Source organism: Ascaphus truei, chromosome 6, assembly GCF_040206685.1.
Source record: "Ascaphus truei isolate aAscTru1 chromosome 6, aAscTru1.hap1, whole genome shotgun sequence".
In the NCBI taxonomy this organism is placed as follows: Eukaryota; Metazoa; Chordata; class Amphibia; order Anura; family Ascaphidae; genus Ascaphus; species Ascaphus truei.
Genome location: NC_134488.1, coordinates 99,592,943 through 99,737,121, shown reverse-complemented (window position 1 = coordinate 99,737,121; position 144,179 = coordinate 99,592,943). Strand labels below are relative to the sequence as shown.

Genomic DNA, 144,179 nt, shown 5'->3' with positions numbered 1-144,179 from the left:
AGTTGGTGCATCGCTTTGTGCTTCTGTGTTTCAGTGGATAAGACAATAAATGATGTCATATATACCACAGGAAACCCTGGCTAGAGCCAAGTGTGTCTTCCATCTTGATGACTCCATACATCTGTGGGGGAAGCCTGCAGGCTGATCAGCTGCTAGGTTGTCATGAGCAGGTGTTGCCCTGGCAATGGTGAAGAAACTGTGTGGGTTTAATGGAATTTCAAAGGCTTTGAAATAAGAAAAAAGGAAACAATTTAGCACTGAAAAAACATACTGTAGAATGAAACTATATCACCCCCTGGTGACAGAAAAAGGTAACTCTCCACATTTTTATCTCAAGCAGTCCACTGGGTGATGAGACGTGTGAATAATTTGCTGGCTGATGCTTGTCACATTTATTTTTTGTTTCAATTGCTGAGAAATGTACAAATTCAGAAGACCTGATTTATCAAAAGGAATTTATATGTCCAATTTTGCTGCCATAGGCTCTGAAATGTATTAGCGTGCACACAAGATTATGATTTCAGGTGTGCCTGTAGAAATTAAGCATTTCGTTACAAATTGAGCAATATTCGGTGCTAAAAGGTACTTCGATTTTGGGAGAAAATGAGCCATCCACCCACCCCCCATTAAGATTATTTACCTTAATAGGTGTTTATGTAATCACCCACTTTGTACTAAAATCTCTGGATTTGGGGAGACAAATAGTCGATAGATCTATGTGACAAAATATGGGGAAATGCTCCTAAATAAATGAAGTCAGACAGGCAATAACTGTCTGTATAGAACAAGTATAGGATAACTACAACATAAACAAATTATTCAAAAGAAGAAATAGGACAAATCTACAAAGTTAATTTGTGTATTGCCCACTGTATGGTGTTGAGGGCTTATCCCTTTTTTAGTCACTCACTATCAATGGTTTTCCACCTGCAGTTGGCCCTGTTTGCTCGTTGCTAAGCAATGGAGTTTAAGCGGTTACATTTATAATAGGGCTTCAGGCATAACATATTTGTAAAATGTGGAATAATTATGATTGCCAAGTGAGACTATGGCATCTTTGAGTGCACAAAAGTCTCAAGTTAATTACTTTAAAAATGATCCATGAATGTTTGTAAAATTGTAGCATGCATGAAGTTTAAGTGGGTTACCCTAAACTTTATGGCCCATATTTACTAAATAGGGCTCTCCCATAAGACATCTTCTATCTAGTGTGTCCATTTACTATTATGGGCCATAAGGAGTCTTACACGGCTGAAATAGCACAACTTAGTAATTATAGGACTTTATACCTTATCTCTTTTCTTATCAAATCATATCTTCCCTAACTGGAGCTCAGACAGGGTGTAGTCTGAACACGTGATTACATTATCACTGGCACACCAGTTTTACATCCACAACCCCCATGCAGAGTAGTAATTGCTTTGGGAAAGAAAGGGAGAATTTTAAACCTAAGAAATCCTTTAAAGATACTGATATTGTTAACATATCACTTCCAAAAATGTTGTTTGGTTCTACCTGTGCTTGCATCTTTCAAACTACTAGCATGATGCATTGAGGGCTGTATTAGCAGGTGCAACACATACAAGCAAAGCATATTTACTGTACACATCAAGTACACATGTTGTCAAAATGTCCTCAAGGGGGATTAAACTAGTTAGACCTCCTCACATATTACCATTGTGTTTAATTAAGTTAACTGCATGCAAAGAATTATATCATCTAACTGTGAGGACTGGACCCTTAAAGCTGCAGTTCAAGCAATATCCTACATGTGTTTTTTTTTTTTATATATATATTTAATAAATCAGTTCTGTAGTATGAGAAAATACTTGTAGCATTTAAAAAAAAAAAAAAAAACAATTTAAAGACATTTTAATGTATTCTAATGTAACAAGCATTTTTGTTCCTATAGCAACCATTTACAAAGTCACATCCCCTTCCCCTTCTGAAACAGCATCACATTTTTGAGCCCTGCAGTGGACCAATTGAATCTAGTGCCTGCCTGGTCACATGATCTTCCTCACAGAACTTTACCAGTCAGTGCAGCAGAAGAGGACCCAAGATGCATTTAGTGAACCCTGATCCGAATCGTCAGCGATCGATTACAGCAACTTAGCTAATCACTTGTCAGTGTGTAGATTGTATTGATGCAGATATTGAATGAAAAAAATATATTATTTTTTTTTTAACGACAGCTTGAACTGCAGCCTTAATATAACAGAGAATCAGATAACAAGCCCTCCAGTGGTCTTTTCAAAAGTGTTTAGTGATTTATTCCTGGATCAACATTTAAGTCCTAGTTAGGTCATCTTGACCGAAATGTCGATCCCGGAATAAAACACTACACACTTTTGAAAAGACCACTGGAGAGCCTGCTTGTTATCTGATTCTCAATTGATCCTCATTGATTGTGGAGCCTTGTGCACCCGTGGCAAATACCTCAATGTTACTGGGAGTACTCTGTTTCCCTTATCCCTTAGAATAACAGCTATAAAAGAAAACACAAGTGGACAATAGGGGATCGGGATCATTAAAATGATACTTCCCTTACCACTGTGCTAAGTGCCCAAAAATGCCAGTTGCAAATATTAGTCTGTTTTTTGGTGAGCAAAGGATAAGGAACGTTGAACTGGTTTTTCCCCCTGTGGAGTTGGCTTTAACGCAGCAATAATACCTTCCAACTTTTTATTTTATTTTTTAATTATTTTAATATATAAAGCATGTGACAATGTGTAATTCTACACTCTTTCCTAAATTGGCAATTGTTTGGTGCTCCTGTTGTAAGTCTGTCAAATCCTGATTATATGCCTAACATAATGGCTTCGTCATTCAGTGTAACGCAGCAGCTACAATGTATACTTATATTACTAAGGTGATATTATCTATTGGTACCGTTTACAGCTCAAACTGCTGGGAACATTTGAAACAAATAATCACAAACAGGAAAGTGTTAAAAAGATCTTGCATTGCTTGGGAGGTGGGCTAAAATCTACTATAGAAGTTAAAGGATGCTTTTAAAATAGCATTAAGAGTTGAATAAAAAAAACAGTCACTATTATCTAATACTTCAAACCTGATTTTTTTTTTAAACATAAGATTTCACATCTTTTGCTGCTTTAAGGAATAATACTGTAGAGATAATCCTTATAAATATTCTAAGTGGAGCAGACAAGCCGTAAGGTGAACTGAGGCAGGTAATGTCAAAGGGTTTTTCATTGAAGCCCCTTGCTAAATCCTAACCTAAATTGTATTGTATTGCATTGTATGTCTTTATTTATATAGCGCCAAAAGTGTACTCAGCGCTTCACAAAGAATACAGTACAGGGAATTATAATTATACAATAAGTGCAGCAAAATCAGACAATAGGAAAGGAAATCCCTGCCCCGAAGAGTTTACAATCTAAGTTGTTTAATGGGAAACTTACAGAGACAGCAGGTGAGGGAGTAAGTGCTGTAGATGGCAGTGCTTGGTGACAATGGGCGGTAGGAGTGACTGAGTATGGGACATTAGCCATGAGGGCAGGCTATTGGGATGCTTTATTTGTGGGGTGAAATTTAAGGAAGGTCAGTGTTAAATGAAAAGGTTAACACCATTTACCCAGGACATACGTGAAAACGAGAGGTAACTCTCAATCTATTACTTCCTGGTAAAATATTTTATAAATAAATACATTTACAGGGGAAGACGTGGCAGGGAGGCATAAGTGAGATCAGGTGTGTATGTTTGGCTTCAGGCTTAGGGAAGATCCCCAGCAGCAGGAAGGAGTAGATAAAGGGTGTGAATAGAGGATTTGTGTGGGTGTTTTTTATTGAGGGGTAAAGAAGTTGTTGGGAGAGAGGTGTATAAATAATGGTGCAGTGGAGAGTGGAGATGTTGTAGAGAACAGAAATGCTCACAAAGGAGTGAGGAAACAGTAAACAGAAAAAGAAATAGGGAGGGCATAGTGAGATGCAGGAGGAGAGAGTTCCAAGGTACTGGAGGATAAAAGTGTACAAATAAATCACAGATGTTAAAAGTTAATGTCTCACAGTGGCAATGTTGTAATGCAGAGTCCAGATCTTCCTCCAATCTCAACTCCAAAATTAACTCTTGTAGACACTTATGATATGACGCTTTTGATGTTACACAGCCTTATGGCTAAACAGCCATGCTACAGTGACTTAAGTACCCTATTCACATGCATTTGACTAACACTTAAGGGAGGGGTTTGTGTAATCAACTCAGATTTACAAAATAGTTAATTAGATTATCATTTCTCTCTCAATTGATAGGAATCAGCTCACAAACATACCCCAAAAGCCAATTAAATCTTAATTTCTCTGGTTGGTGGAATGCAGCTCAATGACACATACCCCAAAAGCCAATTAAATCTTAATTTCTCTGGTTGGTAGAATGCAGCTCAATGACACATACCTCAAAAGCCAATTAAATCTTCATTTCTCTGGTTGGTAGAATGCAGCTCAATGACACATACCTGTTAGAAGAGATAAATCAGAATGTTAATCCAGATATTCAGAATGCATCCATGATTAAAGTTAGAAAGATAGAAATAAAACATCCAGAGATATGAACTCCAAAATTAACCCTTGTAGACACTTTTGATGTACACTTATGATGTGACGCTTTTGATGTTACACAGCCTTAAATGAACGAACAAGTTCCACATAGCAGCAAAGTAAACTAATAACAGTGATATGTTTAATGAGTTACATTTTAATGCCTACAGCTTTTTTTAATCAGACAATTCTAAGCATTTTAACATTTTTGTTTAGTGTTATTCTGGAATTATATTATTGCCATAGAAACTTCACAGGCACTTCACTTCCTGTTGCTATTCACTGTTATGTTTTGTCACTACATACAGAGTATTCCATTCTCCCCCCTGCCACATGCATTTCAACCTGCCTGGTCCTCCTCTGTCCTGGCAAGGACCATGCAATTACATCATCAAGAAGAAAGTGCCTGATGAGCCAAGAGCAGCAGTGCTATTGATATTGTGCTTCATTATGCATGTTATTCTAGACCTGTTTTTTTAAAATTATTATTATTCAAATTCTGCAGTACTTGAGATATCTTATCATAAAAGTGGTTATGGAAACACCTGGGGCCATATTTATTAAACAATGCTATTTCCTAAGACAAATGCTGGTGCCTGTAAAGCTCATTCAAGTAAACGAAAGGCTGCCAGGTATTTTCCAGGGCCAAAGGGATTTTATAGGATAGCACAGCTTAGTAAATATAGGCCTTAATGTGTTCATAAAATGTCTATTCAAAAACAGCTAAAGTACTATTACTGAATATGGTACCGCAGTGTCATACATTGGTCAAAGGTGCAAACTTTATTAACTTAGAGATATGTTCTTCCTCCATTTGAATGTCTTCATCACTAATCTACAGACAGTGCCTCTCGTTCATTTCCCGGGTGCAGGCTTTCTTTGATTCCGTGTGCTTTGGAAGTTGACATGTTAAACGTGTGGAAGCATATACATGTTGTGATGTCTCCGTCACAGCGTAGGATCTTATGCCCCAGATCAAAGGCAGGAAACGTAGAGTTTGGTGCACAGGGGGTTTATTTACAGGGTACAAATCAGGAACAACACAAATAAAGAACGTAACTCCACTTTGGGGAGTGCTGATTAATACATCTTAGTCGCTGACTAAATGTGGGAGAGCTAAGCTTTTTCCCCACCTTGCACTCTGTACCCGTGGACAGGCAGCAGCTCCCCTTGCAGTCTCTCACAGGGCTCTGTGTATGTGTGCCTTCAGATCAGAACAGCAGCAGCACAGGAATGGTCTGTGCTGCCTTTTACATGGTACTTGATTAATTAGTGCTCAGATGAGAGGGAAGGGAACACACCCTGGAAGATGCTGGGTCCTATGTACCTCCCTCAAACACCTTCTGCTTGAACACATCACATATCCCCCACACCCTTTGATTAATCGTTATTGGGTGAGCACTTGTAAATAGTAAGGTGTATACATGGGACAAGGCGTCAGGATTTCCATGCTTGGAGCCTGGCCTGTGTTCAACTGTGAACTGGAACCCCTGGAGACTCAAGATCCAGCGAGTTACACAAGCATTTTTTCCCTTATTTTGTTGCATGTACTTTAAAGGTGCATGGTCCATTATTAGGGTAAATTGTCACCCTAATAAATAATATTTTAGAGTCTCCAACGCCTATTTGATGGCCAAGCCCTCTTTCTCAACTACGGCATACCTCTTCTCATGGAGAGTTAGCTTTCGGCTAATATACATGATGGGGTGTTCCTCCGTTCCGACTCTTTGTGACAGGACCACTCCTATCCTACATCGGAAACGTCACACTGAACATGAAATTCCCTGGTAAATCAAGGGTGATCAGGACCGGATGGGCACATAAGGCATCCTTTAAGCTTTGGGAAGCCTTCTCCACCTGGTCAGACCACATCACCATGACCAAACTCTTCCCTTTCGTTAGGTCGGACAGAGGGGCTGAGAGGGTGGCAAAGTCTGGTATAAAGCGACGGTAGTAACCGGCCAGGCCGAGGAAGGCTTTAACCTGTTTCTTAGTTAGTGGTCTTGGCCACTCCCTAATCGTCTTCAGCTTTGCAACCTGCGGTTTCACAAGCCCTCTACCAACCATATACCCCAAGTTCTTGTCTTTTCTAAACCTATGGCACACTTGGTACGGTTTGCCGTCAGACTGGCTTCCTCCAGAGAATCTAGAACTACATGTACCTTTTTCAGGTGAGTCCCAGTCCTTACTGTGAATGATCACATCATCCAGGTAGATCACAGCATAGTCCGTATGGGGTTTTAACACCCGGTCCATCAACCTCTGAAAGGTTGCCGGAGCCCCATGTAGACTAAAGGGTAGGACCTTATATTGGTACAGCCCGCCAGGTGTGGAAAATTCAATTTTTTCTTTAGCGGCCTGTGTTAGTGGTACCTGCCAATACCCCTTACTCAGGTCGAGGGTGGTTAAGTATCGGGCATCACCTACCCTGTCTATCAGTTCCTCCACCCAGGGCATTGGGTACGTATCAAATTTGGAGACTGCATTTAGTTTCCTAAAATCAACCAGTACTATAGGACTTGACAAGTTACTGAACGATTCCTCGATTATGCCGAGGTCCAACATTTTCTGTACCTCCTCTTTAACCTTTCCCAGGCTCTGTATGGATGTGGAAACAAAAAAAACACCGCAAAACGCAAATGGTGAAGTAAGTAAATACAAATGTGTATTAAATAAGGGATAAATAATCTGCGTACATCAAGTATAAAAAATTGAGCATTGAGTGTGTAAAACACACAGGTTACCACTCGGTGACTGCTGGTGTGGAAGTCAGATGCTTGCTTCCCTCAGTAGGCGTTTTAAACAGCAGCTGTAATGCAGGACCCTCTTGGGAACTCCTCTTCAAACTGTCAGCGTCTCCATAGGGAATTTCCCTTCAGATCAGCTGGGCTCCGCACTCGATATTGGCACTCAGAGGGTCCCCAGAAAGTTCAACAGGGACTGGAGCAGTTTATGAAGCTCCTCGATCCAAAACCGTCACACACGGAGGTGAGTCTGATGGCTGCAAGCGTACCCCCAGCGTGCCACGCTGCCGCTTCGTTGCGGGACGCTGCGTGATGACGTCACCGTGTCAGCGACTACGGATCGATCGGCAAGAGTGTTTCTCAGTCTCTCAAATGCCCGAAATTACACACAGAGATGTAGATAGCCAAAACAATACCAATATGGTATTACTGTATGGATGTGATGCTCAATAACAGAGGTTCTTCCGGTACATGGGAGAAAACTCGGGCATTGCGCACAAGGAACTCCTTTACCTCCTGTCTCTGAGGGCCAGACAAGGTGTCAGCAATTCTTACTTCAGGAATAGAAGGTTCCCTAGACGGAACAGTCTGAACTACAGCAACCAATGCTTCCCTCTCTTTCCAGGGCTTTAAGAGATTCACATGATATAACTGTTCTGGCTTCCTCCTCCCGGTCTGGCTAACTCTATAATTGACCTCTTCTACTCTTTCAAGGACTTCGTAGGGTCCCCGCCAGGTGGCCAAAAACTTACATTCTACTGTAGGTACCAGCTCTAACACCTTATCTCCCGGCCTAAACACCCTAAGTCTGCCATTCCAATTATAAGAGTTCTTCTGTGAACTCTGGGCTTGCTGCATGTGTTGTTGCACAATTGGCAGCACTGCTGAAATGCGATCCTGCATCTGTGAAATATTTTCTATTATGCTACGGGGGGGGGCTTGACTCTGTTTCCCATGTCTCTTTGAGCATAACGAGTATACCCCGTGGGTGTCTCCCATACAACAACTCAAAAGTGTAGTAACCTGTAGAGGCCTGACGAACTTCTCATACGGCAAACACTAAATAGGGTAAGAGGAAATACCAGTTTTTACCATATCGGTCTACGGCCTTCCGCAACATATGTTTAAGAGTCTTGTTAAATCGCTCCACTAGGTCGTCGGTTTGAGGGTGATAGACCGAGGTGCGTAAATGTTTGATATTCAACAATCTACATAGCTCTTTTATAACCCGGGACATAAAAGGAGTTCCTTGGCCCGTTAATATATCCTTGGGGATCCCAACCCGACTAAACAATAACATTCATTCTTTTGCTATGCCTTTAGTGGATGTATTCCGGAGGGGAACCGCTTCCGGATATTTTGTAGCATAGTCTACAATGACCAGAATGTGTTTATGGAACCGTGCTGAATTAGGTAATGGGCCTACCAGATCCATACCAATACGTTCAAAAGGAACTTCAATAACGGACTACGGAACGATTTTACTGGTGAGGTCATTTGACACTCTGGACATGTCTCACAATAACGTTCTACCTCTTTGTGTAGACCGGCCAGTAAAATTGTCTTTAGTCTATCAGTGGTTTTCTTTACCCCTAGGTGTCCCCCCCAAGATATGGCTATGTGCCAGGTCTAACACCTGACTTCTAAAAAGATTTTGGCACCAGAAGTTGCTCTAACCTATCAGGGTCTTCTCTTTCTACCCTATACAATAAGTCATTATTGTAGACTAAGTAGGGTAGTGATGGCGTAACGTCAGGGTTAACTGGTACCCCATTTATACTCACTACTGTGGCCTTGGCGTTTACTAGCGTCAAATTGTCTAGTTGAGCAGAGGCACATTTTATGGGAGCAACCTGTAAGTCCTGAAAACCTAGTTCTAGTTCAGGAGGGTCCTCAACTGCAGGTTCTTCACCTGCCATACCCTCTAATGGAGAACCGGGATCTACAGGAGCAGGACCTCAGACACTAAAGGTACATCCTTGACACAATCAGATTTTCTTTCCCACAGTTCCCAAAACCATAGGAAATCCTGACCCAATAATACCTTATAAAACAGATTAGGCACTACTCCGACCTGAAGATGTACTGGTGCAAAGGTGTTTTCTATGTACACTCGTGCGGCCGGGTAAGTGCGATTATCCCCATGGATACAGGTTACCTGTAATGAGATTCCTGGCACAAACTCGGACTTAACAAGATCTGCACAGACCAACGTAACTGTACTGCCAGTATCAAGCATTGCTCTTACAGGTACCCATCTACTATGACTTCACACATCCTATTTTTCTCTAAATGTCCCTTCTCTATAACAGTCTGCTTAACAGCAGGAACCCCCGCCCGAAAAATACCCCACAGAAATGTCACATTGCATTCGGTCAGAGTTCATAGGGCAAACTGCCGCCACATGTCCAAGTTCACAGCATTTGTAGCATTCAATGTACTTCCCAAAACTGGGTCAGGGGGTTTTCTCCAGTCTAGCGGAAAGAATGAGACTAGAGTCCCTTCTATGGGCCGTGGGACTTCCAACTCCTTTATGTGAGTCTATGAGTCCTTGTGGCCAGTTAGGCTGAGGAACATTCTTACCAGACCTCCTGACGTGCGGGGATCGGCGACCGGAAAACTTGGGATCACTCTGGCTGACCCACTTCTGGACGGTGCAAGGAAGACCCCGCAGGAACCGGTCTATGACGACCCTTTTGACAACGGCGGCTGTACATTAGTCAGGCTAGAGCTATTTCCACACAGAGTGGATGAGGTCATTGAGTTGAGAGCATGGAGCCTTTTCTGCATCGTAACGCCAGGAGTGGAACCGCTGGGCCCGAACTGTGATGGTGACACCTAGCCGTGCCATAATCTCAGCCTAGAAGGTATCATAGTTTTTCGCGTGCTCTGGCTCCAAGTCATAATAGGCTTTTTGTGAGTCACCCACCAGGAAGGGAGCAATTATTCCAGCCCACTGCTCGGCTGGCCATACTTCGCGGACTGCTGTACGCTCAAAAATCGATATGTATGCCTCAACATCATTGTCCATCGTCATTTTCTGGATGAGATTTTATCTGGTGAGCGATCTGTGGGGCCCCGGCAGTCTGGGTGGTAATTCTCTATCCCAACACTAGGAGCTCCTGGAGTAGGCGATGGTGCGCCTCGTTTTGTTCTTCTTTTAGCATCTGATGTAGGGACAGTGCCCTCTGCTGTACTAAACGCAGTACTTTCAGTTTGTGACTGTCATCTGCTGCAAATTCTCATTATGGGATTTTGACATCTGCTGTACCGACGATGCAGTATCCTCTTGGGTCTTTGCCAATTGCTGCAAACCATGCATTAGGATACCAGCATTTTCTATTTGTCTGTGCTGAAGGGTGGTCAGAAATGCCTCAATTTTTCACTTTCACTGCCTTGTGGACTGCCCGCATTAAACTCCACCAATTGTAATGTCTCCGTCACAGCGTAGGATCTTATGTCCCAGATCAAAGGCAGGAAACTTAGAGTTTGGTGCACAGGGGGTTTATTTACAGGGTACAAATCAGGAACAAAACATAAACAAAGAAACTAACTCCCCTTTGGGGAGTGCTGACAAATACTGTACATCTTAGTCGCTGACTAAATGTGGGAGAGCTAAGCTCTTTCCCCACCTTGCACCCTGTACCTGTGGCCAGGCAGCAGCTCCCCTTGCAGTCTCTCACAGGGCTGTCTATGTATGTGTACCTTCAGATCAGCACAGCAGCAGCACAAGAAACTGTCTGTGCTGCCTTTTACATGGTACTTGATTAATTAGTGCTCAGGTGAGAGGGAAGGGAACACACCCTGGAAGGTGCTGGGTCCTATGTACCTCCCCTCAAACACCTTCTGCTTGAGCACATCACAATGTATAGACCAAAATCTGTTGTCTATTTCGTTTTAGAGTAACATGCTGTAAATAGCTTTCATATTGATGTAAAGCAGTTCCCTTGCACAATTGAGGACACTGATATAGTAGTATTTTGGAGCACATACAGTAGCAAAATGTCCCTCACTGGAAAAAATGTTCTCTAAAAAAAAACCAAAGGACCATTACAGTATGTTGTTTTTGGATTAAAACTAACAAAATGAACAACTTAATGGGCACATTAAAGGGCCAGCCCTATGTAGCATGTACATACAATTGTCTATTTCTATCAATTTATCAGTGTAATCTACTTCCTTAGAAAAATGCAATCACCATTAAAGTAATAGATTTACTTGGCTGCATCCTGATAAAAATAAATGTTTCCCTTTTCTCCATGTCTGCTCAAGTTGGGGCTAATAACACCTATTTGTATTTCTCTCTTTGACGAATGATGGCTCCACAATTATTATACAAACAGACAAAACAAAAACAATAATTCACCTCGAGTTGAAGACAGTTTTATCACCAAAAGAGATTAAGTAAAGATCGTAAACAAACACCCTTCTGAATGTTTGTTTACCATGGAAAAGGTCAAAGTACATTTTTTTTTTAAACTTATACTTTTCAAATTTAAAATAAAAATAGTCAATCAACTCCATATAACCTATACAAGTCACTATCCTTATTCCCTTTCATCCTAGGAGGGACAGCGCCTTTAGGACCAGATTTACTAAACACTAAGCTCCGTTTTTTTTGTTTAGTTCTAGAATTGAAGCAGGGGTCTCCTTGGCTGAACCGCGATGATTTCAGCTCCAGAGACCCGCTCCTTCCAGAGATACTCACCTTTGTAAGGGGTTTCAGTATCTCTGTGGAGTTTAAATGTCCAGGTCACTCGGGCCAATAGGAAGCAGCAAGGGATAACGTCACAGCTTCCATTTAAGCCGCTCTTTTGTGAGGCACACAAGTTCTCTGGCTGCAGAGATACCGGCAACTCCTTTGGAGGTAAGTATCTCGGGAAGCATGTGGGCTCTGGAGCTGAACCGGAGCCCCCCTAAGTCAATTCTAGAACTAAATAAAAAGATGTTGGGCAAGGTGTTTTGCTGCTTCTCCAGTTGGGAGTATGTGTTGTTTATCTGTGTACAGTTGTGGATACCTTTTTTCCAATCAATTCAATTTGATCAACTCTGTTGTTCTGTCTGGCGAATTGGTCCCTGGTGTGACAGTCTTGGTCTCCCGTGACACTCGCGTTAACCTGAATGAACTTTAACGGATTGGCGATCATATGATAATGCATCGTTTGCATATTGTTTTCATCTCTTTATCACTAACATCTGTTATAGTTAACGATATGCTTGTAATGTAATGTTCACATCAGTTGACATTACTGACTAGTAAATATCCCTTACCACTAGCATTAACTCAGGTTAACATCATGTTAATGCTCTAACGAAGCTTAGTCAATGTGAGCCTTAGGAAGTGCCACACTGTTTTATATTTATACTAGCTGAAAGCACCCTGCATTGCTCGGGAATTCTAAGAAATCAACCTCATCCCTCCCCACCTCCTCTCACCCCCCTTCTATCTCCCAGCCCATCACTTTCCTTTAAAACCTTATGATGTCCCCAATTCCTCTTTCTTTCTTCATCTGGTTTGTGAGTAACAGAGAAAAGAAATATATAAATATAGGCTAGAGAAACAGAGAAAAGACAAGGCACACAACGCACATAGTGAAATACAGTTTATAAAGTTAATTAAACTAGAAGATAATAAGTTCTGCGTACATCAATATGTATAAAATCAAGCATTTGATAAGTGGGGTTACCACACAGGGGAACAGCTGGACTCGTCAGACTTCATCCACTTTCAGAAGAGGAGCCGGAGACCCCTGAGGAAGAAAGCTGACGCTTTCGAAACGCGTAGGGTGGCCACTGTGACTGAACTGTAGCATCTGGCTTTATTTTACCCCTCCCCACGGATCCGATGGTGAATCAGCGTTCTCCAGCTGACGTACATCGCCGAACATCTAGCGAATCTGCTGTAGCTGAACCAAGAATACCTGCATGTCCTTCACAGCGTGTTGAGAGAGGCTATCCGCACACATGCCGGCGGGCGTGTGCAACTCTCCACCTACGGAGACGACCTGGTGCAGTGGCAGCTACAGCTGCAGAGAGGGGATACTGTCTAAATTATCCACCGCTTGCCTACATCATCAATCTGGTGAGTGGGCATTCCACCCGTTGCTGCAGTGTGTCGATCTGACCTATTCTATTGTCCTATAATACCTTTTTATTATTTTTCATATGTTCCATGTTTTATGCAATGTTTTATTAAATGTTTTTTAATATTCATTTCACCTGTTGATCTCTCAGCGGATTGATATTTGTCATATATGTTGTCTGTATTATATGTTGTTTGTCCATTTAATATACAGTATTACGCTATGTATTGTGTTTTTCTCTCCTTTTAAGCACATCTCTACCACCTAGAGCCATTTCCTGGTCTTCCAACTGGTTTGGTTTATATACATATATATTTCTTTTCTCTGTAAACTGTTCTGACCAGGGGGTCAGTTGTTGTATCTTAGGCAGCCCCTTGTGTGTAGATAACATCCACACCAAAGGTTTATATTGTTGTTTTTCTTTATTTAGTTAGAACTACCTGTTCTGTTTTTTTCTTGGTTTGTGCGTAAACTTTATAACTTTCTGACTCTCCTTATCTGCCACCAGGCTGTGTGCATTATGATATCACCAGTATGATGTCATGTGCCAGATACATAGCCTACCTGGTACAGCACTCAGTGGCTAACTTGCTTGAGAAATTGTAATAACTCATATAAATAAAAATAGAATGTATCCAATTGTATTCAAGTAGACAAAAACCTGCTGCTTGATCTCAGGAACCATCATGGAAAATTTGGTTACGATCTCTTAAGAGGTGTCCAAATGCATAGCGAACAAGCAAACAGCTTTTCAAAATATATACTAGATGTGGTCCCACTTGGAACCTAACCATCCTAGCAGCACCCTCTTTGGAGTGTTTGAGAGGATCCAAACCATGACAGTTCACCTTATTTCGATAGATAACGTCATCCTTCCAAGTTTGGTTGTTCTAGATCTTATAATGAGATACACAGACAAATATTCTGAAATATATACACGAGTAGATTGCTATCCAGGGCCACCGACAGGGGGGACAGCTGTACTACTGTCCCAGGAACAGCCCCCTGCAGGAAGAATACAGAGGATGAATCCCTTCTTCTCTGCTGAGCATCAAGTGGAGGAGACTTCAGGGAGGAGAGCAGTGCAAGGCTGGAGCTGCTGAGAATGGTGAGAGGGAAGGTTTAGATCAAGGAGAGAAACACAGACATCAAAAAGAAGAAGAAATCTAGAAAAGAAGAGAAAATAAAAGAGAAAAGAGGGAAAAGAAAGAGACATAAGGAGGGGGAAAACAAAGAATAACATGAGGGGGGTGTGAAAGAAAGAAAGAGAAAGAAAGAGAGGCCTGGGTGGAGGAGAGGGGGAGAAAAAATAGGCATGAGGTAGAAATAAGAGAATACATGAGGGGAGAACAGATAGGAAGAAGGATTTAAAGCAGGGTTATGCAAACTGGGGGGGGTGAGATTTTCTGGGGGGGGCGCAGCAGTTACAGGGGCCTGGAGCTCTTCCCCGAAGCATTTAAATTAAATGCCGGGGAGGCGCGAGGCCTCTGTAAGTCTCTCTTACCTGTCTCAGCCACCTCTTTGGCGACGCGTTGCCATGACAATGCAGCGTCAAATGACACTGCAGGGTCACATGTCAGCATGGTGCCATGGCAACGCGACATCACATGATGTCATATTATGCCGCCATGCTACGGGGCCAGTAAGAAGGGGGGGTGCGAGCAGGGGGGAGGAGCAGTCAAGGGGGCGCAAGCATAAAAGTTTGCGTACGCCTGATATAAAGGATGTAAGAAAATAAAAAACATTCTGGGTGGGGGTAGGAGGAGAGAGAAAGATTGGGGAAAGAGAAGAGAGATATTAGGGGGAAGAGGGGAGAGAGACATGCTGGATGAAGAGGAGTGAGATATATTAGGGGGAGGAGAAATAAATGCTGGGAGAAATAGAGAAACATGAAAGTTTAATAAAATGACCTGAAGGGGAAAATAAGAGAGAGTTAAAGGGGAGAGGGAGGAGAGAGAAAGACATTGGAGATAATGAGGGGACAAGAAAGTGAGACACGGGAAAGAAAGAAGAAAGACATTGGGGGAAGAAAAAGAGTGAAAGACAGGAAGGGGGAAGAAGAGAAATACATAAGAGGGGGGAACAACAGAGAGCGGCACAAGGGGAAAACATGAAATGACCCGAAGACTGAGCGAGAAAGTCACTGTGGGGAAAAGGAGAGAGAAAGGCATAAGGGGAGGGGAAATAAAGAGACATGACAGGGCAATGTAGACCGAAGTACAATCACTGTAAGTTGTAACTATTGACTGGCAAAGAATGGTGGCCCTGTACTTCAAATTTGTCCTGGGCCCAAAGAATTCTGCTGGCGGCCTTGTTGCTTTTTTGTATAATTGTACTGCTATGGCAAATCACTGCTGTAGTGCTCATATTCTTAATTCATTTTTGCTCTTTTCAGGTTGTATATGGTGTACACGTTTTTTGCTTCATGTAAAAAAATATTAATCCCATAATCACAGATGGGTTCATGGAAATTATTTGTCATGTTTATTGAGCTACAATAAAATAGCTGCAAATAAGCTGCACAGTGGGCCTCAACTTTGATTCACGTGAGAAGTTAATTACAGTTGGTAGAAATCCGAGCCTTTCACAGTTTTTCTGCTAGGGATTTTCATAATTGACACAAATGACGTCTCAGAAATGCAGAAAAGCCCAGGGTTATACATTGACAGATTAAGTTAAAAAAAAGCTCCAAAAAAAGAACTCAAAGGTTGAAAGATGAGGCTACTGAACCGGTCATGCTTAGTGACTTCTGCCCTTGTCGTGAGATCAGTGGTGTGACTGCTGATGTTGTTTTAGCTCCATTTTTTAAATTGTACATTTCCTTGTTTGTCTTGTAAAAGACGTAAAACAGCAGTTCAACCTGATTTTTTAGCAACCCGATAACATTTTGATCCAGTCCTTATTTTCCAGCCCTGACCAGCATTTTCTAACTCTCATAAGTTCTGATTTTTTTTTTAAATAGTATTTTTATTGAAAGCCTTGCATTACTTATATTTGTCAACATTTGTTAAGATCAAAATGGTCACTTTTTTTTTTGTCATAGCAGGTTATTTTACATTTACAGGTTTGTATGACCTTTGTCTTTTTATTACATATAAAGCTAAAATATTAAACTTTGGTCAAAACATTGTTTCAATTTAACATTTCTTTATTTGCAATACAATTCCCTTCCTAGAACTGGTACAACAAATAAAAGGTGAGTTCAATGACTAATTAGTAATTAACAGCAACTCCTGCGACCGCGTTACCACTTCCTCACCACCGTCGACTTTCTCTCTTCTCCTCCGTCCCCCCAGTACCTAGTCCTTATGTGTTTGTATTGTTTGTTATTGTCCCCTTTTCCTATTTGGTTCTCCACTCTGGGTCATGTTTACTAGTCTGGATCTTTTTGCCTCTTGTTTGTGTATAATGCCTTTGCATAAACTCTATGACTGCTCTTGCCTGTTGGGTGCGATAGTTGTTTAGGGATTTTCTGCATAGGTATATGTTGTACAATATGTGTTTCTGTTTCCCTGTTTTTCTGAGATCTTTATTATATTCTAACTGATGGATCTCTTCTGAGCATCCGTGAAGCGAAACAAGTGGTGTGCTGGAAGTTTTCCTGCACCCGCTGTTTGATTTATTGGGATAGTGTGTCAAAGAATCTTTCCCAAGTTTTAAAGAAGGTGTTTACTTTCCTCTCTCTGTTAGTAGTCGCTTCCACCCAATCTAAATGGAATAAAAAATTAAATAATTTTTCTTTCGATAGAGGAGGGAGTGGGGTGTATCCATTGCTGGAGTATTGTTTTCTTGGCAGCCATTGCCATAATCTGTCTAAATCTGTTGAAAGCCTTTGTCTCTGTCGCCTCCCTGTCCACTCCGTTTGTAATCTCTATGTAGTTGAAGATCGCGTAATTTTTAGTCAGATGGATCTTTGTGTGTAGTGAGTTTTTGCTAAAATCTGCCACCTGTGCCCAAAACGTTTGGATCACAAGACAACTCTGTAGACAGTGCAACAAATCTGCCTCCGGTGCTGCACACTTGGTACAGTTGCTATTTGGAGCTAGTTTAGCTCTTAGGGCCTAATGCAGTAAGCGCCGAAAAGTCACTTTTCGACAGCTTCTCGCAAAAAATGCCTACTGCGATTCAGTAAGCCCCGAGAAGCTGCCAAAAAGAACAAAACGCGCCTTTTTTTTTTGGCCGAAAAATACTTTTCGGCAGCCGCTTGGCGCAAAGCTACTTTTCGGTGCTCATCGCCAGTTTTTCAAACACGCTCAATTCTAGTAGCCCCGACCAGCTTTTCACAGCTGTTCGCCGCTCTAGAATTGAGAATTTCTCTCAAAACCGTCCCGCCACAAAAAGTTGTCAAGAAGGTGGGGAGAAGCAGCAGATGAGCGTCGAGACAGGACTTAGAAAAAATCAGGCCTTTTTCCTGCATCGGATTGATGCCAGGGTCTCTGGAGCTGATAACCAATAATACCAGCACCGGATACCCCCGGCATGGATCCGGTGCAGGAAAAATGCATTTACAGCCCACTTCATTACCTTAGCAGCTAACCGCTAAGGCAATGAAGGGGTTAACCACCCGTGCCAAACTTATTGTGGGTAGCGGGGGTGGGTGAAGGTGGTATTTGGCCTTTGTTGGGTATTTAAGCCTTGCGGGGGGGTTGCCCGTGGACGTAACCCCTTCATTACCTTAGCGGTAAATACCGCTAAGGTAATGAAGGGGTTAACCCTTCCAGCTACCCACCCACAAGGCCTAAACACCCATCCTTGGGGCTACTATCCCCTTCACCCACCCCGCTACCCACAATAAATACAATACACACAACAGCCCCACTAGCCACATCCCAGGCCCACAATAAATATAGCAATATCTAATACACCCCCCTTCCCCTGTGCCCCCAACAACCCCTATACCCCACTAACATACATAACATATCTTAATTTTTAGGGATGCACAGGAATTATACTATAGGCCAGCGGTGGCCCCCAGGTGGTCCCGCAGGTGTCCGGGGGTCCCCGCTTGCCTGCAGTACCAATTCTGTGTCCAAAAAAATTAATTAAAAATACATAAATACTTTAAAATAAATACACTCCCCCTCCACCCCCCTCCCCCCCCAAAACACATACAGTACAGTAATGGGCACAATGGCTATTATCCACATATGGATAATAATGCATTTGCCCATTTAAAATACAATAAGCAGCAGAAATAAAATAAATACATATTGCACTCACCCTTGCCAGGCACCCACGATGAAGGCCGTCCTCATCCTCACCCCGTCCATGACCTCCAGTGCTGCAAAAAATACACAAGAATAAAAAGCGACCGCTACAGTAATTAAGGGGTTAACCCACCCTCCCCCACTACCCATCCAGGAGTCCTAACCATCCTCCTCCACTACCCACACGGGAGGTCGAACCACCCTCCCCCACTACCCACCCCGGAAGCCTAACCACCCTCCCCCACTACCCACCCGGGAGGCCTAACCACCCACCCGCTTGGGGACAATAACCCCTTCACCCACCCTGACTACCCACAATAAAAACACAACACAGAACAGCCCCACTACCCACCTCCTAGGCCCCACAATAAATATTACCATATTTAATAAACATTAAATACAACCCACCCACCATGTGCCCCCCCCCCATAATAACATGATTTATTATTTTACATATATGTTTGATACCCCAGGCCGACGGGGGTCCCCGGTGGGCCAGACGGGTGTCCGCAGGCCCCACAGTGCACCCCAGGGGGTGCCCACTGGTGTCTCTAGGTGGTCCCCACTAGGCCGTGTGGGCCTCCAGGTGGTCCCCACGGGTCACTGTGGGCCCCAATGGGGTCCTCAGGTGGTCCCATGGGTGTCTGGGGGTTCCCGTGTCATCACTACAGGTGTCTGGGGGCCTTTGGGTGGTTCCCAAGGGGGTCTGGGGCCCTTGGGTGGTCCCTGCGGGTCCACGGAGCCCCCACAGCTGTGGGGCCCCCAGTTCTTCTCTGCAGGTATCCCCTGTGGGTCCGCAGGTGGTACCCGTGGGCATCCAGGAGTCCTCAGGTGGTACCCGTGGGCGTCCGGGGTCCTCAGGTGGTCCCCATAGGTCCCCGCAGCCCTGCGGTACCAACCCTATATGTAAAAAAATAAAACATGTCATACATTTAAATAAATCAACCCCCCCCCCTCACCACCACCACCACCACCACCACATACATACAGTACAGTAATGTGCAAAATAACTATTATCCAGATATGGATAATAGATTATTTGCCCATTATTAAACACATTAACCAGCATAAATAAAGTAAATAAATACAGTTCTACTTACCACAGCCAATATGAAGGGCGTCCTCATCAGGATAATGCAAGGTCCCTGTCCTCCGTTGCCCGAAAAATAAATTGCAAGTACAATCTAATGTCCCCTAGCCCCTTAATATCCTTATTGGTTAATAACCACAAAAGTAATTAAGGGGTTAACCCATCCTGCCCCGATACCCACCCAGGAGGCCTAACCACCCTCCCAAGGCAACTACCCCCACCCTTCACCCATTCATTTGTACAGTGGATAGATCATGCCCATATATAATATATACAGTTGTGTGAAAAAGTAAGTACACCCTCTTTGAATTCTATGGTTTTACATATCAGGACATAATAACAATCATATGTTCCTTAGCAGGTCTTAAAATTAGGTAAATACAACCTCAGATGAGCAACAACACATATCATATTACGCGTCCTTAAGCCGGCTGAATCTCGGTAAGTAGAGGTTGCAGAGGTCTCGCCCGGCCACTCAGCATTTAATTTAAATGCCTTGGGGGAAAGCGCGGGACCTCTGCAAAAGCCCGTGCCCCCCCAAAAAAATTATTGTGCCCCCATTTTGCGCACCGCTGGTCTAGTGTATGTTGCAGCTATCTTATCCCAAGGATACCTCTTCTCTCCCAGTCCATAAATGGGTAATTTGCTTTCCCTTCCTGGAATTGTTTGTTTTTTTGTGAACGGTAGGTTTAAAGATTTATCCCAGCAAATGTTTAATGTTTTATGAGCCCTGTACCATGCCCTGTAGGTGCTGAAGAGCAATGAGTGTCTTTTATATTTACTGGGACATCTTTAGGTGCCATGTGTAGTAGGTATTTTGGATTTATATCTGGACTCAACTGTTGTTCTATTGCCCTAATTGTAAATTGGTTTGTGTGGTTGATCCAATCACCTACGTATCTTAGGAGCACCGCTATATTGTATAATTTGAGTGTGAGGAGGTTGATCCCCCCATTCCCTTTTTGTTGTTGCAAGTTTGCCATACTTATTCTGGGTTTCTTGTTTCTCCATATGAAGATTTGGAAAGCTTTATTTAATTTTTTAACATCTTTGTCTTTCATTAATATTGGCAACATTTGCAAGACATAAAGAATTTGGGGGAAGATAGTCATCTTTACTAGATGGCATCTGCTCAGGAATTAAATATTTAGATTGTGCCATCTACTGTATTATTGTTTCCATTAATGGTTTAATATTTAGTGCATACATTTTTTATATATTGCTGGGAAGGAGCATACCCAAGAATTTTATATGCCTTTGGGCCCATTTGAAAGGGAAAGGTCCCTTCCACCCTCTTTCTTTCTTATCTGTGAGTGCTAGTGCCTCTGATTTTTCATAATTTATTGTTAGTCCTGATACTCTACTAAACATCTGTATTTTTGTTTTTATATTATGGCTGGTATAGCTTCTATTGGATTTGAAATAAAGAGCAGCATCTCATCTACAAAGGCCGATATTTTAAGTTTTTGGTTTCCTATGTGTATACCTTCAAATTTGTCAATTTGTTTAAGATGCCTCAGTAAGGGCTCTAGTGCAAAATCAAATAATAATGGGGATAATGGACATCCTTGTCTGGTACCTCGTTTGTAATGTAAAATATTCCTAGTTCAGCGCATTAGCCATTTTAAAGGACATAGATTTGTTATAAATTCTTTTTATTAAAGCTATGAAGTGTACAGCAAAATTTTGTGCCTGTTGTAATCTAATTATGTGTGGCCATGTTACCTTATCAAAGGACTTTTCGGCGTCTAAATTTACTATGATATATTTCCCTTTGTTTTGCTTTGCAGTTTTAAATGTAGCAATTGCTGATCGTATACTTGAAATTGATTGTCGTCCAGTGATAAAACCCGTTTGCTCTGGTACTATTAGGTCTGGAAGAATATTTTTAAGTCTATTACATATATTTTTGGCAGAATTTTAAAATCTTGGTTTAATAAAGAGATGGGCCTGTAGGACGATGGTTGTTCTTGGTCTCTTCCAAGATTTGGAAGGATAATTATTTTTGCTCTGTTAAAATCTTGTGCATTTCATGTGTCTCTATAATATGGTTGAAGAGGTTCGTTAGCGATATTGTTATTTCTGGGTTAGGTATCTTATAATATTCTGCACCCAGTCCGTCCAGTCCTGGTAATTTTCTATTTTTGAGTGTTATGATGGTGTTTTGTACTTCTACGCTTGTTATGTGTTTGTTTAAGGATTATTTTGTGAGGAATCCACCCTTGGGTTTTGGCGTGAACTCATCCTTGCAGAGCTGTGGAGTTTTCAGACAAACCCTCCCTGCTCCTGCAATTAAGAATCATCTGTTCTGGACTCTCACTGCAGTCTGCTTCATACTGCTTGCTATGCCGCTCTGTCCCTATTGGCTGCCCATGCTATTTAGGGTCAGCCCTTCCCCCCAGGAAGTGGCTAAGCATAAACCATGTTCTCTTGGATGTAACTGTGCTTGCTACAAGCACCTCTGCCTGGCCTACCTTGGGCAAATCTGTTCCTGTGCTGAAGCGCTGGATCCCCAGTGCTAAGCTTCATAGTTCCTGTGACCTGGCTGCTTATCCTCCTTGCAGAGGCCTTTGTGATGTCCTGCTCCTATCCTCCTTACAGAGATCATTCCGACGCTGAAGCTGCTATGCTGAAGCGCCACGCACCTGCCTTCCCGTTGCCGACCCTAGCTTGTACCTTCGACCATTGATCCTGTGCCACCTGCCTTGACCCCAGCCTGGATAACGTTAACCCTGCCTTCTCCAATTCTGTCCCGGCTACCTCTGACCACGGAATACACACTCCGGACCCAGCTTCGTGGTCTAAGGTCGGTGTTTTCACATCCCCACCTCAGCCCTGCGGTCCGGTCCCGGTTTGTGGCGAGCACAACCGTTACATCTTTGTTAGCTGGGGAGCATTGGGGGAGGTTGGCCTCTTCTGTACATTCTGGAATTGTTGTATATAAATCTTTGTAATATTTTAGAAATGTCTCGCAAATTTGTTTTGCTTGTATAGTTCTGTTTCCTTCTGCAGTACAGATAGATACTATTTCATTGGCTATTTTAACATATTTTGTTAAATTTGCCATACAGTAAGTCTTCCAGGTTTATTGCCTCATCTAAAATATTTATTCTTCTGGAATAGCATTTGTGTTTGTGCTCTTTCAGTAAGCAGGCTATCATATATCTCTTTCATGTCTAAGTAGAGTTTTTTGTTATTTTCTGCTGTATTGTTTGCTTTGAATGCTTGGCAAGTTTTTGTCAAGTGAGAGTTTAGGCTGTTTAACTTATTGTTCAGAATTTTGTTTTTCTTGGTATTAAGTTCTGCTCTTTTATGGAAGATTGAGACTTGGAGAATCAGCACTAGACCACAATTTCATAAGGATGCTGCGTTAGGATGGCAGTATTTGGATATACAGTACACAAAAAACATTTGAAGCAAGGCTTTGGTTGGGGTTTGCTAACATCTGTTACTTTACGGGCATTGCGGCAAACATTAAAAAAGTTAAATACAATGGTTTCTCACAACCACTTTTAGTTCGTTGAAAACTCTAGGGTGAAATATATCATGATCTGTGGAAAGAAGAAAGAAAGACAATTATTTTCCGCAGCACTAGAGGGGTTAAAGAAAATGTACATTTTTGATTAGGCGTGGAGGCGCCGGCTTTATGGTGGGATCAGCCTAGCCGCGATAAGCAATGGGTAGACTGTAGGTGCCGGCGGCATGGGGGATGCTGGGCGCCCTCTCTATGGTTGGGCCATAGCAGCCATATTTTAATCAAAATTTAATGCATTCAGGCAGTGCCGGATTAAAGGGCGGGCTGCCGGGTTCACGCCCGAGGTGCGAAATGAAAAGGGGCGCCGTGCGCTCCGACCCCGATACCATCCTTAAATGTCCGAGTCCTGTGCAGATCAGCTCCATAAATGCCCCTTGCTGCTGCTGCTGCTGCTAGCACCGCCACTGCCATTTTGAGTTCCACACCTGCCGCTCCGATGCGCCATCCATAAATGTCCCTCGACATTGATGAGGCTGCGCAGGACTCAAACATTTAAAGATGGCGCCAGGGTCGGAGAGAGCACGTGCATTTTCCTTTTACCATCTCCTCTTTCAGCATCCCGATGTCACGTGGCAATGCGTTTCCATGACAACGGGACACCGCGTGGTGTCACGTTGTCATGGCAACCCGTCGCCACATGCCGCCTCGGCATTAAGGAAGAGGGGCGACTTGCCAGGGGCGCGCTACTCCCTTGGTCCAGCACCTCATTCAGGGATGAGGTGGAGAGCCTTAGCTAGAAGGCTACCTGGCTAGAACTCCACCCCAAGTGAATTTCGGGTTTCCCATATTGTATATGGCTGGCCGGCAGTTTGTGTGTGTTTTGATTTGTAATAAAAACGATGACCTATTTGCCACGAACAACAGTGTAAAACTTTCTTATTTAAAGTGGCAGGCTGTCTGGTATCGGCAGCCTAGGCCGATTAAGAAGGGGCAGCTGGGGTATCATAGGTACAGCTGTGAGCACTGCTTGTGGAATCACATGGTACCATTGAGAAGTTTGATAGGCAACACTCCCAAATGCTCTGGAAGCAGAATCAGTACCTATCCAAAATCAATAGTTCACACTCCGCTAGTCAAATGAGGCAACAAATAATCAGCTCTTCTTTTCTTATTGGATCATTGCAATATTTCCACCTGCAGTATCCGTTGTATAACTGTAATCCTATACATTATAGCAGGGCTTAATATTGTTTAGAAAGCTTAAAACCAAATTGTTTGAGGTATATCAGATTTCTGTTGCACGAGACAACTTGATCTTTGATCATGTTGCCTTTAATAATTGCTCTCCTTGCAGACTTATAATACACACCCATACTTAATGCCCTCCATTGAAACCAAGATGTATCATATAAAATAGTTCTGATGATAGAATTTGTCATACCATCATTCGATGCTCATGGGATTATCTACTACTAAAGGGATAAATCAGAAATCACATGTCACTTAACAAAATCCCTCTAAATGTATTTGGGGAAGAGTTTTAAAGAGAAAGGGCTGGCTAGCATGTTGAAATAAATGATATGTTTTAGGTTACTATTATGAGATATAAATATGAGTGTGTGTATGTATGTGCCTATAAACAGACATATAAACATACATATGAGCAGACGTGGGGCTGATGGAATATATTAACGGTGGGCACTTTCACTGATGTGTTTTGGTTTTGGACAAGGGTTTGGTTGTAAAATAAAATGTGTGTTTTGGGTGTGGATTTGGTTTTGCAAAAACTTGATTGGTTTGGTTTGGGATTTTTACTATTGTAGACCCGGTAAGAAATGGGGGCGATATATCTTTCTCCTACTGGTGTAAGTCCTGCTAAGGGCAGGCCGCCAGTAGTTATCATGGGTTTCCCCAGCTTCGAGCCCTGCCGTGATTGGTGGAGGAAGGCACCTTGCTGGCCAGAGACACAGGGGAGGGGCCGGCTGACATCATGATGGGCAGGGCTGTCTCTATTTAGTGGGCTGTTCCTGTAAGTGACAAGTTAGTTCTGTCTGTCCTGGGAGCACAGAGAGTTGGAGAGAAGTTAGCAAGTGCCTAAGCAGAGTCTGAGCTGGGAGCATGCCAGTGAGAGGAGAAGAGAGACTCAGCCACCTTGAGTAGAGCTGATAGCACAATAGTGCAGTGGACCAATGCCCCTCACCCTGCAGAGGGTGAGGGGAGAGTTAGTCTCACCCTGAGGGCCTATACCTTGGGGTGGAAGGTGTGGAGTATTGAAGCTCCAGACAGCCCACCCTGCAGGGGTACAGCTTGGAGGAAGGAGTGGAGGAAAAGACCCTGTATACATTTGGAAGCACTGCTGTGTATGAACTGTGGTGTCTGATCTGCTGTGTGCTGTTACCAAAGGAATAAAGAGACATTGCTGCTTTTAACAAAGACTGTGTGAAATTGGAATCTCTCTTCCCTGAGTGGGAATTCTCTGTAAGGGTTCCACCCCATATCCCTGGGGCTTATAGAGATGGAGGCGCTGCACCGTTGCTAAGAAGATGAAGGCATATACCCCAGAAGCCTGTCCCTGTTATCCCCAATACCACCGCGGGAGATTCAGGCCCTCCTGTTCCTCACAGGTACGCACCACCCACTTACATGTAACCAGCCCACACTACACCCTAGAGGTCCAATCTGCAAGCGGGGGGGGAACATGGGTTACACTATGGCAAAATGTAATTGGTAAAGCAGATATTGCCAGGTCCCCTCCGGTCCCCAGAGTTATTTCTATGCTCGCGCATGCGCAGATGAGGCGTGCCATAGAGCAGGGCCTTCCTGAGCTCGCACATGCGCAGCAGAGTAAGCTGCGGCCATTACAAGTAGCGCTGGAGCAGTTGAGGGTCAGAACAGTTGCGGCGGCCATTACAAGTTTGTGCATGCGCAGGAGAGCTAGCGCAAGCGGAGCCAATAGACAAAGGGTTCCGAAGGTACTACAAGACCCAGCAGCCACTGGGGCTGCTATCTATGTGATACCAGGGAGTCAATTTATGTAACTGTATTTGTAACCATGTATTTGTCATCATAACTCTATACCCAGGACATACTTGAAAACGAGAGATAACTTTCAATGTATTACTTACTGGTAAAATATTTTATAAATAAATAAATAGTCACCCCCTAAATTGTTAGTAATGAAGTAGTCTTACTTCTGTCTCTTGTTTGTACAAGTGTAGCTTGAAAGATAGAGAAAATGGAGACCCTAAGTCACCCCAAAGATTAGTACACATGTAGTACTCTAATAGTATCCACAGAAAAGAAAATACCGCTCACAACTCTATAGGCTAATTGACATAGTCCGCAATTAAACATGATCCCTAACTCCTAAAAAAAGAAAGTTGGGTGGGTGCAGCACTGTGAACTAAATTAGGAATTCTGAGAATTGATACTTGTTTACCAGTACAGAAGTTTATCTTTCTTTCTTTTCTTTTTTTTTTTTGCACTTACCTGGCAGTTTTGTTCTGATCCTGGATGGAGGATAAGTATCCTTACATACATATGTTTACCTTCTCCGTTCTCCGCGCTCCCTGCTCCCAATGGCACGTCCTCAGGACCCGCGCTTCCTCCCTGCAGCGCTATGCGCAGGCGCTATGCGCAGGCGCGCACCCGGATCTCGTATGACGACACTGGCGGAGGGTCCCGCACCAGCGGCGCATAGCGCGTGCACGTGATGCGTGCGCAACGCACATATGCTCCGCGTCAACAGTGCTAATCTCTTACATAGCCTACACCTGTCTCCTGCACCTCTGCCTATACCTGCTCCCGCTGAGGACGCACCTCCGTTCCGCCTCTCCTCCCATTGGTTCCTCACTTCCTTATATGCTCTGCTGTGCCACTAGCACATCGGCTGAGCATAGTTATTGTAACATTGCTGTTCTCCTCATCTCTGCCTCCACAGTCTTGCCTTGCTGAACCTTGTTTGTGTACCGACCTGGCTTGTTACCACATATATAGAAAACAAGAATAGAAGTGGTTTTAATCTAAATGGTGTGGTCCCATAGTGAACTCTTTTGGGGAATATTCTATACTAGGCTCGTTCTACCCAGGGCTGTGGAAAGATTTCCTGGGGCCCAGGACTAGAGCTTCGCCCTCCCCCCCTCCTCCCCCCGTCCTCCCCTGTGTTTGGGTGCCCACCCGTGTCAGTGGCCTTGCGAGCCCTCCCCTTTCACACCTGTATGTCTCTCCCCCCTGTTTCCCACTCTTCCCACTCCTTCAATTACTCTCCCCCTCCCTCTCTTACACCCCCTCTTCTATCACTCAATTACTCCCTCACTCAAGCTCCCCTCCTCACACTCATTTCCCCCTCCTCCACTGGCCACACATACAATTCCCCCCAATACCCATACTACCCCCCCCCCCCACACTGGCCACACAACTCCTACCAATGCAGACACCACTACACCTCCCCAGATACAGAAATACTACACCCTCTCTTTTTCGTTATGCTTGCAATACCATAGTGTGCCCAGATAACCACACTTCATCAGGCAGGCGGGAGGTTTCTTTCTTCCATATATACTACATACCCCCCAGATACAAACACCCCCCATATTCAAACACCACTACCCCCAGATTCAAACACCACTACACCCCCAGATACAAACACAACTAACACCCCAGATAGAAACACCACTACCCCCACATCAGATACAAACACCACCACCTCCCCCAGATACAAACACCATTACCCCCGATACAATTACCACTAGCCCCCACAAATAGTTTTACCACCACCCCCACAAATACACTTTCCCCCTACAGTTACAATAACCACCCCACGCACCCCCACAAATACAATTACCCACCCCTCCCGCAAATGCAATTACCATATACCTTTTGGTTGCCGCCGGCCTCGCCAGGCCCCAGCTCTCTTCAGCTGCTGCCTGCCTCTTCCCACACTGGGCCTGCCTCTCTCCTGCTGTTGAGCCTGACTTCTGGCACGCACCGGTTGGAGAGAGAAACCCAGCGTGGGAAGAAGCAGGCAGCAGCTGGGGAGAACAAGGGACCGGCGGTGGTAACCAGAATCCAGGCTTCTGATTGCCACCACTGTGCCCCTGGTTCCGGCTTTCCCCAGCTGCTTTCTCCTTTTCCCACGCTGGGCCTCTCCCTCCCACTGGTGCATGCCGTAAGCTGGGTGCACTCGGAAGTCAGGCCCAGCTTCCGGCGTGCACCGGCGAGAGAGAGAGGATGACATGGGAAGAGGAGGCTGCAGCATTCAGAGGCCCGGCATACTTGCAGCGGCGGCCAGGCCCACCACAGCCTCCAGACCCAGGACACTAGTCCCAGCCCTCCCCTACTTGTCAACGGCCATACTACCTTCTCATTTTACAGGTAGTACTCTAGATCATAATACTGTAGCTTGAAAGGTGGCATAAACTGTGCTTAAAAAAAAATAAACAATTAAGAAAAGTGGAAAACTTTGTGACTAAGAAAGTTAAAACGAAAATGTGCTTAACTCCATTGTTGCCAGTCAGCAACAAGATGGGCCTACTCCTTTTAGTACATATCATCATGGTCATCTTCCTGATCATCCATCTCATAATCATTGTCACTTAAAATGATAGACTCATCTCATTGGAATTTAAATCCTCTTGAAATTGTTTATTTTTTGTTCTACCTTAATCAAAGAGTCTATGGTTCATTTTAAGGAATAATAACTTGTCCACATTTTTGGGACACAAACAATGCTGCCCGCAGTGCTAAATATATTTTTCAGAGTAGACACTGGAAGGTGAACAGCTTAAATGGCGCACAGTGACTCTGAAAAGAGGATTCCACTGTTCCTTTTTTTTTAAAGACGGTGTGCATAAGGATTGCCCCTGATATTAAGACTTCTTTTATCTTTAAAATAGTTCTCCATCATACTGACAGCTTAGTAGGCCTCAGAAGCACTACCAGTACTATAGTCTGCTATTTCCTCAGAGTTTGTTGTTTATTTATTTATTAAAATGTTTTACCAGGACGTAATGCATTGCGAGTTACCTCACGTTATGATGACAAATACATGGTTACAAAAACATAGTTACATTAAGTGAATAGGGTTATTATATATTATATACAAGACATGGCATGCACAGTTAGAGATAATATATATTATAGGCGTATGTAACAGTTACAGACCAGATTAAAATGTGAGACAGCTTTAGTTTTGAAAGAACTTAGACTGGTGACGGCTGTGAGAATCTCCGGTAGATTGTTCCAGTTTTGGGGTGCAGGGAAAGAGAAGGAGGAGTGGTCAGATACTTTGTTAAACCTTGGGACCATGAACAGTCTTCTGGAGTCAGATCTCAGATGATAAATGATGCTCGTGCTGAGGGTGAGGAGCTTATTTAGCTTGTTGCTGACTGGCACTATACAATTGTGTTGAAACAGTGGTAGAACTAGCAACTAGAGAAGCAGAAGGGTTGGGTGGTACAGCCTCCGCAGGTTTTTTCAACAAGTCTTGCATTTCGTCATACACTAGACTGATAAGTCGTTCTTTATAGGCATTGATATCTGCGCCTTCTCCAAGAGAGGAGAGCAGTCTGTGTTTAAATTGTGGATTAAGCATTATAGTTGAAACATAGTGTTCAGATTTTTTAAATGAAACTTCTTTGCTGGTGCCTACAGGGTTTCATGGGAAAAAATCCTTACCTTGTAACGAAAATCTGTAACGCGGGTGATGTCACGCTCCTAATGGGCGCGTGCCTGTTGCGCTCGCGCATGCGCTCAAAACCACCATTTCAGGCCACGGGGAGGTTAAAAACACTGCCGAGTCTCGCCACACATATGCAGTGGCGGCCGGAGTGCCGCACATGCGCAATGGCGACTGAACTCAGCGCTTGGGAGACAGAGGCACCCAGAGGCAGGCACACACACACAGAGGCAGGCACACACACACACAGAGGCAGGCACACACACACAGAGGCAGGCACACACACACAGAGGCAGGCAGGCACACACACTGGCAGGCACACACACACAGAGGCAGGCACACACACACACACACACACAGGCAGACACACACACACACACAAAGCAGGGGAGGGAATGGAGGGGGCATCTGACGGGGCGTCTGAGAAGTAGAGGTCTGATCGAGTGGCTGTTGAAGCGTCTGATAATGTAAATATGCATAAACGCAGGGGAGTAACTGTGTTTTTGCACCCAGGGCAAGTTTCACCAACTGTGCCCCCTCAGCACACTGACAGACACTGAGGCACACACAGTACACTGACAGACACTGAGACACACACTGCACACTGACAGACACTGAGGCACACACAGCACATTGACAGACACTGAGGCACACACAGCACACTCACAGACACTGAGGCCCACACAGAACACTGACAGACATTGAGGCACACACAGCACACTGACACACACTGAGGCACACACAGCACACTGACAGACACTGAGGCACACACAGCACACTGACAGACACTGAGGCACACACAGAACACTGACAGACATTGAGGCACACACAGCACACAGACACACACTGAGGCACACACAGCACACTGACAGACACTGAGGCACACACAGCACACTGACAGACACTGAGGCACACTGACAGACACTGAGGCACACACAGCACTCTGACAGACATTGAGGCACATACAGCACATTGACAGACACTGAGGAACACACAGCTCACTGACAGACACTAAAGCACACACAGCACACTGACAGACACTGAGGCACACACAGCACACTGACAGACACTGAGGCACACACAGCACACTGACAGACACTGAGGCACACACAGCACACTGACAGACACTAAGGCACACACAGCACAGTGACAGACACTGAGTCACATACAGCACATTGACAGACACTGAGGCACATACAGCACATTGACAGACACTGAGGAACACACAGCTCACTGACAGACACTGAGGCACACACAGCACACTGACAGACACTGAGGCACACACAGCACACTGACAGACACTGAGGCACACACAGCACACTGACAGACACTGAGGCACACACAGCACACTGACAGACACTAAGGCACACACAGCACAGTGACAGACACTGAGTCACATACAGCACATTGACAGACACTGAGGCACACACAGCACACTGACAGACACTGAGGCACACAAAGCACACTGACAGAAACTGAGGAACACACAGCACACTGACAGACACTGAGGCACATACAGCACATTGACAGACACTGAGGCGCATACCGTACATTGACAGACACTGAGGCACACACAGCACATTGACAGACACTGAGGCACACACAGCACACTGACAGACACTGAGGCACACACAGCACACTGACAGACACTGAGGCACGCACAGCACACTGACAGACATTGAGGCATATACAGAACACTGACAGACACTGGGGCACACACATCACACTGACAGACTCTGAGGCACACACAGCACACTGACAGACACTAAGGCACCCTGAGACACTGATGCACATACAGCACACTGACAAACAGCGAGGCACACACAGAACACTGACAGACACTAAGGCTGCGCTTATAGTGCCGGCGACAGCGACATGACGTCGCGGCAAAACATACATTGCCGTCACCACGTGCGCTTATAGTAAGCGTGACGCAACAACGCGATTGGTGGTTGCGATCGCTGGAAGTCATCTCTATTTGATTTTCCAGTGACGCTCGCCTGACCGTCGCTATAAGCGTAGCCTAAGGCTAACTCCTCGCCCTGATGTTATGGTGAGCAGGAGTGGGCAGAGTACTGCAGCTCTCTGCCTCAGTTCCACCCCCAGCCTCTGTTGCCTGCTCCCACTCTCGGCTAGACGGCTGGGCCAAATGTCCCAGCTTTCCCACCCATCGGTGGCCCTGAGCAGGCCCCCCAAGAGTGCGGGCCCCCGGGCTTTGCCTGGGCTATAGCTACGCTTCTGGTGAGGTGTCTCCAAGGGGTTCGCCAAAACAAAATAATATAATGGTGAATCCTTGGCAGTGCATTGGGTTCCTGCACCCATGAGGGGACTGGTGCTTAGTTAGGCCCCAAACCAAATCTTAATGTGTATGGTATAGCTGTCAATTACAGCAGGAGCTTCCAAAGTCGCTCCCCACAATACTTTGCATCCACAGCGGCAAGGTATTGTGGGGCATGACTTTGGAAGCACCTGTAGTGACTAATAGCTATACCACCCATGCTTTCTGTGCACACAAGTGCAGTTTGGGGCCTTATGTGTTCCACCCGCAAGCACAGGATACTTTAGTGCCTGGGATCGGTCAAATAGTTTTGTTAGCAATAGTATGATAAGCAGGCAGAGAGTTATTAATTAGGGGTTCATAGAAAAAAATATTTTCTAGCAGGGGGCGCACAGTGTAAAAAAGCTTGGGAACCACTAATCTTAAATATCAATTTGTCACAAATGGCACAACTGTGACCACATATCTTGTATATGTGTCAAGGGTTAATACAAACAACTATCTATCAAGCTGACATTTATCTCCACGCACGGTCTCCAAAATGAGTAATATCTCCCCTCAATCCATCACAAATACACCTTAAAATCTTACAGGCCTTGCCCCAGCTCCTCTGTATTTTTTACCAAATTAGGAATATTTCTTTCCTCACATTGAGCTCTCAGTTTCTCTTGACAGACGTGTGGATAAATAGTCATATTCAGTATACTTGAGTAAAAATAAAAAGATCGAGAACAAAAAAACAAGAGAAGGGAAGGACACAAACCTGTCTGCTTGTATATTTTATAAAGAGGCACTGAGCAATGTCTTTGAGCACTTAGCTGTGTTCTCTCGTAAGACTCACAAAGGTCAGTCACTTTTTAGTGTTTAGTTTTTCCCGCAGGTCTTTGGGCCCCGTTTACTAAGAAAAATATGTAATCAACACATACAAATCTATTGTAGCAAAATGTGTCCAAAACATAATCAATCTCTTCAAGACGTGCCATTAAATTAGGGCTCAAAGACAATACTTATAACATTTTAGATTTAATATACAAAAATAATACAGTGCTGAGGTACAGAAAAATAATATTACAAGAAACATACAGTACAATATATCCAGGCAGCTCATCAAATAAAAGGGTAAAAGCATGATTCCTGTACATTACCACATAATAATACAGCACGACCCCCTTATAACGCTGTGCTTGGGGTCCAAAGAATCACATCGCGTTATAAGCGGATCGCATTAGAAATAATGTACAATTGTATGCATTGTACAATAAAGTATTTAAGATACCAATAATCGTGTTGTAAAGTCTTCATAAATACGAAAATTGGGAGCCACGCTGGCATCGCGTTATAAGCGGATTCGCGTTGTAACGGATCGCGTTATAACGGGGTTGAGCTGTATCTGATTCATTCCAAAGGGGTAATTGGAGCATGAAAGATGAAAATTCACGTGTCTGACATCAGAACACAGCTCTTGTTAAATTCTAAATTCATATTAGAAATGCATGTTTTTTATCCAAAACTTCCTGCATTGGAAACTGGATAACCCCACCTTCTCGGCATGTCCTTAACCTCCCATCGCTTCATCAATCTGCAGTGACACCTTTATGGCTTGACAAGAGAAAAATGCTTTCCTTTTGAATGAAAAGGTGCCTGAAAATAGGAAATACCTCCTAACAACACTTCTAATCATATCTGGAAGAATATCACTTTAACTGTTGCATTGGTGCCATTAAAATATGTGTGGATATCAAACTTAATGTGAACAATGCCAAGTTTTAGAGACAAATAGATATCTGTTCTTTGCACCCTCACAATCATGGATCATTTCGCATAATTTAATGCGTCCGATTGCAAATATTACAAAAATATTTGTAATTCTCGTGAATCGTCAGATCAATAATGTCTTTATATTTAGTAAGAAAACTGGTGAATGATCAGTTGTCTGCAACATTGGAGCCCGTGACGCGGGCTTTCTGACACAGCTGCGATGGAAGTGGACAGCTCCCTGCTATTCTGCATTCTGCAAGGAGTGGATTACACGCAGCACTGCAAGAGGACCTTGGCCAGAATGTGGAGGATGGCACGGGGGGCGGGGGGGGGTTAGAGGGAATTCATATTTGCATATCCCTTTAACAAATTGTGCCTCCTCGGATATGCTTTATAACAGTCGGATTAAGGGAGAGGACTGAAGCTAACAGTACTGAATTTCTCCTGGAGAGTACTTATTTACTCCCAAAATACCTGAGAGAGTGTGACTGTGGTTATTAACTTTCCTTCTCATATCCTTGGAATTAAGCATCATTAGTGTAATGTGTTTGCCTATATGAATTGATTTTAATTTAAGCCATTTAATTATTTTATTAAATATATTGAGTCAACACCCCCGTCTTTATACGAAGCTTCAACTCTTCCTAAACATTATAACAGTTGAATATAATATTTGGGAGCAGAAAAGAGACACAGTGATTTACATTATATACCAGATGGTTTATTCAGAAGTCTATTATGAGTAAAAGTCTCACAACTGTCCGTTATAGTCATTATTGCTATATAATACTACACATTTGTTTGTTCTTTTCTCCTTTTCCTTCTTGTGCCCTGGGCAAACATATATGGATCCGTGCACTTAGAGACATTCCTCTTTGCATCATTTATAGTTAGTAAATTTACACACACCTGAACTGTCTTCTTGGCCACACCCTCCAGCGCTGTCCTGAACACAAAGGAATGTATTTTAAGATAGATTGAAAGGGTTGTTGCTTATTTTTACTGTGAGAAAGAGTTGTGGATAGGGCCATCTTAATAACATTAGGGGCCCCCGGGCAAAGCAGTGCACGGGGCCCTGCCTACACTGTCGCTCCCAGCCTCCCACGTGCTCCCTAGCTGCAGCAGGCACCGGAAGTGCTGCACTGCTTGGCTGCGAGCAGTTGGGAGGCGAGCCGGGGTGCCGGGCGGGGGGACAGCGAGCGGAGCCGGGGTGCCGGGCGGGTGGAGAGCGAGCGGAGCCGGGGTGCCGGGTGGGCGGAGAGCGAGCAGAGCCGGGGTTCCACATACGGGCAGGGGAGAGAGAGCGGAGCCATGGTGCCGGGCGGGGGGAGAGCGAGCGGAGCCGTGGTGCCGGGCGGGGGGAGAGCATTGGTGGGCATGCATGGGCCGGGCTCGTGTGGCCCCCTCTGCTGTGGGGCCCCCGGGCAATTGCCCAGCATGCCCATACGTTAAGACGGCCCTGGTTGTGGATCTATATTTTAATCACCCCATCAGTCCAGAGAAGGTCGTTCTCAGATAACCTCACTTCTAGACAAATAGAGAAAAACAGGCAGGGTCAGTGGCTTGACATGTCATAAAACAATACATGTATTTTGAAGCTGTAACTTGAACTGATGTTAACTGTTTCTGTGCCAGTTTATTAAAATACTGAATATTTTCTGGCCTTATGACAACAGTTCTTGCTTCAATAGAAGATTCTGAAGATGGTGAGAAGTGAGTCGAAATCCCACCTGCTCTATCGTTTCCCTGCACTTTTTGGACCAGCTAGCTATCAAGAGGATTTCTGCATTTGGCATAGCATTGTGAAAGTTCCAAGGTGATCAAGTTTTATACCTCTGCTAACTTTCAAAAGCTGCATACAGACACAGACACACTTTTGTTGTCTGGATCAGGGTAGAATACGTTACAGACGGCAGAATAAATATTTTACGTTTTTGAGCCTGACATACAAACAACATGCAGCTTGAGTGGTGATGCCTACCTTGCTTTGGCAGTACTTTCCCAATCCCCTTGCTATAGCTCAATAATACTGTGGGGGGGGGGGAGGGGGAGTTCTATCTCCACAGGATCACACTTCTCTGCAATGTTAAAATCTTCCCTTGTCATGGCTGGACTTTGTCCAGATTTAGTCCTACTACCACTACTATTAATACTAACAACAGAATCAAGTACATACTGCTTCTCCTCTTCCTCTGAAGTTACAATTCCAAGAATGATTCACCATCGGTGCCACGCTTGTCAGTGCCACCTGAGCTTTTTCTTTAAGAGTCTGGGAAGTGCAGCGCTTGGTCGAATTTTGTGTAGAGGACACCTTAATGGTTTATATTTATATTTTCTTTCTCACTGTGGCTTCTGTATTTAAATTTACATTTTTTCCCGTCACTACAGTAGTCACAGCATTTTTAGGCTTAGCTTACTATGTGGTCAAAGCTGCAGAAGATGTACTACCAGGAAAGCTTTGCTTACACTTATACGTTTTTCACTACACATTTAGAGGATCCTGGCTTGCCCCATTCACAGGTGGCCAAGTTGTAAACTTCTACTTTGTACTAGGGGTAGGGACTAGGGGTCAACTGGTGTTGTGTATTGCCCATGTCATTAGGTATTGGTGGAGAGTTACTGTACATGCTGTTTTGGCTATCGTACTACACTTTTTTAATAATATGTTATAAGCTTGAAAAAGGCAACTGCGATTGCTGAATTATTGTTTTTTTGGAGACTTGATTACGTTTTTCATGAAGAAACTCGTAGTGTCCTTCCTCTTTCTCGTTTTGTACTGTCTGTATGCCAACAACTTTACCCAATATGAGATATCAGTAGATGATATTTCACTGGAGTTTTTTTGTTTGCCTTCCTCTGGATCAATATACTGTTAGTACAAATATAGAATAAAGTATCTGTCGTCTAAATTTAGCATATGTTGAAATTGATGGACCTATATCTTTTTTTAACCTCATCTACTATGTAACTATATAACACCAGTGTAATGTAACAGTGTTAAAAGAAATGGAAATACAGTAATTGCTTAGTGTACTAGATGAGAGTACATGATGCCATCTGTATGCCAACTACTTCACCCAACACTAGTGCAATTTAACAGTGTTAAGTCTACAGTAATTTATTGGCTCATATACTAGCAGAGAGTAGATGGTGCTATCACCAAACACTTTACTCAACACTAGTGTAATGTAATGGTGTTAAAACAACTGGAAATTATCGTGACGGTAGGGGTAGATTTATTTATTTATAAAATGTTTTACCACAAAGTAATACATTGAGAGTTACCTCTCGTTTTCAAGTATGTCCTGGGCATGTGACTGCTTTTAATAAAGGTTAAGCCCACCATTACCCCTACCTGTCAATAATGTTATAGATATCTATGTATTATGTAGCTTGGTTCCAGCAATTCAGGGACCAGGGGTTAATTTTGTGTTCAGCTGGAAATGTTGCAAGTTGACTTTTCCATGTAACTGTTTTAATGTTACACTTTTTTTTAATGTTGCCGTTAAAGCCACCAATCAGGGGCTAAGTAATATTCCAGGCACCTGGCCTTGGCCCTCCCCTAAATTATCTTTGTTATGATACGGGGTATTAAAGGTGGAGAGGGGGACCCCCAGTAAGATGAGAGTGAAGAGGTTGCTGAACTGAACCTGAAGATATTGCGGTTGCTGTGCCGGTTCCAGACATAAGGTGCAGGTCCAATCCAATTCCTGTGGGAAGGTGCATGGGAACATTACAGGGAAAATCTCTTCACAGAGGTCCCTGCACCTAGAACTGCAGGAAATTCCCCAGTTACCCAGTTGGGAGTGTGTGTTTCTGTATTGACAGTTGCGGATCTTATTTTCCAATAAAGTCACTTTTATTAACTCTCTTGTTCTGTCTGGTGAATTGATCCCTGGTGTGTTAGTCCTGGTATACTAGCAGAGAGTAAATTATGCTATCTGTTTACCAATTCCTTTAACCCAAAACAGGTGTAATGTAACAGTGTTAAAACAATAGGAAATTATGGACTTGTATATTTAGCTGAAATGAGGTCTTAGCAAATCAAATTTGGGGAAAAATACAGTAAAAATATCATGAATGCATTTGGAACAGTTTCTCACATCTTTAGCTAGTATACTAAGAGAGTATATTATGCTATCTCTATGCGAGCCACTTTACGCAACACCTGAGTAATTGAACGGTGTTAAAATAACTGGAAATAATTAGCTAGTATAGTAGCAGAGATTATATTAGGCTATCTGTATGCCAACCACTTCACTCAACACCTGAGTGTTAACAGTGTTAAATCAAAATGGCACTGAATATTAGCAGAAAGTATAAACTAAGCAGAGAGAGGTTAGATGGCCCTTTATATACAGGCATACCCCGGTTTAAGGACACTCACTTTAAGTACACTCGCGAGTAAGTACATATCTCAATAGGCAAACGGCAGTTCACGCTGTCAGCATGTCCTGAACAGCAATACTGGCTCCCTACCTGTACCGAAGCTGTGCGCAAGCGGGGAGACTATAGAGCCTGTTACACATGTGTTATTTACATCAGTTAGGCACATATATGACTATTGCAGTACAGTACATGCATCGATAAGTGGGAAAAGGTAGTGCTTCACTTTAAGTACATTTTCGCTTTACATACATGCTCCGGTCCCATTGCGTACGTTAATGCGGGGTATGCCTGTATGTGACAAGTACTATTATTAACATCATTTTAATTCAATAGCTTTGTCTCTCAGTTTACATCGCTCTGCAGTATGATTGATCCGATCTGTGTATCTCTGCCCCTTCCACTTTCTGTCTCTCTGCTTCTGCACGGTCCTCTCCTCTGCTTTCTTTCTGGCTCTCTTTGTTTCCTGTTGCCACTTTCATGTTCTTGTAGCTCTTGTTTTTTTTTTTTTAAATAAATGTAAGTGCCAGACCTAAAGCGGAGTCCCACTCTCATCTTCATCCTTTCCCTGTCGAAGATAAATGACAGAAAGTGAAGTGAGGAGTGTTTGTACATGTAGGAGCAAACAAAAATACCACTTGTGGGCACACTCACATACAGGGCCGCCAAACAGGGGGGAGAGCAAGTGTCCTGGGCCCGGGTACCTGCAGGGGGGCCCAGCAACAGGACAAAGCATTTGGGCCTGACCTCTGGCCGGGACCCTCGTTGCTGGCGGGCCTGGCTCTCCCCCAGCTGCGGCCTTCCCTCACTGTCTGTCCCACGCTGAGCTTCTGATTCTGGCGCGCTCCATGCCTTTCTAAATCAGCACGCGCGTAAGCAAGTTGTGCTCAGCTTCCGGAGCTCACCGGCATGAGAGGGAGGAGCGCGCCGACGTCAGAAGCTTGGCGTGGAACCGTCCGGGAAATCTGTCTGCAGCCCTGATCACATGTCTCAGACAGGTCTTCAACCCTGCTTTCCATCATTGTTTTCCTTAATATACGTAAGAGGAAATACCACGAGAATTGATCAAATTCAACCGGGAAGTTAAAATTAGGTTTTGTTTCGGTTTCTATTTGGATCGCCTACAAGGTTTGGATTGGAAAAACCCAGAAAGGATCTACCAGGCACCCAGACCCGGGAGATGCGGACAAATACTCTGTTTGAAGGTTTCAGATAAAAAAAAATGTTTTAAAATATTTGACGTACATATTCTATGAATATACATTGATAACATTTACATTCTAATCTGTTCAATGAATCCAATGCCAATCATTCTCTTTCCTCTACTGCTGTTTAATGTAACTGCTGGATTAACAGATGTTTCATGTTGTAGATTAGTCAGTAAACCCAGACTGAAGTGAACTGTGCAGGTGACACAGGGCTAGATTTATATGTATGTTAACTCAGGGTCATTTGGTCACTGAACTGCTAATATCTGCATGAAGTATTACAAGAAAGGGAGTTAGGGGCAAGGAAGACTTAGGGGCCTATTCACTAAACAGTGATAAGTGGTTTAATGGGCAATAAATGCCAAAAAAAATTCGGCACAGGATTGGCACCGCAAGCTAGCAGGGACCACCCGAGGACCCACGTGGGACCCCCGGACCTTTACGGGGACACCTCGGTACCCCCCGGACACACATGGGGCCCCCGACACCCGCGAGGACCCCTGTCAGACTCAGGTATCGACCCTGTGCAGAAAAAATAAAAAATGCTTTTATGTGGGGGTACAGGAGGTTGGTGCGTTGTGTATTGGTGGGTAGTACATATTGTAATGTTTATTGGGGGTTAGTGAAGGGCAAAGTGCCCCCTTCCTTCACCCCTTCAACCCCCAATAAACCTACTATTGTGCCTTACCTCTTCATTACCTGAGCGGCTATCCGCTCAGGTAATGAAGCTGCTTTAATGTAATTTTTACTAATAGTGTGCAGGAGCAGGGGGTCTCCTGATCTGAACCACTTTGATTTCAGCCTCAGAGACCCCCTGCTTCCCGAGTTACAGGCCTTCGTATGGGGCATCGGGTGCTGGTATCGCCGCCGTTTTTAAATCGTCCACATCACGTGACAGGAGTATTTAAATAATGGAGGCGATACTGGCACCCCATACCAGGGCCTGTAACTTGGGAAGCAGGGGTGAAATCAATGCGGTTCATCTCAGGAGATCCCCTGCTCCAGCACACTATTAATACAAATTACATTAAAGCAGCTTCATTACCATAGCGGATATGCGCTACGGTAACGAATTGAAAAACATTTTTATTTGGGTTTTGATACTAGTTTGTGGGAGCGGGGGTCTTCTGAGGTGAATTGCATTGATTTCAGCCTCGGGGACCCCCTACTTCCCGAGATACAGGCCCCGTTACGGGGTGCCGGAATCCCAGTGCAGGATTTAAATCCCACGATCACGTGACGTGGGAGATTTAAAAGCACAGTGGATACCGGCACCCCATACTGGGGGGGGGGGGTCCCGGGGGGGGGGGTCCCTGAGGCTGAAATCAATGCAATTCAGCTCAGGAGACCCCCTGCTCCCACACATTATTATCAAAATCAATTTTTTTATTGCACGATTGCCTGTAAGAGCCGTGCATGGAGACGCAGCGTCTCCATGCAGCTCTTCCAGGCTGCACTGTTTTCTATCAGCTATCGCACTGTAGAATTTATAGCGCGATAGCACTGGTCCTTAAAAAATGGCCTTCACTTCTTAGTGAATACCATTTTTGGCTTCATGTCTTACAGCCGTATAAATAAATGCATAGTCGAGCGAAAATGCAATAATTTTATCACTGCTTTGTGAATAGGCCCCTTAGTTGCAATAAATGGTACTAGCATTTAATACTGTATACATTCACTATAAACTGCAATATTTGTGTAACCCATGTTCTCCCCCCCCCCCCCCCTCCCGGACACAGATGCTATATCTAGGGTGTGTGAGGGCTGGTTACACGTGCTTGAGTGGTGCATACCTGCTTGGAACAAGAGGGCCTGAGCTTCCCGCGATGTTGTTGGGGAGACAGGACCAGGCTTCTGGGGTAGTTGCCTCATTCTTTTAGTGGTGGTGCAGTGCCTCCATCCTCTATACCTTCCCAGGGATATGGGGTAGGACCCGTACAGAAGAGATTGACCCCGGTCCCAGGGTGGATGCTCCAGAATCACACAACAGTCTTTAGTAAAATCAGGAATGTCTCTCCTTATTGTCTCTAGATCGCACACAGCAGCCTTGCAGCATACAGCCGCAACAACAACAGCAATAGCAGCAGCACACACAAAGATCCCAAGGTGTACAGCCTATCTCCTCTCCTCTCCTTTCCTCCAAGAGGTACTCCACAGGATGGTCTGTGCGGGGCCTCAATACCCCAGTGCCCACCTCAGAGGGTCCCCTCTGGGCGGGGGTAGATCCTCCCCATCACCCCCTCATCAGGGTGAGAGGCATTGGTCCCTCCGGAGCTCGGCTCACTTGCCAACTATCATAGGCCAGAGTTCTCTTGGTATCTCTCCTGCTCCCAGGAGAGAGCCCGACCTACTTCTCTCCTCCAACTCCCAGGAAAGACTTCCTAGAAGTAGACTCGGATGAGAACTAACTGTCACTCACAGGAGCTGGCTGCTAAATAGAGTCAGCCCCACCCCTCATGATGTCAGCAGGACCTCCCCTCTGTCTCTTGCCTGCAGCAGAGTCAGGGGCCTGCATCTATCACTCAGGGCAGGGCGTGAAGGGGGAAAACCCATGCTTACTACTGGCGCCTGCCCTTAACAGGACTTACCACAGTAGGAGAAAGATATGTATAGCCTGTGCTGTTTACAGGGGGCTACATTTGCATCAGTTTTCAGACCAATATTTTTTGTCTCACATAAGATATCCTCAAGATGTAGTGAGTTATATATGGAATTTATTACACTTAAAAAAAAACTTACATTAATATCTTCATTTTAGCACATCTCATTCTTCATTTGTTACTCGGTTCATCTGCATCTGGTTTCTCCCCTCACCCCAGAGGTTATTTGTTTCCAGTTTGTTTAATCTAATAACCTGTTTGTATTCCTCTTTTGTTTCCTTCACCATCTCTTACCCTATATTTGACATTGTGCATTGCTGCCAGGTTCCTTAATCAAGAAGACAGGAGGTGGCTAACCTTGCTTTCCTGAGCCCCTGTACATTTCTATAGCAATGGTTAAACATACTGTACCAAGAGAGAGGCAGCAGTTTCAAGAATAAGCTTTGAAGGTGCTGTCTCTCCTGCCACTAAATTGAAACCAATGGCAGCCTGATTGACCTGAACGAGTTCAACTACAGTATATATACAGTTCCAGGGGCCCACTGGTTTCCATTCAAGTAGCTCTTAAAGCTGCAGATCTACCAATATCCTACATGTGTGTTGCTTTAAAAGGGCCAATAAATTGAATAAAAAAAAGAAGAACCACATATGGGCACGGAGTCACCCAATAATAAACCTCAATATCATCTCCCTATCGCATTGCAGCTTCCTATAGGTCACTGGGATGAGGCTGACCCTGGCGGCTATATTGTTTCTCCTGGACAATAATTATTTTGTGGGACATTTACAGCAAATGCAATTTTCTCAGGAACTAAGGTTGCCTGGAGCTGTGAGTATAATACTGTAGTTCAACTCTCTGCTCCAGATAAGTGTAAAACAATTTAAACATGTGAGCAGCATACAGTAGATTGCTGTTTTGATGGGCTATATATTGGATTTGTAAAAATCCAACAACCATAAGTATTAATGATTCATTTTCAATGTTATTTTAAAACAGATTGCTCCCATGTCAGCTGGTTAAGTGCTGCCCTGTGAGTACAGATGTGTGAAAACCTAAATTCGCAAATGTTTAGCCCTTTTTTTCCTGAACTCGTACACTTTAACCAAGCAGTTTGCATCCAGACCCTGCAATACGACGACGTTTGGAGTGTGAAGGGTAGGGGCAGGGGTGAGGGGAAAGGTCGACAGGGCTAAAGGGCGAGAGTCACCCATACTCCATGTAAAGAGATACCCAACATACTTAAAATACTGTACCTAGGAAATATGCTAATTTAAATCATTTTTCAATCGTGTTAGCATATTTAAATGACCTTATTTATCATGTATCTCAGGTGCGTTCACAGGTGTCTGTCTACGGGCCCTTTGCTACTTTACTAAATGGAACTCTTTTGATTGAAAAATTAATTTGAGCTAAAACGTAGATTTTCGTGAATTCTTCCAGTAGAAGAAAATGTCACGAAATGTACAGAACATTTGACAAGCATTTTTGAGGACATTCACACATTTCTAAACATTTGCACATCCTTAACTGTGAGCTCCTTGTGTGATGTCACCTCCAATCCCATAAGGCTTTGGCCGGGTAAAAAAAAATCAATCTAGTTGTGGCCTGAATAAAAAGACCCTAATCAAAATACAAAATGTATTAATTTCAGAGCGCAAAATGTGTGAATTCTTGTTGCACACCAAAATATCAAATCAAGAAATTATACATTTACGGGGGCTCCTTTAGTCCTAGGGAAAACCTGTATTTCGTCCAGAGTATTCAATGTAAGTACATAGACAAGGGCACACGGATTTGAATGGGAAAAAAAAGAATTTATTGTGTCATAAACATCAACGTTTCGGCCTGCTGGCCTTTCTTAGGTAAAGTCGCATTTACTTGAGAAAGTGATATAAAAAAGCATCACAGGCCACAGCAGATTTAAAAAAAAATATTTATTTGCCAAATATTGCTACGGCGTTTGGACCTGCATACAGTAGGTCTTTATCACGTGAAAAAGTGGCACCCCATTTTACAACATTTGGGGCCTGATTAATGATCACGAGTAGTGCCGTGCCACTTTTTTCACGTGATAAAGACCTATGCTGGTTGAAACGTCGCAGCAATATTTGGATAATAAATAGTTTTAAAAATCCGCAGTGCCCTGTGATGCTTTTCTATATCATGTACCTTGGATTACTTACAGGCCATCCCTGATTGCAGCAGCACCGGTACCTGTATTTCTTGTCTTTGTTTATGGTGTGCAGCAGATTGCCTATTTTGCATTTACTTGAGAAAGGCCAGCAGTCCGAAACATTGTTGTTTATGGCGCAATCAATTATTTTTTCATTCAAATCCTTGTGCCCTTGTCCATCTACTTACATTAATTTCCGAGCGTACATAAAAGTGAAACATTCTCATTGATGATATTAATAACACTCTCATTAATGCTAAACACATTTGATTATTTTTTTTTATATCTTAAAATAAGATCTGGAAACATCCGTTATCACCAACTAACCTTCCCAACTCTGCCACCAAATCCATTAGCAAGTTACAACCTCTGTTCTTGATTCACTGTCTCTCATTTCCCATTTGCGCCCAGTTCCCAAAGACAGGCTTGATGAAACAGGCAATTACAAAACCTTTCAAAGCTCTCCAAACAGACAGAGTGTATAAATATCAGTGGTTCTTTTAGCTTCATGTTTTATTATCCAGTTTTGTCAGATGATTCAGCTGAAGCCTGTCAACACTCACACAAAACCTGTTTGTTTTGACTTTCCCTTAGTAACAGTAATTCAAGTAATCAAAACCTTTGCTAACCACTCTTAGGACGGTATGTGCCCTCTCAGCACTTGCCATTCTTACCCCATATTCATCATCAGACACTTTGCCCTTTATACATCCTGAGCGCGCTGTAATCCTTGAAGTTCTCATGAATGCAAAATACTTTTGGATGCACTGAAAAGCTGATTACCAATATCTTTTTGGGTATTTTTTTTTTTTGGCACAGGCATGCCACATCATGAAGGCATTTGGCAGAGAAACATAAAAACTGATGGCAGATAAAGACCGCTTTGCCAACACAATCTGCCTGTTTTCCTAAACTGCTCCAAAGCTTTATTTCCTATTCCATACCTTGCTTTTTTCCATACTTTGACTATCATTGTCTCTGTTCGGAGCATTTTTTAAGGTTTCAACTAGTGTTGTACCGGGTCCTATAATTTTCCTAAAACCGGGTAACGGTACACGGGCAAAATGAATAATTTTACCTGGACAGGTACCCGGTTACCCTGACGGCACTTGAGTATCCAGGAGAAAAAGGGGGGGTCAAGGGGTGCTCCAATCTTATGACAACTAGATCAACAGTTAACAATCTTCATGGACCCCAATATAGCAGTGTGGGTATAATATGAATTGGCCTGTGAGTCACTCATAACAGCATGTAGAATAATGTCCTCATAGTAATTAAGGCAGTCCAGGTTAGAGTACTCAACTATAATGGTCAAACATAAAGAAATATAATCCTTACCCACTTCTGCTGTCTGTAGGGGTCCACTGTGGCGTGCCAGCCATGGAGGAAATCCAAATACAGGTAGAACAAAGAAGCAAAGGCGCACTGCCAGGGAGTCAGGTGGTGCAAAAAATAGAATCCATTTATTTCAGAACATCTCTGATAACAAACATATATCCCCAGGGGGGGCAACAAACAACCTCCTACGCATTTCGGATGGGTAGGTCCTTTATCACTCCTTGATAAAGGACCTACCCATCTGAAACGCGTAGGTGGTTGTTTGTTGCCCCCCCTTGGGGTTATGTTTGTTATCAGAGATGTTCTGAAATAAATGGATTCTATTTTTTACACCACCTGACTCCCTGGCAGTGCGCCTTTGCTTCTTTGTTTCACCCTGACGGCACTTACCTGCAGGGTAAGGAGGGGCGCGGCAATATCTGGGAGCAGCAGCAGATGTCTTGGTGGCGGTGGCAGCAGCCGAAGTCCTTGTATAGCCGGCGGCAGTAGCAGGAATAGAGCAAACAGCTGTGCCTGTGGGAGCCGGGGAACCATGTAACCGGAGCAGGAGCGTTCCTATTGGACAGCTGGGGAGGAGCCGGCTGTTCAATAGGAACGCTCCTGCTCCGGTTACATGGTTCCCCGGCTCCCACAAGGATCAGCTGTTTTCTCTGTTCCTGCTGTTCCCGCTGGCTTAACAAGGACTTTGGCTGCTGCCACCACCACCAGGATGTCTGCTGCTGCTCCCAAATGTTGCCGCGGTCTTCCTCACTGGTCTTCCTCACCTTCTGTCACCGGCTGCAGGTAAGTGTTGCACTATTTTCAGCTGCCCTGAAATTACTTGGTGCCAGTTCCGACCCGGTGCCGGTCCCAGACCCTTGCTGCCGGGTCCGGGTAATTTCCTGGTAGCTGAAAATGCACCAGGCAAGCCGGGTACTGGGTAATTTCCAGGTACCTGGTACATCACTGGTTTCAACCACATCTCCTGGGAGATTGCTCCTTACATCCACTACCTTTTCAGTGAAGAACTACTTCCTTATGTTTCCCAAGACTGCAACACTTAAATAGTTACATAGTTACATAGCAGATGAGGTTGAAAAAATACATCAAGTTAAACCTATACTAAATTTAGACGACAGATACTTTATCCTATATTTGTACTTACAGTATATTGTTCCAGGGGAAGGCAAGCACAAAATCCCCGTGATATATCCTCTACTGATATCTCATAAGGGGAAAAATAAATTCCCTCCTGACTCCAATAATTGTCAATTAGATTACTCCCTGGATCAACATCCTTCCCTTGTTTACTTATTTGGTATATCCCTGTATACCTTTCCTTTCTACAAAGATGCCCAACCTTTTTTTAAACAAATCTATTGTATCTGCCATCACAGTCTCCATGGGTAATGAATTCCACATTTTAACTGCCCTTACTGTAAAGAACCCTTTCTTTTGTTGCTGGTGAAATCTCCTTTCCTCAAATGACCCTATGTCGTTTGTACTGCCCTTGGGATGAATAGTTCTTTTGAAAGCTCCTTGTATGGATCCTGAATATATTTGTATATAGTTAACATATCCCCTCTTAGACGCCTCTTTTCGAATGTAAACAAATCTAATTTCGCTAGCCTCTTCTCATAAATCAGATTATCCAGCACCTTTATTAATTTGGTTGCTCTTCTCTGCACTCTCTCTAGTTCCATAATGTATTTTCTACTCTTCTCTGGATTATTCTTTGAAAAAAGTATTTTCATCTATAATCTACTTGTGATATACATGATAATTGTGGTGATTTGAATTGGGCTATTAATGGATGGCAAGAAGTCGTTCAAATAATGTGCATTATTTGCTTGTGGCGTTTAAAAACAGAACAGTTAAAATGCCATGTAATCCCTTTGCGGTAAAATGGGATTAGAAATGCCCTGCTTTCATAAACCACTTGTGCTGCCATATTTTACAGGACCGATCTTTTTTCGTGGTGTCGTAAAGTTGGAGGATCCAATATTCTTGATGACACCTCATCTTAGCACATATGTTTTGAGATGTTAGTGACAAAAACTAGCAATCCTATATTAAATCATACTCCTTTCATCAGATGCTCACATGCACTTCCTTGTTTTTTAAATATGGGGTCCACAGCCATCCAATAGGAAGCCACAAGGTCACCTAATTGGCCTGCTCTTTGGCGGCCTATTTGTTTGCTCAGGAAGGGGGAAGAAACCAGCACTTAAAACGGTAGGTATCTGGTGTCCAGGTGATTCGGGGAGAGCCAAATATATATAGAAAAAAAGAACACAAGCAGATAGTGCAATATAGTCTTTAAAACAGCGATCTTCAATAGATCCCTTTCAAATAAACCAAAAGAAATTTGTACTCACAAATGTAAAAGTATAAACGTGTATGTAAAGTTTTCTTTGCTCTGTAGTACCCAAACGCATCAGCAAGTATAGGGACAGCATATGCAGGAACCTTAGTGGAATATAATGAAGAAACGGAAAATAGCGTAGACTGAAAACTTTATCTGCTTGTGTTCTTTTTTCTACCTATATTTGGCGCTCCCTGAATCACCTGGACACCTAAAATATTTTGGATTTAGGAAGCAATCCACATCAAGGGTTGAGGCTGCATTTTATTATTTGTTTGTATTGGAATTTTTCACTCACATTCACTTCAATCATTGTGAAATACATGTGTAACCCATGTCCCCCCCCCCCCCCCCGACACAGATACCATATCTAGGGTGTAGTGAGGGCTGGCTACATGTATGTAGGTGGTGCATACCTGCCGGTAAAAGGAGGGCCTGAGTCTCCCGCGGTGATGTCGGGGATACAGGACCAGGCTTCTGGGGTATATGCCTCCATCTTCTCTTTAGCAACGGTGCAGCGCGTCCATCCTCTATAACTTCCCAGAATGTGGGGTAGGACCCTTATAGAGAAGTTACCCTGGTCCCAGGGTGAATGCTCCAGAACACACACAAAGTCTGATGTAAAACCGCAATGTCTCTTTATTGTCTCTGATCACAACAGCAGCACTCAGTAGCAGCAGTTCAGATATATTGGTATTCCTCCTCTCCTTCCCTCCAGTAATGTCTCCAGACAGGATGGTCTGGATGGGTCCTCAATACCCCTGCCTCCACCTCCACCAGGGAAGGCCCTGTGGGTGAGGCTAGATCTCCTGCCCCTCACCCCCTGAGCAGGGTGAGAGCATTGGTCCACCTCTATATAGGTCTGTCCTGTTCCTCTCGGTCCTACAGCACATCAGACCGCACACTCTCCTCAGCTCCCTTCTGACGCTCCCAGACTGACCAGCTACCCGCGCAGCTGTCACAGGGTCATCTCTTCTTTCTCTGGTTCAGCAGACACACTGCTCTCCAGAGACTTCAAACTCTCACAGGCCTGACAGACCAGACTCAACTCCATGCAGAACTGAACCTCCAACAGACTCTCTCAGAACTCTCAACTGGCACACACACACAGGACAGCCCACTAAATAGACTCAGCCCCGCCCCCTATGATGTCAGCAGGACCTCCCCTCTGTCTAGCCTGCACAGAGCTCAGGGGCCTGCCTCTACCACATAGGCGGGGCTTGGTGAGGGGGGAAAACCCATGGTCACTACTGGCGCCTGCCCTTACCAGGGCTTACTCCGGTAGTAGAAAGATAAGTAGCCTGTTCTGTTTACAGGGGGCTACACTCTCCCTCTGGTGGAATCCAATGGTCCCCACTTGGACTTATTTTTAGCAGGACCATCCTGCGTAGACAAACCTGGGGAAACAAACACAGTGCAAGACAGGTTATCTCTTGAGCTAACCACCAGGTGGCGTAACAGTAACAGTAGCCGGGTACTCCCAATGGGGAGAACCAACTAGGAATAATGCTTTGGGTCAGGCTTCCGCACTTTTCTTCCATTATGATCAGTTATGGTCACATAAAACGACTGTGCCGACCCAGACTCTGGCCGATAGATCACACTGTGCATGTATATGCACCATCCTATACTCCAGACGCGGACCACCTCACTAATCTTGTCCTCATTATGGTAACCCGCCTTACCAAACTTGGTTCTTAAGTACTCTTGCATGGCTTCTCGGAGCTAACTATCCCTGTTCTCCTCAATTTCTCTCATAATGGGTTCAGGCACATAAGGGTATTCGTACCCATGGGACTGCCTGTACCTAGCCACTATGGCTCTGTCTGCTCTGCTCAACTTCGTCAATTTCTTATGGCCCGCCCTGCTTGGCAGTACCCAAAACTCTGGTTCTGTAGGGGCAATATCATCATACAAAATACTCGGCCCTTGGGCAGAATGATCTTCTGCTCTATCTCCCGGTACCTGTGTTCTACTTCGTCCGCCACCTCCTGGGGAGTATAGGCACCTTCCGCCCACCAATGATCAACTATGTTGTTACGGATGAGTAAGAACCTGGTGCGGTCCATACCTGCGTGCTACCCAGTAAATAAGGGTGCCCACCACTTGTCACGGTGCTCGTACTCTGATAAGGGGCTAGTGGTCTCTATCTCGGACTCTGCTTGGGATGAGACACCGGACGTCCCCGCCTCTGTAGAGCGCGAGCAATCTATCCTCCCTTTGGCGTTGAAATACCTTGTAGGGTTCATCTTGTGAACCACTTCCCTCACAGGCCCAGCCTCTGCTGTAGTGTGGGACCCTCGGGCCCTCCCTCTAGCTGCAGGAGAAAAAGGCACAGGGTTAGGCACACGTATTACATTAGCATAGGGTATTTCCCCATCAGACCCCTCACCGCTCAATTCCCAGTCCCGCAAGTCTCTGGAATATTTGGGGTACTTGCTTAATTTATCCCCACTAGGTCCCGGTGATAACACTCGTGACGGGGCACGGGCAGTGGCCGGGGCGATGGAGCTAGGGGTTGGGGCTGGGGCAATGTTCAAGTCAGTGTCCAGCAAGCGGGTAATACCGCGACCAGTGAGCGCTTTCTTGGTTGCTCTCTCCGACGTGCTTCGTGCTCCTCTGGATGGGCCTTGGCTTTTAAGTGTGGCCATTGCAGCTGTCATGTCTGCTCTCCGTGGGGAGAACAACGCTCCCGGGCCTCTCTTCCAGTCGAACCCGGAAGTGATGTCATCGCCGGTGCCCACGGAATCTCCATCCGCTCCGTGGTCACGCACCGGAAGTGCGTCGAAGACCGGAAGGGGCGGTGGTGGATCATCCGGTCCGCGGACGGGTAAGTAGGCCGCAAGCCTCTCCTTCTCGTCCTCTGCAGGTGCCGTCTTCACCTGGCGGGAGTAAGGGGGTGGTGGAGTCTCCTTACCGCTCCGCTGCAGGCTGATGTACTCGAGGTCCTACAGAGTCGTCCCGGACGCCATCTCCGCCGAACTGGGAGTCACCACGGCCGTGGGACTGCTACGGGCCTCAGGCCGCACCAGCACTCGCCGTCGGAAGGTGTCCGGACTCGTCTGCTCCTCTCCGGTAACTGGACCGCCATTTTTGTTACAGCTGGGGTGGTTCGCCGGTAGGCGCATTGCCACCGATGGGACGCCAACTTCTTCCTCCGATGATATTACGATCGGCTCCTCCGCAAGGGAGTCACCGGGTTCTTGGGCGATACCGCCAGTGGGTAGTGGCACGAAACGGGCTCGCTCCGGTACCTCCACTGCGGTCGCGCTCTCCTCCGCCGCTGTTCTCTCGGCCCTGTAGCTGGCTGGGCCTTGGTTCTTACCGCATGGGTGAAGCGGGGAACTAGGGCAGCCTTGTCTTTCGTATCCGCCACCTCCGTTAGTGTACCCGGAGAGGCACCTCGGGGGTCTCAATCAGTGGCCATGGCTCGTTAGGCCATAGGTAGTACGTGCCGCATTGAGGGCATCATGCCTTAGTGCTGGGGACCGCTCCGGGTATCCCGCAGTGGATGCACAGACACCGGAGTTATTCGTGGCCCTCAACCTCCACTACCAGTAAGCCTCCTGGTACTGTAGCTGGTAAATCGTGGTGCTCTGTTCGGCCATATTTTGCTCAGGGGTGGAACAGTTCAATTGCTCAGCTCCGCTCTCTGTGAATGTCAGACGGACAGGAGACAAATAAATAACAATTAAATACAGAGCATGTATGATGTGACAAAGCACGAGCTCACTGGGCCACGTTACTAAAGTGTGCAATTCTGCATTTCATCCAGTTCTTTTATTCTGTGCCGAATAAGGGAATCCCCTTACAGCCAGATGGCTATTATACCCCAATAAATCTCTCCACTCATGCTCTTTAAAACATTTCTCTTCCCCTACATTATACAAATATTCTCTATCGTTAACCATCACACACCCCTCAAGCTACCACTTTTCACTCTGAAAAGCCAATTGGCAACATAAGCAAAAAATATAGGCGCAACCAAAGTTCTTCAAGAGTGCGAGATCATTATTTGGGATGAGAGTATAATGTCCAACAAACACGCATTAGTGGCTGATGATCGAACACTTCAGGACCTCAGAGGGAATGAAATTATTATGGGTGGAGTTATTATTTCAGCAGTGGATTTCGCATTAAGAAACTAAAAAATTAAATTACCCCATTATAAACCACAGTATTTTTTGGTTTCTTGGAATTCCTGAGCTGGTTGAAAATAAAGAGAAAACTGTTTTTACTTAGTTGCTCATTGTTTTGCCCTTCCCTGACCAACTCATCCCAGCTGATCAGATTTACCTTTTGCTGTAAACATTTTAATTGTTATTTGCTGTGGATGAATATTATGAGGACAGAATGTGGGACACTCGTGTGTCTGTAAATATGAATGAACAGTTATTGTGCTCAATTGCAGGGTGCAGAGGGGGTGAAAATGATCAGATGTCGTCTATATCCATTAATCTACTACCTCTCAGTTACAGTATTCATCCAAATTTGTAACAATAAATCAAGCTCATCCTTTATAAATATGTTCAGAGTTTTTCAGAGCTTTCTTCCAGTTTTGTGACAAAGTAAAAATAAAATAAAGGACGTATGAGAAAAAAAAATGCCAATTTAAATTAGTGTGGGATCTTCTCTTTGATTAATCGGCACATATACTCTAGCCTTGAGTCATGTTACCATAATCTTTTACATACTGTACAAATGAGCATGTCACTAACCAGAAAGGCATCCTAACAGTTTTTTTTTATTTACTATGTAATAAATGGCAATTAAAACCATTAAAATGAGACAGGAGCTAGGGAGATAGAAGGAGGTTAAACAGAAAAGCAATAAACAGGCAGCTTTTAGACTACTGTATGTCTAGGCAGTTCAAATAGCAGGAAACCTTAAAGATGAAGTGTGTTCCACAGAATAAACTATTTATTGGATATGACCACTCAGTGTATACTGCAATACAGGCTCCTCTTGTATATAACATTCTTTTCCTAATGTACAGTGCTGCACAAAAATCAATTTCTGTAAAAGAAAAAAAAACAATATATGGGATGCAAAGAAAAACAAAAAAAAAAAACGATGTGTTTGTTGGTCATGCAAAAATAATTTGAAGCATGGAATAAAATTTCTACAGAAAGCATTATAGGACTTTTTACCTTTAATAAATCTGGTGCTGTTTTTTTAGCATCTCATTGTGTCTCTTATAATCACATAGTCAACTAAAGGGATATGAAAATGTGAGTGAAGGTGGAGACAGGGGTGGTTGAAGACACACCAACACCAATGTTGTGATGCTTCTATAGTGCTAGGATTGTGTCTATTTATCACACAGCTTTTCATCAGATCTACTGGGTTTGCACTATCAATAAACCAATCTACTGACAGAGATCCCAGTGTTTAATAAATAGTATTTATGCTAAAGTGGCAGTAATAATAACACTACGTAAGTGTTTGTGTCACTGACTGTACTGTACATGGAGAAAAAAATAACCCCAACGAGACATCTGACAAAAGAGAATGAACATGAAAAGGAAAAACAGAAACCAACCAAGAAAGCTACAGAAAAGGTCATAGTTTAATAATGGTTTGCAACAAATAAAGAGCACAAGAAGAAATCCAGCAACGTCAAGAGCTAGCTGCTTTTATATACAGTAATTACTAGGCAGTGATTACAATCCGTGTCACTGAGTCACCAATGAGTTAACATTTTGTTGTGTGTGTGGTGGTAGGTGGAGTTTTTCACTTCCATGCAAAGGTGTGCCTGCCTGGAGCACTGTGCTGAGAGAGAGGGAGAGCGAGAGAGGGAGCACACTCTACACACTGCAAGGTGAGGGAAGCACAGGCAAAGTTTTCAGTGAGTGCAGCACCGGCGCTGGGCCCAGGATGCTGGTGAAGGAGTATCGGATATGTATGCCCTTGACAGTGGACGAGGTAAGAAAGACACCCCTCTCCTTCGCCTCCTGCTGCATGCCTAAGCATTAGGGTTGTTTTTGTCCTTCTCTCTCTATGCGCTTATATGAATGCAGCGTTGCTGACAGGATGGCAGACTATTCTAAAGAGCTGGGAGAGCCATCTGCGTGTTGTCCCTTATACTCCGGTGGCTCAAATAAGGAGGTCACGAGAAATACACATGACCACCAGCTTTAATGTTCCCGATGAGAAAGAGGTGTATTTAATACGCCGCCTGGATAACACACTTGTAAGTAAGTGTGACTACGTCAATGCATATTGTGTGTGCCAGTGCCAGTGCCAGTCACATGCTACTGCACCTGCACCCCTGTTATTGCACCTGCACCCCTGTTATTGCCAGACACTGGCACTGAGTGGGGGTGGCTGAGGAGCACTTTTAAGGGAAGCGTTTTATGATTTATTTATTAGAAATGTATGTTAATCTCACAGTTAGAAAATGATTATTTTAAGTCTCTCCCTTTCTATACATCCTTTGGACCCTTTGAAGTGCCGCAGGGACCTGCAACCCATGATTGACTTTGCAGTACATTTGCTGGCTCTTCCAGCAATACAAAGGTTTAGGACCCTTGCCAGCTTCAAATATCTTTAAAGCTGCAGTTTGTGTTTATAAGGAATGAAATGCATACCCTGCCACCTAATTACATTTCCCATGCTGCAGTGTATAGCAGTCCTGAGTATCACAACACACTGAACACATTTTCCCTACCCCGTGTATCTTCTAAAAAAAGGCACTTTAAGTTACATACCCATTTCCCAGACCTTTGCCATTCTGTATTTGATGATGTTGTGCCCATCCACTGCTCTCCAATCTGCAATGATATCTCATTAGAAACATTGTGCCCAAGCAGCTTGTGCAGCTTCTCTATTGGTCAACAGCAGAGGTGAGAGAGCAGCAGGAAGGTTGGGTCAGTGTCTTAATGCCTTAATAATTCAGAGGGGTTTCATTCTTCAACTATACTGAGCCCAGCGGAAATACTCAGGATCACTTTAGCAGGGTTATTTTCAAATGGTAACATTAACTGCTTCTTTAAAAAGGCCGGTGTAGACTGGACTACATGGGTGTCCATTATTATCTTGTCTATTGAGTTGTTAGTTTGACAATATGCCGTCACTCCTTTTCCATTAGAAGAAGGGTGCTGGATTCCAACTGCAGAAAGCTAATGCATGTTTACATTTAATGGGGCAGATGAATCAACTTAAAGTGCAAAGGGATGTTTTTTGTTTTTCACGCATTGCTCCATGTCCTGTGTGTGTTTGCGCAAATGCAAGTAAGTGTTTCCAACATGTGACGCAATTTGTTAGCCTGCTTAGACCTGGCAAACAATGTTGATGCAAAGACAAGTAAAAAAAGTGATGCACAGAGAAGCACAGTTTGATACATCTCATTATAATCTGTCATGTATGTATGTATGTACAGGTATGTATCTTTATTTATATAGCGCCATCCAGGTACATAGCGCTTTACAATGCACGTGACATAATATTATAACACGTAATGGGATTAAGCACGTCAGACATAAAAGAATAGGAAAAGGATTCCCTGCCTCGAAGAGCTTACAATCTAAGTGATGTATGTGCATCCTTCCTAACACCTTGATATGCTGATTCAAAGGGACACAATGAAAATTACACTATTTGGGTAAACTGTGTCTAAATTTGCCTCCGCCGCGCGCTCCTGCAGCCCAGCGATCTCTGCTCAAACTGCAGGCGTTGGGTCGCGGCTTTTGGGTGGCGTGTAACGGACACGTTACGGAGCTGGTTCGCCTCTATTAGCTGAACCAGCTCACGTCACGCGACAGTAGCACCAAATTTAAATTCGGGTTGTGGAGGCAAAATGTCGCAGCGACAACGCTGCACTTTGCCGCCGGTGGAGTTTTCTGTTTCAAAACTCCCACCGAACAACCCGAAATTGCGACGGACGAGCGCGCACACGTAAGTGCACGCACGTCGCATCACGTTCTGTCTGAGCTGGCTCTGAGGTTTGTAGGAGTGCGTGTGATGAGTTGTTTACATACGTGCAGTCTGTGGGAGTAGCTATATGAGAATGTGTATATGTATATAGTGTGAAGAGATTGGGGCACAAACTTAACTAGTATAAACCAGAATATTGGAGAGGGCAGCGGTGCGCAAAGTGGGGGGCGCGACCCCCAGGGGGGGCGGGAGATTGTGCTCGGGGGGCGCAGGCAGTTGCAGAGGCCCCGCGCTCTTCCTCCAGGCATTTAAATTAAATGCCGGGGGATCGCGTGAGGCCCCTGCAACTGTTTACTTACCGGGATTCAGCCGTCTGTGTTGCGTCGCCATGGCAACGCGGCGTCAATAGACGCCGCGGCACCATGTGACCTGACGTCACACGCCCACGCAGCGTCATCTGACGCGAATGAAAGTAGGCAGGGGGGCGCGAGAGCCGGGGACACAGTGACAGGGGGGCGCAGCACAAAAAGTTTGCGCTCCCCTGGGAGAGGGTACTGCTATCAGAGTACTATACAAAAAGAACAAAAGGATAGGCACACCATAAATATGCAAAAAAAAGGTATTTTATTGGCATAATGTTTCCGCTTCCCTTTGGAGCTTTTATCAAGAGCACTTGATAAAGGCTCCAGAGGATACTGTAGCTGATACGACACACACGCACACGCACTCGCACACACACACACACACACACACATATAGGCACACACACACACACACTGTATGCACTCTATTCATTTCTGCTTACTTCAGGCCAAGTGAGACTTTGAATAAGTATTTTGCCAGTTTATTTTTTTGTGTGAAAGTATATGTTGTGCATATCTCCTGGTCTGTGCTAATGTTTATTTGTCCATGTATTTGTATTCCTGACTTCTTTTACACATCTGATAAAGGACATTGTCTTGAGTATAAGTTGGTCTGTGGGTCTGTGTGTGTATTTGTTTTACAGGGACACTGAGTATTTGTATATGTTCCCTGCTGTGTCCTTGCCACAGCTACTAAGGCTATTTATTTTGAATTTACATAATGTACTTGGAGCCAGGGCCGCTTTATGTCACTAGTGGGCCCTCTTGCTTACTGTTGCTTTTAAGAAATGACCATACAATTGGGGCATAAATGTATTAGGGATATAAAATAGAGGTTAAAAAAATTTACAAAAAACAAAATAAAATTATTCATTATAATTATTTTACTAGCCCAAACCTACAAAACATCTGCGGTAAATAACAAAGATGGGTGTTTAATTTTTTTTAATGTATTTACATATCACATGACCGTAACCTGCCATTTGTTCAATTTTCTGGACAGACAAACAGACAGACAAAGAACCAAAACATTTGTGGTAAAAACTTAAAATGTTCATTGCAATAAAACGTCTCTATACAGAGGGTTTTCAGTTATTTGTTCACCAAATACTTTTACAGAATTAAAATGTGTAACTCTAACAGGCTGTGGAATGTAAATACAAATGTTATCAACAGTCTGTCCTTGTGATTTTGTTAATAGTCATTGAGTATGGTAATCTTATAGGAAACGCCCCTGCAGTGTCCCTCACCTCAGACAGGGCACCCCCATGGTACCCACAATCCAAGATATAACCCGTTACCGTGCAGGGCCCGCATCCTGTGTCACCCCTTCTCCTCTCTCTCCACATACATTTATGCTTTGATGGCTATTGCTAGGTTGCTTAGACCTTTTCTTCACTTGCTAATACAAAACATCCCTAAGAAAATCAACACAAGCACCACTAGAATTATTCTTGAATCCCACATATTTACGAGCAATACGGCACTACAGGAGTCTCTGAAAAGTAAATTAAACTAGACTTGATGGTGCCTGGACTGCAAGTGCTATTCATTTAAAATCTTTAAAAAAAAATATGATTGTAATTCTTTACACATGAAAATAGTGCCATTTGCATTCATCATTGTATGTCCAAAATGATCATTTCAGGAGTTTAAAAAATCACACCTCATACATTTCCACTTCTGCAAATGTTTACATCCCTTCTTTAAAGAACAGAGGACGGCTTATTAACTATCAGTAACGGAAAGCTTCTTGTCTCTAGATTGAGTAACTAAATACTGTATTGCTAACAGGGTAGCAGGGATACTTTTCCATTGTTGTCCATGTATTACAGTATCATTGCATTTTCAATTTGTCCTTTCTTTAAGCTGAAAATTAGAAACATTCTTTGGCTCAGCTGCAGTGTAAATATAATATTTTTTGGTACCAAATGCTGCCATTCCCAAAATAACTTTTAGAAAAAATAACTTTATTTATATAACTTTTTTTTTCTAGCTAGTGTTGGTTATATCGAAAATTAGATTAGGTATTTGTAAGGAATTTAGGGGGACATTCACTAAACTCCAGTACGGGTTAACACACTGTGATCCCGTATTAACGGCCACTGATTGAATGGCAGATAACGCAGGATCGCAGTGCGCTAACATGTACTGGAGGTCACTGATTTATTGGGCCTTAAAAAAAGCTATTGCCATGTTATTCCTCTTTAAATAAGTTGTATGTGTCATTTTTGTCTCCATTTTACATTTGTGAGTAGTATAATGTACAATAAAATATTTACAACGTTTTTTTATTTAAAAAAAAAATCACTGTAAAGTTTTAAATTTTTAATTTTAAGTTAAGTAGGCAGCTCACACTTTAACTTAAGTCACTTAATAGAGCTTTGTGGATCGGGTCCATAATTGTATCACAGTCACTATCACTTTCACCACTTTTTATGTTTCTTACTGTGATTATTATTTCTTATGTTATGTGATAATGATTTTATGATCACATAAATCACTAATAATTTGCATAATATCTAGTCAGTGTGTATTAGTGTCTGATTCCGTTTTGTTTTTTTTTTGCAGTTTTTTGACCAAAATCTATTCCTGGCAAACCAGTTTGCAGGACTTTTAAGGACTAAAATGGTCTCAATCATTCACTGTTTCACCAATAAATTGCAATTAATTTACAATTCACAAGTGATTCACCTTTCCTACAGTGTACCCCAGATTTCAGGCTCTGCATGAGACTCAGCAGCATTAATTGAAATGCTTGGCGAATGTTGACGATATTGAGCTCTGACTGATTCTTGACATCAAAAAGGGCACATTTTGCATGGTTTGCAAACCCCTTAGTAATGTTCCCCCATCTCTAGTTGCATGTACATTTCTTGACACCAACCGATAGCTCTCTCAACAGTTTTTGTTGTTGTTGCAGTTATTGATGATGTTCTGAACACACAACTTCCTTTTTCATTCATCACAGTAGAGGGACAGATGCAGTGCCATGTAATTTCTGTAATTGTAATCACATGGCTCTGAAGCCAGAATGTCGTTGGCACTTTGTGCGCCGAGACAGTCTGGCAGCCAAAGGTGGACCAAACAGAATTCTCCTTAGATGTACCTGTGCATGAGTTTTTCAGACACAGGTATTTTCTTTAGTCTAACCATGTGTATATTGTAATAGGGTTAGCACCACTAGCCTCCCCTATCTTTTCTAAATTAAATATTTTTAAGGATTTACTGCATTGGCATTTACTTGTTCAATGTATTTATGTCAACAATTGTAAGTACCCCGCAATCCATTATGTAGTTAATACATGCTGCCAGTCTACTTGTCCAATGCCTTTGGCAAACAAGCTCAGTTGCCAGATTTTTTCAGTCTTTTGATCCACACTTCTATTAGGAACCAGGCTTATTTTTTTTAAAGTAAGCTTTGCTTTTATCAGGGTCATGTCAGAAATGCATCTGACTAATCAGAGATAATGACTAGTTAGTTATAGAGGGAAACTGTAAGCATAAGATAAATAGTCGGAGGTTACAAACTGCTCAGGGAAGTAAGCCGAAAATGAGAGAAGCTTAGTATAGAAACATTGGTGTTGTTATTAAGATTTGTGCTTCTTCTCCTTGTCTTGCCAGATCCAGATAAAGATGGTTGAAACCACAAACCATTGCGTTAGGGATGTTCTATAAAGTTGAACATGTTTTCGGAAACCTGTTCTTATTTGGCAAAGAGCGAGTAGTGAGTAGAGATGTGTGAGACTGGGATTGCTACATTTTACGCAACATTTATTTATTTTTTTGTGCTGTTTCGCAAGATATTTTGCCAAGTTTTACAGGACTAAATTAAATCACAAATTATTCTTAAATGCTGCAGGAATCTAAGAAATGTTGCAAAACACAGAGAAACAGAGCGAAAGAGAGACCCGAGATACATGAGAAATAAGCCATATTTGCGTATTTAAGTTGGCTTATTTCACAGGTATCTCGGGTGTTTACAGGTTGTGTAGAGGAGATTCTTGAGAGGTATATTTGTTAATGGGTCACTGCTAAGGTCTAATTCGCATGGGTCGCACATTTTTTGTACATCTCCCGTAGTGAGTCAGTAAATGTAGCAACCAAAAGATCTGACATATTCCATGTGCCTCTGACCAGCCAGTGCTGCTCCCTGTATCAATTTTAGACTGTAAGTTCTCTGGTCAAGTGCGGTGATTTTCAACGTCTCGTCAAGGAACGCTAGTCAAGCAGTGTCTTGGGGATAGGGTAGCAATATAATAATAATAGCATGCTCTTGTATAGCGCTGCTAGTTTTACGTAGCGCTTTACAGAGACATTTTGCAGGCACAGGTCACTGCCCCGTGGAGCTTACAATCTATGTTTTTGGTGCCTGAGGCACAGGGAAGCGGCCGATCAGGCTGTTTTCGGACGAAATTCCCCACTGAAGGAAAACCGCTTTGTTAGATATAGAATCAACCCCATAGACTGTTAAATGTTTTGTAGCCAGCTCCATGGGATTGCACCTTTTAAAGGGCTACAAAACATGCAACACAACTCTGCAGCATTTTACCTGTAGATTGTATGCAGCGTGTCACATTTCAGGCTCACTCAATATGCTCACAATTGTGATAAGCAAAGGATTTTTGCCAGATGAGCTGTCTGCTGGATGCTCACCTTTGGCCATGAGACATTAGCGATTATAGGATCAGAGAAGGAAATTCAGTGTCTGGAATCATGTCTCCTCCCATTCACTTCTGCACCCGTTCCCATCCCCCGAAGCTGCTGTTTTGCTGGGGCACGTTAATTCACTGTAGCAAGACGACGGGGCTGCAGAGAGACTTTCAATGTCAGTTTCTGCTTTGAAGTCTGCTTAGCACTCAACTTGTGCCCTGCTAGAAGTCTTCAGCTTTACATATTTATAAAGATAATCTTCTGTTCTTACAGCTCTTCCATACAAAACTAAATGAGAAGATTTCTCTGTACCCTTTCCTTATTAGAAAGCACCCCAGATACAAAAAGGTTATGGTTGGTAAGGAAGTGACAAAAAGTCCCTATCATACAAAGTACAATACATCCACTTCTCATACAGGTTCCTCCTCAGCACAGTGTGAGAATCTTTAATAGCATTTAGATATAAACTGCAGATAATAGTTCCTGGGTATGAACATACAATTGATCTCAAGGTGAATCACAAAGCTTTTCATCAACACAATAATCAGCCTGTACAGCTAAACCCAAGTTAACAAACGCAAAGCTAACCATCCGTTTAGGGACAACCTTTTCATCTGTTTGGGATTATCAGCAGTACCAATTTTTTTTCTTTGCTCTGTGAAACCAAAGCTTGGTTTTACAGATGTATTCAGTGAAGGTCCATGTTTACTAAGTGGTGCTATTCATGAGTCGCCTTCCAATGCTTGCGGATTATTCAAGTCCATGTGTTGTAAGGTGTCTTCTGGCACAGAATGGTGTTTTATTGCACTTACTAAATATGGGCCTAAATGTGGGTGATTGGAACATTATTTTTGTCTTTTTATAAATAATCAGACAAGAAAAGATATTTAAAAATATATATATATTTTAAACGTTTCACTGTTTCCACGGTAAACAAATATTTGGAGGATTTTAAAATCTGGTATAAGACTGCTTGTCAGTTGTCAAATCTAAAGGTATACTGTATGTCTTTTTTTACTTGCTCTTCTAGTTATGGTGCTTTCATAAGTCATACAGATAAACATAAGTACTGTATTACAGGAATGATCACTGTGGTTGTGCTAGGGGTCAGTGAGTCCTTTATTCTGCCTTTACCATTTTACCTCTCCTGACCACATATGTCGTACTGTTAAATCATACAATAGTTTTTTTTACTTAGGATGGAACACACAGTGATTTTTCAGGAAAGATGGCTGTTACAGTACAAACCATTAAAAGTCCCATCATGTACAAGACAACCATGGCCATTATTCAATATGCTGTGAAGCTGCTTCCTAGCACTGGAGCAGAAATAATTTCCATTCAAATGATTGAACTTCTCCAGCACATTAAATGCGTGCCCACAAGTACACAGGTTTTACTCTGATTCAGAATCAAATGGGGACGTTTTAAGATTTCTAAAGATTTTTTTTTTTTTAAAGTAAATACATTCATTTATTGAGCCACGCTGATACTTTGTATCCTAGCATTGCACAAAGTAGTGTTTCAGCAGCACTGTGCGTTCCAACTGGGGACACGTGCAAGAGCCCCAGTGTTATTTTCTTCTACCCCCTGTCGCTGGGGATTTCACAATTCAGCAAAACAGAACTTCTAACGTACATCTGGTTTAGGAAAGTACTTTCACATTTGAACACATGATAACCTACCTAATGTTAGGTGGGGAAAAAAAATCAAAGTGCTTGTGGCAGGTGAACAGGAAAAACAGGAAAGTAGAGAGGCAGAGAGCAAGGAGAACGCATGGTGGGAAAAGCGAGAGTCTTTATTTTGCGAAAGCTGACAATTCAGTATACTAAAAATAGATCAAGCCATCCAAAACCGGTTCTGCTTTTACATAAGTGAGCCTTTGTTGTGCACATCTCTCCCTCTCTCTCTCTCTAGGGTTTGTTTTCTCTTTGTAGATAATTTTAGTTTTGATATTTGATATAAGTAAGCTGCAGTGGCATTTGCTGTGACGTAGTAAGGAGTAGGGCTAGTTTTATAGGCACAAAGTAGGAGGGTCAGGTTTTTGGTTAGTGCAGCACATAATAGTATTACTATCTTTTATTTGTATGGTGAGAACATATTCTGCAGCACAGGGAGGACAGTAATATTGTATAACATAAAGTGTACATATAAGTTAAGATAAAGCTCCAAAGAGCTTACAATCTTAAAAGGTGGGGCGAGTGTGTGGGGGTGGGGAGGAGAAGTTGCTCAGCATGGGTTTAGCAAGTAAAAGTAAGGCTGAGTCCACGCTAGCTGAAAACATGCGTGGCGGGTGTTCTGCGTCTGCTCGCGCGCTTGCGGGGGAGGGGGTAAAGGGGGGGCGGCAAAGGTTAACATTTTTATTTACCTAAGCGCATCGCGTGTGTGCCCGCGATGTGAGCGGGGACTTGCATATATATATATATGCAAGTCACCTCGCCAAGCGCCGCCCGCTCAGCGAGCTCAGCGCTAGCGGGGACGCAGCCTAAGAAGTCAGGAGATTGTTGGATAGGCCTTCTTGATAAGGTGTGATTTATGGATCTTTAAAAGTATGTATGGAAGGAAAGCGTCTGATCATGTGTGGTGGAGAATTCCAGAGTTAGGGTGCAGCACAGGAAAAGCCTAGGAGTGGGAGTAAATAATGGGAGAGGTGAATGGATGTAGATCATCAGCTGAGCATACATGGTATGCGGGAGAGTGCTCGGAAATGAGGTCAGAAATGAAGAGAGGAGCAATGTTATGTACAGCCTTTTAGATGAGCATAAGTATCTTGAATTCGATTCTGTAGGGCAGCGGTGTGTCGGGGGGACCGCGAAAGGCCTCTGCAGCTTCTCTAACCTGATCTTCGGCGACGTGTCGCCATGGTAACTGGCGTCAAATTACGCTGCGGGGTCACGTGACGCCACATTGCCATGATAATGTGACGTCACATAACCCTGTGACGTCATTTGATGCCGGAGCCGAGGAGAGGGGGCGCAAGGCAGGAGGTAAGGAGGCAGGGGGGGCGCAAGATAAAAACTTTGCGCACCCCTGCTGTAGGGTATACAGTAGCTTGCCAATGTAGAGATAATAATAATTGTTTGTTCTTGTATAGCGCTGCTAGTTTTTTACATAACACATTACAGAGACATTTTGCAGACACAGACCCTGCCCTGTGGAGCTTACAATCTATGTTTTTGGTACCTGGAGCACAGGGAGATAAAGTGACTTGACTAAGGTCACAAGGAGCCGACCCTGAGAATTGAAGCAGGTTCATCTGCTTCAAACTCAGTGCCAGTCAGTGTCTTTACTCACTGAGACGCTCCTAAGAGGAAGAATACACCTCTTTCTACAGTATGCGGCCCACTTTAAATAAACATATTTTGCCCAACAATCAGAAAGCATCTGTGCGCAGGACACGAGCTATCTTAGGGGGCTTCTAAATATTGGTAAATGCCATACAGCATATCACTGGTTTGTATTCTTTTTTTCTCATTTGTCAGAATCAAACTTACCAAATGCTTACCCACCTCACCCCCCCCCCCCCCCCACCGTCCCCCCCAACATCTGATACATGTGAAGAGAGTTTGTTAGGCAGACAATATTAATACCAGTCTGAACATTTATTTTAGTGACACAAGGACAAGAAGGGGAGAAAAGATTGGTGTCAACAAATGCAGGATCTGATGCAGGCTTAAACCATAGTAGAGGTCAGGGGTGTGCAATCTTTTGGATGCGGCCTATCATGGTCTCTGGCCTGGTGCAGATTCACACTCACCCCTTCGGTGTCCAGCTTCCAACTCATAACTGCCCTCACATTCCTAACTGTCCTAACTGTCGGCTCAACTCCCCTCAGGAGATTCTAGCAGCTCTATTGGTTGCCTGGCAACATGTGGTCTGCAGCCTGAAGGTAAGAGGGAGACCTAGATACACATGTATGCAAGTAAAGTGAAAAATGAATTTTAATATATATTTGTTTTGCATTTTCTGTTGGGCCGAATTAAATCCCTATCAGCACGTTTCCAGTGGGCACCACTATTAGGCTGCGGTGCCAGTCACCGCCACAGCGCACGGCTCGGCGTGCGCTGTGCTTTCAAGCCCCGCCCCTCCAGTCCGGCCGGTCCCAGTCCCTACCTTGTCGCGCACCTTTCCCCAGCGGTGCGCGACAGGTTTTCAGGGAGGCAGGGGAATATGACCTCGACATCTGCGACTGGGGCGTGGCCACGCCCCCGCCGGCGGTTCAGCCAATAAGGGCGAACCAGCCGCGGGACGTCATGGCCACACCCCCGCAAACCCACAGCCACGCCCCCTCCCGTCGTAAACCTTCCCTCTCCCCCCATAGTTCTGAATACATGTGCATGAATGCCAATAAAGGTATCATTAGTGGATGCTACATTGTTCTCTCAAAACTAATATAATGCATCCATTTTCCCCATTCACAATGCAGTGTACTAGAAGCATACAAGCCTTTTTCTTTCAATATTATGTATGATCTTATTCTGTTAAATGTAATATGCCCAATTCGTAGACTTACATCCCTAAAAGGATAAGTGGGTGTTGGAGCCTGCCCAGGGAAAGACGATTCCAATGGAAGTGATGAAAGTATATAAAACAATGTAATTCAACAATGGCAGGCAAAGGAATGAGAGATTTGGATAGAGGAATTGAAGCAAAAAAACTTGTGACATCTTATGTTTTTTTTCAATAAATCAGTTTTGTAGTATTAGATAATAGCGACTGTTTTTTTTGTTTGTTTATTATTATTATATATTTTTTAAATGTATTCAACTCTTAATGCCTCTCTCTTGCAATTATTAAATCATCCTTTGATTTCTATAGCAGGTTTTAGCCCACCTCCCAAGCAGTGCAAAATCTTTGCAGCACATGCATATCAAAAGAATTTTAATACGTTGGAAAATAGTATTGCTACTTTAAATGCAAATATATCTTCTGGTTTTGCAATGAATAGGAAAATAAGCTCAGACGTCTACATATGCAATCACATATTAGTACAGGCAGGTCCCGCTCGTACGGCGGGTTCAGTTACCTGGCACCACCGCAAAGCAAAAATTGCCGGGAAGCGGAACCGGCGATTTTCAGCTTATGCGCAGACTTGCAGTCCTCGTTCTGCGCATGCGCGACCTTGGCCGTTCCCGTTCTCAGCATGCGCAGACATGGCGGCCCCCTTCTCGGTACCGCTGGAAATCGCCGGAAAAAAGGAAAATGTGCCGAACGTAATGAACACGGGAACAATTGGGAAACGCTATATGAGCGGAACGCCGAAAAGCGGGGCCCTACTGTACTGTATCTATGTACAAGTGCTCATCTTATACAACACAAAAGAGTACGTGAAACCTTGTGAATCTCTTTTAATTGTGAATATCAATCTGCAAATCGAATTTCGTTCAAAATCCCATGAAGATTTTGCAGCTCGAATTTTGACACATTCATTGATCCCTATTCACTAACAAAGTTGCAAGCCTGTAACTAGTTATTGGAAATGGATTGTGAAATATACATTTCAACAGAGTTGAAACAAAACCGAATCCTCTTGGTTTAAGGAAGGGGGCGGCAACCCGTGGCTCCCGAGCAGCATGCGACTCTTTCCACGCCTCCTGGTGGCTCTCCCCCGTCCACATGTCTCGGCGGTTGCGGGGAGACCCAGCCGGCGCTGGTTGGGCCCGGCTCTCCTTAGGCTGTGCTTATAGTGACGGCGACACAACGTCGCCCGAAAACAAATATATTGCCGCCGTCGCGTGCGCTTATAGTAAGCGATGTGAAATTTGGAAGCTGGTCAAATTTGATTTTTCATAGGCTGTCGCCACATGTGGCAGCCTCTGAACCAATCAATGACCTGGTTGCCCGCGACGTCAACATTCGCTAGCGTCGACGGGTGACGTCACCCGGCGCATCGCTGTCGCACACACTACAAGCGCGGCCTTAGTTGTTGCACTACCTCTCCTGCACGGTCCCACACCGGGCCTCTCTGTGATGTCGGTGTGCGCCGGAAGCTGCCCAGCTTCCAGCGCACACCGACCTCAGAGAGTTCCGGCATTAAACAGTGCAGGAGAGAGGTAGGGTATGTATGTATTTGGGGGGTTTGTATATGTATGTATTTGGGGGGGGGGTAGTGTATGTTTGTATTGAAGGGTAGCGTATGTATTGTGGGGGTAGAGTATGTATGTATTGTGGGGGGTATCCTGTATGTATTTGAGGGGTAGTGTATGTATGTATTTGGGGGGTAGTGTATGTATGTATTTGGGGGGTAGGGTATGTATTTGAGGGGGTGTAGTGTATGTATGTATTTGAGGGAGGGCTAGTGTATGTATGTAAGTATGTATTTGGGGGAGGGGGGGGCGACATATCCCAAATGTAGTGATTATTCACCAGAAAGTGAAGCAACACTGCCCTCTTACATTCTCACATATAAAATAGCATTTTTTGGTGAGTCTGCATCTATGTTATGGTTTTTTTTTTGTTGTAATATATATAGAACAGTGTGAAAAGCAACAGTGTTAAAATGAAGATCTTCCTACAGGAGCCCACAGTGCTGAGGGGGTAAAAACCTTCCTGCTCTCAGGGTTTGGACTCCCCCCCCCCCCCCGAGTATCTGCTGGGTCCCATTCCTATGATAAACTTTTTTTTCTCCATTTATTGATTTACTTCTATGTGAGGAGGGCAAGAGGGTTATTGAGTTTGGGGGCGGGGTTAATTGAGTGTGTTGGCGGATTGGGTGAGAGAGGAGAGACGAGGAGTAAATAAATACACAAGATCAAATTATTATTATTATTATCAAGCATATTTTGTGTTTTTTGCCCAAGGATGGAAATGACAAATGACAAACAGTTTTGCACAGAAAAACAATGAAAAAACAAAATAAAGGGACTTATTATTGTGAGATGCATTTTATTCCCTCACATATTTTTTCTTTTCCCTAATCCTGATTAAAGTGAGTTTGTTGTGTGTTAATGCTTATACAGTACATACCCATTAGTGTGTGTACAGTATATGTATGTGTCCGTGTGGATGTGATATTCATGCACGTGTTGCGGCTCTTGGACAAATATTTTTTTTATAAAATGTCTCTCCTTCCTTGAAAGGTTGCAGGCCCCCTGGTTTAAGGCACAAATCTGTTAAAACATCCCCCACAGGCTCGCATGTTGGTTTAAAATATTTAATATTAAACTACATAACGTAATAGCCAGCTCTATTGAAATTGCATGGTTCAAAGTGTGGTAGAGTCACTGTAGGTGTTTATATGGCTCGTCTACCTAAGAAGGGAACAGGCATACCCTGTTAATTATACCCTTGGCACACAATGAGGGCATCTTTGTAATCAAAATCCATCTTGCAATGGAATTTGGATTTTTTTTAAATCCCTTTTTGTGATGGATGAGAGGAAGCTGAGAAGTGGGAAAGCATGAGGACAAACAACACTACAAAATTGTCTATAGTCAAAGGGAAGTTGGTTGTACTGTAAAGGCTACTTTAAAGAATCTTCAACTCGCCCTCTTGTTTTATTTTTGACATTTCAGATACCTTTTATTACCAGATATAATTCTGTGGCAGGAAGAATCAGAAGGTGTATTCAAAAACATTGCAGCATTCTGTTATGTGATCCCATTTTAAAGACTATATTATGTGACCAGAGGTGCACAGTAAATAATATCACTTGGAGGCACATTCTCATGTCTCGGACAGGTCTGCAACCCTGCCTTTCACCATCATCTCTTAGCATACAGTGCTTCCAGTGCAGCCAGGAATTCTGGGTAAAGACATGCAAATGAGCCCAATTATAACATGGAACCCTATAAATTTATGCCTGCCGTATTACACAGCTTTTCAGCACAGCCTGGGTTAACGAAAGACATAGCCAGTCCAAAGATGCACACAGACCACAGATGATTTTTAAGAATGTTAGAACACTTACAAATACTATATCACCTCCCTGATGAATCAAAAGGGTTATTTTCTTATGGCAAATGTTGAATATGATAATATGTGGTAAATATAAGTTTTTTTTTAAAATTCTAAAACTGAAGGAAAATTAATTTTATATTTCCAGTTTTCTGAATTGTGCGATTACATATTACCTATTGTAATGCCCATGTAGAATCCAACCTGCGGATGGTTCAAAAAGAGATACAGGAAGAAAGCAAAAAGCGCACATTTGTAAAAAGGTTTGTATTAATTAAAAAAGCCCTCTAAAGGACAGAATGTAAAAAACATTGACACATAAAATACATAGAAAAGATAACGAAACGTACATATGTGCTAAGTGGATGGCGTAGAAGCAGGTAAATGCGAAACGCATACAGGTCACACGAGGTTGCTGCACGCGTCCCGATTGGTTGGGCTGCGTACTGGTGCAGAGAAGTTTAAAGATCTTACACAGCTGATGGTGTTCGTGGTCTGTACCAATTGCAATATCACCCGTCAGCCGTGTATTCTGATTTCCCGGTCTGCGCCATACACTTTTTGCACATATGTACGTTTCGCTATGTATTCTATGGATTTTATGTGTCAATGTTTTTTTACATACTGTCCTTTAGAGCAGGGGTGCGCAAATGGGGGGGCGCAAGATTTTCCGGGGCGGGGGGGTGGGGGTGCGCAGTGGTTTCAGAGGCCCTGCACGGTGCATGCCAGAAGTTGGGCCTGACTTCTGGGTGCACCCAGCTTGCGGTGCGCACTGGTGGGAGAGAGAGGCCCGGTGTGGGAAGAGACAGGCAGAGCAGCTGGGGAGAGTCAGGAGCCGGGGCCCGGCGGCAGCAACAGAAGCCCAGCATCTGAGCTCAGCCTCTGGTTGCTGCCTCTGGGCCGCTCCCAGTTCTCCCCAGCTGCTCTGCCTGCCTCTTCCCACGCTGGGCCCCTCTCTCCCACCGGTGCGCACCGGAAGCTCGGTGCACCCAGAAGTCAGGCCCAACTTCTAGTGTGCACTGGCAGGAGTGAGAGGATGGCATGGGAAGAAGCTCTCCCCCCTGTCAGCCGCCCTGGTTAAGGTCCTAGGTTGCCGTTGTCGCTTTACCAAAAAAGGTCCAGAATCTCCCATACTTCCTGGGTCATCTGAGGCAGCGAACTGTCCTGACGGCCAAATGGTCGTGGCTTACTGTCATGAACCTAGGGTTACCAGATCTGTCTTGGCAAAAACCGGGACAAATCTCTTGCATGTGCCGACTGCGCATGTGCGTAGAGCACTTGCCGACCATGTATGTGCGATCGGCACCTCTCAGCTGCTTGTGCGCATGCGCGATCGGCACTCACCAACTGCGCATGTGCGAACGGTATTTGCCGGTCAGTCATGCGCATGTGCGATCGGAGCTTCCTGCTCGTGCATGCGCAAGAGCAGCCAGCAAGTACCTATCGAGCATGTGTACGAGCAGCCAGGAAGTGCCAATCGTGCATGCGCAGTTGGCAAGCGCTCTTGGCAGCACAGAAAACTGGAACAGAGCCCGAAAAAGTCAGGATAGAGCCTGAGAAACCGGGACGGTCCCGGCTAATCTGTGATTGTCTCGACTAAACCGTGACATCTGGTCAATTTACCTAAACCCTGTTGGGAAACTTACAGAGTCAGCAGGTGAGGAAATAAGGGCGGTAGATGACACTGGTTGGCCACAATTGTGGTAGAAGTGACTGGGTGTGGGACAGTAGCCATGAGTCTGGGCTATTGAAATGCTTAATTTATGAGGTGACTTTGAAGGCTTGACTTAAAGGTGAGGCGAAAAGGTGCTTGGCGTGTATGGAGTCTGAGGGAGATTCACAAGTAAGCGGCAGTGAGGGAAAAAGATTTATGGTGAGAGAGATCAGTAGACGTCAAAGAGGTGGAAAGGAGACAGTTATGGGCAGGGACGAATTTCCTATTAGGCCCGTTAAGCCCGGACCTAGGGCGGCAACATTTTGGGGCGAGCAAAAATGTCCGCCCCCATATACATTTGCCGCGCTCTCGGGCCTATTGGGCCTGATGGGAAGGCACTTAGCTTTGGTGGGCGCCTTCTGAACTGTAGCATCAACTTACACTGCGGATGTCACCAACATGATGTCACATGCCATGGCAACATGACGTCTCAGCGTCAAATGATGTCATGACTGTTACCATGGCAACGTGACGCCGTGTGACGTTCACGGCGTCATTTGATGTTGTTGTTTAGAAGGAAAAGGAGGGCGGCAGCAAGGAGATGGCTGCCACAGCTAAGTGCATAGGGGCAGAAGATTTTCAAATCCGCCGCTTGTTATGGGTAGAGTGCAGGAGACAACCAGGAACATAATTATTTAACTCGTGGACACTGTCCTTTTTATCTTCAACAACTTGCAATAACAGTTCCTCCGGTAAGGGTCAGTCAGGGAAAATGGTTTAAGTTGAGAGAGATTAGTATAGGAGAAAGGTTGGGGGGGGGGGGGGAGGGTGGAATGCACAGGAGACAACCGAGGCAAAGCTGATATGTTGGGAGGAGCAGATGAGTGGAGAGCCTTGTAAAGCCCTTTTTGCTATTTGGGGCTTTTCACTAAGGTCTGGCTTGCTCACAGTATGAGGTCATTTAAATAAACTCACATGAAATGCTAGTGGCAGGAAAAAAACATTTCCTCCCCGTGTGGATGTTCTAGGCGAAAAGTATCTATAACAAGTGGTTCTTAGTCTCCTTTGAACTGGGACGTGTGGTGTTTGCAAATCTGCAATGCTCTGGCATTGAAGGTGTTAATGCTTTTCCAGAAAGGTTTCCACCCATTTCTCTCAAAGCAGCAAACTAGCAGTTTGATTTACCCCAAGTCTTCTGACAGTAATGTTTACAAGAGCGCTGCTTTAGAATTTGTTCTAAACAGCTAATACCAGTATTATTTACCTTTTCTGATAAGTGTCCGTCAGTATCTACATTACTTGGAACATCCCCAAAAATTCGACCATCTCTACTTTTGATGGGAATAAGGCATATTCGTGTCTAGATAAAACAATAACAGTAGCACAGAAGATGTACAGGACATTGAGGGTTATTCATTAAACTGCGATTATGCAGATCGGGGCACTATTGCATGAAAACTTAATTGAAGTCAACTGGAGTTTCTGTGTGATCTCCCCCCCTTCCCCCCGCGATAAGATCTATTGCAGATTACTAAATAACCCCCTTAATTTGAAATACTGAGACTAATAACAGAGCAAAGGAACAAAAAAAACACAGTACAAAGCCCATCCTTTAAATGTCATTTCTCTTTTTTTCATTGAATGCTGCAGAAAGCCAGCTTTAAACACCAATAATTATTTCCAGCCCACACTATAAAATGTACAAGATAGAAAGTATAAACTTTACAATGACTACGCGCACCGGGGTTGAAACGGAGAACATTTATTGTAGGCATAGCTGTATGTTCAGTCAATTACAATATTTGCTGCCTGTAATGAATGTACTTGTTTGTCTTTGGAAACCTTTCATCGATATTTTATTAAAGCACTTGGCTTACTAAGAGTAGAAATGAAGTCACCAGCTAGTTGGTGCCAGTAAGTGTAGAACCCCTGGGGCTTCTAATGATAAACGCAACAAAATCCTTATTAAAAACACAATGAAACAAACACGCTACCATTTGTCATATAAGAACACAGCCTGTTTTTGTGTGTCAGACGGGAAATCTTTAACAATAGTGTTAAAATAAGTTATGCTAAAAAGCACTCCAGGTCACACAGGGTTATCTCATAAACTGTTATACTCTCTCTTAAAAGGAACATTAAATATTTGACCAATCTCCATTTCTTACATTCCAAGGAACTCCAGCAAGATTTCATATTACACCCCTCTCTCTGTCTAGTACAATAAGCTGTTATAATTGCATAGCATCAACATAAAATCTCTGCGGTTGGGCTACTGATATGTTCAGTGTTTGCCATCTTGGGCCCAGAAAAAGCTTAGCACCCTTTTATGGATCTGAGCCTTGATGACGTATGAAGATATGGAAGAAAACTGTCTCCTTATAAGGCACCTTCCAGTGCTGGAAAACACCTTACAGCCTATTCCAGGGAAATATATATATATAGTGGTGCTACTTGAAAAAAATGTGTGGCTTCTGTGCAAAATACAAATGTGACACAAAAGTGCAACCTTATTTAATACCATGCAACATAATTGCGAATAAAGTGAAGAAAATATAAAAATAAAACTGTAGTGACAGAGTATAATATCTAAATACATATGTAAATATGTATCACTCGCCCTATCATTGCACCTCCACTGGGAAATAGGGTTGCCAGGTGGCTTGTCCAAAAATACTGGACACAATGGTAAAAGATACAACCCCCACGCCCCCTGAATACATATAAAATATACCTCACCTCCCCAATACATATAAAATATACCCCCATCTCACCAATACATATAAAATATACCCCCATCTCACCAATACATATAAAATATACCCCCACCTCCCCAATACATATAAAATATACCCCCATCTCACCAATACATATAAAATATACCCCCATCTCACCAATACATATAAAATATACCCCCATCTCACCAATACATATAAAATATACCCCCATCTCACCAATACATATAAAATATACCCCCACCTCCCCAATACATATAAAATATACCCCCATCTCACCAATACATATAAAATATACCCCCATCTCACCAATACATATAAAATATACCCCCACCTCCCCAATACATATAAAATATACCCCCATCTCACCAATACATATAAAATATACCCCCATCTCACCAATACATATAAAATATACTCCCACCTCCCCGATACATATACAAAATACCCCCACCTCCCCGATACATATACAAAATACCCCCACCTCCCCGATACATATACAAAATACCCCCACCTCCCCGATACATATACAAAATACCACCACCTCCCCAATAAAATTTAGACCTTGGGGATGGTGTCAGGTCGGGCCCGGTGGCTGCGGAAGGGGGGGGGTGACTGCAGAGAGGGGGAGGCGGTGGCTGCAGAGGGGGGCGGTGGCTGCGGGGGGCCTGTGGCTGCAGGATAGGCAGAGGGAAGGGGGGAGCAGTGGCTGCAGAAGGAGGGGGTGGTGACTGCGGAGGAGGGGACAGTGGCTGCGGAGGGCGGGACAGTGGATGCAGAGGGAGGGCAGTGGATGCGGGGGGCCAGTGGCTGGTCAGAGCAGCTGCCGCTATGCCCGGATCTTCCCCGCTGCAGATTTCTCTCTCCCTGCCTGTCTCATGCCGAGGTGGCTGAGGCTGACGCGCGCCGGGCCTCCCTCTCACGCCGACGTGCACTAGAATCCCAGCTGACTTCCGGCGCTGACGTCAGAGGACCCGGCGCGCATCAGACAGGGAGAAAGAAGCCTGCAGCTGGGGGACAGCTGGGCATGCCGGCAACTGCTCTGACTGCACGCCGGCCCCCTTCCCCCCCCGCATCCACACTGCGTTCGGAGAGAGGTAATACCGAACACATACATTCCGGTATTACCTTTCATTTTACACCAGACGCAGGGGCAAAATACTGGACTGTCAGGTTCAAATCCGGACCCCTGGCAACCCTACTGGCAAAAAGAAAAATCCTCATTAGTTTCCTCTTCACAATAATCCCAGCAGATCCAAGTATGGTACTAGAGTTAAAAAGAAGAAAAATCTAGTGTAATAGTGAAAACTACCCAGGAAAAATGGCCCAAGGTGTTTTTAATCCAAGTAAAGATGGGTAAAATGGTAAAAAGAAATCTGTTTCCCGGAATTTCCCGGGCTTTCCGTTCAAAATCCGTTCCGCGGTGTAAAATTAGTTGACGGATTGTTCCAGTTTCAATCCGTGCGGATTAATCCAAAACCGCCATTGGATACAATCCGCACGGATTTTTGTGAATTGAATCCACGGATTTCTCAATCCGTTGGAGGATTTTTTTTAAATCCGCCAACAGATTGCGCAATCCGCAGATTGGATTCTTAAAGCCCTCGCCCCAGATTGCAGAATCCACAGATTGGATTGTCAGTGATAAAAAAAATAAATCCGGAAAGAGAAATCGCCCTTTTTGAGACTGATTCGTGGAAATCCGCGGACCAAAGGAACCACCCAACCTGAGGTGGTTCCAATTCCGCAAAAACAATCACCCGTCTCTGGGCCCAAGACAAATTCATTGGCAGTTGCAGAATTAATTATCCTTAAATTCACTTTTAGAGTATGGAAAAAAAGTTGCAAATATTAGAAAGATTACAGGCACCTTTTTACATATGCATTACTATCAAGTGCATATTGATGAAAATAAGATAGACAATATTCATAATTATGTTTGGTTTTATTAAGGCACACTCTAGCCGATATGTCTTTCAGACGAGTGTATTCGAAGGGCATTGTCAAAGGTGTAACCCAGGGGTACGTAAACTTTCCCAGCGGGGCCCCCCCCTGCTCGCGTCCCCCTCCTTACCTTGTCTTCAGAGTCAAATGATGTTGCTGGGTCACGTGACGTCACGTGACCCTGCTGCGTCATGACGATGCGTCACTGAAGATAAGGTAAGGCACGTTGCAGAGGCCTCGCGCGATCCTCCGGCATTTAATTTAAATGCCTTGGGGAAGAGCACGGGGCCTCTGCAACCACCGCGCCCCCCCTGGAAAATTGTGCACCCCCCCAAGTTTGCGCACCCCTAGTGTAACCTATTGTTCTGCATACAAAAAAACTAATTTGTTATATTAAGAATGTGCACTGAACTTCCTTGTCTGCACAATCATTTTTCTTGTGTCCAAATAAAGGCATCCTTCAATTGCACTAATGATTGTAGTTTCAGAGATGCTATTTTTTCTACTCTGGAATGCTTAACATATCCTCTGGCGTTTTCCAACATACATCACCAACTTACATCACCAACCTACTACACCCTCTCTGAAAACCAGTCCGCTGAACCTGCCTGGCAGCTTTCCCAGAAAATCATGCTCACCTTAGATTTCTATCTCTTCTCTATGTCAGTTTTCTTTATTTTTGTAAATGTATTTGCATAATAAGTGAAGATAAAAAGTGGGGTAGCAATTTGTCAGCTCTTTCAAAGGTTTGCTGCTCATAGTCCTACTTCTTATCTGTAAATGTACTGTGGTGTTTCACATCTTTAACTGTAATAGCAACCCCACATTTATTATGTAAAAAAATGTAAAAACTAATTGATTTTATTAAATGCATGTGTTATTTTTATTCTCTATAATAAGTGCTTCATTTTGGGTAGATGTGGCATTGTGTTTAGAAATACTATCTAAACTATTCTTGTATTTTTGTGTGAATTCAAAAATGATATTCTGCGCTGTATATTTTTTATCATCTACTAATTGTCTACAATCTTAGCATTACAATGTTAAATGCTTTTATGTATGATCATTTTTTTTAAAAGTATGAAATATATCAAATCCAGTAACGCTTATATAATTTCTGTATAGTTTTGAAACCACTTTTTAATATATTTTTTGGCACTTTTTAAATGTTACCAGTGAGTAGGTTATTCACTGCTAAAGAGGATAAAAATGCATAGGCCCACTCTTGTACATAAGTCACGGATAGCTAACATGTGGAGCCATTTTTACTTGGGACATATGTAAACGTTCTGCATTTTATTAAATTACTTTTGTTGTATAGCACATTTTCATGGCAACACCCTCCAGAAAACATATAAACCCAAACCTATTAGGGTTCCTCTAAATGGTACCAGAGGTATTCTGATGCTAGATTTTTTTAAACCAGCATTGATTCCAATGTCCCTTTTCTCCCCATATACAATATTCTCCAAACAGGCTTTTGAAATGACGTTGTTGGACGTAACTCCAGTTGCAGGCTTTTGTGTGTTGTAATTAAACTGCTTTGAGACTTGCTTTAAAGATTGTAAAGTGTCCTTATACAAGACACTTGCAATTAATTTCAGATTACAACAATACTAAGGCTGAGGTCACGGTGCCTTCGCCCGCGCTGAGGCGTGCGGAGGCTGGGAAGTGACCCGTGTGAACCGGGGTGCTTTCCCTGGCCATGGTGAGGGGCATGCCTAGGGGGTGCCTAGGGGTGTCACGGCACGGGGCGACACGTCACGGAGCTCACATGACCGGCCTGTCGCGTCAAGATATCAGTTTCAACTTGCACGCAGCATGGACGTGATCACTGCCATAAGGCAGTCTGACCACTCAGCGTGCGGACGCGCACCCACAGTCTGCGGCACCATGGCCCCAGCCTAAGAAGCTGTTGCAGACAGTTGTCTGAATAAGAAGGAATTTGCTTTATGTATGTATGCTATAAGATAAAAACAACAATCAAGCTGAAATGTATACAGTTTCAATGTAGCAAATCAAAGCAGGTTCTAAGAAGTCAATGATGTCTTTTTAAGGGTCTGTTGCTTACAAATACCATAGACATGACACAGACTACTGGGCAAAAACACCACACCTTTGTGATGTAACAATGTTATGATGGTTTAAGTGGGTATGGGGTTCATGCAAAATAGGAGCAGACCCGGCATAAGGGGCACTATCATATTACTGCCTTCATTGTTGTATAAACCAGAAACCTGCTGCACCCCATAAAACCTATTTGCTGTTACTCTGTAAAATAATGAATTGTTAAAACTATGGGGTGGTTATCTTCCATATAAGACTTTACTCCTCCCTATTGTTGTGCCACAATACATGAAATGGTGAGTCTCATTCAATATTCAATTTATCAAGTCTCAAACTTTTTGGTGCTGGAGCGACCTATAAAAAAACAAAATCTACCCCTGTTGCATGCCCCCCAACATTGGAATAAATAGAATATGCTGCAATGTATTGTAAGATGTGATTTTAGGTATAACAATGAAGGGTTGGCCATTGCATGTTGAAACAGAACCAAAATAAATCAATACCACAACACCAATGCACATCAAAGTTTTCATCTGTAATTACTACCGTTTTCATTTCACTCTGCATCAATTAAATACTCCAGCTCTGATGCGGCATTAACAGCTCTGTTCCTGTCCTGACCCATGCAAAGCTATCAACAGCTGCGAAAAATAAAGCATTAAAATAACCCTTTATATTATTGTGCATCACAAAATATTGGTAGGACAGACAGGCTCTTAATAACCAGTTTCTTCCTGCGGTTCCCCTTGCAAGTTCACTCCAGATCGAAGCAATACGAAAATAAAACAATAAGAAACTCGGCTCCACATTGACTAATTGCAATAATAACAGAAGGGGCAGAGTAAAAGCTTTTCACCCCGGTGATTAAGAATGTGTGACACAAAATATGACGTTGATGGAGTTTTCATATGAATTATTTGTACAATAAATAGGTTATCTTGAAACTAACATGTCCTATGTATCATAATCATACATTTGCAACCCAAAATACGAGCTTGTGGTAGTGCATTATCAACCCGCTGCTTTAGGAGAGAAATACAAAGCGATGCATTTCTAGAGCTCTCTACGGGGAGAAAGGGGTTAAGATATTAAAATCCCACAGGCTTTTCCACAGGCTTTTCAACAAGAACAGTGGGTGAGAAGGCTGTGATTTTGTTTCCTCTTTGCTGCAGTTCAGTAGATTAGGTTCACTGCGACATGTTCATGAAAAACTTAATTACATGGTAGGAAACCCCTCTAAATACCACTCTCTCTGCCTATTGTTTCCACATGAAGCCTGGCTTTTTTGGCAATACTGAAGTCACTAAGAACTAATGTTGCCTGTCTGGACAGGTGGGTTGTTTCAATCCTTCCCACGCTTTCCGCTTCCTGCAGTGCTTTGCCTACCAGCGAGGCAGCCTCTCAAAGATCATCATCTCCCAGATTCCCACCTGTTTAAACATGTTATCCTGCAATGCTTGAAGAGTCTCGTGATGATGTCATTTTAAATAGGAAACAAGCAATGTAGGACAATTATTTCCTCATTTGAAGGACACATTTTTGTTCCAGTGCATGTCAAATCAGGTCTGCATTCCTGAGAAGCTGCATGTGATAGGCCCTTTCATTAATGTCTGTCCCTGTTCCTCTCTATGCAGTACAGGATTGGACAGCTGTACATGATCAGCAAACACAGCCATGAGCAGAGTTCAGACGGAGAAGGGGTAGAGGTGAGCATCAATGAGCCTTATGAAGATCCTGTCCATGGGAAAGGTCAATACACAGAAAAACGGCTCTACCTAAACAGGTATGATGCATAAAGACAACTCGTTGTCCTCTAAAACCATTTAAAATGTATAGTAACACACAGCAAGTCCAAAACTATTTCACGTTTTTTTTTACATATTACCTTTAATTTGCCATGGTTGTTTTTATCATATGCTTCACTAATGAATCCTTCAGTAGTTTCCCATTGTGTAGGAGAGGCTTATCCGGTGTTCCAAAACCTGATTTATAACTCAGCACTTATATTCGCTGTTGTGCTTTTTGCTATTGTGCCTAATGTAAACATATGTTAAATAAAAAAACAACCGCTAAAACAGCAGAGCAGGTATCACTGCTTTATTTTCATTCCAGTGTTGCCAAGTAAGGCTGCATCTTTGACCCATTACCTTTTGTCTCAAAAGTCAGATACAGAAATCTATTTAGAGGTAGGTAATAGGGTTGGATGTGTGAGTATTAGCACATGTATGTGCCATTTTCACATCAAGCATTGCATGCCACAACAATACAATACAGCAGCACATTGAGGTAGCCAATGGTAGGGTTTGAGTACACACTGTTGTCTTTATCAGAATCCATGTCCTTCAGCCTCATGTTCAGCAGCTTGAATACTAGTAGTGAACCCTAGCTTGTGGTTCTCTTCACTGTCAGGAAGCATTCATTGAGACATAAAAATAAGTTTCCCTTGTTTTTTTTTAAAAAGATGTATTGCATAACATGTGTCTGTTTCCTCCCCCTCCCCCTAGATTTATCGTGCTCACTGATTGTTAAACTGTGTTTTATATTTCAAAAACTGAGCTGAAAATGAAAAAAATAAGTCTGTAGGACCCTTTCAATGTGACATCACTGGACTTCAAAGACTGTTATCATAGAAATTCTGGCTAAGACAGTAGCCTTGAGCCCCATTGGCGACAGGATGGCATGACCGCCGGTGCTAGGCTGCCATTACCTCACCCCCCACCCCCTTTCCACATTACCCCACCCCCTGTTCCCCCATTCCCTCACCCCTCCTTCCCCTATTACCTCATCCCTCCATTCCTCTCTTACTGGCCGGCTGGTGGCACGTGGTGAGAGGGAGGGCTTTGGGTGGGGGGGAGGTTATATTAGGTTTGGTTTGTCATCGTGCATAGGAAGGTGTGGAAGAGGGCCAGTTAGCCCTGGGGTTGAGTGGACGAGGAAGTAGATCAATAAAGCCATAGGGAACTTTATTTTGCAATCGGGGGGCTAGATTTATTTAACATCACAATTCCAGAGGGGCTGGAAAAGGTCTTAGCAGGTCTGCCAGTCCGGGGATAGTTTAAGGTGGGTTAAATAACAGTGTTAGTAGCGGCTGTTGTGGGGTAACCTTGCCAGACAGGGCTCTGTGGTACAGTAAAGCCCTGTGATGGCTGTGATTGGCGAGTGTGCACTTTAGGTTCCTGGGGCCCACTGGCGCTAAACGGCCAGGCCTGTGCGGTGCCCAGATTTGGGGGTTTTGTGGGCCATAGTTTGAGTACCATTGACTTTTACCCAGTGGGTGAGCACTCTGGCAGGGTGCCACTGGTCAAGTTATGTTATTTATTTAATAAAAGCCTCAACCTTTGTACCTCCAGACCTTTGTGTTGATTTGTTATATTGTGGGTATATATATATATATATACACACACACACACTTTGGGGGGGGGGGGGGTGGAGAGGGGGAGAACTCCATTGCAGGCTCCAAGGTTAAATTCCTTTAATAAGGCTATTTGAAGTTTGCATGGAAAACTGATCTGTGCTTCCTGTGGGGTGGAGCAAGTGAGATTATGTAGCTAGCATCAGAGGGTATAATGTGAACAGACTACTGCAGATTTTGGACTTTAAACACAATACATTTGTGTTTGCATTATACTTAGTGCTGTACAGAGTATAATGTTAGTTACATTGAACCTCCCCCCCCCCCCTTCCCACCTCCTACGTTCTCTCTATTTGTATTTGGAGCACCTGGGGCCCACAGGTATAAAGTGACAAGCAGCAGGTGCTCGGTCTCCCTCTGGAATGTCTCACTTCAGAAGTCAGTGGTTTATCCATAAAGGTGAATACCATCTGATTCCACTCTACTGGTTATATATGATGTGGGTTTGGTATTATGACAACAGGAATGCATCCTCTCTACAATGCCAAGAATATTTTCAAGGGGGGGAAAAGGGCTTCAAACAAATGCACCATTCTTTCTACATCGTTACGCTGATGAGATTGACAATTCAGTGGAATGTAAAAAAAATATATAAATTTACAAATTGGAGGAAGATTAAACATGTTTTATTCTACAAAACTTATCAGGTCTGCATAATACAATATGTAGCACTTTTACGGCAGATGCTGATGCTGTCAGAAAGGAGGAGTGAACAGCATATTTCATATCGCAATGTTACGATTCAAAGAGACCATGTCAGCCCCTACACCGCTTAGTTCTTTCTGCTGTGCTTTTAGAACAGCAGGTTACTCATAATATGGATTTTTTATTGTATAATATTTATAAGTAGACGGTTTAAGAGATTAATTCATACCATCTTGCTTTCAATAAACAGCACAGCAATGCTATAAATGATAGCATCATTGCATCAAACTGTAATGTTTGCATTTATTACTGTACATTTTTGACCACAATATTGCCTGGATTGCAACTGTGCAGCAATGTTTCAAATGCTCCAAACCTGCATTTTCCTCACCTGGTGCCTTGAACTTAAACCTACTGTTTTAATACTGTCAAATACTGTGCTTTAGTTTTAATATAAGGCTGCGTCCATAGTGCGAGTGATGGCGTGTGTGACAACGCGCAGAGCGTGAATAAAATATAGTAGCTCTATCGGGACGGCCATAATGCGCGCAACCGCGCACACGAGGGAGAGCGACGGCGCGGCAGATTTTTGAAAAGACATCTTATTTTGTGTTTTCGCACGATGGACGCGTCACGTGAGCGGTTCAGCCAAGGACGGGGCAAACCAGCCTCGTGATGCCATGGCCACGCCCCCACCACGCCTCCCCATCACAAACGATCCGAGTCCACAGATCGCTCAGGCGACAGGTGCGTGCAACGCCATGTGCTCCGTCGCGCCCTCAAGCCTGCACTACTGTATATCCGAGGCCTTCCATTGCTATACTAAACTAAAACCGACCTCACACATAAGGTCTGGATTGCATGCCCCACATGAGCACAATCAGACAAAGGAGGCTCATTTATTTCAGATACATAGGTAAGATGTTCTCAGGGACATTGACTGCAACCTTTGGATCAGTGAAGAACTGACACATTTACAAATGGATCAGTTTGCCAAGTTATAGTACAAAGAAGTTTGACTTGATTTTTTACGCTAACTGTGGCTTTGTTTGTTACTAAAACCCTGCTTTAGTTGCCAACGAAATAGATACATTATAGCAGTTCTATGAGGAATCAAGAGATGCAGGTTTGGTTCCTTTGTAGTCATACTAGGTTAAAGCTGCAGTTCAGTCTTTTTTTTTTTTTACATTTATTTTTTTACTTTAATAGTTTCATGTGTGCAATCTCTAATTACCTAAAGAACTGTATAGCTGCAGGTCAATTCGTTCTCCATGTATTGATAGGTCAAAATTTGGTGACATATTAAAAGCTGGGATTTGTTTATAATCTGCTTGTCTGTCAGTGGAAGCTCATGAATATTCATGAGCAATCCTGCACTGACATGTGCTAGAGGGAGGGCAGGGCTGACAAAGGGGTGTGCCAGGGCTTGTGACAGGACATGAAGGGGCAGTGCCTTAGCAAATAGCTGTTAAAATAGAATACAAGAAAATTGGTCTTTCAAAGTTGTTTTTTTAAAAACAGAAAATGCTAAAAGTATTTTTTCTTACTACAGAACTGATTTATTAAAAAAAACACACATGCAGGATATTGACTGAACTGCAGCTTTAAGTATTGTGCTTGAATTGATGCTGCAGAGGTTCCCAAATCAGTACTAAATACTACTACTTATCACAAAGGGTTGCCTTTCAATTGATTAAACCACATGTAGTAAAGTTGTGGTAGATATCTTAAATAAAAATAGATTATTTGACTTAAGTAGAAAAGTCTTGTAAAGTGTTTAAAGGTCCTCGTTATCTAAAGGACTCTTCATTAAAATACCACAACAACAATAAGTAATTCAAAATTGTAATTAAACTAGAACATTAGAGGAAAAGTTATAAATCAGACCATGTTCAAAAGGATGGTGATAAAAATCCATAGGGAATAAGTAAAGAGCCCAGTTGAACATACTGTTTCAGTGGGCGTGCATTTAATGAACAACCTCCCTGGAACACCTCACAGCTTGTTCCAGATAAGTAGGAAGAAACTCATGAGTAAACTGTGCTTCAGATGTCAGTTGCAGACATATAGTAATCCAGCACAAGATTGTGACTCACCATATCAAAGCTTTGTGTTTAAGAACATAGTGAGCTCTGGAGTGATGTGTGAAAATAACTTGGGTGGGAGTAAATAAGCAAGTATAAATCTGGTCTTGTGCATGAATTATGGTCAAGGATCCAAAAGAGTGAGATCTTAAGGTTATGCACGTTAATCAAAACATGACATTTTAGTGGACTCCAAACAAAGAGTAGGCGTAAATAAAGTCTGAGACGTTTAATAAAATAGGTAACCGTGATGGTGAGAATAAGTCCACATTTGTTTTTTTTGTTATTTTTTTTTTTTTAGAAGAGAGAAAATATTTTTTTGATGATGAAAAACACTGATGCTCAAATGTATCACCATTTCTATTAATTATGAAAATCGTATTTTTAGATAAGCTGCCTCTTTAGACTTATGAGACAAAAGAAATTACATGTAGTTGGTAATCGGTTTCCAACCAGGAGAAAATCAGATTGCGGCGTGTTTTCAAACTCAATGAATTAACATTGTTAAAAGACAAATGAAATTACAAATATCAAAAAAGCAAAAATAATAGCTATCGAGGGACCAGCATTAGGGTTGTTCATAGATTAAATGATACAGTAGTGTACAGAACGTTCAAAACTTCACGGGTTTCTTCTGTGACAATGCACATGAACAAGAAACCTTTGAGGTTTTGAAAACTCTGTACACTGTCATTTCATCTACAGTAAGGAGGCCCCTAATCTTCTTAAAAGGTATCATAGCCTACAGGAAATAGTATTTATCCAGGAGCAGTCCAGTTACAAGGAATTTGAGGTATTATCTCAGTGAAACAGGTATATAATGTGGTATTCGCTAATGCTGGTATGTAGACTGTGCAGAGGAATGAGCAGCACTGTGACTGCCACCATTTACATAACCCAATTACAAGCAAGAGAGCAGGTGAACAGTTCAGTGCATACAATTTTATAAACTTACATACAATCATGAGTTTGGATCTTCATATAAATGAATAGAAAGGGTTATTCTGCTTTAATGAGTTGTTAAAACAACATGGTTTAGAAAAAAAGATGCCATCGTTCCTAACTCCTTGTTTCTGGCATCAACATTTGGCTGTGCACTGCTTTTGAATTTGTTCAGAAATGAATAGAAAATGTGTAGCGAGGCGCAAAGTATTTCTATATACTGTGCTTCAGAATTCTGACATCTCTTCTCCCAGCCAAGAAACAAGAAAGGGATGTGTAGAAGAGAGCACTGAAATATCATTCTTGGAGGATTCCATGGATACCTGGCTTGTTTTACTGTGGAAGATTCTCATATTGTTTTTAATTGTACAGTAGGTGGACAGAAGACCAAGAATCATAGCATCCTGGGCAGGTTAGGATCCCCTGCTCTTAAAAAGGGGGGCAGTTACCTTATTAGAAACAGTACTTGGGGTTATGAGTAGGGACAGGTGATACTGTCAAAATCTGTTTCCCGTGGATCATTGTGACAAAATCCATCCCACAGACTAAAATCCACATGCGGATTGTATACTTAAAAATCCGGGCAGATATTTATTCCCTCAAATGTCCCTCCAAATAAATTAGGGAAACAGCCTGTGCTAAAAAAAGGGAGCACACCGGAGGTACCTGACAGGGAGATATGCTGTGCAATGGGTATGCAAAGTATAGCTAAATGAGTACCGTCTGACACTTCCTAAAAGGATTTCCATACCGTAGAGTTGATAATAAGCCTAAGGCGCCAACCTAATGACTGGAATCGTGTTAGACCCAACAGGACTAGAACCCAAACAACTGCTTTGCTTTGGCACAGCTCTAGCAGTGTGAGCTAAATCAGCTAATGGCTAGCACCACTGTTACAGCTGTACTTCACCTTGTTTTTAATTCTGTGTGTCAGAAAAAGTGTTTAATTTAATCTCTATTAGAATATGAACAGAGAGAAAAGACAATCTTTAGATGAGGTGTACTCCTAAATACTCCAAGTGGGTAAAATACCCCTTAGAGATCTATAATGACCTGGACAACGTCACTTTTAATACATATACAAATAAAAAGAACACACAAATAAAAAGAACGAGAAACAACCTCCAAAGAGCTGCAAAATAGAGGAGACATTAATGTAATACAATGTATCCATGATATATTAACCTAACTGAGTTAAAAAGTTATACATTTGTTAAGAGGCAAAATTAAGTGAATAATAAAAGAAAAACATAATTATAAAAGCACAAGATCTGAGGGTGATATATGTACTGGTCCTAGTAGTGAGACCTAGTACTTAGTGGTAATGTAAGCAAAATGAAAAGCAATGAGTGAAGCCTCTATATTTATATTTGCAGAACAAAAAACTCCTGATTTAGAACTTGTTTGGTAATGCAGATTGAAAAATCAAAATGCATTCAATCACACATTGGCTTCTTCAGAGGTGTAGTCGCCATTTCTGCTTAAATAGATAGGTATATAGAATGGATTTAATGCCCCCTGTAAAATCTAAAAAATGAGATTGCACAGATCTGGACTAATAAGGTGAAAATGTATAACATCCAAATAGTACCAATAATATTCGTCTAGAAATAATAATAGTGCTTGCTTGTCAAACCGCAGTTATAACTGTAATCCCTAGAGCAGCAGAGGTGGCACCCATTTTCATCTAACCCAGTACTGTGAGGTTTCCCATGTTCTGTTCATCTTTTATTTAATGTCACCAGGCTTCAGTAACTCATAGCCCTCATTATATTTTTCTTACTTTGTACTTGAAGGGCTTTCATGGCTACAAATACAATCAACAAAATAGATATCCCTTAGAGCAGGCCTGCACTCACTGTGCGGCCCGCGGCGGCTTTCTGCTCTCTCCCTCCCTCCCGAGTCCGCTCTCCCACGCCCCCCCGCGAGCCCGCGCCCCCCTCCCAAGCCCGCACCTTCCCGCGAGCCCGCTGTCACCCTCCCCCGCGAGTCCGCTGTCACCCTCCCCCGCGAGCCCGCTCTCCCCCTCGCAGGCTAGCAGCGCGTTCTAGCATTGGGGCACTTCCCGCCTGCTGCTTGCTAGAGCGTGCGTGCAGTCCTGCCTCCTCCACCGCAAGGTAAGGTAGGGGGGGGCGAGATGATGTGATTTGAACTGCAGGGCGGGGGGTAATTTGAACTGCAGGGCGGGGGGTGATTTGAACTGGAGGGGGGGGTGATTTGAACGGCAGGGTAGGGTGATTTGAACTGCAGGGGGGGTGATTTGAACTGCAGGGGGGGTGATTTGAACTGCAGGGGGGGTGATTTGAAGTGCAGGGGGTGATGTGAAGTGCTGGGGGGGTGATTTGAAGTGCTGATGGGGTGATTTGAAGTGCAGGGGAGTGTGATTGGAGGTGCAGGGGGGGTGATTGGATGTGCAGGGGAGGGTGATTGTAGGTGCAGGGGCGTTGATTGTAGGTGCAGGGGGGGTGATTGTAGGTGCAGGGGGTGATTGGAGGTGCAGAGGGGGGTGATTGGAGGTGCATAGGGGGGTGATTGGAGGTGCAGGGGAGTGATTGGAGGTGGAGGGGGGTGATTGGAGGTGCAGAGGGGGGTGATTGGAAGTGCAGGGGGGTGATTGGAGGTGCAGGGGGTGATTGGAGGTGCAGAGGGGTGATTGGAGGTGCAGGGAGGGTGATTGGAGGTGCAGGGGGGTGATTGGAGGTGCAGGGGGGGTGATTGGAGGTGCAGGGGGGTGATTGGAGGTGCAGGGGAGGGTGATTGGAGGTGTAGGGGGGGTGATTGGAGGTGCATGGGGGGGTCATTGGACGTGCAGGGGAGGGTGATTGGAGGTGCAAGGGGGGAGAATGATATGAGGTGCATGTGGGGAGAGTGATGTGAGGTGCAGGGGGGGAGAGTGATGTGAGGTGCAGGGGGAGAGTGATGTGAGGTGCGGGGGGGGAGAATGATGTGAGGTGCAGGGGGGAGAATGATGGGAGGTGCAGGGGGGGAGAGTGATGGGAGGTGCAGGGGGGAGAGTGATGGGAGGTGCAGGGGGGGAGAGTGATGTAAGGTGCAGGGGGGAGAATGATGTGAGGTGCACGGGGGGAGAAGGATGTGAGATGCAGGGGGGGATGTGTGTGGTATGCAGGGGGTATTGTGTGTTTTATGTGGAGGGGGAGTATTATGTGTGTGGGTGAAGGTGAGAGATGTAGGTATGAGAGATAGATGGGGAGTATCGCAAAGGTTGATTGTGAGGGGTTCTGGGGGAGATATGAGGATGATGATGAGGGGTGCTGGGGGAGAGATGATGATTTTACCCGTGCGGCCCAGATTTTTTTTCCTTGGAGCAGTTCGGCCCTTCTCGCTTTACGAGTTGTGCAGGCCTGCTTTAGAGGTATGCTGTTAGTAGACAGTGTGCACTGCAACCCATCAGCTAATTTAACTCACACTGCTAGAGCTGTTGTTCTGAATAACATAGTTGCATAGTTGCATAGTCATTAGCATATCTTCCTACCAGGTACTTCAGGTGTGCTCCTTTTTCAGCACAGGCATGTCTCCCTAATTTATTTGGAGGGGTGTTTGAGGGGATATATATATACTGTACAACTGGTGACTGCTAATTAAACTTTCCCTCCCTCTCTCTCTAAGAATCCATTTGAGGATTGTTAAAGATTTGTCCGGGAATGGATTGTTCATTGCCTCTGAAATATAAAAAATCAGAAATTGCAGATTGCTCTTTTGGAGAGTGATCTGCGGAAATGTGCGGACTAAATGAACTAGTTAAAAAGACGCTTCCACTTAAGGTGCGTCACAATACCTTACAGTTAAACAAATCAAAATGATATACAATTGTTTTGTTAGACAGGAAAAGCCAGAAGGAAGAAATAAGTCTACCGTCCAGCCCGAAACAGTGGTACCGTCGATATACACCTGAGCTCTGGTGTTTCAGACCTCTGGAGCTGCACACAATAAGGCCTGCCCACCCAGCATAGGGTGCTGTACCCTTGTCACAGAGAGGTGTACCCTCCTCTAAACTGAGGACCTGAGATCATAGCCAGTATCGTTCTACGGCTTCAAAAGAGACTACAGATAGGCAGGCCCTTGACCGTGCAAAGTTTTAATGGCCACTACTGCCAACTTGAATCGAACCCGGAAGACCCCTGGAAGCCAGTGCAAATCGCATAAGATCGGAGTGATATTCTCAAAGCGAGAAACACGTCTCAGCATGCAAGCTGCAGCATTCTGCACAAGCTGGAGCCTCCGTATCAGGCACACTGGTAGTCTTTCATATAAGGCATTCCCATATTCCAAAAAGGCATGGACCAGTGACTCAAGGTTCATAGATGACAGGAGTGAATGCGAGCTCTGAAGCAGCCTCAAATAAAAAAAAACAGACTTAACTACTGAGGCCACTTGCAACATGCAACACAAAGTACCCGGCAGGCACTATGTCACACAAAGGAATATCAATTCCAGCAATTAGCCATGTCTCTGTGATAAATACTAGATGTGATTGACCCAAGACAATTGTCGTCTACCAGCGGGGCACAGTGGATGACTGACCTAGCATTTATAAGCATGATATCCAGAGAGGGCTCCTCTAGTTTCCTGACAGCTGTTATCTTGATTCCGGTTTCCAGCTGGAGAGGCATTGATTTCAGAGCTCCAGGCTGCCGGGCTTAAGTTCCCAACAACCTCCGCCTGGGGTACCAGCGAGGGCAATGGACGGTACCAATCCTCTGAGTGAGGGCAGGGGATGGAGATATCCCTCCCCCATTGGACAAATATCTGTTTCTCGGCAGTCAGGTCGGCCACCGAATACCCCATACCACAGCAGGACCCCTTACACACCCATGTCTTAGGGCCACAAGATACAGTTCTCTTAAAATAGAGATAACGATAGAGAGGAACCTCGCTCAGACCCCTTGGTGGTAGAAGCGTGCTGCCTAGGGAGTAGGTCAAGATAGGTATAGAGATGTACCAAGAGAGGTACACAGAGAAGATCCCTTTGTAGGCGCACTGCAGACCTTTATAAAATAATGCGGTCAGGGGTGAAAAAAATGTGTATAAATGAACTGATTTTATTAATAAATATATATTAAAAACAGTGTATGTTGTCTGTATTACGTACTCATATACAGTATTAAAAATAGACACTATATGGTCTATGATCTATTGTGGTTAACCTGTAGATATTTGGCCAGAGTGTCCTTGCTTACTAGTAACCTGTTTTAGTTCAATGTAGTATGGCGTAAGTAATAATCATTTAGTCAAAATGCATCTCTTAGTCCTACTAGTCAGGTAAAAATGGCTTCAGATTAGTTTAGAGAATTACTAGTGAAGAACACAGTGTTTGCTGCCTGGTAACAGAATACTGATCACAAATCACTATGCATACCTTTTATATTGCTCAGATACGTTGTTAATTATATTTGCTATGCAGGATAAGTATAAGGCAATAAGAGGTTGCTTATTTCCTCTATTGGTCATGTGACCAGATTACATCAGTACTGTATATGTTTAGTTATGGTGTAGAATAACCATGTACCTAAATAGTGATGTATACACTGTAACCACTACTGATGCACGAGCCCTGTAGTATTTGGGGTACAGATGTCACCACTCAGCTGGCTATACACTTAGTAGTGTTCGGGCTGTAGTCTCTGCATATAAGTAGAGCTCATTGGTGTTGTGTTTATAAATCTGAACCATCAATGATAGATTTGTTAGTTGGGCATGTGTGCGGTCATCTGTGGTGGATTAGTAAGTTTTATTCACAGCTAAATGAAGTGTAGAGAGCAAATGCATACAGCACTGCCCTGCGGCAGTGCTAACACCTCTTTAAATGGGTGTAACAGGTTAGAGAAGCATAGTTTCTGACAAAGTCTGGACATCCAAAGTTATTTTCTTAGGAGATGTATTTAATCTACAGCACAGATGTACCTAGTGCTCGATATAGCTACAGGTTGATATAGATACTATCGGCAGAGACCCTGCGCACAAGGATCCTTGCGGTAGATTACACAAACCGCTACGAATGATATGACAAACAGATGATTGTACTTTTTTCTGTTCATTAATTCACTTCATTGACAAATTCGATTTATCTAACAGAGAGTTCATACCTCTCCTTTCCTGCATTGTATGAACAACAACGAATTGCTGTGAGAAATATCAACATCATTATATGCACCAGTATCTGAGCTTAAAGCCTGTCCTCCTCTTAGCTTAAATACACCGTTGCTAAGAGGCAACCCATGTGGAAACAGCTACTTGCTGTTTGATGTAGTAACACTGCCAGACACTATACGTATGCCGTAAATTCTGAGCCAAGTCTACTCCGCTTCTTAACCCAAACATATTGGTCTAGAGCGGTAAACAGACATTACGCCATTCATGATCCAGTAAGTTAGATCACAATATCCTTTGAAATTAGTCCTTACCTTCTCGGGCTATGAAATCCATCTCCAGGAACGCTTCGCCATAAAATCGATTCGACGCATGCGCAATAGACTCATTATCACATTTGATCTGTTACAAATGGTATATAGATGACCGCACAACTAACAAATCTATCATTGATGGTTCAGATTTATAAACACAACACCAATGAGCTCTACTTATATGCGGAGACTACAGCCCGAACACTACTAAGTGTATAGCCAGCTGAGTGGTGACATCTGTACCCCAAATACTACAGGGCTCGTGCATCAGTAGTGGTTACAGTGTATACATCACTATTTAGGTACATGGTTATTCTACACCATAACTAAACATATACTGATGTAATCTGGTCACATGACCAATAGAGGAAATAAGCAACCTCTTATTGCCTTATACTTATCCTGCATAGCAAATATAATTAACAACGTATCTGAGCAATATAAAAGGTATGCATAGTGATATGTGATCAGTATTCTGTTACCAGGCAGCAAACACTGTGTTCTTCACTAGTAATTCTCTCAACTAATCTGAAGCCATTTTTACCTGACTAGTAGGACTAAGAGATGCATTTTGACTAAATGATTTTTACTTACGCCATACTACATTGAACTAAAACAGGTTACTAGTAAGCAAGGACACTCTGGCCAAATATCTACAGGTTGACCACAATAGATCATAGAGCACATAGTGTCTATTTTTAATACTGTATATGAGTACGTAATACAGACAACATACACTGTTTTTAATATATATTTATTAATAAAATCAATTCATTTATACACATTTTTTTCACCCCTGACCGCATTATTTTATAAAGGTCTGCAGTGCGCCTACAAAGGGATCTTCTCTGTGTACCTCTCTTGGTACATCTCTATACCTCTCTTAAAATAGAGTAAATATATAAAAGGAGATGAGTGATCACTTAAAACAGGCCATCCGTCCCAAGCAAGCAAGGTCTATAGACAGCACCCCATAGACTTTGCAGAAGTCTTGTTCTGAGGTGTTTTGTAGAAGGCTTTGAGTGCTTGCATGGATGAAGTAGTCATGAGAGAAACGTATGAGTGGACAGGGATACGTTTTGGGGAGACTGCTGTAGGTAAGGGGTAGGGGGAAGGATGGGGCTTAAATCGAACAGGGCTACAGGTGTAGAACATGAGTGTTGTATAGAAAGCTCATCCAAAGCTCTCCAGTAATATGAATGTGCAGGTAGAGGTCCTGAAAGATACAGACAGACAGATGTCCGCCTCTTGTCTAACTCCTGTATAACTCTATCAGTGACTTATAAATGTTCCCTTTGAAATGGGCCCACTTGAAATGCAAAGCTAACCCCCTTTATTTTTAAATTTCAGCAAGCTCCCAACATGGGTTCGAGGGTTTGTTCCCAAGATCTTCTACATCACCGAGAAGGCCTGGAATTATTATCCCTACACCATCACAGGTAACCAGGTTAAACAACAGATAAAAGGATACTGCACAGTATTTTCACTTTTCTTTTTTTACAGCGCAAGTGAGATCATGATGCCAAGCAAAAAGCCACCCCCCCCCACCCCATCATTGAAGAGGGTCAAATCCAGTTTTGAAAACTAACAATGTTGCAACATAATTTTTCCCCCCATATGTATGAGCATACAGTATGTAAAAAAATACAATTTACAACTGCAATCCCCCCAGAATCTATATGAGTTAACTGATCTAATGTTAGTACAGTATCTTGCCTCCTGAGCATGTCCTGCTCTTGTTTTGTGGGGGTTTTTAGTGGTAAAAAACAGGATTTATTTTTTTAAATCGCTAGTGTCTGTGGTTACCATGGTAAACTTTAGACTGCACTGAGCTTTGGGGGAGCTCTATTTTAACCTCCCAGACCCTGATGTTAAAATAAAAGATTTCAGCGAAATTGAACTATAATGGATCTGCTCTATCTTCTATTGTGTTCAGGGATCATAAGCTTTATAGCTGTTCAGCAAATGTAACCCAGCAACTATCTGGTCACCTGGTCAGGAGGTTCCCTTTTATTTTAGCTCTTAGGCCTGGGCTGGTTATTTGATTTAAACGGATGTGACAGCATTGAGACTGAATGCTCTTAAATTGCACATCATGTTCTGTTTTGTTTTTTACTTACTGTAGCACAATTTGAACGGGTTTCTACAGCTTAGTATTTACTGTACCTTTGGCTAAATAGTAAGAGCTTTGTGACGAAAGTGTACACAATTATTTAAAAATGGACAGCACCTAAAACAAAACCACTGGCAGCAAAGGTTATTAACAGGTCTAAAGATAGGATGAAGATCTGTGGTCCGGAGACATTTGATTCAGATTTGTATCTCTCTCTTCCATTTATTTATTTCTGCTCATTTTCAGATTTTTGAAATCTCTCAATTTGCATGTTATGTGAGAATAATAAAGGGTGATAAAAAGTCTTGCATGATATGTAATGAGAGACTTTGTGAAGGTAGCTTGAATAAAAAAAAAAAAAAAGGAGAAACTAAACCTCTGTTTAAGCAGCGCATAACTGAACAATAGGCTTGATTTTAAACACCAGTCAGCAATGAGTTATCAAATGTCTTGAGTGAAAAGTGGATTCTTTTCAGTGCCATGGGCCATTTCTCTATACCAAGAAATTAGCAAATAACAATATAGTAAATTGACAATGCAGTACTTTCAATGTCTAGAAAGAATATGTTACCGACTATAAAGTAAAGAACAAATAGCCTGTCACAGGAGGATGGGGACAGGTGTGGAGATACTGAACACAATGTTTGGGATCGCAAAATACATTTCTTTACCGTTCACCGTTAATAGAATAGGTTAAATGTTGATGGGCAAACCGTAATTAAGATGGTATTTAGATATCCATGTGGCTCTGCCGTATGGCAGCAGGCAGAGCGGCATGGATAGCTAAATACCACCCCGCTGGTACTGACATTCATCTTGATCCTGATGTCATTGAACATGTTATTACTTATTAGAAACAAATAGTTGTGTTACTCTAAGCAGATTGTGATATTTATGTAGAAGTATGATGACGCAGTAATTAATAGCCTAACAAAGGCAGATTAAAGTTTGCAGAGTCGATACGGAGAATTGAAGAAACGATTAATTATGGAATTATTCTCATTTAAAGCCGCTGCCCTGCAGCTCTGAGTGCTGCTGGCTATGTAAACTCTCACTGGTAATACTAGTTTCACTTGGTCCTCTAAATATCATGAGAATTGCAGGTCTGCATTGTAGGCAGCATAACACTACAGATTAGGTGCGTGAGCGACGTAGAATTTAACGTGTGTAAGGCCTCGGGCATGGTCAGTGCTTATGCGCTGACCCGTGCTGAGGCGCGCTGCTGCTCGGCAGTGAGCCTCTGCAGCCACAATGAGAGCGGCTTTAGCAGGGGCTCGCTTACGCTTACGCAAGCGTGCGGAAGCGTAAGTCTTGTGAAAATTTTTCATTTTTGCGCTCATGGGAGCGCAGGGCCGGTCACGTGAGCGGTTCGCCCAATGAGGGCGAACCAGCTCCGTGACGTCACTGGCCCGCCCCCGGACGGCGCGCTAACCAAGGCCAGGAAAGCAGCCTCAGCGCGCCTCCGCATGGGCTGAGTCATCATGGACTCAGCCTAAGTCATACATGAAATTGCTCCTGTTGGCAAAGCTGGAGCTGGAGTGACACCAGCTATTTTCACTGAATTTGATCTCTTCCGCCAATTGCAGATTTTTGCAACAGATGGAGGCAGATGAATCAATGTAAAAAATAAATAAATGTGTTTTGGCGCAACGGCTGCATTTGTACTCGGTGTTGAACCATATCTAAGAAGCAGCTTAGTACTGTACGTCTGGTGCAAATTGTTGTGCAAACATACAGTCACCTCAGCACTAATGGATTTTTTTGGTGCAAGTGAAAGGGAAAAAATGCAGCAAGTGAGGCACAAAACGTGATACATGTTATTTTATTGTGTGCGCCAGGTAACATCAAGTGAAACTCCCCATATGGGGCAAAACAGGATCAAAGTACATTGATACATTGAAGTAAAGTGTCTCAAAGTAAAAAGGTCTCTTCTTGCCTCACTTTTATTGTAATATTGCCTTAGTTCAGTTTTTCACCAGGGGTTCACCTAGGAGCCCTTGAGTTCCCCAGGCACCCCTAAAGGGTTGCCTAGATTTTTCAGGTCCTTTGAAAATTGTACCAAATACAGAAAAATTTACAATGCATCTGATCTAAGGCTGCGTCCATGCGTGGCGCGATCACATTGCCTAAGGCAATGATAGCACCCATAGACCACACGTGTGTGTACGCGACAGCAGGAGGGGGCGCGCGGTGCGCGAGGAATCAGTTCAATCTGATTCCTTGGTGCGACGGGCAGGTGACGAGAGCGGTTTGCCTAATGAGGGCGAACCAGCTCTGTGATGTCACAAACACGGCCCCTACGGCACATCTACCTTGGCCACAAAACGCTCCCGCTTAACGTGGGTGAGGTCACATGCGCACGCCTCAGCGCAGTCTTCGCCAGCATGGACGCAGCCTAAGACGCGCTATTAAAGAGGGTTGGGGCTCCTTACAATGCATCTGTTCTCACACTCGATATTGGAGTGGGTTGGGGTTCCATACAATGCATCTGATCCCAGACACACTATTAGAGTGGGTTGGGGTGGCGTAGAATTTCACAAAATAATTATAGGGTCCCTTTACGAAAAAAAAAGTTGGAAACCACTGCCTTAGTACATAGCCCTCAGTGACTGATTTATTGATTTATGGTAGATAAAGAGCCATAAAGCTCACATGGCTATATAAACTATTGCAGTATATCTAATTCTGAAGAATTGTTTGCCCTGCAGCTAATGAAAAATCTCTCAGTATGTGCTGTTTTACAGTATATGTCATTCTGAGGACTTTGCTTTTGTGTAGATCATAAAAAATGTCTTAGCTCATACTTTTAATGATTTTTAGGCTGTCGATTTTGTTCCCCTCAATTTTGTAACGTTTCCACGACCAACCTTTCCACAAAAAAAATAATCTGTATGTCACTATAAATTTGCCCCGAAACCCACTCCTTATGTACAACACAATTGATTTCCTCTATTGATTTCTCAGACTGTATCCATGATGATGGGATGTCATATTTTAAAAGCAATTGAAATGAAGAATGTAGCCTTAGGGGTAAATTCTAAATTCTCCAAAGTTGCTGTTCTGGCCGTTTTCAGACGAAAATCCCCATTCGGTCATAAACTACCCGTATAGCCGCTTTGTGTACATAGAATGTACCCCTCAATCTCTTCAGTGGGCTCTTCCATTTATATACCCAGGTATGAGCAGTCTGTTTCCCCCTGTCTTAAAGTTAAAAGCTACTGACAAACACGGTACAGGCATACCCCACATTAGCGTACGCAATGGGTCCAGAGCATGTATGTAAAGCGAAAATGTACTTAAAGTGAAGCACTACCTTTTTCCCACTTATCGATGCATGTACTGTACTGCAATCGTAATATACGTGCATAACTGATGTAAATAACGCATTTGTAACGGGCTCTATAGTCTCCCCGCTTGCGCACAGCTTCGGTACAGGTAGGGAGCCTGTATTGCTGTTCAGGACGTGCTGACAGGCGCATGCGCGAGCTGCCGTTTGACTATTGGGCGAAATGTCCTCACTCGCGAGTGTACTTAAAGTGAGGGTCCCTAAACCGGGGTATGCCTGTACTACATTGAATGCCTTTGCAATCTGCATCTGGTGGCCACAAATTATATTGTAGGAATAGCATGTTGATTCTAATACTTTTTAGAACATCCTGTCAAATACATTCCGCTACCACTTATGGGGGTTAAGCTACGTGCTGTAAGGTTTTCCTGTCTTGAAAAGCATGATTGTGTTACGTAAAACTTTTAAGCTGAAGGTTAAGTTCTGTGAGCATTGTATCTTGCTTGTATGAATCACCAGCAGCCAATGACAGCTATTGTTGTTTCTACAGTGACTTCCTAATGATATGGTGTCGCCAGTGATTGCTTACTTAAAAGCTTAGATCAAGCAGGTGTACTGAGCGCGGGTGTTTGAGTGAAGCTTGTCATTGAACTGGCACTGAGTAAACACAGACCAAATGTTTGCAAGACTGTCACTTGAACAAGAGTCAACAAGGGGGAAGGAGGCGTTAGGCTATGTCCCCAGTACGTTCTTGTGCGAACCCCCAATGGGGCTGGGCCCGCTAGGTACCTTGGCACGCATTTGGCAGCCGCGCTCTACGACGAGTTTTTCCAAATACAACACAATTGTATTTACAACTTGCGATGGAGGGGTGGCCATGGCCCCCCCCCCCCCGGCGGTTCAGCCAATGAGGGCGAACCAGCCGCGTGAGGTCATGGCCATGCCCCTGCATAACCCCTGCCACAGCCCCCCCCGTCTCAATCTCTGCATCTCACCATAGACCGCAGATCACGGTTTCCACGCGTGCACGCGCCACCCCTCACCCCCCACCCCCACCACCACCTTGCTGGGCTACAGTGCTGACTGGGACCGCAGCCTTAGGCTGCGCTTATAGTGCCAGCGACGGCAACACGATCGTCGCGTCAAAACGAATGCATTGTCGTTGACGCTTATAGTGCATGCGGGCGCAACGGAGCAACAGTGCTACCAAAAATCTGGTAGTCACTGTTATTTGATTTTTTTCGCCGATGGTCTCCCCTTGTGGCAAATCAGAGAGCTTCTCCATCCCTCTGTCTTCCCGCTTTATGACGTTGCTGGCCTTGTAGCCATCGAGCGACGTTGCCTAAATTTGAAATATAACTGTTGCAATGGCGACGGTGAAGGGTGACATCATTGGTCGCGTCGCCGGCACTATAAGCGCGGCCTTAAGCTGCGGCCACGTTGCCGCTGAGCTTGCTCATGCTTGAGAGCGGTGACATCACCAACTCTTCAAGCATGAGCGATCGGTGTCCTGCAATAATTTTAGAGCAGGAAGGGGGGGAGACTATTAAGGGAGGGGACGTGTCATGGCTGGATCGGAGCTGTGTGTGTCTGTGTGTGTGTCTATGTGTGTGTCTCTGTGTGTCTGTGTCCCTCCATTTTCTCTCTCCCCCTTCCCTCCTCTCTCTCCCCCATTCCCTCCTCTCTCTCCCCCCTTCCCTCCTCTCCCCCCCTTCCCTCCTCTCTCTCTCCCCCTTCCCTCCTCTCTCTCCCCCTTTCCTCCTTTCTTCCACCTTCCCTCCTCTATCCCTCCCCTTCCCTCCTCTCTCTCCCCTTCCCTCCTCTCACCCCCTTCCCTCCTCTATCTCCCCTCCTCTCTCTCTCCCCCCCTTCCCTCCTCTCTCTCCCTCCTATCTCTCTCCCCCTTCCCTCCTCTCTTCCCCCTTCCCTCCTCTCTCTGCCCCCCTTCCCGCCTCTCTCTCTCTCCCCTTCCCTCCTCTCTCTCCCCTCCTCTCTCTCTCCACCTTCCCTCCTCTCTCTCCCCTTCTCTCTCTCCCCCCTTCTCTCTCTCTCCCCTTCCCTCCTCTCTCCCCCTTCCCTCCTCTCTCCCCCCTTCCCTCCCCTCTAACCCCTTCCCTCCTCTCTATCTCCACCTTCCCTCCTCTCTCTCTCCCCCCTTCTCTCTCTCTCCCCTTCTCTCTCCCCTTCCCTCCTCTCTCCCCTTCCCTCCTCTCTCCCCCCTTCCCTCCTCTCTCTCTCTCCCCTTCCCTCCTCTCTCCCCCATCCCTCTGTCTCCCCCCTCCTCTCTCTCCCGGCCCCCCTCTCTCTCCCTGACCCCCACCCCCTGCGCTCTCTCTCTCTCCTGGCCTCCCCTTCTCTCTCCCTCCCACCCCCCTCTCTCTCGCTCCCCGTTTTCTATCTCTCCCCCTTCCCTCCTCTCTCTCCACCTTCCCTCCTCTATCTCTCCCCTTCCCTCCTCTCACCTCCCTTCCCTCCTCTATCTCCCCTCCTCTCTCTCTCCCCTTCCCTCCTCTCTCTCCCCCTTCCCTCCTCTCTTCCCCCTTCCCTCCTCTCTCTGCCCCCCTTCCCTCCTCTCTCTCTCCCCTTCCCTCCTCTCTCTACCTTCCCTCCTCTCTCTCTCCCCTTCTCTCTCTCTCCCCTTCTCTCTCTCCCCCTTCTCTCTCTCCCCCTTCTCTCTCTCTCCCCTTCTCTCTCTCTCCCCTTCCCTCCTCTGTCCCCCTTCCCTCCTCTCTCCCCCCTTCCCTCCTCTCTCTCTCCCCTGTCCCCCCTCTATTCCCCCTTCCTTCCTCTCTCTTCGCCCCCTTCCTTCCTCTCTCTTCCCCCCTTCCTCCTCTCTCTCCCCCTTCCCTCCTCTCTCTCTCTCTCCCCCTTCTCACTCTCTCCCCTTCCCTCCTCTCTCCCCCATCCCTCTGTCTCCCCACCTCCTCTCTCTCTCCTGGCCCCCCCTCTCTCTCCCTGACCCCCACCCCCTGCGCTCTCTCTGTCCTGGCCTCCCCCTCTCTCTCCCTCCCCCCCTCTCTCTCTCTCTCTCTCTCGCTCCCCCATTTCTATCTCTCTCTCCCCCCCCCCCCTCTCTTCCCTTGTCTCCCAAAGCACCAAGCTTGGGAGAGTGTGCGTGCCTGCACATGAGTGCGGGCGTGCCGGGTGAGTGTGGACGGGCGGATGAAGATTCAAGGAGGTAACCGCGCCAAGCGCAGTCAGCGCCATACTCCCAGACGTCAACGTGAACAGTTCAAAGGGGATAAGTTAATGAAATGTTTGAATTTATACCATTAAAATAAATGATTGGCTGATTACAATTAGTTTACTTATGAAACCATAACTTGATGCGATCCTCTTGAGCAGTGAGAAGGCCTTAAACTTCCTATAAATTGTCCATATGTGGATCCCTGTAACAATGTGCTGTGATATAAATCAGAAGATTTGACATCAACACTAACACTTTGTAACAAGTGAACCATTATTACCTTCATGTATTTTTTCATATATGCCATTGTAAACATAATTCTAGAGCCATATTTTTTTTCTAGACATAAACCCATATTTATAAAGCAGTATTTTGCTACAAGGCACCTCCTGGTGCTGGAAGACACCTTACTACCTATTCAAAGGAATTGGCTGTAATGTGTCTTCCAGGGCAGGAAAGTGTCAAATGACAAAAGACCGCTTGGGAAATATAGGTCATAATCTTATTACAGGTTAATGTCTATCAATATAAACTATTACTAACCAACTGTACATTTCCCAAATCTGTGGCATTGCACATAACCCTGTAGCCATCTGGCTGGCCATTATGCAAATTATACTCAAATGCAAGATTTGCATTGCTAAATGAAGACCTTTGGCACAAATACAGCAGAAAGACGAAAAGGAACTCAGACAAGCATCCGTGTGAATAAGAGATCAATGTAAGGTACATATCTGCGGCTATGTAACTATGGAAATTTGATTCGTGGACTAATAGCTCTATTCTTTTAATGCTCAATCAGAATGTGGATTGCCATGGAGATATAAAGCAGCAGTGTGACCAACATAAGTATAGTTGATGTTCCGTATAGAAATAAGTATTGAGGGTATAAAAGAGGTGGGGGAAAAAATGTGTTTTCTCTCATATCAGTGAAGTTCAGATACAGTATGAGTCAGGCTCCAGGGCCAGCTGCACATTCAGCTTCAGTGTAATTCCGTGAGTACACGGTGAGATGTGTACATCTTCCAGCAGGTATTCAAGTGCTAAAACAATACTTGATGGAAAGATGTTCTCAAAAATGCATTTTGCTTACAAGAACATCTTGTTACGTTTTTACAGTTGTAATTATCGATCATCTTTTCAGTGCTAACTCGATAGGTTTTAATGAAGATCACCCAGCTGATGCTGAAACATTTACAGAAAGCGACAATTTTTATTTTATTTATCTGTACCCAGATAATTTGCAGGTATCTAAAACCACAGGTATCATGAACAGGTAGCGAAATAAATCCAGTTTTGAGAAGTAAATTTTATACACTCCAAAGTGGCCGTTTTTGCTTTCTAACTACAGTACATCATAAATACCAACAGTTTCCTGAATGCCATTAAAGAATGTATTTAGTGTGGGAGCTGTCATTTGTGATGTATTCACCCAAGTATTTATTGGCCACTGATTTCTTGAATAAGTGGCAGTAAAAGCTCAAACCATGATGACATGAATTTGTTCCTTAAATGTGAGGGGGACAGGGGGATTGACATTTCATTGCAACGTATATGCTTATGTAAAGCTATTGGTATGATTGATAGAAAAGCTAAGCAGGGATTTACAATAAACTGAAAGCATATAGCTATGTAACAATATTTTTGATCATTTTTTTAAATGATTTGACCCCAAGGTTCCCAATCTAGTTGTCCAAGATTTTAGGATTGGGTCCCCAAGGAAGCCCATTTAAAAGAATAAGGATTTCACATAGTGGAATATATTAACTGGGTTATTCATGCAGGAAAACTGCCGTTCTTCCCATCCATCACTATTTCTGACACCCTAATTCTGTCTTTTTGTAGCTTGATGCCCTCACTTTCTGTAACTCCCAATTTCAAGGTCCCTATTGTCATTCTGACCTCCCATTGTAAGTCTACTGGGTCACCCTTGGGGAGTCAGCACCCCAGGTTGGCAAAAACACTGATTAACCCCTCCCCCCCCCAAGGAGTCTACAACTCATTACCGTGCCTCATGTTGCTGGCCCCTCTCGATGTTAAGGGGTTAATAGAGGTTTTCTTGCTAATTCCAAAAGCATAACAAAGAATCCCATTGAATATAGAATAGATATTTTTTCTTGGGGGGGTGGGGGTGGAGTAATCAGACGTCCCTACCTAAATTAGATAAGAATGCTGTATCAATTCAAACATGTAGAGATGTCAAGTGAGCTACAGTATAAGGCTAAGGCCCCGCTCCCTCAGTCAGCGCGCCCGCACTGCATGCAGGCGGCGCGCTGACAGGCAATTGACAGCTACCTGCGGTCTGTAGGGAGCTGGAGCGGGTGGGGGCGTGGTTTGAGGCGGGGGCGTGGTTCGAGCAGAGGGCTCTCCGTGCTGTCCCCCCCTTCCCCGTCGGTCCATCCGTCCCCCCATGGGTACTGAGCACTGGGGTGTGTGAGGGAAGGAAGAAGACGAGCTCAGCAGCCAGAGCTGGCCGCAACCTCCCCAGCACTCGCAGCCTGAAACGGGCACCAGAGCTTCCCTCCTCCCCCCTGCCCCCTCATTGGCTCCCTGCCGCACCACGTGACGCGTCGCCGCTTGGGATCACGATCCTCGTGTATCCCCTGCTGGCTGACGCGTTGCAGTGCGCAGAGAGCCTTGCAGGGAGGGGGGACTGGGGCCGGCTCTGGAGGAACTCATGCTCGGTGAGTGACGCACACGTGGCCGCGCGCGCCATCGGAAGCAGCGGGACCCCGGCCTAAGGCATTTTTATAGATAATTTGCAATTCACGATCAATGTATCTGTGAAATTAAAGGCTTTGGAGGATTTGTGAAAAGGGGAAACAAAAGAAAGAAAAATGATTCTTAAAGACAAAGAATGGACTTCGTTGAACTTGGGGATTTTTTGAGTTTGTTAACGTGAAACTGTGTATATTTAGCTTTGAATTTGTGCCAAGAATTCCACACACACCTCAGTTTCGCTAATGTTTTTTTTTTTTCTTCTTCTTCTTGTTTTCGGTTTCCTGCTGACTGACACACAGAATATACAGTAAGTCACATGACCCTGTGTGCCAATATGGTTTTATTGTTTTTTCTATTGATATTTATCAGTGTGCACATCAATATGTGAATAGCCATTTCTCTCCTGGGAAATGCAGCACCCCTTCAAAGCAGAATGTTCTCCAGACAGTCATTCGTAAAAACATAAAAGGGCCAGGTTATAATCCTACTCAGGGACTAAACTAATAGGGTATGCTCGTTAAATTGCCTTCCATTTCTAAGAAGACAGATCGCAAGATACACTGACTATTCCAAGCACTTTTTCATGTGCGAGAATTGTTCACTTGAACACTATTTGGAGGGTCACATGTAGTGGCAACAGTGAATCTACACTGCCCACTCTTTGGGATTTTGTGGAATAAATGTGATTCAATTTATGCAATTTTTGATGCCTCTATCAAGAATAAGACTAAAGTCTATGAGGAAGGGATTAAGCGCCACATTTACCAAACTGTGTTAGACGATATGATACAGTCTAGCGCCAGAAGACACCTCATTCACTTATATTGTGTTGCAAGGTGTCTACCGGTGCTGTAGGGTTGCCAGGTGCCCAGTAGTGAACTGGACTGTCCTGTATTTGGACACTCTGTTCAGTAAAAAATTAGAGGTAATACTGGACATGTATGTGTCCGGTATTACTCCTCTGGATATAGTGACCTGACCATCTTGGGGGGCAGTGGGATTTAAGCAAGCATGGAGAGAGCGGGGCTATTGCTTGGGGGCTGGGCAGCTTCTTCCTTCCTGATTATCTGCTGCTGGGTGAAGCAACCAATCAGGAGGAGGTGTCAGGAGCCTGGGGTTGGGGCCAAGGAGAGGAGGAAACAGCATGGAGCGGAGAGGGGTGAGAAGAGGTGTAGTGGGTGTGTCTCAAACATGTTGCACCTTCGACCATTGTGTCCAGTATTTTTGGAGAAACCACCTGGCAACCCTAGGTGCCAGAAGGTGTCTTATGGAGCAGCAGCACTTAGTAAACATAGCTATAGTTCATAGCTATCTTCTGAACAGTGCTGCATGAGAACACATGGAAATGACCACCAGGTAAATTGGCCATTTGAAGACATTCTTTAGTGCCTTATTGTAATGCAGATTTGGATATTACAGGGGCGGAGGGTCTTCAAAATCCCAGTCCCTTGTGTCTACACTGTGAATATGGGTAGAAGTCTCTCTTCACAGGTTTACTTCTGCAGTTCATAAACTTGCTAAAAACCCCTGGGACTCTGTTTCTGTCAGACAATATGTGAATAAAATTAATTCATGACATTGCCTGTTGTGTTTACATTTCAACATTGAGTTTACATTAATTAGACCATGAACCAAGTCTTGTGTAATTTCATACCTGATCTTCATCTTTATGAATGTGCTGTCATTAATCAAATGCAGCCTTTATAACACTTATAAAACCCTCAGTATGGTCCCTGGGAAAGTATCTCACAAACTAGTTAGATTTGACCCTCCCTTGTTAGGAGCGATGCATAGTTGATTGTACCGAATCATAATGTATCGCATGCCCCTCCAGCAGCAAAGTGCTTAACTATTGTATTTCATTGGTAAACTCTTGTAACCTTTTTTTCCCCTAGATATTTACCCACCGCTAATTTCTTCTTTTCCTAGTGCTCCTTTCTGCCCAAATTTCAAATTCGAATAGAAACCAAGTTTGAAAACAACAATGGTTGCAATTCACAGGTAAGGATCTCAGACATTTTAAGATCTTAATAACATTATTCAATTTTAAGTTGCATAAGGCCCGGGCCATGGAGCCTTTGCCCGCGTGGAGGCTGTGAAGTCACCCGCGTGAAGCGTGTGCTTTCCCTGTCCATGGTGGATGGGCCGTGGGGGATGTGCCTAGGGGCTTCACTAAGCTGGTTCGTCCTCATTGGGCGAACTGCTCACGTGACCTTTGTGTCGCGCCAAAAATCAGTTTCAACTTATTTCTTGCGCAACGTGTCCCCCCTCCTGCCTCCGCCCGCGTGTGCCCGCGCGGTCTATGGGCACGATCAATGCCTTAAGGCAATCGCCTCCGTGCGGTCTCCCACACCATGGACTCAGCCTAACTCAATAGTTAAAATCCAAGATGGGAAGCTGTGGCAGGTGAATAGGAAGTTTACGACAAGATCAAGAACATCAGAGGCCCATCAATGTGCTAACTAGACCATGTCATAATTCCAAAAGTGCGGGGAAACAGTTTCAGACATTCAGACAAACAGAATCCGGCTTGTGCAGCCAACACAACATAGACAAACAATTTCTTCCAAGTACAGGTCTCCTCTAAGACAGGATACAAAGTTGAGCCCTAAGGTGCATAATGCAATTCTCCATTTAATGTGGCAGCCAAGAACAGTGTAAAGACAATGTTTCATGTCCCATCTGGACCTTTCATCACCACCTGATGAAAGGTCCATTTGGAATTGAAACGTTGTCTTTTCACGTTCTTGGCTGCCACATTAAATGAAGAATTGCATTATGAACTAGACCATAACGCCATCACACGACTGTGTGGGGACGATGTGTCAGACAAGTCTTTGGAGTTTGTATAATGTGCAAACCTAGGATGGAGTGTTCACAGTTGGCAAACTTCTAGCAGCTGGTCCAGTTTAAATTAAAAGTAAATATAATTTTAATTTTCATAGACCTAATTGAAGAAGCCCCTAAAACTACAGTGCCATGAGAAAACCGCCCTTTCATACCGTAACCTCAAATCCTTATTCTATGGGCTTTCGAAACAAAGTGATGGGAAACAGGACTGTTCCATGAGTGAGGCACCTATTAAAAACCTTGGAGGTGGCAGTTTCCAATTGGGGGCTCAAAGTACAAATATCTAAGGCTCATACCTACCTTCTCCCCACACCCTAAAAAATACATACCATCAATCATATATAAATATCTAGTTATCCTATATAAAGCTAATAATTTAATTGAGTCAATTTAATAACTGCCTTATGATCAAGGCATAACGTCAAAAATCAATTAAGAAAATTAAAAGCATGTATATTAGATAGGGACTCAGCTAAACTGCTAAACGCACTAATCAGTTGATTTGCTTCATTAAACCTTTCACCACCAACACCAATTTAAACACTAAACAGTCTTCACTCCTACACAGTCTTGTACCAGTGTACGTTGCAATACAATATTTTTCTTTTCAGCAGCAGAGGGACTTTTTTTTACTGTATAGTGTATTGTGTAGTCCTTATAAGATTATTTTCCCTGCCAGGTATGTGTTGACTTAAATCTGGTTTCTTCTGGAGATGCACACATTTAAGCAGTTTGCTACCAAACAAAAAACATTTGTTTTCTTTAGGTAGCAGCAAATCACTCTAAACTAGATGTGCAGTTTTGTAATTTGCAAGACTATGAGGACTCAATCATGTGGTGTTTCTAATAAGCAGGACAAAAAAGAAATGTTAGTTGTATTAGTCCCTTATTTCATGTGAAAAATAAAAGGAAAAAATAGGCAGAATTATTCCTTTTATTGGACTGACAATGGTTTTCACAAGTAGTAGAGAAATTGGAAAAGACAGGCACAAACTCTCAAACAAGTGACAAACAAAAATTGTGATGAATAAAAAAAGTGTTTAACTACACATATAAAAATGGAAACACAATATCAATCAGTTAAAAGACCATCAAGAAACATCATAATACCAGACCCTTGCAAGTATAACCAGATTGGTAGGGCTCTGCAGGAATGCCCAGCTAGGCTGATAAGGCAGGTAGATACAGTCCCACAGTTGCTACGGCATTTAGAGCATCTATTCCGGTAGGAAAAGCTTAGGCTCCCGGTTTCAGGCGTACATACTGTACGATCACTGCAATGTTGGGGGCATCTGCTCCGGGAAGGCAAGGCATCTGCTCCCAGTCCAAGGTGTCCACACCTCGCGCTTCACTCCACCACACAGCTTCAGTTGAAATGATGTCCATTTGGGAAACAGCTGAGAGAGCAGCGCTTGAGGATGACGTCACCGCATAGGAATAGCCCACATTGTAAAACAGCCGCACGTAGCTAAAATTGGAAATATTCACAAGGCAATTTGGAAAGTTTGCTTAGGCAGTTGAACAAGAAGGCTTAGAACAACAAAAATAGCACAAATTATCATCCTATGCGTTTCGAAGCAGATGCTACTTCATCAGGTGCCTTCCCTACCGAGCAGATGCCCTCAACATTGCAGTGATCGTATGTACGCCTGAAACTGGGAGCCCAAGCTTTTCCTCCTGGAATAGATACTCTAAATGCCGTAGCAACTGTGGGACTGTATCTACCTGCCTGATCAGCCTAGCTGGGCATTCCTGCAGAGCCCTACCAATCCGGTGATACTTGCACGGGTCTGGTATTATGATGTTTCTTGATGGTCGTTTAACTGATTGATATTGTGTTTCCATTTTTATATGTGTAGTGAAACACTTTTTTATTCATCACAATTTTTGTTTGTCACTTGTTTATGAGAGTTTGCGCCTGTCTTTTCCAATTTCTCTAGTCCTTGATGTTTGAGCCATCTAATTTGACTAGCTGCACCTCTCACGCTCAAGGGTTAATTCCCTTTGCTTATGTACAATGCAGTCAGAATGCCGAAGCAAGGATATCCTTAAAACCTGACCTCTTGGTGGCCTTTGAGGACTGGACTTTGCCAACCCGGGTTTATACTTTACAAGCCTCTCAGGGTTATTTTTCGGGTATAAAGCAGGACGTATTCATAAAGATGTGCACACAAGGCCCATGCTGTAGGCATAATGTAATACATACTGTCTCATTCTTGTCTCTTTAACTGAAATTCTTTCCAGTGATTGATACTTAGGGCCTTCTCTGCCAGAGGTTCAGCAATGCATGGCTTCCTGTCCGGAACTCACTGGCAGCAAAAGGGTTAATCCGGGTTTTTCTGGTTGTTATCATTATTTTGTTCCAAAAATCATGTTGTTTGGTACAAAACACTGCAAATCACTGGAGAGCAATCAAAGTAAAAACACTGCAGTGCTTGTGATGCAAATGATTTCTTTGGGGAATTTACTGACGTTAATGTTGTTTAAACTGAAATGCTCATGAGAGCAGCATACTTCTTTTACCCTTCTCAACAGAACGCAGAGTGCTTCCAGTACATTTAAAGGCTTATATAATTAACAAAATATGAAGTAATACTGAGATCGCACGCTATAACAAGGCAATAAGTAGCAGAAAAAGATGTGTGACATTGCTGTATTCTATAAGATTGTGTACTTTGATTGGGTCAAATAAACATACAAGCACACAATGTTATTTAAAAAAAAAAAATAATAATACAGCTAACATAACAAACATGGGGAGATCACTCATCACGGACACATTATATAAATTAGGCATTTTACAATTACTGAAGGGGGTAATGAGTGTGTGTGTGTGTGTGTGTGTAAATATATATATATATATATATATATATAAAATCCAAAAAACAGCCGGCACTCCACTTGAAAGTAAACAAAGTTTGGTGCTTATCCCATAACACAATAATAGACCATACGATACCGGTTGAAGCACGACATCAAGGGACAGCACACAGGTAAGTTGATCACAAATTCTTTGTATTGAAAAGATTTTTGTGTCTTTTTCAATACAAAGAATTTGTGATCAACTTACCTGTGTGCTGTCCCTTGATGTCGTGCTTCAACCGGTATCGTATGGTCTATATATATATATACAGCTGAACCCCGTTATAGCGCGACCCGTTATAACGCGAATTCGGTTGTAATGCGGTTTTCACGTGGCTCCCGTTTTTAAAAAAAAAAATAATAATAATTTTTTTTTTAATTTAAAATTTTTTTTTAAATTTTTTTGCACACTGCACACACTGCACACACTCTCACTGCACACACTCTCACAGCACACTGCACACTGCACACACTCCCAGCACTCACTGCACACACTTTCACAGCACACTGCTCACAGCACACTGCACACACTACCAGCACTCACTGCACACACTCTCACTGCACCACTGCACACACTCTCACTGCACACACTCTCACTGCACACACTCTCATTGCACCACTGCACACACTCTCACTGCACACACTCTCACTGCACACACACTCCCTGCACACACTCCCAGCACTCACTCTCACTGCACACTGCACACACTCTCACTGCACACTGCACACACCACACACCACACACTCCCAGCACTCACTGCACACTGCTCACTGCACACACTCTCACTAAACACACTCTCACTGCACACACTCTCACTGCACACACTTTCACAGCACACTGCACACACTACCAGCACTCACTGCACACACTCTCACTGCACCACTGCACACACTCTCACTGCACACACTCTCACTGCACACACTCTCATTGCACCACTGCACACACTCTCACTGCACACACTCTCACTGCACACACACTCCCTGCACACACTCCCAGCACTCACTCTCACTGCACACTGCACACACTCTCACTGCACACTGCACACACCACACACCACACACTCCCAGCACTCACTGCACACTGCTCACTGCACACACTCTCACTAAACACACTCTCACTGCACACACTCTCACTGCACACACTCTCACTGCACACTGCACACACTCCCAGCACACTGCTCACAGCACACACTCTCACTGCACACTGCTCACAGCACACAGCACTCACAGCACACTCTCACAGCACACTCTCACAGCACTCAGCTCTCACAGCACACAGAACTCACAGCACACTCACAGCTCACAGTACACTTTCACAGCACACAGCTCTCACAGCACACTCTCACAGCACACAGCACTCACAGCACACTCTCACAGCACTCACAGCACACTACACCACACCTCCCACTCCCCCTCCCTACCTTTGGTGTCGGCTGCTGAGATCGGAGCGGAGCTGGCATCAGGAGGAGGGGGGGTGTCGGGAGGAGGGGGGGTGTCGGGCGGAGGGGGGTGTCGGGAGGAGGGGGGGGTGTTGGGAGGAGGGGGGGTGTCGGGAGGAGGGGGGGTGAGTGAGGAGCAGGCTGGGACTCGGAGGGCCGCGTGGGCTATGCCGCGGAAGGCCGGTAGGTGTGGAGGCCTGGGGGGGAAGAAATGGATGCCGGTGGTGGGAGGTAAGGAGCAGGTTGCGGCTGGACTCGCCGTTGCTAGGGGACGTGTAGGGCTTCCGGCCACCTCTTCCTTCCCTCCCTCCCGATCAGGTGCGCGGCGGCCATTTTTTTCAAAAATTAGCGCGACCCTGGTTCTAGCGCGGTCGGATCGGGTGGCCCCCGAGGACCGCGCTGTAACGGGGTTTAGCTGTATATATATATATATATATAGGAAACCAGGTGTCCCACCAAGGAGACAAAAAACAGCACTCAAGGTATATTGCAAAAGTGTATTTGAAAAAAAGCAGGCACATATAAATCCAACGTTTCGGTCCTGTATAGGACCTTCCTCAGGTCCGAAAACGTTGGATTTATATGTGCCTGCTTTTTTTCAAATACACTTTTGCAATATACCTTGAGTGCTGTTTTTTGTCTCCTTGGTGGGACACCTGGTTTCCTGTTATTTTTGTTGAACAAGCACCTATTTCTTTGGAGCCTTTGAAGTGCCTGCTGTTATCTTTATATATATATATATATACACATACACCACACATATATATATACAGGCAGTCCTCGGTTATCCGACACAATGTGTTACTCAAAATGGCGTTGGATAGCGAAACACGTTTTCCCATAGGAACACTGTTTAAATGAAAGGTTCCGTTCCTGAAGGCATTTTTAACACTAAAATACACCAATTTTTTTACGCAGGCAACAAGATATGCAGCACACACATAAATTATATAGTGTATATACTGGATTATATATATAATATAACATAATAATTAATATAGTATAATATAATATTATATAGTATAATATAATATTATATAAATGCTCTTACGACGCTTTGCAACGTTGTTTATGTGTGTATATATATATATATATACACATAAACAACGTTGCAAAGCGTCGTAAGAGCGTTGGATAAGCGTTGGCGTTGTAAAAATGAACATAGGTATGCATTGCATAGCGTTGGATAAGCCATTCGTTGTAAAACGAAGCGTTGTAAAACGAGGACTGCCAGTATATATATACACCACACATATATACACACCACACATACACCACACATATATACACCACATATATATATATATATATACACCACACACATATATATACACCACACATACATATATACACCACATATATATATATATATATATATATATATATATATATATATATATATATATATACACCACACCACACATACACCACACATATATATATACATCACACATACACCACACATACATATACACCACATATATATATATATATATATATATATATATATACACCACACACATATATATACACCACACATACACCACACACATATATATATACACCACACATATATATATATACACCACACATACATATATACACCACACATACATATATACACCACACATATATATATATATACCACACATATATATATATATACACCACACATATATATATATAACCACACATATATATATATATATATATATATATATACACCACACATATATATATATAACACACACCTCTGTGCTGCCTGTCTGGTGGCTCCAACACAGTAGTAAAAATGCCAGCTGCAGCCCCATTGGATGAGAACGGTCACGTGACCGCTCCTCCTCTCCCCCAAGCGGCAAAATTTCAAACTTGCCTGTCTCTTCACGCATCAGCAAGCATGCTGAGGCTGAAACTATAGCCGCGCATCTGTTCAGCGTGGCTCAGCCCGCCTCAGCGACGCTAATTTTACTATGTCCTAGGCCTAATACACGTGACAATCATATAAATAAAAAATAATATAAATAACACATAAAGGGGAGAAGTGCTTCAGACATAAAAGTAATACCTATGTAAGAAGACCTTACAATCTAATTGGTTGGTATGAAGAACGTACTGAGCCAGTAGGAAGGTGTTCTGGTAAGTGCATCTACAAGGGGCCAAGGTTTAAGTATGAAGTGTAAATCATCAGCCATGAGCTTTTCATATGCTTCCTTAAGCAGGGGTTTGAAGTGGGTCTTAAAGGTGGATAGAGAGGGTGCTAGTCGGATATTGAGGGGCATTCCTGAGGTGTGGGGCAGTCAATGAGAAAAGTTTAAAGCGGGAGAGGGCTTTAGATACAAAAGGGGTAGAGAGAAGACATCCTTGAGCAGAACGCAAGAGTCGAAATGGTGTATAGTGAGAAATTAGGGCTGAGATGGAGAGGAGGAGCAGAAGAGTGTAAAGCTTTAAAAGTGAGGAGGATAATTTAGTGGCAGGAAGGCCTTACTGCAGGGTAAGTAGGACTCTTAGACAGTGGTTTAAGCTGTAACTGCAGTGGTTTATTCTTACAATAACAACTAAACATTTGACACACTGTCCCTTTAAGAAAACCAAACCATAAAATAAAAACCTACTCCTCTTTAGGAGACCAACTACACAGCAGGTCCCTCTCTAGTTGGCTGGCAAACTAAGCTGGTTGCCAGCCCAAAACACACTCATGTTTAGAGATATAATATACGACAATAACAAAGTCCTTATCTAATTGTGTGAACTCGGTCTCAGGAGAGTCCAGGAAAATTCCTCTGGATACAGCAACCTTAACAGGACAGCTCTGCTCCCTCAGCAGTCTATGGAACGCTGGTTCCTTGAAGTCAAGCCCTACATCCAGTAGGCTTGTTAAGATTCAGGAAAAGTCTCTTCCTGGGTGTGATTCCAAGCTGGTCCACACAGCCTGGCTTCCTGCAGTCCTAGGTGCCAGAGCAACCAGGGTCCTTCATGGTTGGGAGAAGTCTCTACCCTCCCGGCAAAAAACAAACTCTCTCTGTAGTATTAAAATAAAATAAAAGCAACTTCATTAGGCAATGAAGCGGCAAAACCAGAGTGCCTGGTTTATTGGGTGTAGAGGGGGGGTGAAGGGGGTAGTTGCCCCAGTGTGGGTGGTTAGGCCTACTGGGAAGGTTGTGGGTGGGGTTAACCCCTTTGTTACCTTAGTGGTAGTAACCGCTATGGAAATGAAAGGGTTAACCCCTCCCGCTACCCACCCAGTAGGCCTAAACACCCACCCTGGGGCAACTACCCCCTCTGCCCCCAATAAACATTACCATACAAACACTAATACAACCCCCCCCCCCACCACCACCACCACCAACACATACAGTACAGTATTGGGCAAAATCCCTATGATCCATATCTGGATAATAGCTCATTTGCCCATTAAAAAATAAAACCTAACCAAAACATGACCCAGCCAGCATATAGCAAATTAAAGTTGTACTTACCCCTGCCAGGATGAAGGCCATCCTCATCTCCCTCGTCCTCCTCTTCTTCAGTGGGCACTGACAGTAAAATTAAAAAACTAACTACTGGCCACTAACCCCTTAATTACCGTAATGGTTATTATCCACTATGGTAATTAAGGAGTTAACCCCCCCTCCTGCTACCCACCCGGGACACCTAACCACCCTCCCCAGGACAACTACACCCAACTCCTCTACCCATTGATTGGCACTGTGGTACACCAATGAATGGGCAAGCTACAAATAAAAAAACAAGCAGCAAATAAAATACATTACTGTACATTTCAATTGAACAAAAATGCCCATAAACTAATTGATTGGAACAGTGGTACACCATGCCGATAATATGAGCATGGTTTGCCACTATGACAGTCAATGGGCAACCTAAAAAAAAAATCACAATTAAATAAAATACAATCAGTGTTTTTCTTACTTTTGCTGTCTTCACCCTCCGAATCCTACTCCAGCAGCAACCTCTTGATCCACGATGCAATGCTCCTCAACAGCCGATGGTCCTCCGGTAAGTTTTATTTTCTTCTTTCTTTTCTTCTTTCTTTTCTTCTGTACTGTAAAATCCAATGCGGCAGATGTTGTCCTGTCGTCTTCTTGGGGTCAAATGAGACAGGACAGGCCTTATATAAGGCCTGTGATGCCACATTTGAGTGGCAAATGGTACACCCTCAATCACATTGGCTGGTGTACCATGTGACTGGTTCCCTTTGTTTTAAAGGATGTAACATCATCAAAGGGGGGGAATCCAGCCAATCATTAAGGATATGCTGCCCTCCCTTTAAGACAATGTCACCAGAAAAAAATGGCTGCCATCACATGGTACTCCAACCAATCAGATTGGGGATGTACCATGTAAGGCCTCACATGGTACACCCTCAATCTGATTGGTTGGAGTACCATGTGATGGCAGCCATTTTTTAAAAGGATGTGACGTCCCTTCCTTTAAGATGATGTCACATCCTTTAAAAAACGGGATTTTGCCATGGCTGGCACAGACAGATTTCCCAGGGGTAAGTACCACAGCAATATTCCAATGATAGCAACAAATGCGTTCTCCTTTGAGGGCAGTGAGATACGACAACACATAGCGACGGACAGGTAGGCAGACGTCAGACGACAGTCCCGACCACACTCAGGGTAGAGATATACAGGGCACAAGCAGAAACCCACCGGGATAAAGATGGAATAAGACACCACAGGAACCCAAGACGGATCCAAAAAGCCACAGCGGTCGACATCATACCTCGCACAAAGACTCCTCATGCCCACCCCCCCCCCTCCTCCCCCTTTCCCCCAGGCCCTATGTAATGTATGTCTGGTGTGTCGCGTCTAATGTGTTGTTAGGTAATTCCCAATGTTCGTCACGTTAAAATACTGTGTTCATTGTTCTATTAGGAAAAGAAACGTGTACTCTACAATCGGTTGTGATATACTGTATGCTTGAAAACACCAATAAAAATTGAAGTTGAAAAAAAAAAACGGGATTTTGCCCATTATTGTACTGTATGGGTTGGGGGGGGGCTTGTATTAGTGTTTGTATTGTAATGTTTATTTTGGATAGAGATGGGGGAGGGGTAGTTGTCCCAGGGTGGGTGGTTAGACTTAACCCTTTTATTACCATAGGGGTTACAACCGCTTAAGGTGGTTAACCCCTCCCTCAACCATCCCGGTAGGCCTAACCACCCACCCTGGGGCAACTACCCCTTTCACCCACTCCCTCTACCCCCAATAAACTAGGCACTCTGGTTTAACCCCTTAATTCACTTAGCCGCTAGCAGTGGGGCCTGTTACTCAGGAAACAGGGGGTTCCCGGACTTCAAATTAATGTTGTTCAGCTCCGGAGACCCCTTGCTACAATAATATGTTATTAAAATATAAGCCCTACGATCGCCTGTTAGAGGAGCGCAGGGAGAGTGACTGATTCAGCCTATTCTTTCTGCGCGTCTCTTACAGACAGGAGCAGCCTGGTAGGATTCACATGGTGCGAGTCCCATTCAAATGCAGGGACCCCCAGTGTCTTAATCCGATGGGTCATTAAGTCTGTTATGGACTGAGCCATGGCGTGTTGCCAAGAACTCAAGAATTTCCCCCAAACGCTGGTGCCATAAGGAAAGACTGCATTTGTAATTAGCTCGACCTGCATATAGCCTCTCCAGGGGAGGTTAACCGCCTGCATGCTGGAGCATACTCTGCAAGCTCTTTCCAACCAGCTCAGACAGTGACTCCATCACTATTTATATATATATATAGATATAGATATATATAAGATCACTTGTGAGCACATTCACATGTCTTAGACAGGTCTGCAACCCTGCCTTTTCACCTAGTATACAGTGCATCCACTGCAGCAAGGGATTCTGGGAAATGACATGCAAATGAGCACACCATGTCACCTTTTGCCTGAAATCCATATTTACATGGAACTCTTATAAGCTAATGCTCACTGTTAACACAGCTTTTAAGCACAGCATAGGATTATATGCAAAGCCAGAGAAACAACTCACAGACATGTTTCAACCTTTATGGGTCTCATCAATGTAGAAAATAGCTGAAGCGCTCAAATGCAGGTATATTGATCCAAAATAAGCCAAACCACTAAACCAGGGTACTAACAATTGATATAGTACCTAATGTGTAATAGTGTGGGTACTATCCTCCTGAAGACAGGTGGTACATGGTACAAGCCTGTGACGATAGCTTCCACAGGCTTATTAATATTACACAAAAATAATTGGGTTTGAACTGAACGAGGCTTAAGATATAATAAATTGTATTTATTCCTTAGAATAAAGGTGAACACAACAGATAATACAGTAACAAACAAGAAGTACACTTACTTAAGGGTTGGGGAATGAGAAGTATGATGTAGCATTTCTTTCAGCAGTGAGGAAATCATTCAGGTGATATCAGGTAACCATATCAGCAAACGAAGACAAAGGATATATGGGTGGACAGCCGTTTATAAACCATTCTCCTTCTATTCTTAACCTTAAGCACAGGGGATTGGTTTACAATTACCTCCAGCCACTCACTAACGTGGGAAAGCATTCTGACCCATGCCCCCTGCTAGTTGGCACATGGGCAGTAGAACTCTGGGGGTCTCATTTCTGAAGCCCCACATTTACGTCAGGAATGCCAGAAAGTCTACTATTTGGAGTTCTGGCAGGAAAACCTTTGTTGAAAGGTGTTAACTGGAACACTTAAGACCTGCCCTGGTTTGGGCTTCGGATAAACAGTGAGGGTGATAAAACTCTTTGAACAGCACTTAAATCCTAGACATAGCGGCGTCCCCAGGGCCATCTGCTACCTTATGGCCCAAAAGAATTTCCTTTTGAACTTATCCCTACCTTAGGATACACTATTAAGCATAAAACATAAACGTATTAAAATATCCGGTTCCGTTAGGTTTAGCAGGTCCAAACTTCCCAGTTCGCATTGCCAGAACTGGGACACCATATGGTCAAAAAAGCGACTTGCTACGACCTAAGAAACCGGAGTTACACAAATGCACATTAAATCATTTTAATACAAAAATCTCCATTGAAAAAGAAATCTCAGCTTTTCACTAAATCCCCATTGAAAACAACGGGCAGCTCCGCCATAGACTTTCAATGGTAAATCGCCGCCATTGAAGTCAATGGGGGTTTTCTGCCATTGAAGTCTATGGGAAAAGTCCCGAACTTCAAGGGGGTCCATACTCCGTCGGGTTGGTCCAAGCGGGTCAAGGATGGTTCTGCAGCGATGCCGGAGCAGTGGCTACAGATACCCCAAACCCTGATCCGCTGAACCCTCCGGAACCGGAGATATGGATTCCTAAAATTCAGCATTTCTCACTTAGTCATTTTTCTGAGCCGTTTCTGCCGCCGCCGGCAAAGCCTATGGCGCGACCCGCTCTATGTGGTTCGACCCTTATCGGGGGTCCAGGATTCGGGGACCCGGTGGTGGTCGAGTGGGGGGACGCTTAGGAACTAGGGGCAAAAAGAATTTTATCCCTAGGTGCCCTAAAACAGTTTATTTCCCCGCTAATTGACGTTGAACTTGACCCAGTGATTTTAGCTCTTTTGAAGGACATTGTATCCGCTTTGCGGTTTGCGGTCTGGACGGCAGCCAACTAGGTTACCTCGAGGCATCTCCATTGAAGTCAATGAGCCCATTGACTTTCAATGGAAAACCGCCGCTCTTCCTCTCGGACGCCACCTGCTGGTCACTACAGGAAACAGGACTAAAACAGCACAAATTCCTATTGAAATGCATTGAGCCCTAATGGCGGCCAATGGGGATCTGCAAAATGGTGTCCGAAAAGGCGGGAAACTTACACAAAGAGCTATAATCATTAAAGAATTATTAACCCTTGTGCTCCCGGATGGATTCTAGTGTGTGTGTGATGCAAACACTGAGTAACCAGACATTACAATGGAACAGGGGAAAATACATTTACATGTCATAACAAGGGTTACATCACATTTCTGGACCTCAGCCCAGTTAACCCCTTGTCTCCCTGGTGCGGTCAGGGGTGGCCAAATGGGGTGCAACCCCTTTAATACCGGGCCACCCCCTCTCTCCCTCTACAAAGCCCACTTACCATCAGTCTCATTGGCAGGTTCCCCTGGAAAATATGCAAATACTCACATCCTGGTAGGGTAGGTAGGCAGGCTGTGCAGCTACTAAATGCAATACAGGGAAAAAGGAGACCAAAAGCACACCAGCACAAACGGAGCAGGAAGGACCCAAAACGAAAAATAATTAAAAGGGCACTTTAATGTGACAAAAGACCCATCCAACGCGTTCGAAACACGTTGGATGGGTCTTTTGTCATATTAAAGTGCCCTTTTAATTATTTTTCGTTTTGGGTCCTTCCTGCTCCGTTTGTGCTGGTGCGCTTTTGGTCTCCTTTTTCCCTGGGTCTCATCAATGTAAGATTGGTTGTACTGGCTTTGCAATTTTCAAGGCTGTAGAATTTACCATACACATTTTACGTTATGGTGGGTGAAAAAGGCGACAAGTAACCTCCACCGTACAGCATATAGCAAATAATAAAATCACGTGTGAGCACATTCTCATGCCTTTCACCATTATCACCTAGCATATAGTGCTTCCACTGCAGCAAGGAATTCTGGGAAATGACATGCAAATGAGCACACAGTGTCACCTTTTGCCTGAAATCCATTTTTACATGGAACTCTCTCTCTCTAGATATATATACATACATATATATACATATATATATATATATATAACTATATATATACACAGTGCTGTGTGTGTGTGTGTGTGTGTGTGTATATATATATATATATATATATATATATATATATATATATATATATATATATATATATATATGGTTGGTAAGAACAGGCACTCCCAGTTTGTAGTACAAACATTTTAAACTCACTGCAGAGCCTTTCTGCAGACAAAACGTTGTCATATGTTATACATAAGCTTTTTTGCATTTTTGTACTAATGACCTGGCGTGCCTGTTCAAACCAGCCAATATTATTACTATAATTGAATTAGGAAGTCACTGACCAACAGAGCTAAAAACAGACAGACTTGCATCAATTGGTGCAATCTCGGCAGCCTTGAGGTGGCGAGAAAACATTTGCAATTTTTTCCGACCCAGTTTTGCATTTTGGACTTTGCTGAGGTATTAGAAAACCTGTGAATTGCCAGCATGTGCATGATTGAGATACTTTGGTCTTATTGCACAAGTTTGCAGAGCAAGAATGAAATCGCTTTAAAAAAGCCTTTCTTGCATGATTTAGACATATGAAAGGGACATACGAACGTCGACATGCTAATCCAGGCGAAAGGGGCTTTTTTTTGCACACATATGCACTTATCGTAGCTACTAATATAGACCCCTAAGTGTTTATGTGATCAGTTAGTGCCTAAAGCTAACACGTTTATACAGTGCCTCTCGTGTCCTGTGTGTCAATAACCAGAAGACGAAATTTTTACATTTTGCCATGCCTGAAATAATTCACCGAACCCAGTTAGAAACTCTTGATAGAAGTTGTATAACAAGTTGTGAAGGCAAAACAAGTATAGCTAATTGAAGAAGTGAGTGTATTAAGAACATCTTCCAAGGGGCTTATTCTATATCAGCCAAAATGACCCATCTGGCCTTTTTTGACCAAAATACCACATTCACTTCAGTGAGGATCTTCCTCCCTAAACAGTCCGAGCTGCGAGTTCAGTGGATATAGAATAAGACCCCAAGACTGTACTTACCACAATTTATAGAATCAAAATATATATTTATTTTCTGCCACAGAAGATGCCAAGCGAGTGACACTACTGTATTAATGTCTTGAGCTAACACGCTTAGAATATACCACACTCGTGATAAAAAAAGGATTATTTTTAACTTCTCCAATGCATACCCAATGAGACACGACCTAAGACATATTCTTACTGGTGATTGCTGTCCAGTGGAAAGGGATCCAGAGAAGTGTAAAACAAGACTTCTAAAAGTACACCACTAAAAATGAAATGCTAAATCTGGCTTAAGCCTTAGGCTTAAACCTCCGGGCCTTAGGCCTCAGGTCATAGAGAAAAATCTTCACTGTAACCAGAAACACACCCTACAGAAACGAGGAGGATGCAGGTGACCATATGATAGAAATCAGTAGATATAAAAGATAGATATATTTTTAAATATATGATGGAAGAAGAAATACAGAATTTGAAAACAATAAAAAGAAAGAAGGAAAAAGATGACAGAAGTAAAAGAAAAGTCAGGAGTATGGTCTACCAAACTAGCTGTATATACATTCTTGCAGCTGTATGGTTAAACAAGCATTTGTCTTGCAAATTAGAAAATAAAAATCTGAAATATAGTAGTTTGCATTAATGGAAAGGAGACGGTCAAAAATGTTCACCTCGGCATGAATACCAAACCGGCACATCCAAGCCACAATGATGTAGCATGTAAGAGTTCAGTGGGCTGTTTTGTTGGGAGTTGGTATTTAAAAAATCCTCTGATACACATAATATAAATATTGATAGAAAACATGTTACCAATGTTACAGAATTACCAATGTTTCTCTGCCACTGAGACTGCCAACTATATGTGGCTAAATCCACCTGTTATTGACTATAATAACCTACCAATACAAACAGGGAGTTAGAAAGAGTAACACTGATGTATAATTGTGATAAATCAGCTGTGTTGTAAAACGTTTGCAAATGTGTCTTAAAGGAGCATTGCCTTTAAAAAAACAAATAATAATTCCCCTAGGTGGGAAGCAGGTGGTCTCCGGAGCGGAAACGTGTTCATTTCAGCTCTGTGAACCCCCTGCTTCTTAAGATACTTACCTCTGTAGGTCATGCTTGTAATCTCCTGGATGTTTAAAAGTCCTTCTTCACGTGGGCCGATTCCCACCTAGTACAAAAAAAAAGGTGGAAAGATACCTTTTCAGCACAGTCAGAATGAATATATTATGCATATACTGTAACATGCTAAGGGGAAATGTGAGAAAGTTCTTCTTCACACAAAGGGTATATACCAAATACAAAAGAAAACGGAGGATCTAATATGGTCTGAGGGTTTACAGCAGATAAGACAATGGGTAGACTAGGTGAGCGAAGCGGTTCTTATCTGCTATGTTTCTATATGGCACACAATTAGATGATTATTAATAATAAATTAACTTGTAATATTAAGTCAAATGTTTGCTGTCAATAAGCAGCATTTCCAACTAGTAAGCCCTTAACCCAGGGGCGGAACTAGTCACTGGTGGGCCCCAGTGCAAGTAAAAAGAAAGGCCTCTCCCCGTTTGCCCTACCTGTGGAGTGGGTTCTTACATGGCGGATGAGGGAAACCACCCAAGCGGTGATTGCGGGAGTTGAGCCCAACTTCTGGTGGGGTTTAACTTCCATGTTAGGACCACCTGAGGGGTTTTCCCACCGCTGTGTAAGGCCCCCGGGAGGGTGTGTGGAGAGAGTGGGGCCTTTAGAAATGGCGGAACACTGTTCCGGCTGCTGAAATAAGTGCTGTAACATCGTTCCGGCACGTGGAGGATGGACCCCTAAAAGTGGTGGGCCTGTTCGGCTGCTCATATGGTAGTTCTGTCATTCCTTATCCTTTATCCTTGCCATTAGCAGCCTTAAATTCTCTGGATTTCACAGAAGAGAAAATCTTCCAGTATGCGACATTTTCCCAACTCTGGTTCAACTACAACTTGTAAGGAAATAAATATCAGCAAAGTCCATTAGTATCAGCCCTGCTGCTTAGGCCTCGGTCCCGCTGCGCTCGGTGGCGCGGGCGGCCACACGCGAGTTCCCCACCAGCAGGGGAATCCTGCGGAGCTGGTCCCCCCTTGCTGCACAGCTTACTACACGCTGTGGCGTGTCAGCCGCTATAGGATACAAGAGAATGGTGATCCCTAGCGTTGACGCGTCACGTGGTGTGGCTGTGAGCCAATGGGGAGGGGAGGCTTCGGGAGGAGGAGATGCTTCGGGTAGCGGGGAGGAGTGTGGAGTGAAAGCAGCGTGAGTGCCTGTCTGTGTGTGCCTGAGTGCGTGAGTGCCTGCCTCTGTCTGTGTGTGTGTGTGTGTGTCTGAGTGCGTGAGTGCCTGTCTGTGTGTGTGTCTGAGTGCGTGCGTACCTGTCTGTGTGTGTGTATGTGTGTGCCTGAGTGCGTGAGTGCCTGCCTCTGTCTGTGTGTGTGTGTTGCTTTACTTACCCGAGCCGTGGAGGGAGGGGGGGGGAGAGTAGCGGGTCCCTCCGCTCAAGCCACGCCCCCCCTCCCGCTCAAGCCTCCTACTCCCGCCCACCTCCCGCTCCGGCTCCCGCTCCCTACAGACCGCATATCGCGGTCTGTGTATGTCAGCGCCCCGCCTGTCTGCAGTGCGAGCGCGCTGACTCTGGGAGCGGGGCCTTAGCCTTATGCTTGTTCATCAAGTGACAGATTAAGTGAAGGAATGTGTTTTTAACTGGAGATTTTGACTAAATCTGCATGAAAATGTTACCTCAGAGATTCTCCACTCCAGTCCTCAAGACCCCCCCCAACAGATCAGGTTTTAAGGATATCCCAGCTTCAGCACAGGTGGCTCAATCAGTGGCTCAGTTGAAGAGGGTCTTGTTGGGGGGTCTTGAGGACTGGAGTGGAGAACCCTTGAGTTACCTTACTATAGACTTCTATTAACATTTCAGGTCTTTGGAGAAAAACCCACCCCTCAGGAAGATCTTTGCTTCCTTGATATTGCTTTTGATGACATTCCAGAAGGATATTACAAAAAAACTGAGGTAACAAAATGAACTTTTATGTTACCCTTTTAAAAAAAATCAAACTGTATACTAGTTATTATCGTATTTCTTCATGGTGGATATAAGATCATGTGCTTTGTCCCTTTTTTTACACCATTATCCTAAAGCACTATTGTATAATATAAATCTGATAGGGGCCATTACTGAACACACTGCATGTCCATTACCAGCCAGTAATGGCCCTCAGAATGGCATCTTATGTAAAACAATGCAGAGTACAAATATACAGACAGCCAAAACAGAAACCTTCTATCTAATTACAGTGATACATTAATCAACCAGTATTATAATAGCACAAGTTTTTTGGGGTGTGCGTGCCACTTTTCAATTTGGCATTACGTATTTCTTTTTCACAAACCCCTGTCCCATTTTTCCTGTAGGACCTCAGAATTTTCCATTCAGAGAAGACCGGTCGTGGACCATTAATGGAGAATTGGAGAGACATTTCACAGCCCATTATGTGCTCCTATAAATTAGTGGCAACCAAATTTGAGGTTTACGGCTTCCAATCAAGAGTTGAAAGCTTTGTCCACAAGGTAAGTCCTATATTTTAGTGCAATACATTGTACTGCATTTCCATTGTTTTGTACACTTTCACTCGTGGTGTTTATACATTGACGTCACTTTCTGTTAATTGGAAGAAAGTAGATACATTGATCACAAATTAAAAAGGGGGATAATGTAAAACAAAATACTAGCATTGTATTCTAGAATTGTATATTCAATCAAATAATGTAAAAATGTGATGCATAGAGCCAGTCACTAAACAGAGCTAAATTGGGTTTAATAATAGAGTGAGCTGAAGCACATATTTCCCCAGATTTCCAATATAATCACTGTCAGTAGAAATTACTTGTGCTATGAAGTTGATTTAAATATAGTTATTACAAACTATGATAGTAACGGTCTCTGAAGTTAGCCATTAAACAGTATAGACCAGGAGTGGGAAACTCCAGTCCTCCAGGGCCACCAACAGGTCAGGTTTTAATTACATCCCTGCTTCAGCCAGATGGCTCTATCAGCCACTTGTGCTGATGCAGGGATAGCCTTAAAACCTGACCTGTTGGTGGCCCTGGAGGATGGGAGTTGCCCACCTAGTTGGTTAGGCGGGAGAGAGTCTACCCTACTTTTGTCTTAATTTTCTTTATAAGAATCAGCCTTTACACATTTTGATTAAACATGTTTTGAGGCAAACTGCACTGAGCCCTCCCTTAGATAGAGCTGTAAAATCAGAACTGAATAAATCTGCTGCTTATATTTATTTTAGCATTGTAGATGCTACGCCAAACACACAGAACTTTACAATATGACTGTAATATAGTTAGCAGGTAGTGTATAGCACTAGATACCTGACAACTAACTCCAAGATGCCAATGACCCTTTAGGGATGTCTGGTTTCACCTTGACTTGTCATTCTGGGATTTGATGGCATTCATTGGCACGCATATTAACTCGGCACAATATGAAATGTATCATATGCTTTCCATTTTGTATAACTATGGATCATGAATGGGAAGACTGGTCTCTGATGTTCTGAGATATAGATTATCTGAAGCAGTGAATTAGAAAACACAAATTATTTCAGGTTCTATGGAAGTCAAATATACATGTGGATGCTCCATTTTGCTCTGCCATGTTTTGTGTTCCGATTTTCGCGATAAACGTATCTTCTGTGCTAGGCTTTCTTTCTCTGTATTTCAACTTGGGGTCACTAGGTCATGATTTATTGACTGGGATTTAACATGAAATAAAAGAAAACACGTGAAATGTGACATTAATATATTCCCTTCATATTCCTTTATTATATCGTAATTACTATTGAAAACCTTATCAATATTTAGGATTGAAATCAGCATACACTGTGGTAGTAGTAGATGAGATAGATCTCATATAAAAGATAAGTCCTCAAGCAAACAAATGAAGCCAGAAGTTACATGAGACTAAAAATGTCATAGCATGCCATGTCTGAAATCACCATACATTCATGTTAGCATGTTGGATAAGTCAACATAAAGTTCCTACATCACAAACCATGGAAGCAATCACTGGGGGGGTTTCCTTTTAATTTTTCAGAACATCAAAGACATTTTACTTGCGGGACACAGACAGGCTGTGGCTTGGATGGACGAATGGTTTGGTAAGTGAGGTTTTACCTTTATTTGGAGACTTTTAGCAAAAACCTCATTCAGTGATTAAAATGTAAAAGTCAAACGTGGCATGAAATGTGCTCTATAAAGTCTGAGACGAGAGGTAAATGAATCTTTCTGTGCATTACATAGTCTTGTGTTCGTGTGCGTTTAGGTCACCTTATGACATTTGGTTCATTTGGGAAACTTGGCTAGTTTTCTCACATTCACCCCTTGAGTGCCACAGCCACTCCTGCGATCACGAGTCGTCTTCCGTTTCCTCAGCCGGCTACAGCACGTTCGGAACTCCACAGGAGCGCAGAGCGCGATCTCCCCTAGAGAAGGAAAGCCCATGGTGTAGCCCCTTGCGTGTCCATGATGTGGTGGATATGTCATGGGGCATCCAAAGGATGATACAGCACTGATCTGTCCGGTGAAAGCTCGTGCAAACGTGCAATGTTCCTTAAATTGCAAAAAATAGTAGCAAACTGGGTCACACTCATACTTCTACATTTCTGTGTTAATCTCAGGCATGTCATTGGAAGATGTACGGAGGTTTGAGAAGAAGCTTCAGGAGGAAACAAACGGCAAAGTAAATTCTCAGAAAACTCCTGCAGGTGAGCTATTTGCTGAAGGGGGGTTGAGCGTTATAATAAAATACAAGGAAGTCAAAGTCTTAAGAAAATAAAGTGAAGGAAAGGTTCTGAGATGTGTGGACCTGCCGAGATCCGCTTCCCCGCTGCTCCGATCAAACTTTTTTTTTTAAAAAAAGATTGAAAATGCCAACACCATTTAGATCCAATTTTTGGTCCCAAAAATCCTAGAGCAATGGCCCAAATTGTTCATAATTTGCATTTTGCTTTTTTCAAGGGGCGAAATAGCATCCCCATGACTAAAGAATTAAAATGAAAGTGGAAAGTGCGATCGAATGTTCGAAATCGAGAGCAATTGAAATGAATGGGATCAAAGCAAACCTGTTCGCCAACCTGAAAAGGGGGAAACTTGCACAGTTCGCAAACACGTGCAAAAAGTTTGCGCATCTCCAGTTCTGACTTCAAAAGCACACAAACAAATAAAAAGTGTGTTATCATGTCTTAAAACACGTGCTCAACTGCAGTCCTCAAGACCCCCAAACAGATCAGGTTTTGATGATATCCCAACTTCAGCACAGGTGGGTCAGTCTTCAACTGAGCCACTGATTGAGCCACCTGTGCTGAAGCTGAGATATCCTTAAAACCTGATCTGTTGGGGGATCTTTAGGACTGGAGTTGAGCACCCCTGACTTAAGACACAAATTTAAAGGATCATACATCAATTCTATTTTTTTTTTTCAGCAATCAAACTTTACTGAAATATCCCATTATCTAGTGAGATGATAAAATACTCACACAAGTGAACAAAACCATACGTGCATTTTTTCTAGGTTCTGTCCCTACATTTTAATTGGCAATGTGTACGTATTCTGTAAACATAGAAAGAGCCAATAAAACTAGAGAAGGAAAGAAAGCTGAGGGTATCTGAAAGAGGGACACAAAACTAATGCGAGGGATAAAAGGAAAGGGAGTAAGGGAAAGCAGATATACAAAGTGTGTGGATGAGAGATAATGGGTGATAAGGACAATGCCAGTCTCATTTTGCAAACATGAAATTTTTTTGCACAAGATTCAAAAAAACGAGTAGTTATTGATCAATGAGATTAATAAAATATTATAGAACTGATATCACATAATTGTAATTATTCTATATAATGAAAGTGCTAAATATTTCCAGCCCGGGGAGTTACTGAGAACAATTTATTGCCTTTTAGGTAAAATCACCTGCTACAGGGGAGAATCCCCCTTTCCGTAATCTGGGTTTCCTCCCCATCACACCCTCCTTTCTCTTAAGGCTTCCTCTGTGGTTCTAGCCAAGGTCATATTAAAAATGTCCAGCTTCACGTTCGATAGATGAACTCTGTAATCTCGGTACAAGCCTGTGGAATTCTTACCAATCTTACTATGCCTAATTGCTAGCTCCCCTTTACCAATCATGAATTTAGTTATTACACAATTTACTCCCTCCCTGTTCCTAGCAAACGCTTTCTATTACCTGGCTTCCTCCGATGGCCTTTTTGGGACTATGTCAGACCATAAATTTTTTTGTGGTTTTAGCATAGCCTTTATGCTGTCTAAGTCCCTTTTCATGTGTCCGATTAGGTGAGATGTCCTCGTGTAGCCCAGATCATTCCCACCATTGTATAAGACCCCACCGTGTTGTGAGCCAATGAAGTTCTGGCAGTAGGTATTTCAATTTTAGTCTCCAAGGTTCCACGACACCTTATCTGAATTCTGCTGCTGTCACAACCTACATTTATCCTGCATGGTCTTCTCAGTGCTCTTCTGATGGCTCAAAACACGAACGAGTGAATGTGCAGTTGTCGTGTGTTATTATCTTCTAGATGACACAACAGCAGAGATGAGAATTTAGGCATTAATCTATATATGTATATGGTTATATTGCGTGTTCATCCAGGAAAACTCTAATGTAGCCTTTCAACCTTGCCAATTCCCATCTACCTATTCTTTTTTATTGCTTTTCCAGGTATGCCATTCATAGCAGCTACTGTTGCTGCCACTAATACAGAACAGATAGGTTTCGAAAAAATGAATTTTTCCCCCTCTGTGGCTTGAAGTTTCTGTAAATATTCACCATTACTACAGAGCATATGTGACCCATTTCTTTTATAGCCCTATATAGGATACACCAAAGCCGTCTGTAGCTGCAGCATCTATGAATGGACATAACTGCATATTATTCTGCCTTCCTTCCATCCAAAATGACCTTTCACTAAAATGTTTAGAACCTTTCCCCACACCCTTAGGTAATTCCTTGGGTTGTTAACAGCTCCTATCCTGTGGTGCCCTTTCTTTATACCTGCTGTTGCTTTCTCAAGCCTACTACAAAATGCCTTCTTCATCCGCAGTATCTTGCATGCAAAACTAAAGCTCCCAAGTATATATTTATTTTATTATTATAATAATTACATGGTGAATCAAAATGTCCTTTAAAGAGGCAACCCAAGCAGGCAATCATTTTTTTTTTTTAACATAGGATTTAAGCAGGGGGTCTCCAGAGCATACCCCCTTCTTCTCTACATACTTACCTCCATAGGGGGGGTTCTGTTACGCTAGCAGAGATCAAGTAATGGTGGCTTTTCAAAGCTGCTTCATCCTGCGGACCTATAGGAAGCTGTGACGTTATCTGGAGTGGCTTCTTATTGGCCCATGTGACACGGAGCTATAAAAAGCAGAGAGATACCGGCACCCCATCCAGAAGTAAGTATCTTGGGAAGCAGGGTGTTACTGGAGCTGAAATGAATGGGTTTCAGCGCCAGAGACCCCCTGCTTCAATCCTATGATCTAATAAAACATATTTAAAAAAAAAACACATTTGCCCGCTCGGATTGCTCCTTTAAAAAAAGGCATTTTAAAAATCATTCAAAACAAGAAGACATGGTCCTGTGCACAATATTCTGACACCAAAGAGCTTATAATCAAATTCTCAGTAGGCAGACACTTAACGAATGATCGCAGGTCCTGTGGGCAGAATAATAGCTAATTTCCCGCATCTTATCTATAGCTCTTTAAACCCCTCATTACCCTGAGGGGTTCTGATATTGGGATAGTAGGGGAGGGCTGCACCTCTCCAAGAATCCCCAAAAATGCTGATGTCGCCTGAGAGGTACATGCCACTCTCCCAACCTTTCCCCCCCAGCTGTGCCTCTGCATTGCCTTGTTTGCATTACGGTGCTAACATCCTGCATCCCCAGCCGGCTCGGGTGCATCTTTATATTCAGCCGCAATATACCTCTGCAGGGGGCGGCTGCCGGTTACCTTCCATTGAATACAGGAGCAGCTTTACTCAATATTCTGTTCCTGTTTGAAACAGAAGTTGTCAGAGGTCCTTGTTTTAAAAAAATTAAAAGAAATCATGTCCGTTGTAGGTTAAGAGCAATTCATACAATATTGGTTTTTTTTTTAATAATAAATCTGTTCTGCATTATTAGATAATATTTATTACCTATAATTTTTTTAATTCCACTCTTAATGCCATTTTTTTAATTAATTTTAATATACTGAGCATCCTTTGATTTCTATACCAGGCTTTAGCACACTTTCCCAGCAGTTCAAGATCTTTTTAACACTTTCCTGTTTTGTGATAATTTGTTGCCAATATTCCCAGCAGTTTGAGCTGCAAACTTTAGCAATAGATAATGTTACCTTAGTAATATAATAATACATTGTAGCTGCTGAATTACACTAAAGGATTGATTTGAAACTGAAAGGCTGCCATTTAGTGAACCCTGGGAAGCAGAATTTTGCTGATGGATCACGTTCCTTTCCTATTTAACTGCATAATAATTTTTCAGTCTGAAAATGATGCTATATTTCTCTTTGCTGCAGATTCAAAGAGTGAGACTTTACTGAACATCAGCAGCGGAAAACATTCTATTAACCGCTCAACCTCTTGGAATAATGGAAGTGAGTCTGGTTCCTACGCAGCAACCAATGGGTGTGCAGATGTTAAGCAACGGCCCAGATTACCTTCCGCCCCTGAATAGTCCTCTGCTTTTGGAAGAGGTGAAGTTTTGACATTTGGAACAGGACATCATGTGTAAAAGGTCCTACGTTTGTTACTGTGATCTTCAGAACAAAGGATTTAATATGTTCTTGATGAAATGGCACGGCCAATGAGATTTCCATCGCTGTTTACCTTCTGCAATGTAAAGTTAGCTTTAAAAGAGAACTGAGATTACTAAAAAGACTTGAAATTGTCAATGTACAAATACATTTGCAGCGCACAACAGCATCAGGTGCAATTATTTTAATGTTTTGAGGCGAATTGTAACTACATATTGGGTTGATTTTTATCATTGAAATTGCTCCACTGAGAGCAATTTCTTGAAACGCAGTTGGAGGTACCTATGAGAGGCAAGCACTAGATTGTAATGCCTTTAAAGAAGAAGTTTGGGAGACTTGAAAGAATGACAAAAAAGTTGGCACTGGGGCATAGGCATCTGAATTCAACTGCCCGACTTAGAAAACTTGACACCTTAAAAGTCAATCTGCTCTGTGAAGTCAGCAATTTCCTTCACTTCATGGTCAAAGGGTATTTAAGAAACACAAAGCTTTTATTGTTTGGATTTTTAGGACTATAGAGTCAATGTTTATATTAATGTTTTTTAGGTTATACACGTCATTATAAACACAATATTGTATTTGCTCTCTGAGAACATATCTAAAGTAACAGCTGTTTCATTTTAGTGTTATGTGGTAAAGGGAAACTGCCATGCAGCCAATGAATCACCCTTCTCAAGCAACTCATTTGCTATATTTGTTCAGTCTTTTCCTTCCAGAAAAACAGAGCACCTGACTAATGAATTACAATCCTCTTTTATTGAAATACGATTGCTAAAATCCCCATTCATGTCTATCCATTCCGGTGGAAGTATCATTTGGGGAAGTTCTCACACCTTTGCTCCACCCAATTGTATATATGTATATACTTATGCTATCCTATATTTTTAAGTACAAAATGCACCTAAAATTAACCTTAACCATCACATTGTTTCTGGGTCCTGTACATCATTTGAAAAATATTGCATTGTTTTTCAACTCCTTTGCATCATATACTTTGTACTAACTAATTTGTTTGAATGGCTGACAAATTCCCAGAGTCTAAAGTGATCTGCGTACAGGATGTCTCCCCTAACATGTGGTTATGGTGGTGGCGAGTAGTTTCCTTCTCCTACTGTAGATAAATCTATTTGTTACTGCTAATGCTGTGACTCCGTCTGAGCCACAAATTGACAGAGCAGAAAAAGTATAACAGTATCAATAAGGTAAAAAAAAGAACAGCTGTTATCTGGCCAATGTTCAATTCGCCTGCCAGATAACTCAAGTCAGAATAAGAGCCTTTTAGGGTCAGCAGACTCAATCCAACTATGGAAAGAGATGGCTTTTCAGCAAAGCTTACAACTGAGAAACCTTCCAATGAGAAAAATCTATATTGGACGTAATGAAAATATGAAGACAAATGGGGATTATGAAAACTGTGTTTACTGGAGTAAAGCTAAAAAAGGGTAATACTGTGATAAACACAGAGGCTTCCTTAAAGCCCCAACCGTTGGATGATATGTTTTATCATTAGAGTTCTCAATGGTGACCAGCAAGCCAATCATAGTGAGGCACCTAAAATGTGAGACACGTGAAGGAACTGGCAGCCATTTTTACATTATAGGTAAGCCCAAAGGATAAAATACAAGCATAGGGAGATTTCAGAAGGGTTGTGCCCATCCGTTCAGTTTGTGAAAAAAAAATGTAAAGGAGATTTGCTGCTGTCAGCACTGGACAGGCCATGTGTAGTTATCACAAAGCAATCATTTAAGAAATGCCCCCAAATCTCATAGAGTTGACTGCTCTGTTTTTCCTGGGAAGAGAAACCAAAACAAGAAGCAACTACCTCTTCCATAACACAGCTTATTTTGTATTAGCTTTGTTTTTTAGGCCTTTGTATAAATAAAGAGATCCTCTTATTGAAGATTTTGAGTTGTGCCTATACTTCTAACAGAATTTCCCAACACACAGAAGAAGGCAGCCATCAAACAAACATGCTCGGGAAATATCTTTTTGAAGTCAAATACAGTGAAAACAAAGAAGGATTTCTGAAAAACAAGAGCACACATGGTATCATTTGTAAGGCAGAATTACACTGGGACAATAAAGACATGTCTAAATCCTTCAATTCATGTTGATGGTGCATCAAATGCAAGGTACATGTTTCCCCCAGACAGTTATAGCACTTATGAGAAGTCAACTGCCAGTCACATATTGCTGAGATAGAGATGTTAATGACCGTACTGCTGCCACAGATCTAACCTGTAATGCATTGCCCCAATCATTAAGTCCCATGCAACCAGTATATATATATCTATAGATATATATATATATATATATATATATATATTTTTTTTTTATATATGTATGTAACCCCTTTGTCTGGCTCTTAAGGAGTTTGGAGGAGTTGACTATATATACTGTAGATGGCTTGTCTCGGTCTCTCATACCTTGTCAGGGTGCTGGATCCGAGCAGGCTGGGCGTAGATATGCTGATGGAATAATGAAGGGTGCCAGGAACTTTTATAGTACAAACATGAGCTTTATTGACAGCCTTTCTCCTTCGCAGGGTATTTCAAATGAGTTAATATTTATCCGTACTCTGTTACGATATAAATCTTTAATCCGGCGCCACAACCATGAAAAGTAACGCAAAAACTATATTTGCCAAGGTCTGCACTTAACACAACAAAATCTGTTGTAGCAAAATATGTCCGAGAAGGTAAATTACTCTCTACAAAGCATAAGAGCCCAATCAATCAGAGCCCAAAATATTACTTATTAAAAGGTTAGCTTTAATATACAATAATACAGTGCTTAGGTTACATAAAAAAGATTATTACAGGATAATAGTTATAATAAATGCAGACAATTTAATCAAATAAAAAAATAAACAAAGAATTCCTATACGTTACCACTAAACATGTACAGTATTAGGTTTGTTCCTCACAAAGGTCTTGAGTTGAAAAGTATGAGACTTCATGTATCTTATTGACGTCAGATACTTTCTCGGTTGAAATCTAACTCATAATTAAAAATTAGGGCTTTATATTCTAAATTCCCTTATTTAAAAACAACATAAGCCCACCTTTCTGTGTTTTCAACTCACCCATTCACCCATTTCATCAATCTCTAATGACAGTTAAAAGAAAAAACTGTTTTTTTGTCGGAAATCATAGCCGGCAGATTCTTTTGAGAACTGTTATATATATATATATATATATATATATATATATATATATATATATATATATATATATATATATATATATATTCTTGTATGTGTATATATATATATATATATATATACTTGTATGTGTATATATATATATATATATATATATATATAACAAATCTGACGGCTATTATTTCCACAAAAGAACAGGTTTTTTTATTTTAAGTATATATATATATATATATATATATATATATATATATATGTATATCATTTAAGCATGGGGTCTCCGGAGTTGAAACCCTGTTAATTTCAGCTTTGGGGACCCCCGGCTTCTGAAGATACTTACTCCGAACTGGATGCCAGTAGCCGCTCTCATTGGCTACCAAGGTTCACAATATGTCCGCTCTTCAAAGATTTCCTGTCCTGCGGACCAATAGGAAGCAGTGATGTTATCAGTGCGGCTTCCTATTGGCCCATGTGACGGGAGACCTTTAAACTTCAAAGCCCTGCTTGCTGAGCCAGAGCAGCTACCGACACCTACTTCGGAAGTAAGTACTGTATCTCCAAAAGCAGGGGATCCCCGGAGCTGAATCGCTGCTTCAATTCTATATGAAAATGAAAACTTCAGAAAACAATTTGCTTGCGTGGATTGCATTTTTTAAAGTTTGCCTCAATATATGAAATACTTTGTTTCTGTAATACTTAGACACACGCCATCTTTACGGTTGTGTCTGTGTACTTAATATACTTGCCTGGGTATGAAATATGAACATATAACGTCCGTTTTTGCATGAGAAATAGATATCTGTCCTTGGCACCCCTTAGTCATGAAATGTTTGGCATCATTTGATTAATCTCATTGCAACTGTTACAAATATCCATTTGTTATTCTTGGGAATAGGTTTCCGTGCCATGATTTTCAAATTGAATACATTTACTCTTTTTGGAATACCTTCTTAGCCATGCCCAGGATTCTCTGCCGAATCCCCCAACGAATGCCTTTCAAGGTACATTTAAAAGGGTCCTGTTTATTCTAGTGCCATGGAAGTCATATTTCAATCCCACCGCTTGCAAACCCAGGTGTTCATTTGAGATAACATCCGTCCTATATATCATAGGCCTGGTCAGGAGTTTAACCGGCCAAAAAAACAATTCTTGTATTTTTAAGACAATTTGTAACCAACGTTAACCCCTCATATTCAAGATTTATAGAGAAAAACTTAATATCTCATGTTATTATCATGACAGCTGTCCACATTGCTCCTCACACATTGACATTATCCACCACAATAGATACAGTATACTTCTTGTATCTTCACAGTGTTTGTACTATTTATATCCTCACTAAGTAGCACCCACTCTTAATACTCTAGGGACACTTTCCCTGACTATAAAACAACAAACTGGGACAGGGCAGTATTACTATACATTAGCTATACACGGGAACATATTTACATTATTAACAGTAAGGCTCCCCCAGCTGTCACTCCCCTGGAACCTAAGTTCTAGCACCTTGAGGCTAAACTACATACAGCTGAACCCCGTTATAACACGGTGCTTGGGGTCCACATAATGCAACCGCATTATTACGGGGATCGCGGGGGGAAAAGGGCTTCCGTGGTCAGGGATCCGCATCCACCGGAGGGGGATAGCTGGGATAACTCTCCCAGCTGTCCTTGAACCCGGCTTCGCAGCGGCACCCCCACACAAAACTTAACTGGAGCAACTTCGCAGGGTGCTGTGGATCCAACACCATGGGTCAGCCATCGGGGGGGGGGTGTAGAGGTTGGGTGCACATTTGGTTCTCTCTTCATTGACTTGTGCAGTGATTTGGCTTCATTGGCTTGTGCGGTGATTTGGTTTTCAACCCCCTTCCGCGTTGCAATGCTCTGCGGAACACCCGGGCTGCGGCGGATCCCACTTGTGAGCGGGAGCGTTGAATGAGGGGGGAGCGTTGCAAGAGTACGGGGGTGGGCAGCGAGGTCAGGAGTTTAATTGTGTCGCAGTGAAAGGGTGAACTACATCTTTTTTTGTGTGTGTGTTGGGCTCTGATGTCTGCTCTGAAGGGCACTGGGGGTGAGGAGGATTCTGATGTCTGTAGTCACGTTAGGAGCAGATTAATCATATTGACATGATCAGGCATAATTCAGATGTTCATTTATCCAAGTGACCTGTTTAAGCTTGAATAATGAGTCTTACTTAACTCCGTTTGAAAATGCTAGAAACAGCTTTTTTTTCTCTCACAAAAACAGTAAATGAATAAAGCTATAAAATATTTATATCTCAAATGTCCCCTGCAGCCTTTGCAGGGCTTTGCAAACAGTGTGGAGCACTCAGAATATCAGGTGCCATTATATATTTTGGTCCTAAAATAGCAATCTCTTGAAGGCTAAAAGTAATGGGATCTTAAAATCAATGTTGCCTTTTAGTATTGGCTAAATCTGTTGTGCATTTCCCTTGATATATCTGAACTGCATTTATGTGGACGTTCCTTTTCTGAAGTAGACAGGAGGGAGAACCAAAAATGCAAAGTTAGTCCAAAATGAGACAGAAACCATCAACCGCCAATATATAGACTTTGAGCATCCAGCATCCACATGCAGCGCAGTGTCACAGCTGCAAAATTGCACCTTTATATTAGTTATTTTATCATCTCAAGGAAAAGAATGGATCATTAGAATATATCTGTTTACAATGCAGTAGAGGGTGCACGGTGTATATCTTTTTCCTTTTACAATAACTAGTATTCTTATTAGATATAGGGTAACACTTGAGTTTACCTTAAGAATAGTTTCAGGAAGGGACATGTGTGTATGTCCGTCTCTGTGTGTGTCCGTTAGCAATAAAGCATGGAATAGATATGTTAAGAAAAAAAGAAAATAACCTTGGAAATGTTCTAATTCGGGAGCCATGCTCAGACCGCGTTATTTGCGGATCCGCGTTGTAGTGGATCACGCTATAACGGGGTTGCGCTGTATCTCTCCCCCCCCCCCTTCTATTTTTCCTTACCTTCTCACACTCCCATTTATTTCTCTCCCTCCCCTCCTTACTCAATCCCACTGGCCACATATACTGTACACATTCCAGCCCCCTCCAACACACACAATTCAACCTCCCCCCCCCCCCAATAATCACACAGTACCCCCTCCCCACGATACCAGCACACACACTATTCCACCCCCCTCCCCCCCGGCACACACACTATTCCACTACTCACTCCCACTTAATTCCAACCCCCGCACACACACACAATAACCACACAATACCACACACACACAATTCACCCCAATACACACACACACAATTACCTTGCAGGTGGAAGACCTTCGGTGCCATGCTGATCCAGCATGAGGAATTTGCACCCGACTTCTGGGTTGGACCAACTTTCTCCGGCGACCGGATGGGGACCCACTGCAGCAGCAGTATCTGGGGCCTGGCAACCTCACGCAGAAGTTGGGCCCGACCTCTGGCTTTAAATGTTTTGCAAATTAATAACAAGTTTAATTTTGTATGGCGTCTCTGAATTAGGAAGTGTTTGTCAATCAAGTGTTTTCTGTACCCTTATCCCTCAATGTTCCTACCAGAGAGCCAATAAAGATAAGGGGGAGAATGCTCTGGTTGTACAAATTCTTGTGAACACACACTGACATGCAGAGGAACTCAACCCCCTTCCAAGTCCCAGCTCACCATATTTTCATACCAACTTAAAGGAGCAATCAAAGCGGGCCGTATTTTATATATATATAGGTTTGAAGTACGGGGTCACCAGAGCTGAACTCCATTCATTTCGGCTCCGGGGACCCGTGCTTTCCGAGATACTTACCTCCGTAGGGGTGCCGGTATCTTCGGCAAAGTTTAAAGCTCCCACGTCACGTGGGCCAAAGGAAGCCACACCGGATGACATCACGGCTTCTTGTTGGCCAGCAGGAAATGGGAGCTTTGAAACGGCGCCATTACACGAACCCCAGCTAGCAAGCCGGAGTGGATACCAGCACCCCCTATGGAGGTAAGTATCTGCAGAAGCAGCGAGTCCCCGGTGCTGAAATGAATGAGGTTCAACTCCAGAGGCCCCCTGCTTCAATCTTAAAAAAATGCCTGCTTGGATTGCTGCTTTAAAACAATTTTTTTTAACTATGTATAGTTGTCAAATTTAGGTAGAAAATCAGTCTCCCTGATGTAAGTCCTTAATCATGTCACTGCCATTAGTACACTTTAGTCTTAGTATAGCCCTTTAAATACATTCAACCTTCCCACCCAAAAAACAGAATGCGGTCTTAATTATTATACGTTTGCAAGTTTAGTCATGCGTGTACTTCTCAATGATGACCTGAGGGCAGTTCATGTGTATGAACCAAACAGTCTTAACCCTTCACTACAGGAGGGGTCTGAAATGTGTTGCAGGCTCAGCAAATGGATCAAATTAAGTTCGGTCAGAGTAAAAATGTAAGTTTTGTTTTATTCATAGACAAGTCAAGAACATGGTGTTTATGATATACTGTATGTAGCATTTCTGTGGGATTTCTACTTAAGGGGTTAATGGGCCCTAGAGGGGTTAACTTAAGGGTAGCTACAGAGTTATAGCCTTCCATGACATAACTTGAAGTTGCTGGGCAGAAAAATAGCCACACCCACCTTCTAGAAGGTGCCTAGTGACATCATTAAATAATGTTACTAATAGAATGTTATACCCCTCCCCTAGTAGCCATAGTGATTAGTGATGCCGCTATAGGGTATCTAAGATAGGGATGGAATATTCTAGTTCAGATCCCAGGAGGAGTAGAATAAGTGGGATCTCATTGTAAATAATATAAGTTGTAAGTCAGTAACTATGTGTGTTAGATTCAGGACCCCTTTGTTGTTATTTTCCAGTTTACGGAAACTGTGACTCCTAAAGATAGGGCCCTTCTATATGGCTCAGGGCATGTTCCACCCACAAGAGGGGATGGACAGGTACTCTATAGGAGGTTCCTCAGTGAGGGCATCAGAGAATCACCAGAGTAGCTCTGATAGGGTGGGCATCTCACGTAAGAGGGCACACTGCCTATGGATCCCAGTGAGGCGGGACAGCCATCATTTAAGTAATGGAGTGTAACTTTACAATACTACAAAGTGCAAGAGATGTGCCTCTTTGGGAAATGCTGCCTGAGCACCTCCAAGGAAAAAGTTTATATGTTCCTGTGAATAAAAGTTTTTTTTTTTTTAAATCCTGGCACCCTCTACTGGTTACTTCAAGTGATTACCTTACCAGCCCTGCATGAGTTCCAGCACCCAGAGAGACAAGTTAAATAAGAGATGCTGAGCACCACCTGCACGTAAGCAACAGCTGAATAGACAGTGGATCACTTTTGTGGTGCCCTCTTCTGTTTTCCGGGGGGCGGGGGGGAAGGTGTAATGTTTTGGCGCCTAACGAGGGGCATAAGAAGATTTTTGGCGTTTGGCTCGTTTTGGAACTTTTGGAGCCCAAAAGTGTGTTGTACAATTTTAGTGTTATGGACTATAAAAATGGAGATCCGTGAGTCTCAGAATTTGCATAGCAGTGTGCATTTCCTGCCATGGAAACACTGATGTATTATTGCTGGATTGTGGGTTTGATTTTTGTCCAGCTATAACGTGTTGCTGGAGCGACTGCATTTTTGCGCGTACGTTTCCTACCAAGCCGTGGATGGGTGCATGGAATCTGCAGAGCGTTGAACAGGGATGTGCGATTTCACTGGCCATGCCTGGTTCGAGACTAATGCATTGTTCAGCCTGACCCTAACCTTCCAGCCTAACCGTAATATACCATTCTTACTCCAGCATGCCAGTCAGTCTAATATTTACCCTAACATGCCAGCCTATCCATAACATGCAAGCCTAATACATACCCTAATCAGCACTCTCTAAATCCTAATAATCTGGGAGAAAATCATTGCCAGTTAAATAAGGGGAGGGAGGATGATATCGAGCCAAATGCCGGGTAAATAAGACACTTCCTGTATAAAATATCCCAATGTTTACTTTCCAGACTGATTTCACTGAGACCCCCATCCTTTACGAATTACTGTTTTTAATGTGCACACTAAGATGCAAATTAAAGAATATCCCAAAACATTGAAACTCTCCCTCCTTGATTGAGTACCTTAATCCTATAAACTCTATCCATATCATATACAATACAACCATTGTACCTGGATGTGCAGTGCTTTGAATGACTATTCTGGGTTCATTTAGGATACAAGTAGCTGCTTCTAACCCTGATACTCATTATACACTGCATTACAGGAAGAGTTTGGGCCTGTACTTTACTTGTTTTTAGAATGTGCTATCAGCTGAACTGTGGTGGGGGAGCACGATCCGTTCAGCTGAACTGAATAATATGAGATCACTTCCAAACCTATTAGTGTTTCTATCCAGACCCAGGAATCCCAGCCAGCCCAGATTTGATTTTAAAATAGGTTCATGCATGTACAAACCCGTATGAACTCAAGCCTGGCTCCAATGACAGCTTACCCTGGTTTGGGCTTTATAAACATTGAGATTCAAAAGTTACCTTGAACACTGTCGATATCACTGAGACTTGTGCAGTCCGTGGTCGTGATTATATTTAATACTAGCTGATATACCCGGCGTTGCCCGGGCGTGGAAGGGCAGGGGGCATGGAGTGGAAGGGCAGGGGGCATGGAGTGGAAGGGCGGGGGGGGGGCAAAGGGCAGGGAGGGGGGGGCAAAGGGCAAGGAAGGGGGGAAAAAGGGCAGGGAGGGGGGGGGGAAAGGGCAGGGAGGGGGGGGAAAGGGCAGGGAGGGGGGGGAAAGGGCAGGGAGGGGGGGGGGGAAAGGGCAGGGAGGGGGGGGGGAAAGGGCAGGGAGGAGGAGGGGCAAAGGGCAGGGAGGAGGAGGGGCAAAGGGCAGGGAGGAGGAGGGGCAAAGGGGAGGAGGGGGCAAAGGGCAGGGAGGGGGGGGCAAAGGACAGGGAGGGGGGGCAAAGGGCAGGGAGGGGGGGAGCAAAGGGCAGGGAGGGGGGGGGCAAAGGGCAGGGAGGGGGGGGGGAAAGGCAGGGAGGGGAGGGACAAAGGGCAGGGGGAGGGGGGGCAAAGGGCAGGGGGGGAGGGCAGGGGGGGCAAAGGACAGGGAGGGTAGGGGGGCAAAGGGCAGGGTGAGTCTTGGACGCGTTAAATAACCCATTCCCCTGCGTTTACTCACCTTGCACACGGCCGCGCTCCTGTTCCTACGGGTACCGGCCGCCGTCCTCCTCCACCTCGGGCTCCTCAGCGGAGAGGCTGAGACGCTCCGGAGAGGAGGTGCTGTGCCTTTCGCGGGGAGAGGCGGAGACAGCCGGAGGAGCGCCCTGTGTGAGGGGAGGGACGCACAGTGCGTGCTCTGTGTGTGCAGGAGGGGGGGGTGAGCGAGAGCGCCGGGTGAGGGAGTGGCCTATGTGTGGTGAGAGCCGTGGGGAGGTGAGAGTCCGCCCGCTGTGTCCCGGGCGCTCGCTCCGCTCCCCCGCTGACTGTAGCGGCGCCGGGGGGAGAGGGGGGTGAAAGCGCGGGAAACAGGGAGACACGGGGAGTGGAGGAGGTGCGCGCGGGTCACTATGACTTGGAATTCAGCCTGATGTTCGGGGAGGAAGAGGTGGAGCCTCCGGGACCGGCGGGTAAGAGACCGGGAGATGTGCTGCTAACACTGTGTGTGTGTGTGTGTTGTGTGTTGTGTGTCCTTTGGCCCATTACTCCGTCTCAGGCCAATGAGAGGTGTGCGGGGGCGGGCGGGCCAAGGGACCAATGAGATTTCCCCTAGGGACAGAGGCCATGCAGACAGGCATACAGTGCTTTCACAAATATAGTATAAGATAGTTTCATATTTCATGATTATTCTATGTATGCAGTGCACCAATTCAAACCGAGCTATGTGCCCTTTCAATAACTTAAATGTGCAACCCTTGATCCATTTTTTGGTAATAAATATTGATTGTACATACTGTGGAGTAACTCATAATTTTTTAGAGATACATTTGTGCAATTGTTAAAAGCTTTCAGGGTTTTAACAAAATGCTATTTATAGCATAAAATGTAATGACAAAGGTTTTGATTCATAACATGAGTTCTAAAGGAAAATGATAAAAAGAGAGTACTGAAATATTAATTGATTTACAGTATTTCCCTGTGTTCTTTTTCAAAGTCTTTTTTGGGATGGATTGCACCTTTCATTTGAAAGCACCAGAGGGCGCACCAAAGCATTTTGCATCCTAATGCAATAGTCTTCCGAAAATCCCTTTTGCTGTTGAGTTTATCTTTTAGGCTCGCTTATACAGCCGGCGACAGCGACCGATGACATCACCCGTCGGCATTGTGATGAGTTGTATTTGTAAGTTTAGGCGATGTCGCTGGATGACGTCATAAAAGGGGAGGGCAGAGGCACGGAGAAGCTCCCGATTGGCCGCAAGGGGAAACCGTCGCCAGAAAAATCAAATATCAGCGACTACCAGATTTCTGGTAGCACTGCCGCTCCGTCGCTTTGTCGCCATCGTGTGCACTATAAGCGCATGCGACAGCGACAATGCATTTGTTTTGCCGTGACATTGCGTCGCTGTCAGCCTTAGGCTACGGTCCCAGTCACTGCCACAGCACACGGCGCGGCGTGCGCTGTGCGTGTAAGCACCGCCCCTCAATGGGGAAGGGCCCAGTACGCACCTTCACGCTGAAGGTGCAGCCGCGCCGTACTGCAAGTTTTTTTAAACTCAATGAAATTGCGTTTTAAACTTGCGACGGAGGCGTGGCCACGCCCCCACCGGCAGTTCACCCAATGAGGGCGAACCAGCCGCGTGACGTAATGGGCACGCCCCCGCAAATCCCCGACCACGCCCCCTCCCGTCGCAAGCTCCCTCTCTCCCCTCAGACCGCAGATCGCGGTTAGCGCTGCTCGCGCCGCCCTTCTGCCGGGCTAGCGCTGTGCTCGCGCCGCCCTTCTGCCGGGCGCGCGTGTGACACAGACATGACTGGGACCGCAGCCTTAGGCTGCGTCCATGCTGCCGCTGAGCGTGCTTTGCGCTCTCACTTCAGTAAGGGAGACTTGCTTGGGGAGACAGAGAAAATTGATTTTCGAGCGTGCTGAAGGGTCACATGACCCTTCAGCAACCAATCAACGCCAGTCTATGCACACAGCAGTGCCACACACAGCCACAAACACACACACAAGCACCCACACTTACACAGAAATAGCCCGATCCACCCAATAACACGCCCCTAGCCACCCCCTCACCCCCCCCCCCCCCCTTCCCCCTGCTCGCGCTTGCAAAATTATGCAGGACAGCCTGTGCTCATGCTTCGAGAGTTGGTGACGGCACCGCTTTCAAGCATGAGTGCGCTGAGCGGCAGCGTGGCCGCAGCCTTGGTCAATGAAACACATTGCGGCAATGTGTGTGGCCAGCGTAAGCGAGCGCATCATGTGAGCGGCACATCATGTGAGCGGTTCATGAACCAGCTCCGTGACATCATGGCCACGCCCCCCTGACATGCCCCCATAGGCGCACAACTAGCTGGCCAGGAAAAGCACGGCCAAGCAGAGCGCATGATGTCGCTGCGCTCGAGCACCAGCACGCCCACTCCCAGCCTGGCCGCAGCCTTAGATGTTAGGCTGCGTTCAGACAGGCTGCGATGCACGTGCTCGCGCTTACGTGCGCGCTCTTATGTGCGCATGCACGTTCGCCACTCTTTCGCTTTGGTGTGTGGGAGTTTTCAAACTGAAAACGAGCTCCGGTGGCGAAGTACAGCGTTGTCGCCCCTGCACTTGAAGAAGACAACTGAAGTTGTCATTTCAAGCGGCAGCCGTGTCACGTGTACTTCGCCAGCCAATCACAAACACATTCACTTTGTTTCTTTTTTTTTTTATTCAATGCCTGAGTAGTCCCGCCTAAAAATCGGTTCATGCTGTCTGCTGGGTATGAGCACACATCGCCCAGCAGACAGAGGCGGGGACGAGCGAACGCACAGTTTCCTGTCTGAACTCAGCCTTAGAGGTGCCTGCAATGCCTGCTGCTGCAGGCTCCTGCGGTAGTAAAAGGGTTAATGTTGTATGTAATACAGATCTCACATCTGTACCATATTTAAAATGCAATTACTTTGTAGGGTAGGTCTGTTTTTTTTTTTTACAGAACACTACAGCCATCTAGTGGCTGCTGTGTCCACATTCATGGGGACAGCAGCTTAAGCCTGGCAATTTGTCATCTGGAACTTGTCACATTGTGAGGGAGACCGTCACATCCTATTGCGGTGCTTTACACAATGCAAAACACAACCATCCCAGTGGTATGTAATAGGGGGGGGGGGCTTTGAATTGGTATAACAAGAATATGGATAAGAAGGAAAGAGTGACCTTCTCCAGGAAATATATCGGGGGGGGCCCAAAGCTGAAACTGCCACGGGTTCTCCGGAGTCCCCCTGCTTCCTACCTACGTAAGGAAGATAAAACCGTCTAAGCGGAACTTCCCCTTTAAGGTTGTAAAAACACTTGAACATATTCTGATACTACGGGAGCACCAAACGTTTCAAAATGATGCAAAATACTTCTACTTGTCTGACTTCTTCACAAATGGTGTGAAACATGCCACGGCCCTTAATTCACTTTGCACACCGGATGAAGGGCCCTGAGAGGTTCAATAGCTTTTAACATATCAACTACTTGTTGGTCCAATACAAGGTATCATACCATCTACTCCCTCTCCCTCCTTTGTTACTACATGGAAGAAAGGACCGGCATGGCTACCCATCCTTCTTTGATATTTGAAGGGACACGTAGCCAATAATTGCTATCAGCTGGATTTTTCTATAAATAATAAACAATCCAAATGTAACTGCAGCATCCCAGGTGGTAGGGTATTTAATAAGACTTGGGGACCTTAGCCTATCAAAGTATTGCAGCTTGTTTTCCCTCGTGTATGCTAACACATATACATTTGTACAGCAGAGGAAAACTAAAAGCTGAAATGTACTGGATAGGATTGCACTTTCATTAAAGTATCATTGTTATAGCACACAGCTTCTATGTGTCAAGGATCCAAGTTTATTTTGAATTTTGGGAATATGGGTGCCCTCCCTGACATGCAAGCCCTGGTAACAGTGCAGGCAGTGTCAAGACCAATGATCCTGGGTTTTCCCCACAGTAAGCAGCTCTCTTGAGTGACAGGGGAGGAGGTGGGCTAAGGCCTGTATTCTGCCCAATCCAGGCTCAGGCCTTGGTCCTTCCCCCCTCTGTACTTAAGGAGCTGCACATCTAAATGTAGTCAGTGTCAGAGACAGGTACTCACATGGGGTATCTAGCATTGAGCACCCACTGTCCACCCTTTGGGAGAGTGAAGAGTGATACCTTTCTCCTGGCTCTATTAGGGAGTCAGGGAAGAGTACGGACTGCCTCTGGTGCTCTTGGCCGGGGGTGGTTGTCCAGGGACTATCCTGAGGTTGGAGACTTGTTTGACTGTACTGACGCAGATACCAGAGACTGTGGCTGTGTATGCAGAAAGGAATAAAAGGCTCCAGTTAACTATTATTCTGGATCCAGAGCCATCCGTGGCATGAGAGTAAGTCCAGATAGTTTAACTTGTCCCCTTAAAAAAAAACACACAATGTCCTTCTATTTTCTTCAACTTTATTTGGGGAGTTAACAGAAATAAAAGTACTTGCACAAGGATATAATTGGCAGATTTCTCGTCAGGAGAATGACCTATGGTGGGAAGGTGTTCTGCAGTGTGAGAGTGCTTCTCAGAGAGGAAGGTGCCTTGTTATGGGGTGAAGGTAAAAAAGGATTGCCTTTGCATGGGGAGTAATGGAGGGGAGAGTGTACTCAGGCCATTTTCAGGGTGGCTGTCAGGGTGGCTTGCGTGCGCACGTCCGTCGCAATTTCAAGTTGTTCGTGGGAGTGTTCAAACTGAAAACTCCACCGGCGGCAAAATGCAGCGTTGACGCTGCTACATTTTGCCGCTACAACCAAAAATGATATTTGGGTCTGCAGTCGCGTCACGTGAGCTGGTTCAGCGAACCAGCTCCGTGACACATTCGCCCCGGCTCCCACCACGCCCCCAAACGCCGCGACCTGACTCGTGCAACCTGAACACAGATCGCTTGGCTGCAGGAGCACGGGGGGGGGAGGCGCGCATGGACGCTCGCGTCCGTAGCAGCCACCCTGAACTCGGCCTAAGGCAGCTTGTTAGGAAAATAGGCACCCCCAATAAATAATACTTTTAGTTCATTCGCTTAGCCCCAGATTGTTTTCTTCTTGGACCGGCTGTGCTTCACTTTTTCCACGAGGATTCCTGTCTGCATTACATGGGTATACAGTACTAATATACTGTATTATACATACACACACATATATGTACATTGTTTTGCAAGGTAGTAACCCACTGTGGC

At 43.7% G+C, this 144,179-nt stretch overlaps 2 protein-coding genes across 2 annotated transcripts; one reads left to right on the top strand and one right to left on the bottom strand.

Moving 5' to 3' along the window:
* Positions 1-37,869: 37,869 nt before the first annotated feature.
* Positions 37,870-54,949, bottom strand: LOC142498138 (uncharacterized). Its single transcript, XM_075606645.1, has 4 exons — positions 54,841-54,949; positions 54,629-54,744; positions 48,335-50,866; positions 37,870-38,822 (listed from the first exon to the last, which is right to left on the bottom strand). Exons 1-3 carry the CDS (start codon positions 54,947-54,949, stop codon positions 49,997-49,999), a joined length of 1,095 nt encoding a protein of 364 aa, XP_075462760.1. The 3' UTR covers positions 37,870-38,822; positions 48,335-49,996.
* Positions 54,950-64,452: 9,503 nt separating this feature from the next.
* On the top strand, positions 64,453-130,552 carry LOC142497494 (cytoplasmic phosphatidylinositol transfer protein 1-like). The gene is made up of 10 exons (XM_075605347.1): positions 64,453-64,697; positions 78,739-78,887; positions 91,960-92,048; positions 102,216-102,223; positions 103,846-103,917; positions 121,734-121,826; positions 122,228-122,383; positions 123,921-123,984; positions 124,504-124,590; positions 128,416-130,552. Exons 1-10 carry the CDS (start codon positions 64,521-64,523, stop codon positions 128,571-128,573), a joined length of 1,053 nt encoding a protein of 350 aa, XP_075461462.1. The 5' UTR covers positions 64,453-64,520; the 3' UTR covers positions 128,574-130,552.
* The last annotated feature ends 13,627 nt before the right edge of the window (positions 130,553-144,179 follow it).

What these genes read in the sequence shown, in the direction of transcription:
- LOC142498138 (XM_075606645.1), bottom strand. Translation starts at nt 54,949, where the DNA reads ATGGACACCCATGTAGTCCAGTCTACACCGGCCTTTTTAAAGAAGCAG. An exon ending in GAGTATTTCCGCTGGGCTCA is followed by an intron (nt 54,745 to 54,840) that starts GTATAGTTGAAG and finishes GTTGACCAATAG; the next exon opens with AGAAGCTGCACAAGCTGCTT. An exon ending in GGCAAAGGTCTGGGAAATGG is followed by an intron (nt 50,867 to 54,628) that starts GTATGTAACTTA and finishes ACGACTCTGTAG; the next exon opens with GACCTCGAGTACATCAGCCT.
- LOC142497494 (XM_075605347.1), top strand. Translation starts at nt 64,521, where the DNA reads ATGCGGCCTATCATGGTCTCTGGCCTGGTGCAGATTCACACTCACCCC. An exon ending in ACAATGGTTGCAATTCACAG is followed by an intron (nt 103,918 to 121,733) that starts GTAAGGATCTCA and finishes TTAACATTTCAG; the next exon opens with GTCTTTGGAGAAAAACCCAC. An exon ending in GATATTACAAAAAAACTGAG is followed by an intron (nt 121,827 to 122,227) that starts GTAACAAAATGA and finishes TTTTTCCTGTAG; the next exon opens with GACCTCAGAATTTTCCATTC.